The 111742-nt window shown below is 38.7% G+C and overlaps 1 protein-coding gene across 3 annotated transcripts; it reads left to right on the top strand.

Moving 5' to 3' along the window:
• The first annotated feature begins 11886 nt into the window (after window positions 1-11886).
• On the top strand, window positions 11887-69964 carry MTPAP (mitochondrial poly(A) polymerase). 3 transcript variants are annotated; one of them, XM_017652265.3, is made up of 9 exons: window positions 11952-12105; window positions 24165-24337; window positions 25080-25313; window positions 32312-32536; window positions 44005-44216; window positions 44818-45044; window positions 67360-67452; window positions 67538-67611; window positions 69242-69964. In XM_017652265.3, exons 1-9 carry the CDS (start codon window positions 11952-11954, stop codon window positions 69602-69604), a joined length of 1755 nt encoding a protein of 584 aa, XP_017507754.1. In that variant the 3' UTR covers window positions 69605-69964. The 3 variants fall into 3 exon arrangements, with proteins under 3 accessions (XP_036882952.1, XP_073085115.1, XP_017507754.1); XM_037027057.1 differs by lacking the exon at window positions 24165-24337 and having other exon boundaries at window positions 11887-12105; XM_073229014.1 differs by lacking the exons at window positions 24165-24337; window positions 32312-32536 and having other exon boundaries at window positions 11887-12105.
• Window positions 69965-111742: the final 41778 nt, after the last annotated feature.

The raw sequence follows: 111742 nt of genomic DNA, 5'->3' as shown, positions 1-111742 counted from the left end.
AGGGCTGCCTTCTGGAGCTGAGAAATCACCAGACCCTCATGCACAGAGGACTGCTCCTGGGGCTCTAACTGTGCTCCTCTGGTACCTGACACCCAAACCCCTTCCTCCAGCATGGCCTGGGCCCCCTGCAACTGACAAACTGACAGCCTGCTCGGCCTCACTCTCCATCTGGAGGTGGATGGGATGTCCATCCACCTACTGTAGAGACAGACCCCATGGTGCATCATGAAATTCTGCTGATCCCCACAGACCCTAAGGCATCCCCGATGAAAATGCAGAGGCAAGAGGCCCTGGAGCCTCCAGCCTGTCTGGCTGGGGTAAGGAATGGAGGGGTGAGCATCTGTATTGCATTCAGGGCCCATCAGGTGCAAGGCTGTACCCTCAGGGCCTGCATCCCGCCCGCTTTGAACCCTCCCTTGGACTCTTGGGGAGGAGTCAGCTGGGATGAAGGGGACAGTCTTCCTGTCCTCCCTTTGGCCTTCTCACCTTTTGGGACATCACTGGACTCACCAACTTTTGCCATCACTGTGCAAAGTGGGAGCAGCAACTAAACGAGGGAAATGGGGCCTGGGTCAGAGCCCCATTGTGAGAGGAGAGGTTCTGAAGGAACTTCAGCTCTCTCCCACGGGATAGAGATGTGCAGGAGGGCTGAGGCCAGGAAGCATCAGGAATGGACCACTCGTTCTGCTTATCCTTAAGGTAAACCAGCTTCAATTCCTCTCCAGCTCTTCAGGGACATGGTGGGACTTCTGCCCCCTTTTACTGTGGTTCTGGGTGGGTTGATGGGCATATGGGGAGGCTACTGGGGCATAAAGCCTGTTCCTAAGAGTCTTAAGAATGTTGAGCCCACACGCACGTGGGGGAAAGGGGAGAGAAACCCCAGTGGCTGCAGGAAGGGGAGGGAAGTTCCTAACACTCTCAGCTGTGGCCTTTGTTTCTCAATGAACCCGTGTGCACATCCGGCCTGGGTGTGAATCAGAGACCGTCTGTTCTAATGGGCAGAAAGCTAAAACTTAGTTCTCTCAAAGAGCCAAAATTGTCCTCTTCTGTGTATTTGATGTTTTTATTTTTTGCTTTGTGCTGTGACTTCCCCAAATTTGAGGTCCTTGAACCACACTTTGAAAACAGAAACTACCGCTCTGCACTTCTCTCTTCCACCTCCTAAATAAAAACCCCTGCTACAGCATTTCTTAATCTCAGGCTTCCAAAATTACAACACGGCTCAGGATGCCCCCAGGAACTGTGCAAGACCCTGTCCATAGGCCTATGCAATAGCTTTCATTTTTCACATTTTTAGGATGCTATGCCCCCAAAGTGCATGGGCCAAACTTCCTAGAGCAGACCCTGGTGGGTTTGTGGAGATGATCCACAGTGCAACCTTAGGGACCTCCTATGACTTTTTATTACTCCTCAGTAGCCCCTCCCCAGCCCCTCAATAGTGTGCATTGCCAGCAAATGCTGCTTAGGAGGGCCCTTATTGCCCCAGATGCGAGGGACCTGCAGGCCACAGGTTTGGTGAAGGGAAGCAAATAAGTACAGCCTAAGCCCGCTCTGTAACTGCAAATGTAAATGCATAGGTAGAGATAAAATGATAGAAGAGCATACTCTCTCAGAACAATAATTAGCTAATATCCTTTGACATGGTATTTTTAACACACAGCATGTTAAGAAATGGGTCAGATTATTTCAACAGCCTAAAAACAGGTATGGTGTGCTTATCTTCATGTGATTTGTTTTAAACCAAGTCATTCTTGCCCTTGCAATTCCCTTATGGTGCTAAAAATAAATGCCAACATATTCAATCTCTTTAGTTTGGGTACAGACCTCTTTCTTTTCTCAATTAAAGCCATGGATTGATGTTTATCAGAACTTCTTGCTTAGTATCAAGATGCTTTAAAGGATGTATTTCATAATAATGGAGCATCATTATATACTCTGACCATATTAAAAATCACAATAAGAGCTATTTATTTTGAGCACTTACTACATGCCCAGCGCTCTGCTAAGCTCTTCAGCTGGAATACCTCACACCACTCCTGAGGTGGGCACTACTCTCTCCTTTTACATGGGAGATTTGTGTGAGTTTAAAGAGGTTAAGTAATGTGTCCAAGGAAACCGGATCCTAATCCACGCCTGTCAGACCCCAAACCCAAATAAACAACTCCCTGCATCACCAAGCATGGGGCCGCCTCCCACAGCAGAGGCACCTCGGGACCAAGCTGACATTTGTTGGTACCTGCTGGCGGACAACAGGCCCCATAGGCCAGCTGTGAAATGCCTTGTATTGCTTTCCCATTCTCTCCTTTGCAGGAGGTTGGGTTTTTAGCAGAGTTTTTTGCAGGCTCTAGCTTCTTGCCCCTTTCCTCAAGACATGAATAAATTTCAGACATACCTCTACCAAGTTTTTATATTTTCATCTTTTATCCTGCATTGTGAGAGGAGAGGTTCTGAAGAAACTTCAGCTCTCTCCCACGGGATAGAGATGTGCAGGAGGGCTGAGGCCAGGAAGCATCAGGAATGGACCACTCGTTCTGCTTATCCTTAAGGTAAACCAGCTTCAATTCCTCTCCAGGACTTCTGCCCCCTTTTACTGTGGTTCTGGGTGGGTTGATGGGCATATGGGGAGGCTACTGGGGCATAAAGCCTGTTCCTAAGAGTCTTAAGAATGTTGAGGTCGGCTTTTCCCACTCCCACCCAGTTCTTGCACAGAGGCTTAACCCTCCAGGCCAGCACTGTCCCCAAAACAAGAGTCCTCTGCCCAGCCACCTACAGGCAGTGGTGTCCTGGATGGAGTCCATTCTTACCAGCTCACAGAGCCTGTGTTGAACTTTTCAGAATCTGTAACACCTGATTGTTAAACAGTCATGATTAAAAGAAAAATCACAAAAATTACAATCAAATAAAATATATATTAAAGACAAAGGTAACAAATACTAAAAACTTACCACTGCCTGATTATTTTATTAGATTTCATTGTTCTCTAGGCCCGTGAAGTTACTCGTGTCCATTATGATTACATCTGTGTGGTGGAAACACTGCAATATGATGTGCTCCTGTGCGTCTCTTTCCAACTGTGTTTAGTGGCCTCATAGCGGTAGCTTAAAATAGGCCATGGTGGGAGTATTTACACCACGGAAACCAGCAAGCACTACAAACCAGGGCAGGGTTTTCAGAAAGCTGGTTGTTAAATATTTATCAGCACGCCACTAGCTAGAGGCAAATCCTGTTTTCAGGTACTTTTGACACATTTTAGGTTATTTATTTCATTTTCACACTCTACCTTTTCTAATATCTAATAATAATCTGGATATCTGATTTCTACCCATGTAGCAAAATCTCTAACAGCGAGATGTGGCGTGGGCCCCCACCTCTGTGTTAGTCAAGACTTTCCTCTGCTTCATCCCTATTCTAGCAGCTGAGCCAAGGGAAGGGGAGGAGGCCATCAGGGGCCTGTCCTGAAGGCCAGGTCGCAGCCTCAGGATGTCCCCTCTGGACACAGTCAGTGTGGCAACCAGGCAGTGGGAGGCGACACCTTCACTTATCATCTGAAGTCCCAAGCGAGCACCGGCGGGGGTCAGGATCATTGATTCCCATTTGCCTCACAGGAGCCACCTGAGGAATTCTCACTCAGTAGATAGCAGCTTGAGCCCCCAAAATCTGAATTTCAGAAAGCTCCAGGAGAATGTTCCTGGGAAATCCTGGGCAAGTTAAAAAAGATCATTTTGGGGGTCCAAACCTCTGCTTTGCCACTTTCTGTCTGTGTGACCTGAAATTCATGGAACCTTGGTCACGTTATTTATAGTATGGAAAAAAATAAAAGTTATTTTGTTTTCACTTTACTTTTTCTAATATGAAAAGCTGTTAACAACTCACAGCTTTGACATTTGGAGAAAAGTTAAACCAGTTATTACATGTATTTATATTGTACTAAAACACTTTTGAAGGACATACTTTCATTTATCTGTTGGTTATTATCACTAATATAATAATCCTGAAAGTTGGTGTAATTAGGCCCACTTGACATTTGAGGAATCTGAGATCACTCAGGTAATATAAAGAGCCAAAATTCGAACTCAGATTTGTTGCTTTCAAAATTATGTCACCATAAATAATTATATTCTTGGACTTAGCAGGTGCTGCATCACTCATTCAAGAGACACTGTTGGGGATCAGTGGGCTCCAGGGATACGGTGTACAATGTCCATCTGTTACTGCTGAATCAGCTCTCCCAGCTTCACCCATCAGATCCAAGATTTGTGAACATAGTCCAGAGCCCAGACCTCTGGGGGAGTTGGAATAATGAGGATATATCCTCTAGCTCCAGTCAGTTTAAGATGGGGAAGCCCAGACACAGCAAACAGTTCCCTTAAGCTGCCATCCCAATACACAAGTTCTGGATTTAACTGCTCCCAAAAGAACACTAAAGTAGAGAGCACACCAAGAGTTTGTATTTTTTGGCAACTTAAATTCTATTCCAAAACAATTCATGTTCTCAGCAAAGACATTCTGGGAAGTAGAGATAATGAAATTTACCCCCAGTTTCAGTGCTCAGACCAGAGGTAACTACTGTCAAAATTTTAGTGAACATTTTCTTTATAATGCATGGAAATTAAGATTTTGTTACCTTCATCTCTGGTAACTGCTTCTACAATTAACTTAACAAGTGGGAAGCAAAGAATGACCATCACCCCATTTTAAAGGCAATTTGCTTGCTCATTAATTCATTCAACAAATACTTGAGTGTGTAGTATGTGCCAGTTACAGTTCCTGATGCTGGGAAACAGTGAAGAAACTCAAGGATCTTCAGGGGTCCTAAAACTTGGGGAGAGAGAGAGACACTGGACAGGTGAACAAATACATTTAAGAGTACAGCTTGTGACGAGTGCCTAGAAGGAAATAAACAAGGTGGAGAACATAAAGGAATGTGAGAGATGCTTATGGACTGGACATTGCTTAGGTCAGAGAGGACTTCTCTGAGAATATGCCTCTCACATGAGGATTATGATATAGATTACAGCAACCTGGCATAAATCAAAAGACGCTATGTAGGAGCAGCAGTTTGTCACTTAAATCCATGCTTCAGTTTTCTTGTTAATGTGGATAGATTCTTGAATAAGCAAAGCTCTTAGAGGTGACTTAACCTAACACCTTCATTTTTAAATGGTGAATATGAGATCAAGGGGATGACTTACCCAGAGTCACATTATCAGCAAATAACAGAACAATGTCCAGAGGCTAGCATTTTTGCCTGATGAATTTCATTAGTCTACTGTAGCATTTAGCCCTGTTTAGAGAAGAGTAATATAAAGAAATGTTACTCTATAGAGTTCCCATAAATGCACTGTAATCAAATATAATCAAGCATCGTATTTGCATCATTTTTACCCTGATGCAAAAGTCTGGGGTGAGAAAGAAAGAACACAGGTCTTCTTGTTACATAACCTCCAGATTCTTTTTTTGTTTGTTTTTGCCCTTTTCTATCTGTGTGATTTGGAAAAGGCTACTTAATCCTTCTTAGCTTTAGTTCCCTTATTTATGAGACTGGAATGCTTAGTAAATATGGTTAATATGCCAAAGTTTAAATGGAGAGAATAGTAAGTGGAGAGTAAAGAAAAAAATGGCATACACAGTGATAAAATTTAATGTCTTCAATGCAGGACAAATAAAGGAGAACTCAGTGTTGGCTGGCTTTTTCTTTCATCTGAATAGGACCCTAGTTAGAAACAGAAACCCTGGGTCAGTGTGTGGAGAAACCTGGTAACCAATTCAGCATGTTGAAGCTGTATTGCTGTGGTTTTTCTTTTTAAGATACTGAACCTTCCGGTTTTCTTTAGTGACTTTTTTATCAGACTTTATTTATTGCATCATAAGCCGTGTGGGTGGTTTCATTGTTACCGTGTGAACTGGAGTATCCCACTGCAAATCTCCCTGGGGTTCTTGGAAAAATATCTGAAATTGATAAGAAACAGGACATTCTTAAGGAAATACCCAGCTAACTAAGAAATGGTTGAATGTTTTATATAGTTTGCAAAGGTTTTAGGGAGATCTTTATAGTCTTTTTAGAAAGGTCAATTTAATGACCTATTTTTATGTCTCAGGGACCAGCCCAGAGTGACCATTTGAGGACACTGGAACAGATAGGAATAAGCCTCATTTTTAATATCTTTGAGTCTTTAGCTCTGAGACTTCTCTTTCCCTATCCCAGCTGGGCTGCCACAGACCAAGAGGAAGTGGTTTGATCCTGGGAGAAATTGTGGGCTCTGCCCATGGCAATAGGATCGCAGTGTTCCCAGATACTGGTCCCCATCCAACTAGACACTGGTTTTCTCTGCCTTGCACCCCCTGGCAGGCATTTCTCTCCACAAGAACGCAGAAGGGACAGTGACAGATGGCTCTGAGAGAGGACAATAGCCTGCAGAGGCACAAAATATGGTAAAGCCACCTTGCTTTCCTCTTGCCTTCAAAGGATCTTTTCTTTCTTCCTTTCCTTTTTTAAAAAAAGAAGGTGTATTAGTTTTAAAGGTGGCAAGAACATAAATGAGTACTTCTGTCCTGGTGATGATGTCTGAGTTCATGGGCTTGTTGGAGTCTGTCTTCATAAAACTCATTATTAAAGATGGGATCACATCTTTAATCACAATAAAAAATCACATTTCAGTGAATCAGTAAAAGTCTTTGTAATCTAAGTAAAAAGTAGATTATTTGCAAATTTAGCAAATACAGTAATTATTATTATATTATTATTATAAAAAATATAGCAAAAAAGCATTGACTTGTCCTCCATGGAGAAAAGTACTTAACGCTAGCAAATACTGGATTAATTGAGATGTTTTTCATGTAACAAAACAACCTCTTCAGAAAAGTATAGAATGCCATGGGATTACACATGCACGTGGTGATGGCCTTCAGCAGTGGTTCAAATTTCAGCAAACCTAACAGGTTATAAAAATAATACAGATTCCTGAACCCTGCCTCTGGATTCTGATTAAGTAAGACTGGGGGGAGAGCCCAGAACTACATTTTAGTAAGCTCATGAATGCTTAGGAAGCATGAATCAGGTCCCTGGACCAAAGAGGGAAACAATGCTTAGTGTGCAATATACAAAAATCAAACTTCAAGAACATTGGTGTCACATTCCAAAAGCTGACATTCGTTTGTTAAAACATTTGCCTACCAGCACTTGTGCATGACTTGAAATCCAACTAACCTTTCTTGTGCCCCAAATAGCAGCTAATTGCTTAGGAAAAAAATCACAGGGGAAAGAGAAATTGTCAATGCAATTCATTTACAGAAAGCATCTCCTAGGGTAGTGAAGAAGATAAAGTCTTTCACTTAAGGCAACTTTATAGCTCAAAGCTCTGTTTAAGTCACCTAATAGAAGTTCTTGTGAACATTTTGTAAATAGAAATGTTTCCCATGATTTGAGTCCTGCCCAAAAGATTGGCATGTTCTGAGGCACCTGAATTATTCTTTCTTTAAGGGCTTTTTGCAGTTTTGGGGATTTTTAAAGATAGCATTAAAATATCGTATTTTTTCTTCAGAGAGTGAACAACTGAGCTGGGACTGTGGTCACCCTGATTACTATTCTACCTTTATTTACAGCCTCTTTTTTTTAAACCTTGGGCAAATATTTAATCTCTCTCTCAGTTCCCTCACCCATAAATAAATTGATTATGATATATATAGACAATATATTGACAATAAATATAGATTGATAACTTATTTTATCAATTCTAAAATGAACATTTATCCTATATTTTAATATCTCTGAAATCAGAGTGCAGACCACCATTAACAATGAAAGAGCATTGTGTCCTAGATTAATTGGCATCATTTTTCATAGGGGTGCATAAAATAAGTGGAGTGTCTTGTAATGATGCTGTCTCAGACTAGGTGAAATGTGATAATTATTCCTATTATCCTAGATTTTGTGGAGGTTAACTGAGTCAAGACACAAAATGCTTAGAACCATAACTGGCTGATATTAATCACTTAGAGTAAATACAATCTATTAGTATTCTAATCTGTGGATTGATTATAAATTAGCTAGTCCCTCTTTGTTCAATCTGTAGATTGTCTCCAATATGCCATTATATACTGCATTAAACATCCTTGTATGTAAACCTAAAGGTTACATAAAAATGCATCTCCAATTAGGATAGTTCCCTAGAAGTGGAATTACTAGGTCAAAAAGCATGAACATACTGAAGAGATGGACTTAGGACCATGATGCTTAGACAGTCAGTCAAACCTGGGTCAGACACATCCTTCGATCTTGGTCATTTTACTTAGCCTTTCTACATCTCGGTTTTTGCATCTATAAAATGGGAATAATAATAACATTCACAGGCATATTGTGGAATTTAAATAAGATGATGCAGTTGGACACAGCACAATACTGGTCCAAAATAAGTTCAAAATCAATGTAAGCTATTTTCATTAGGCTAATGAGACACCAGCAGCATTGTACGGCTTCACGGTGGCTTTGCATGAGTGCCTTGCACCATGTAAAACCACCAGTTTTCAGCAGTGACCCCGTGTGGCCATAGTAGAAACAGCAGCAGCAGAAAATGGGCGTATGTCAGAAGAACATCAGATACATCATTTCCCTCCTCTGGTGTTTGTTGACAGGATTGTGCTGGGAATTCTTGAACGATCTGAGATATAGACAACTCAGGAAAGGGACAATGGATGCTGTCAATATGAATATGGGGCCAAGCTATTGCTCTGAATATTGAAAGATGATCTCCTTTACATCTCATAGATATTTATGAACTGGTGAAACAGGTCATCACCATTTCTATTGAAACAGCACAGGTACAGTTTATCTCTCTACATAATATAGCCATGAGAAATCACTTTGGCAATTTTATAGTACCTTTAAATCCTGGCAAACTTCAAGACTGAATTTTTTTTAGTGAATGGTTGGGATTGGCATGTTGCTGATATCTTAACTGTAATACATTGAAGGCCTCCTGACTTGGAATTCTGGAGAAGTTGGGGGGCCTATGGTTTATGGTTTAGAAATAAAACTGAAGGGATTACATAACGAGCACATTGTTTGTACAACTTGCTTGCCAGACGATGATTGTACATATTTCATAAGTTTCATTTTAGAGATCATGTCAACCTTAATTCCATGTTTTCTACAATCTAGTCATAAAGATTAAATAAAATGTAATTTTAAAATAAGCTTTTACTTTCTTAGGTGAAGGAATATCTAGAACTATAAAGTTACAAGTAACAGTTGAAAATTACTATCAGTAGCAAAAGCATAAAGACTCAAATATATGGATGTGAATGGTCAATTTGAGGTATAATAAATTTATAATATATAATCATAAATCTTTATATGATTTTTAAATATTTTGAGCATATGTAAGAATTTACATAATAGCATCATTAACAAAGTTGTATGGAATATCTAAAGCATTTCTCACCAGAACAAAGTACTTCCTTTTTTCCTCTATATATACATGGTACAAAATTTAAAAGGTACAAGAGGTAGACAGTGAAAAATCTTTCTTCTTCTCCTGATTACTAGACACTCAATTCAAATCCTCTGATGCAAACTATAGATCTGATGGCATGTTACATTTTAATCAAAGTTGAATTTCATTTTACTAAAATCTCTAAAATAAAATTTGGGATTATATTTTTAAATGTTTAAAATTTTAAAGGTACAAATGGTATAAACAATCTTCTTCTCACACTTGTCTTCCAGTCTTTTAGTTCCATCTCTAAAATCAACCAGATTTTTGGCTATCTTTCCAGAGATCATCTGTACACATACAAGCAAATGTATGTGTGCATGCATGCGTGCGCATGTGTGTGTGTGTGTGTGTGTGTGTGGTGTTCTGACTCTTGATTGTTTTACTTAGCAATTTTAGAAATGTATCTTGAAAAGAGTTACAGGTAAGGAAATAAAAAGTCTCCAGATTCATTAATGTTTTTACCTCTTGCTATAAGAAATCAGCTGCAAGATTGAACAAGAGTAGCTATACAATGAATTTCTAGAAGTAGAATCACTGGATCAAAGGTTAAATGCACTTGTAATTCTATATTACAATACTAAAATAGTACTGCTGAATTATCTGAAGAGCGTTTTTAAGAGGTTGTTGTTAAAGTAGTTCAAAGGAGCTCAGACATAGTTTTTATTTTAATTTCCATTGCAAATCTTGCTCTCATCAATAATGGAAAGGTAATTTTAGTCTAATCTCAGTCCAGGTTATCTCAATTCCAAATTAGTAGAGTACTAATTAATTCTTTAAGTCTTAAAACATGTGAAATTATAATGTCTGTTTTCTCTAAGGGAGCAAATGGAAGAAAATGACTATCAAACTAAGTTGAAATGAAAAGTGATAAGTTTATGAATATATGCCCAATGTCAGCAGAAGAAATTTTTATTTTGTTGATAATTCAATATATTGTAAACCTACTCTTTTTTACTGCTGGGGAGACAAAGATGACTGAGGCACAGTCTCTCACATCAAACAGCTCACAACCTTGAATGCATGGTGCGTGTGTTTATCACTCTTACCATTTACAGTGTCCCCCTCCTTCTCTCACACTGCACCACACCTTTATGGGAACATCTGCCTTATACTTCTTTTCCTCTTTTAGCATTTATCACTACATTGAACTTCTCTATTGATTAGTCTGTTCTCTTCAGCAGAGAATGGACTCCCTGAGAGCAGAAACACTATTTACTCTTGATATATACCTTATGTAACCTTAAGGTACTGGAGCATAATTTTAATAGACTATATCTTAATTGAATTCTAAGTGTGTTATGGTGAAAAAAGAGCTGTAAAGTATGTAAGTGGTTACTTAGGACTGGTGGGGGAGTGTCATGATGAGAGGGTCATGGCTAATGGGCACAAGGTTTCTTCTGAAAGTGATGAAAATGTAGTAAAAATGATTACTTGCAATATGAGAAATAATAAGGGAACCCTTACTTGAGTGGAGTTAGGAAACTGGAAGGGGGGGCAGGGTACAACTCCATGTCAGTTACAGGAAGGAATCATCAACTACAGGCCCCAACTGGGATGTACATTGCATCTCCTATAAGAAATTGACCCCTGCAACTCAGCCAGTGAGAAACCTTCATCATCCAACTCTTACTTTTGTCCAGTGGACTGTCATTCAAAACAACTCCTCCCAACTTCCTCCCTCTCCATAAAATTATTTTCCTCTCCTTTGTTAGTAGGATTTGCCTATGGTTTTGCTGTAGCTTGAATGCTCTAAATGGCAATTCTCTGCTATTCCTGAATAAACCAATTTTCTTCTGGTAAAATAACTGATAGCTTTGTTTTTAAGGTTAACAGTGAAAATACTAAAAACATTTAATGGCACACCTAAACGTGTGAATTGTTCAGTATATTAATTAAATCTCAATAAACTTGTACCAGAAAAAAGAAAAACTCTGTTATCTTGGAACCTAGTTTAACTCCCATCTCTGCCCTTCACTGGCTGTGTACCTTCAGGAAGGTTACTTTATGAATGTTTAGGAATGCCCTGTATGTTTAGTCTCCCCATTAATAAACGAAGATAATAAGTTACTACAACACAGGGTTGTTGTAAGGGTCCTTACATGTAAAGCACTTAGAACAGTATTTGATAAAGAAAAGCTATCCTTCATTACATTTTATAGATTTCCATGTTGTATTCCTTCCTCATGACCTTTGCTCTCTGGTTCTATTTTCATGACTATTTAAAGACTGGTGACATGCTTGTTCTATTGGAGGTCTTCTTTTAAAGAACTGTGGGAGATTGGGGATAAAACATGTATGAAAGCTCAGGCATTTGTATTGGGAACTCAACTGAATTTCTTGTATAAACGACCGCTTCTTTCGTCTAGTTTGACCCTCTTGGCTTTCCATTCGTTTCGCCTCAACACGCATGCGCAGAAGTCTGGTGCCCTTTCTCCTCGCGCTTCTTCACCCCTCACAATGGCCGCTCGCGGTGTGGGCCTGTTCACCCGTTTACCCCTATTTGCTCAGAGAAGTCAAGTCCTGCGTCCTGTGCAAAGGTTTTCTACTTGCCCAGGAACTGTGGCCGCAGACGTCAGGAGAGAGGAGCAGTCCTCAGGAAACCTGGAGACAGGTGATGGCGCTGTGTCCTCAGTTTGCTGAGCGGCCGGTACCCACCGCGGGCGCGGGGAGGAGAAAGAGTGGGACCGCGGGCGAACGCGTGGCCCGTGGAGACCGCCAGGGAACCTTCGGCCAGAGGGTGCCGCTGTGGCCCGCCCTCCTCTGACCTTGCTAGGGGATCCTAGGGCTGCCCCTCTTGCTCCTGGTGGTGGTGGCATGTGTGACGTTTCTTTCTTCGGTGGCTTCTGTGTGTGATAATGAATTTGTTTTAAGTCTTAGTGAAGTTCGCCAAGAACATAATTTGCTAGTATTTTACAATTTGGCAAAATAATGTTCCCAATTGTAATAGTGATGCCACACGTCAGTCAGTTCACGTTTCCAAATGCATCTTGATACTCAAAAGTTGTTGGTACTGGCGGAAGGCTTTTTATGAATAACAGATTTTCTGGCTCCCAAATGTAGGGTTCAGTTTATGAAGTTAGTGTCGTTTACTTTATTCTTTTGTCCATTTTGAGCAAAATCAATCTGGTAACAGGTTGCATCCACAGTGGAGCAGGCTGTTGTCCGACAGATGTTTTAAATTTGTATGCTGCTTTGTGTATTGAGAAGCCCACTGTCCTTGAACCGCTCTCTGGCTCCAAGAGTTGTGTGTGCCCCTTGTTCACTATTATAAAAAACACTTGAGCAAGAAATGTATCACTGCCTCCATTTTAAAGATGTAGAAAGAGGCTCAAAGAGCTAAATAAATTGTGTAAGGTCACATAGCTGAGCTAATTTAGACCTCGTGTCAAGCTATTAAACAAAAGGTATTGATATCTACCATTTCTTGGGGCTATAGTTTAAGAGATGAAATTATTTCTGGGAGCAGGTCTAAAGTAAGCTAAACAAGTAAAATATTTCCCCTAAAATGAATATTAGGATTGCTTTCCTCATCAGTCTGTATAAACAAAGACTGACTCACATTGACAAGGAGTGAGAAAAGTTACTTAACATGACATTTCATTGAAATACTGACTGGTTTGTATTTAGTAGCTTTTAAAAATTCTAAAGTTGCTCTGCCAAAGAAGCTATTGCAATTTAGCATCCATACAGTGGTTTAAATTTGAGAGTATTTTCATATGCTCTTTGAGAAACAAAGCTCTGTGAAGTAACTAGATATGGAAGGGGGAATTGTTAATACTGAATTTTATAGGTGAATAAACAGCCCAGTCCAAGGGGAACAGCTAGTTCAAACAATCAACTATTGAGTGGCAAAGATAAGAATAAAACCTTCTGATTCCCCCAGGGCTATTCTTGTCACTTAGTAGAGCTGTTTTTTTCTTAGGTAATGTGTTTCATTTTGTAAAATTAGGATAATATAACTAGCTAAATATAAAGGGATTCCTAAGGAGCCTAACAAGTAGCATAATCTTCACTGAAAGTTTTTTTCCATTTTTAAAAGAAGGAAAAATGTTCTCCATTTTTATGCATATATATTATTTATATATTTATGCATGTTTTAAGCATATAATTTTGTAATTGGAAGGAACTTGAGAAATACCTATTTTGGTTTTTCACTCTGTAAGAACTCAACACTAAACATTCCTCGTAACATTTTCTATTAACACACTATTTAATAAATTGGTCAGTTCCATTTTTTGGTCAGGCTCTAATGGTTGAAAAATGTTTTCATCTACTAATTTCCCATTTCCATGTTAGTCTTAGTTTTGACATAGCTTTCATATGAGTAGTGGAAAAAACCCTGATTTAACAATAAGAATATGGAGTGTATTACTCAGGACTTTGGTGCAGGTGGCAGAAATGAACTCAAATGAGCTTAAGTGGGAAAGGGAGGATATACCAACCCATGTAACCAAACTCCAGAAAGACAGAGCTGCTTTAAAGTCCACGGATGCTTGTGGTCATTGTGAGGTATTGTTTTCCTCAGTTCTTGTTTGGTGACCTCATTACAAATTCTTCTGCACAGGGGTGTTGATGGTGGGGGTGTGGCCATCAGCAGCTCCATGTGCACATGCTTGTAGCCTTCTCCAAAAGGCAAGAGTGAAATAAATCTTTTAGCTGAATTTGAAAAGTTCTAAGAAAGAGCTTTTGATTGATCACAACCCTGCCCTTTGGACAAGAGGGGCTGTCCAAAATAGTCTGATAATCTTGTCCCATCTGATGGAGTGACGGCAAGTGTGCCAGGTACGATACCTGGTAGGATAGCCCCACCACAACCAAACAGAGTAGTTCTCTACAGGCAGGGCTGTGTTGTTCCCAGAACCAGCGGGGAGTGAGGGTGATGGCAGGCAACTAGACAGTAGCTAATCTCTACAGGAGGCTACACGGCTTTTTAGATGGTTGACTCTGTGTAGTTTTTTCTCCAGCAATCTGCTGTCTGTCTCAAAGATGTGGAAGAGAGTGTATATGTGAAGGTGCTTGGAAGACTGTAAAGTGCTGCTCAAGTAGGAAGTTCTCTCTTAGATTTGAAGACAGCTCGCAGGTTCTCAGTAGCTTCTTTTTCCAGGCTATAACTCTCCACTTTAACTACATGATTCTCTATCAGTTTCTAGGCCTTTTATCACTCCGCTCTGGTTGCTCTCTGGTTCATTAATCTCTCTCATATCCATTATGTCCAGAGCAGAACATACACTCCATATGTGGCATGACCAGTAAATTGTAGAGAAGTGACTGCTCTTGCCCCCCGAATTTGGATTTTTATGAACATTTGTTTTAATAAAGTCTGAAATTTTATATATATATATATATATATATTTTGGTATCATTAATATACAATTATATGAGCAACATTGTCATTACTAGATTCCCCCCATTAGCAGGCCCACTGCATACCCATTACAGTCACTGTCCATCAGTGTAGTAAGATGCTATAGAATCACTACTTGTCCTCTCTGTGCTATACTGCCTCCCTCCCCACCCCCACACTATGTGTACTAATCATAATGCCCCTTTATCCCCTTATCCCTCCCTTCCCACCCATCCTCCCCAGTCCCTTTCCCTTTGGTAACTGTTAGTCCATTCTTGGGTTCTGTGGGTCTGCTCCTGTTTTGTTCCTTCAGTTTTTCTTTGTTCTTACACTCCACAGATGAGTGAAATCATTTGGTACTTGTCTTTTTCCACCTGGCTTATTTCGCTGAGCATAATACCCTCTAGCTCTATCCATATTGTTGCAAATGGTAGGATTAGTTTTCTTCTTATGGCCGAATAATATTCCATTATGTATATGTACCACATCTTTGTCCATTCATCTACTGATGGACACTTAGGTTATTTCCATTTCTTGGCTATTGTAAATAGTGCTGTGATAAACATAGGGGTGCATATGTCTTTTGCAAACTGGGCTCCTGCATTCTTAGGATAAATTCCTAGAAGTGGAATTCCTGGGTCAAATGGTATTTCTATTTTGAGTTTTTTGAGGAACCTCCATACTGCTTTCCATAATGGTTGAACTAATTTACATTCCCACTAGCAGTATAGGAGGGTTCCTCTTTCTCCACATCCTTGCCAACATTTGTTGTTTGTGTTTTGGATGTTGGTCTTTCCAAGTGGTGTGAGGTGTTATCTCATTGTGGTTTTAATTTGCATTTCTCTGATGATTAGCAATGTGGAGCATCTTTTCATGTGCCTGTTGGCCATTTGAATTTCTTTTTTGGAGAAGTGTCTGTTCAGATCCTCCTCCCATTTTTTAATTGGATTATTCGCTTTTTGTTTGTTGAGGTGTGTGAGCTCTTTGTATATTTTGGATGTCAACCCCTTATCAGATATGTCATTTACGAATATATTCTCCCGTACTGTAGGATGCCTTTGTGTTCTACTGCTGGTGTCCTTTGCTGTACAGAAGCTTTTTAGTTTAATATAGTCTCACTTCTTCATTTTTGCTTTTGTTTCCTTTGCCTTGGAGATATGAAGAAGTTGTTCATGTTTATATTCAATAGAGTTTTGCCTATGTTTTCTTCCAACAGTTCTATGGTTTCATGACTTACATTCAGGTCTTTGATCCATTTCGAGTTTACTTTTGTGTATGGAGTTAGACAGTAATCCAGTTTCATTCTTTTACATGTAGCTGTCCAGTTTTGCCAACACCAGCTGTTGAAGAGGCTCTCATTTCCCAATTGTACATCCATGGCTCCTTTATCATGTATTAATTGACCATGTATGCTTGGGTTAATATCTGGACTCTCTGTTCTGTTCCACTGGTCTATGGGTCTGTTCTTGTGCGAGTACCAAATTGTCTTGATTACTGTGGTTTGTAGTAGTGTTGAAGTCAGGGAGCTTAATCCCCCCAGCTTTATTCTTCCTTCTCAGGATTGCTTTGGTTATTTGGGGTCTTTTGTGGTTCCATATGAATTTTAGAATTATTTGCTCTAGTTCATTAAAGAATCCTGTTGGAATTTTGATAGGGATTGCATTGAATCTGTAGATTGCTTTAGGCAGGATAGCCAATTTGACAATATTAATTCTTCCTACCCAAAAGCGTAGGATGAATTTCCATTTATTAGTGTCCTCTTTAATTTCTCTTAAGAGTGTCTTGTAGTTGTCAGGGTATAGGTCTTTCACTTCCTTGGTTAGGTTTATTCCTAGGTATTTTATTCTTTTTGATGGAATTGTGAATGGAATTGTTTTCCTAATTTCTCTTCCTGCTAGTTCATCGTTAGTGTATAGGAATGCAACAGATTTCTGTGTGTTAATTTTGTATCCTGCAACTTTGCTGAATGCAGATATTAGTTCTAGTAGTTTTGGAGTGGATTCTTTAGGGTTTTTTATGTACAATATCATGTCATCTGCAAACAGGAACAGTTTAACTTCTTCCTTACCAATCTGGATGCCTTTTATTACTTTGTGTTGTCTGATTGCCATGGCTAGGACCTCCAGTACTATGTTGAATAAAAGTGGGGAGAGTGGGCATCCTTGTCTTGTTCCTGATCTTAGAGGAAAAGCTTTCAGCTTCTCGCTGTTAAGTATGATGTTGGCTGTGGGTTTATCAAATATGGCCTTTATTATGTTGAGGTACTTGCCCTCTATACCCATTTTGTTGAGAGTTTTTATCATGAATGGATGTTGAATTTTGTCAAATGCTTTTTCAGCATCTATGGAAATGCTCATGTGATTTTTGTCCTCCTTTTTGTTGATGTGGTGTATGATGTTGATGGACTTTCTAATGTTGTACCATCATTGCACCCCAGTGATGAATTCCACTTGATCATGGTGTATGATCCTCTTCATGTATTTTTGAATTCAGTTTTCTATTATTTTGTTGAGTTTTTTTGCATCTATGTTCATCAGGGATATTGGTCTGTAGTTTTCTTTTTTTTGTGGTGTCTTTGCCTGGTTTTGGTATTGGAGTGATGCTGGCTTCATAGAATGAGTTTGGAAGTATTCCCTCCTCTTCTATTTTTTGGGAAACTTGAAAGAGAATGGGTATTATGTCTTCTCTAAATGTCTGATGAAATTCAGTGGTGAATCCATCTGGTTCAGAGGTTTTGTTCTTGGGTAGTTTTTGATTACTGATTCAATTTCATTGCTAGTTATTGGTGTGTTTGTATTTTCTGTTTCTTCCTGGGTCAGTCTTGGAAGGTTGTATTTTTTTAGGAAGTTGTTCATTCCTTCTAGGTTATCCAGTTTGTTAGCATAGATTTTCATAGTATTCTTTAATAATTATTTGTATTTCTGTGGTGTCTCGCTGGATTTTTCCTTTCTCATTTCTGATTCTGTTTATGTGTGTAGGTTCTCTTTTTTTCTTAATAAGTCTGGCTAGGGGTTTATCTATTTTATTTTCTCTAAGAACCAGCTCTTGGTTTTATTAATTTTTTCTTCTGTTTTATTCTTCTGAGTTTTATTTATTTCTTCTCTTATCTTTATTATGTCCCTTCTTCTGCTGACTTTGGGCCTCATTTGTTCTTCTTTTCCCAGTTTCAGTAATTGTGAATTTAGACTATTCATTTGGGATTGTCCTTATGTTTTTAAATAGGCCTGGATTGCTATATACTTTCCTCTTCGAACTGCCTTTGCTCCATCCCACAGAAGTTGAGGCATTGTGCTGTCATTTTCATTTGTCTCCATATAAAGCTTGATCTCTGTTTTAATTTGGTCATTGATCCATTGATTATTTAGGAGCGTGTTGTTAAGCCTCTGTGTGTTTGTGAGCCTTTTTTGTTTTCTTTGTACAACTTATTTCTAGTTTTATATCTTTGTGATCTAAGAAGTCGGTTGTACAATTTCAGTCTTTTTGAATTTACTGAGGCTCTTTTTGTGGGCTAGTATGTGGTCTATTCTGGAAAATGTTCCATGTGTACTTGAGAAGAATGTGTAATCCTGTGGCTTTTGGGTGTAGAGTTCTGTAGATGTCTGTTATGTCCATCTGTTTTAATGTGTCGTTCAGTGTCTGTGTGTCTTTGCTTACTTTCTGTGTGGTTGATCTGTCCTTTGGAGTGAGTGGTGTGTTGATGTCTAAAATGAATGCATTGCATTCTGTTTCCCCCTTTAATTCTGTTAGTATTTGTTTTACATATGTAGGTTCTCCTGTGTTGGGTATGTAGATGGTTATATCTTCTTGTTGTACTAACCCCTTTATAATTACATAATGTCCTTCTTTGTCTCTTGCTACTTTCCTTGTTTTCAAGTCTATTTTGTCTGATACAAGTACTGCAATACCTGCTTTTTTCTCCATATTGTTTGCATGAAATATCTTTTTCCATCCCTTCACTTTTAGTCTGTGTATGTCTTTAGTTTTGAGGTGAATCTCTTGTAGGCAGCATATAGATGGGTCTTGCTTTTTTATCCATTCTATTACTCATTGTCTTTTGATTGTTGCATTCAGTCCATATACATTTAGGGTGATTGTCAGTAGATAAGTACTTATTGCCATTGCAGGCTTTGGATTCATGGTTATTAAAGGTTTAAGGGAAGCTTCTTTACTATCTAACCATCTAACTTAACTCAGCTTCTTTACTATCTAACCGTCTAACTTAAGTCACTTATTACGCTATTATAAACACAGTCTTTATTTTTGTCCTTTTTCTTCCTCCTCCACTCTATATGTTAGGTGTTTTATTCTGTCCTCTTTGCATTTCCCTTGACTGAGTTTGTGGATAGCTGATTTCATTTTACCTTTAGTTAGTATTTGGTTGGTCTACTTTCTTTGCTGTGGTTTTATTTTCTCTGGTGACAGCTGTTTAGCTTTTGGAATATTTTCATCTAGAGCAGTTCCTTTAAAATACATTGTAGAGATGGTTTGTGGGGGGTACATTCCCTCAACTTTTGCTTATCTGGGAATTGTTTAATCCTTCCTTCAAATTTAAATTATAATCTTGCTGGTTACAGTGTTCTTGGTTCGAGGCCCTTCTGTTTCATTGCATTGAATATATCATGCTATTTTCTTCTGGCCTGTAAGGTTTCTTCTGAGAAGTCTGATGATAGCCTGATGGGTTTTCCTTTGTAGGTGATCTTTTTTCTCTGTCTGGCTGCTTTTAGTACTCTGTCCTTGTCTTTGATCTTTGCCATTTTAATTATTATATGTCTTGGTGTTGTCTTCCTTGGGTCCCTTGTGTTGGGTGACCTGTGGACTTTCATGGTCTGAGAGACTATTTCCTTACCCAGATTGGAGAAGTTTTCAGCAACTATTTCTTCAAAGACACTTTGTAGCCATTTTTCTCTTCTTCTTCTGGTACCCCTATAATGCAAATATTGTTGCATTTGGATTGGTCACACAGTTCTCTTAATATTCTTTCATTCTTAGATATCCTTTTCTCTCTCTCTGTCTCAGCTTCTCTGTATTCCTGTTTTCTGATTTCTATTCCATTTACAGTCTCTTTCACCTCATCCAGTCTGCTCTTAAATCGTTCCATTGTTTGTTTCATTTCTGTTATCTCCCTACTGAATTCATCCCTTATCTCTTGAATATTTCTCTGTAGCTTCCTCAGCATGCTTATGACTTTTATTTTGAATGCTTTTTCAGGAACATTGGTGATTTCAGTCTCATCAAACCCTCTCTCTGGTGTTTGAGGGATTTTGGACTAAACAAGGTTCTTCTGCCTTTTCATGGTGATGAGAGTAGTTGCCGGCAAGTGGTGCATATGTCAGCTGGGAGAATAAAGTCCCTTCCTGCTTGCCGGTCTCTTTGCCTGTCTCTGCTGTCTGTGCCAGTTTACCGCACTCAGGGAGCAGCCTTTGGGTTAATCCCCTAAGCTACTGTAGGCAGGGTGGCCTTTGAGAAGGCCTAGGACAATGGTGGGGGTTGTAGGCCAGCAGCACATGTTCTGCTACAAGAGTAAAGCCCTTTTGTGCTTCCCGGTCTCCGCACCCATCTCCTCTGTCTGTGCTGATCAACCACACTCAGGGAGCAGCCTCTGGGTTAATCCCCTGAGCTGCTGTGGGCGGGGTGGCCCTCAGGATGGCTTATGGCACTGGCGGGGGTCACAGGCAAGTGGTGAGTTTTCTGCTGCAAGAACCAACCCCCTTTCTGCCTCCTGGACTCTGTGCCAGTCTCCGCTGTCTGTGCTGGTCAACCGCACACAGGGAGCAGCCTCTGGGTCTCAAGTGGTTAGCTGCACACAAGGAGAAGCCTCTGTGCTAAGCTGTGTGGTTGCTGTAGGCAGGGCTTCTCCCTGGCTGTTCTGCAGCAATGGTGGGTCAGCCAGTTTGCTTGCAGCATCAGTGGGGGTGAAGGAACAGCAGGCTGCTTATTGCCATGAGGGGATTTGGAGCTGCATTGCCACCCAGGGGTTAGGGCACCTGGAGTTCCTTAAAGTTTCCTGCCTGCTGGACTGAGTGTGCCAGGACAATTTTTTCCACCTGTTAAACCCTTGTCCCTTTAAAGACTTTTAAAGCACCCACTTTTCTTTTGTCCCAGGGCAGCTGGCTGTGGGAACTTGTTGGTAGTCTCAATCTCGGACCTTGCTTTTCCTCTCTTCCAATATCCAGTGCACCATGCAATGTGTGTCTGTGCTCCCGGGGCAGACCACCAGGGCTAGTTATTTAGCAGTTCTGTGCTTCCACCCGCTTCCCACTCTGATTCCCTTCCTCCTGCCAGTGAGCTGGGGTTGGGGGGTTACTTGGGTCCTACTGGGTCACAGCTTTGTATTCTACCCTTTTCTGTGAGATGTTGGGCTCTTGCAGATGTAGCCTGGCTCGTGTACAGTATCTTCCAGTCATTCTTTTAGGAATAGTTGTATTTGCTGTATTTTCAAAATATATATGGTTTTGGGAGGAGATTTCCACCACCCTACTCATGCCGCCATCTTGAGAATCCAGTCTGAAATTTTATGTATTATATATATATATATATATTTGTTGTCTCCTTACCCTCATCCCAGATGTTAAGACATTCCTTTGACTCATTGTGAACTTTCTTCAAATCAAACTTTAGGCCTCTTTTATACAGCTAATGCTGGGTTAATTTTTCTCACTATCATGTGCTTGTGTCTTTGTTGTTTTTAATTCTAAATTCAGGACGGTATTTAGTCTTATTTTTTTGTGTTGGTTTATGCTTACCAGATGACACTATGAAGAGCATTGGCAGATTTTGAGTCTGTCATTAAATATTAGCACTTACTAGTTTTTACCTTCAACTTTGTGTCATTTGTAGATTGATAAGCCTTTGTGAGATAATAAACTTAAACCACCTAAACTTTTTGTCCCCTCCTTCACCACCATCATGTCCATATCATTCTTACCTACTGTTTGTTGTTCAAGGCCAGAGCTGTTAATGCTTTAAATTCTACCTGTCTCATCTCCTTGAGCAGAATTCTCCATCTTTTATCAAATTTCTGTATTTCATTCTCAAATTTAGTCTCTCCTCTTCCCCAGGAATCTTACTGCAGGCATATACTTGCATAAAAGTGGTATTTGCATACAGACAATATTACATTATTGTTGGTAATAGTGAAAAAAGGTAAACCACCTCAGTACTTATCAGTAGCAGATGAGCTAAACTATGATTAATATGCAAGAATACTTAACATAGTTACTTAATGAGGTAAATATATACTGACTTGGAAAGATATCCCCAATGTCTTAAATTTTTTAAAGTGTATAATAAAAAAGAATGTGTAATATGATTTCAGTAATGTCAATTGTGTAAAAAAAATTAAAAAGGCTTATCTATGGAGAAGTGCAAACATATATGTTTATATAAGCCTTGAAAATGTCTGGAAAGGTACACACCAAACTTAATGGTTGGGTATTAGAGGGAGAGAACTGGGGAAGGATTTATACTTTATAAAATTTAGCAGTTTGACTTTACTTTCACGATAAGCAGTTGGACAGAAGTCTAGACTCAGTAAAAATCGGAGACAAGATGTATATGGTGATTACAACTGAAAAGTGGGTGAGATGGTCTAGGCAGACCCTATACCATTAATAAGTAAGGAAATAGGGACTAATTGGAAGGTCTCTCAGTAGATTGAGATCAAAGTGAATAATAATAGTCCCGGTACTCAATATGGAAGACAGATATTCTCCCATATTGAAAAGTAAATGCGACACTGTGAATTAGATTCGTTCTGGTAATACAGGGTGCTGTGGAGTTTAAACTTGATCTTGAATGCACTAGGGAAGCTATTGAAGAGTTTTAAGCCGGAAAGTCAAAGAATAAGGCTTTTAAAAACAGACTGTTTTATGAAGATCACTTTGGCAGCAGTGTACAGAGTGGCTTGAGAAAGAAAAGACTTGAGTGTATGAGACCAGCTTAGAAATCAGGTTATTGCAGTGATAGAGGCCTTGAAATGAGAGACTGATGTTAAAGGGGTGCATCAGAACAGAGATGTGGACACATATTTACAAGAAATACTTTCAGCATCTAGTACAGTGAATGTAGGAAAGATACCCATGTGTTTGATTAATTGTTAGAAATGTGGAGTAGGTAAGGGCCAATAGTTCTCTGATGTGTCATTAGAGACTTGCCTCTGGGTTGGTGCTACTGAGCAGAATTTAGGGTTCAAAGGGCTTTTGCTGTCATTAACCTACATTTCTCTAATTTTTCCATGAGGATGTCATGAGTTTGCTGTAAATAAGGTACAGTGTATTTGCAATTTTTCCTTGATCCTCACTTTTATAACCTTTGGTAAGAAAATGAGGCCAAGAGCCTTCATTGATTTCCTTCTATCAGCTACATTTTCTATTCTATTTAACCTTTTCGGAACTTTGTTAAGGGTATTGGTGTCAGACATGGTAGTTTATAATCTCCAGAATCCACTATTTGACCTTTAAAAAAAGCCATTTTTTATGGTCAAAAAAAAAAGCCTTTAAAGGTCATTTTAAGCCATTCAAGTAGACGTTAAATATCTTGGAGGAAAAAATGAGTTGCTAACATCAGTGTTGGGCATTAATATCTCTTAGAACTTGAATGCTTTTCTTTTTCTTTATAGTTTTCCTTTCCTTTGTGGTCAGTGGCTTATTAATATTTCATTCTTGATTATCACATCTCTTGTCTTCATTTCCTGTGATTGTAAAACTCCTAACCCCCTGGTTCAGTTTTTAATGAAAAAATTACTGTTTCTTCAGTAAAATTGTCATGAGCTCTTTATGGACAGCAACTAGGTTTTAAATTCTTTGATTTTCTTGAGATACAGAGCACATGATAGTTGGTAATTTATTGTTAATTGTTTGGGTCAGATGAAGGCCCTTGACAAAGTAGAACTGCGATAACTAATACTTTAAAACATTAATCTTCTAAACCCATTGTCTCATTACACTCAGGCTTATAAAAATTTCTTCTAGGCTTTGGAATGTTATAGCTTGCACAGATTTTTGTATGTGTGTATTTGAGAGAGTGTTAAATGAGTGATTTTACTTTCTTGTTTTTGCTTTTACAGTTTCATAGAGCAAGCTCTTTTCAGCTCTGTGCATTTACTATAGTGAATCAAAACAGCAAAAGTGACAGTGTTAATGAGAGTTATAGATGAATGGTAAAGCAAAAATTGGAAGAGTATAGTGTGACCCTTAAAAAGGAAGAGAAGGAAGATGATGAGATTTGGATAATGTTAGTTTTAGTCAGCTATAGAATCTTTATATACTTACCAAATAGGCTTTAAATTTTACATGTGTGTGTGAGAAATGTTTTTGTCTCATTCAAAGGCTCTGAAGACAGGACTCCCAAAAAGAGATTCTCTGAGGTGCAAAAAGAAAGACGAGAACAGGCTCAGCGAACTGTTTTAATACATTGTCCAAATAAATTCAGTGAAAAAAAGTTTCTCAAATATTTATCTCAACATGGACATATTAAGAGTCATTTCTTCTATGAAAGCTTTGTAAGTATTTGAAACACAATCAAACTTAACATTCTTGATCTTGAAGGATAGAGGACCCATTAGTTATTTACAATATGGTAAAGTTAGATTGTCTTTTAGTGTACTACATCTCTTTATCTAAATTTCCTTAATGAGTTTTTTTTTGATATAACAAATCCTTATAACAGTATTACAGAATGCTAAGTAATTTAGATTTAGAACACTTTAAATAGTTCCGTTATCTTAGGGATAAAGGCAAGTGAGAGGGAATTTTTGTTTGCCTTTTAATTTTCTATTTCAGCTTCTTAATTAATTTGACTTTATTAATAGTGTTCTTTTTCTTAATCTTCTTATAATGATTAAAACCAGTGCTTGTGAAGGTTAAAGATGGCGGCATGAGAGGTAAGACAGAGAACTCCTCCCAAAACCACATATAATATGAAAATACAGTTAATGCAACTAATCCTAAAAGAGTAACGGGACAGAAGGCTGTGCCAGACTGCATACATGTGGAGAAAAGTGCAGACCTCACGAAACAGGACTGTACATCAATGATACCTTAATTTAAAATAAATAAATAAAGTGTTGAAGATTAAAAAAATAAATAAAATAAAACCAATGCTTGTGGTAGAAGCATATCATTTGTAAAATTTTTAAATAATTATTTTTAGCATATGGTAATTGTTTTGAAATAGCAACTAAATGCTATATTAAATATATCATTCTGAGATATGTTCTGTTTTTTCTTATGTTTTTGATATAGGGTCTTTATGCTGTTGTAGAATTTTGTCAAAAGGAAAGTGTAGCTTCACTGCAGAATGTCAGTCGTACTCCAAGTGTGGACAGAGAATGTGCAATTCCATTCAGATCGCGTTTCTTCAATTTAAAGCTGAAGAATCCATCAAGCCAGACTTCTGAACAGCCATGTGTACAATGCAGTAATCAGTCGCCTCCTTCAAGCAGGAAACTCTTTGAATTACTTTGTTGTGCAGAAAGTGTAAGTTTATAGGTATACTTACCCAACTTCTCAACTTCCACAACTTAAAATAGTGTGTGTATGACATTATTTTATGTAAGTTCTTATTATAAAATATTCACACAACAGAATATGTTGAGTGAAAAGTGAAAGTTATCTTCCCCACTCCCTGCCCCCATGCCTTATCTGCACTCATGAGTAGAGTGACCACATTCTTCCCAAGTTTTGGACATTTGGACTATTCTGGTTTCCTTTTTCTTGTCAACATAATGATATACAGTTGTACCTGGCATTCTTCTGTAAATTTGAAATACCTTTTTTCTGGTTTTCTCTCTTCTTTCTGCTCTAATACTGTTTATATTAGTTTGGGTTTTTCTTACTCAGACTTGTCAAAGGTTTAGCTAGTTGAGTTGTCCTTCCAAAGAGTCAGTTCTTTGTCTTACCAGAGTACTGTTTTTTGGTTTGATTTCTAATGTACGTTTCCTTTTGTTTTACTTATTTTTCTTGAGCTGATTGCTTGAGTTCATGTATTTTCAATATTATTTCCAAATCTGGTCATTTGAAGCTATGGTTTTTATCTTTAATATTCCAGTGCACAGTTCTAAAACGTGATGACTTGAACACAAGTCTTCTGGTGAATATACAGGATTGTTTTTCTGAGGAACATTTCTTGAAGCATTACTTATTTCTAGTGTTTCTTGCCTTTAACATTGGTTCGTATCTTCCCCCAAATCCATTTAAAACTTCTAGCTTTGTGGTTGTTTTGACCTCTTCTGGAGCATTTTAGTATTTTCATTTTCCCAAAACAATACTTCATACTCCATACTCTTGCTTGAGAAAAGTAGTTTATTTTTATTTATTTTTACTTATTTTTATTTTGTTATCATAAATCTACAATTACATGAAGGACATTATGTTTACTAGGCCCCCCTTCACGAAGTCCCCCCCACATCCCTGTTCATAGTCACTGTCCATCAACATAGTAAGATACTGTAAAATCACTCCCTGTCTTTTCTGTGTTGCACAGCCCTCCCAGTGCCCCCCCCCAACACTATACATGTTAATCGTAATGCCCCCTTTCTTTTTTTCCCACCCTTATCCCTCCCTTCCCACCCATCCTCCCGAGTCCCTTTCCCTTTGGTAACTGTTAGTCCATTCTTGGGTTCTGTGCTTCTGCTGATGTTTTGTTCCTTCAGTTTTCTTTTGTTCTTATACTCCACATATGAGTGAAATCATTTGGTACTTGTCTTTCTCCGCCTGGCTTATTTCACTGAGCATAATACCCTCTAGCTCCATCCATGTTGTTGCGAATGGCAGGATTTGTTTTTTTCTTATGGCTGACTAATATTCCATTGTGTATATGTACCACATCTTTATCCATTCATCTACTGATGGACATTTAGATAGCTTCCGTATTTTGGCTATTGTAAATAGTGCAGTGATAAACATAGGGGTGCATCTGTCTTTTTCAAACTGGAGTGCTGCATTCATGGGGTAAATTCCTAGAAGTGGAATTCCTGGGTCAAATGGTATTTCTATTTTGAGCATTTTGAGGAGCCTCCATACTGCTTTCCACAATGGTTGAACTAATTTACATTCCTACACTGTAGCAGTGTAGGAGGGTTCCCCTTTCTCCACAACCTCGCCAACATTTGTTTGTCTTTTGGATAGTGTGAAATGATATCTCATTGTGGTTTTAATTTGCATTTCTCTGATGACAAGCGATGTGGAGCATCTTTTCATGTGTCTATTAGCCATCTGAATTTCTTCTTTAGAGAACTGTCTATTCAGCTCCTCTGCCCATTTTTTAATCCCATTTATGAATATATTCTCCAATACTGTAGGATGCCTTTTTGTTCTACTGATGGTGTCCTTTGCTGTACAGAAGCTTTTCAGCTTGATATAGTCCCATTTGTTCATTTTTGCATTTGTTTCCCTTGCCCGGGGAGATATATTCAAGAAGAGGTCACTCATGTTTATGTCTAAGAGATTTTTGCCCATGTTTTTTTCTAAGATTTTTATGGTTCATGACTTATATTCAAGTCTTTGATCCATTTTGAATTTACTTTTGTGTATGGGGTTAGACAGTGATCCAGTTTCATTCTCTTACATGTAGCTGTCCAGTTTTGCCAGCACCATCTGTTGAAGAGACTGTCATTTCCCCATTGTATGTCCATAGCCCCTTTATCGAATATTAGTTGACCATATATGTTTGGGTTAATGTTTGTAGTCTCTATTCTGTTCCTTTGGTCTGTGGCTCTGTTCTTGTGCCAGTACCAAATTGTCTTGATTACTATGGCTTTGTAGTAGAGCTTGAAGTTGGGGAGTGAGATCCCCCCCACTTTATTCTTCCTTCTCAGGATTGCTTTAGCTATTTGGGGTCTTTGGTGTTTCCATATGAATTTTTGAACTATTTGTTCCAGTTCATTGAAGAATTTGTTCCAGTTCATTGAAGAATGCTGTTGGTAGTTTGATAGGGATTGTATCGAATCTGTATATTGCTTTGGGCAGGATGGCCATTTTGACGATATTAATTCTTCCTAGCCAGGAGCATGGGATGAGTTTCCATTTGTTAGTGACCTCTTTAATTTCTCTTAAGAGTGTCTTATAGTTTTCAGGGTATAGGTCTTTCACTTCCTTGGTTAGGTTTATTCCTAGGTATTTTATTCTTTTTGATGCTATTGTAAATGGAATTGTCTTCCTGATTTCTCTTTCTATTAGTTTATTGTTAGTGTATAGGAAAGCCACAGATTTCTGTGTGTTAATTTTGTATCCTACAACTTTGCTGAATTCCGATATTAGCTCTTTAGGGTTTTTTATGTACAGTATCATGTCATCTGCAAATAGTGACAGTTTAACTTCTTTACCAATCTGGATTCCTTGTATTTCTTTGTTTTGTCTAATTGCCGTGGCTAGGACCTCCAGTACTATGTTGAATAACAGTGGGGAGAGTGGGCATCCCTGTCTTGTTCCCAATCGCAGAGGAAAAGCTTTCAGCCTCTCGCTGTTCAGTATGATGTTGGCTGTGGGTTTATAATATTTAACCTTTATTCTGTTGAGGTACTTGCCCTCTATACCCATTTTGTTGAGAGGTTTTATCATGAATGGATGTTGAGTTTTATCGAATGCTTTTTCAGCATCTATGGAGATGATCATGTGGTTTTTGTCTTTCTTTTTGTTGATGTAGTGGATGATATTGATCGTTTTTCGAATGTACCATCCTTGCATCCCTGGGATGAATCCTACTTGGTCATGGTGTATGACCCTCTTGATGTATTTTTGAATTTGGTTTGCTAATATTTTGTTGAGTATTTTTGCATCTATGTTCATCAGGGATATTGGTCTGTAGTTTTCTTTTTTGGTGGGGTCTTTGCCTGGTTTTGGTATTAGGGTGATGTTGGCTTCATAGAATGAGTTTAGGAGTATTCTCTCCTTTTTCTATTTTTTGGAAAACTTTAAGGAGAATGGGTATTATGTCTTCTCTGTATGTCTGATAAAATTGTGAGGTAAATCCATCTGGCCCGGAGGTTTTGTTCATTTGGTAGTTTTTTGATTACCACTTCAATTTCTTTGCTGGTAATTGGTCTGTTTAGATTTTCTGTTTCTTTCTGGGTCAGTCTTGGAAGGCTGTATTTTTCTAGGAAGTTGTCCATTTCTCCTAGGTTTCCCAGCTTGTTAGCATATAGGTTTTCATAGTAGTCTCTAATAATTCTTTGTATTTCTATGGGGTCTGTCGTGATTTTTCCTTTCTTGTTTCTGATTCTGTTGATGTGTGTTGACTCTGTTTTCCTCTTAACGTCTGGCTAGAGGCTTATCTATTTTGTTTATTTTCTCGAAGAACCAGCTCTTGGTTTCATTGATTTTTGCTGTTGTTTTATTCTTCTCAATTTTATTTATTTCTTCTCTGATCTTTATTATGTCCCTCCTTCTGCTGACCTTAGGCCTCATTTGTTCTTTTTCCAATTTCAATAATTGTGACATTAGACCATTCATTTGGGATTGTTCTTCCTTCTTTAAATATGCCTGGATTGCTATATACTTTCCTCTTAAGACTGCTTTTGCTGTATCCCACAGTAGTTGGGGCTTTGTGTTGTTGTTGTCGTTTGTTTCCATATTTTGCTGGATCTCCATTTTGATTTGGTCATTGATCCACTGATTATTTAGGAGCCTGTTGTTAAGCCTCCATGTGTTTGTGAGCCTTTTTGCTTTCTTTGTACAATTTATTTCTAGTTTTATGCCTTTGTGGTCTGAAAAGTTGGTTGGTAGGATTTCAATCTTTTTGAATTTACTGAGGCTCTTTTTGTGGCCTAGTATGTGGTCTATTCTGGAGAATGTTCCATGTGCACTTGAGAAGAATGTGTATCCTGTTGCTTTTGGATGTAGAGTTCTGTAGATGTCTATTAGGTCCATCTGTTCTAGTGTGTTGTTCAGTGCCTCTGTGTCCTTACTTATTTTCTGTCTGGTGGATCTATCTTTTGGAGTGAGTGGTGTGTTGAAGTCTCCCAAAATGAATGCATTGCATTCTATTTCCTCCTTTAATTCTGTTAGTATTTGTTTCACATATGTTGGTGCTTCTGTATTGGGTGCATATATATTTATAATGGTTGTATCCTCTTGTTGGACAGAGTCCTTTATTATTATGTAATGTCCTTCTTTATCCTTTGTTACTTTCTTTATTTTGAGTCTATTTTGTCTGATTTTAGTATTGCAACACCTGCTTTTTTCTCTCTGTTGTTTGCATGAAATATCTTTTTCCATCCCTTGACTTTAAGTCTGTGCATGTCTTTGGGTTTGAAGTGAGTCTCTTGTAAGCAACATATGGATGGGTCTTGCTTTTTTATCCATTCTATTACTCTGTGTCTTTTGATTGGTGCATTCAGTCCATTTACATTTAGGGTGATTATTGAAAGGTATGTACTTATTGCCATTGCAGGCTTTAAGTTTGTGGTTACCAAAGGTTCAAGGTTAGCTTCTTTACTATCTTATTGTCTAACTTAACTCGCTTATTGAGCTATTATAAACATGGTCTGATGATTCTTTATTTCTCTCCCTTCTTATTCCTCCTCCTCCATTCTTTATATGTTGTGTGTTTTGTTCTGTGGCCTTTTTAGGAGTGCTCCCATCTAGAGCCGTCCCTGTAAGATGCCCTGTAGAGGTGGTTTGTGGGAGGCAAATTCCCTCAACTTTTGCTTGTCTGGGAATTGTTTAATCCCTTCTTCATATTTAAATGATAATCGTGCTCGATACAGTATTCTTGGTTCGAGGCCCTTCTGTTTCATTGCATTAAGTATATCATGCCATTCTCTTCTGGCCTGTAGGGTTTCTGTTGAGAAGTCTGATGATAGCCTGATGGGTTTTCCTTTGTAGGTGACCTTTTTTTTCTCTCTGGCTGCCTTTAATACTTTGTCTTTGTCTTTGATCTTTGCCATTTTAATTATTATGTATCTTGGTGTTGCCCTCTTTGGATCCCTTGTCATGGGAGTTCTGTGTACTTATGTGGTCTGAGAGGCCATTTCCTCCTCTAGTTTGGGGAAGTTTACAGCAATTATTTCTTCAAAGACACTTTCTATCCCTTTTTCTCTCTCTTCTTCTGGTATCCCTGTAATGCGGATATTGTTCCATTTCAATTGTTCACACAGTTCTCTTAAAATTCTTTCATTCCTGGAGATCCTTTTATCTCTCTCTGCATCAGCCTCTCTGCGTTCCTGTTCTCTGTTTTCTAGTCCATTAATGGTCTCTTGCACCTTGTCCATTCTGTTTTGAAGTCCTTCCAGAGATTGTTTTATTTCTGTATTCTCTCTCCTTAGTTCTTGCATATTTCTCTGCAAGTCCATCAGCATGGTTATGACTTTTGTTTTGAATTTTTTTTCAGGTAGACTGGTTAAATCTATCTCCCCAGGTTCCTTCTCAGGGGAAGATGTAGAAGATGTTGAAGCTGTCTGGGTTAGTCTTGTCTGGATCAAATTTTTTTGCCTTTTCATGTTGATAGGTGCAATGGTGAGCTATTTACTCGTCTGTCAGCTGGGAGAGCCAAGACTTTGCACTTGCTCCTGGCCTTTCTTTACTGGGACAACTGCGACTCCTAGTGGCTTGTGTTGGGTAGTTGCGTGTAGACTGGGTCTCTGTTTCTTGCCTGGCTGGTCTGGAGGAAGCTCCCTTGCTGTGTGTGTGGCCAGCCTCAGGCTGCTGCTCTGCTATGGCGGCCCCAGAGGGGTAATGGATGGGGGGCTGTTTGGCTGTTTACCTCCGTGAGGGATCTCAGAGCTGTTGCCCAGGGGGTTAGTGTGCCCGGAGTTCCCTGGAATTTCCAGCTGCTGGACTGTGACCCGGGATGCTTCTGTCCAGCAGTGGGGTCCCTGTCCCTTTAAGGTTTTCAAAAAGCACTCGCTTTTCTTTGTCCCAGGGCACCGGCTTCGGGACCTGCTCACAGGTCTTACTGTCCTGTTTCCCTAGTATCCAGCACCCCACGCATGCACTGTGTCTGTGCTCTGGTGCTGATGGCTAGGGCTGGGTGTTCAGCAGTCCTGGGCTTCCTCTCCCTCCCCGCTCCGACTCCTCTCCTCCCGCCGGGAGCTGGGGTGAGGGACCTCAGGTCCCACCAGGCTGCAGCTTGTATCTTACCCCTTTCACCAGGCGCTGGGTTCTCGCAGGTGTGGATGGAGTCTGGCTTTTGTCCTGTGTCTTCTGGTCTCTCTTTTAGGGATAGTTGTATTTGCTGTATTTTCAGAAATATATGTGTTTTTGGGAGGAGAGTCCCACTGTCCTACTCACCCCGCCATCTTGGCTATGCCTCTTGAGAAAAGTAGTTTTAATTGTAGCTACCTTTTATTTTGCTTGTGTCATCATTCCTCATGTTTTTTTAAAGGGTATGTCTAAAAATCTACTTTGAAGCCCAAAGGGAAAGAACTGTATTTTTAAAGTGAGTCTCCAAAGCATTGAATCTGTAAAAGTCAAATGACATTTATTTTATATGACTTGTACATTTTCTATATTTTGTTGTTTTTGTTTTGGCCAGCTAGATAGATGATCAGCTAAACACTCTCTTGAAGGAATCCCAGTTAACAGAGGAGAACACTAAGCTCCGGTATCTCACCTGTTCTTTTATTGAAGACATAGCATCTGCATATTTTGCGGACTGTGCAGTCAGACCCTTTGGCTCTTCGGTGAACAGTTTTGGAAAATTAGGATGTGATTTGGACATGTTTTTGGATCTAGATGAAATAGGAAAATTCAACACTCAGAAGGTAATTATATGTCTTTAGATCACTAAAGTTAAGATATCAAAGAAAACGAAGTATTTATAGACTTAAATTGTGATCATTTTTTGTCAGTATTCTATACAGATATGATAAAATGATTGTTCTTATCAGGAGTTCAGAAGTTTTTCATTTAGGCCAGTTATTGTGTTATTCAAGTAATCTGTATCTTAACTAACGTTCCGTAGCATTTTAGAAAAATGTTTTTAAGTTTTTTATATTGAGGTACATATAATAAAATCCACATATCTTAGTGTACAGTTTGATGAATTTTGACATGTGTGTACTGTTCAACTAATTTTTTAATGTGTGATCTGGTTATTGAAATACTTAAAAAATCTCATGATTTTTGCTTTTGTTAATTTCTCAGAATTCTTTTGATTTTCATTTTATTCAAAGGCTGTATTAGCTACATATTGTATGATTATTATGTCTTCTTACTGGGTTGTTCATTTATCATTAAGCTATGTCCTTCAGCTCTGTAAATGATTTTTCCTCAAATTCTTTTCTGTTTGTTAAGATAGCCAGCCACTTGTTATTTTCCTCACATACCTTCTTCTGTATCTTCATTTTTAGTCTTTTATACATTGCTATATTTTGGGTATATCTCTTATAAATAGCCAGTCACTGAATTTTGTGCTTTAATTCCAATCTGTGAGTCTTTGAGTTCAAATATTTATTTGTTACTACTGATAATTTTTGGTTCATTTCTACTTATCTTCTATTTCCTATTTTCTATACTTTTCCTTTTCTTTCTTTCCCTTCTTCTATTGGATTAATGCTTTCCTTATTCCTTCCCTTTTCTCTCCACTTTTCTCTTATAGTTTGGAAATTATATGTTCCACTTAGGTTCTTGTTAACATGCTCTCCAACAGAGTAAAGTTAACCAGTATCTCTTCCATCCTCCCAAACAATATTAGGAATGCTTTTATTAGTGTAGAAAGGCTTCTGTGTGTTCATAAAATGTTTGGCTTTTATGACAGTGTTTTCTTGTGTATTTCAAACTAGTTATCAGTCATCTCTGTGGATTTCTACTTGAGACTTCAAGGTTAACGCTTTGAAAACAAAACTTACCCTCATTTTGCAAAAATGCTTTGTAAGTTTTTATCAAAAGCCTTTTACATATGTTTCATATGTCAACTAGTGGTATTTTAGCACTTCTGATGTTTACTATCTTCTTTAGTTCTGTTTCTAAGTTATCTTTTGTATCTACCCTTCATTTACATCCTCAAAACTATAGCTACACTGTCCCTTGTAAACTCTTGCTTAGGTTATTGCAAGTATCCTGCTTTCTGCTTCTTATTTCTTGTCACATACATGCCTTGATTTCCAACCTTCAGTGTGTGCTAAAGTTGTCTTAAAACACAGGTTGGGTCGTTTTACAAACTTAGAATGTTTTTTCTCTTCAGCATAGTGTTGAAATGATGTGACTCTTGATTAATTTTAGTGTTTGTTTCTCATTATATATCTTCATACATGCAGTTTCCTAATCACATCACTTAATTATTATAGGGCACTTTTAGAGTATGGATAATGACTAAACAGTGTTCTGTTTCTTCAGTGAGGAGTCTCTTTACCATCATCCCCTGATCATCACTCCTGTGCAGCTTTGAAGGCTTAGTTCTGATTCCAGCTTCTTGAAACTATCCTTGATTTTCTTTCTCTCCACACTGGTCAGAATTAATCGCTCCTTTTTTTGTAGTATCTTGCTTGTATTTCTGTTTCCACATTCTTCCTCTGTTATGTTTAGTCATTGTATGTGTCTTCCATTATATCTAAACTTGGGAAGGGCAGGAACCATATCTGTTCTTTTTCTTACTCCATATAGTGTCTAGCATACTTAAAATGTTCATATACTTGCTGAATTAAATCTGGCTAAGAAATACAAAGCACAAACAAAGGGAAATGAATCATTCTTACTAAGATTAACGTACTTGAAATTTTGTTAAATTCTTGGTAGGGACACAAACTGTGTCAGGCTATTTTTATTTTAAGTAAGAGACTTGACTGAGTAATCAAGGAGCATAATAATGTATTGTAATGGTTAAAGCGTAGGTCTGGAGCCAAAATTCAGAGTAGTAATTTTTCTACTTACCTGTGTGAGCCAGAGTAAGACTTGCCTTCTCTGCCAAGTATGTTACTTACCTTCTCAAATTTCCTAGCTAGGAAGTTGGGCTTGTGCTCTAGTTCCCATCTCATAGAGGACTGATGGAGCTAATATACATGAAACATCTAGAACAGTGTTTGGCACATACTAAGTGCTCATATGATGGCTGCCATCAGAAACAATAGTATTAGTTATTTTATTTTTATTATTATTACTTTATTTACAATTTTTTAAATTAAGATATTATTGATATACACTCTTATGGAGGTTTCACATGAAAAACGATTTGGTTACTACAGTCACCCCTATTGTCAAGTCCCCCACCATACCCCATTGCAGTCATTGTCTATCAGTGGAGTAAGATGCCGCAGAGTCACTACTTGTCTTCTCTGTGCTACAGTGTCTTCCCCATGGTCCCCCTGACACCATGTGTACTAATCATAATACCCCTCAATCACCTTCTCCCTCCGTCTCCACCTGCCCTCTCCCACCCCTCCCCTTTGGTAACCACTAGTCCCTTCTTGGAGTTTGTGAGTCTCCTGCTGTTTTGTTCCTTCAGTTTTGCTTTGTTGTTATACTTCACAGATGAGGGAAATCATTTGGTACTTGTCTTTCTCTGCCTGGCTTATTCCACTGACCGTAATACCCTCCAGCTTCATCCATGTTGTTGCAAATGGTGGGGTTTGTTCTTTCTTATGGCTGAATAGTATTCCATTGTGTATATGTACCACATCTTTTTTATCCATTCATCTACTGATGTACACTTAGGTTACTTCCGTATCTTGGCTATTGTAGATAGTGCTGCAATAAACATAAGGGTGCATATGTCTTTTTGAATATGAGAACTTGTATTCTTTGGGTAAATTCCTAGGAGTGGAATTCCTATGTCAAAAGGTATTTCTATTTTTAATTTTTGATGAACCTCCATATTGCTTTCCACTTCCCATGAGAGGTGGAGGAGGGTTCCCCTTTCTCCTCATCCTTGCTGGCATTTGTTGTTCTTAGTCTTTTTGATGCTGCCCATCCTAGTGGTGTGAGATGATATCTCATTGTGGTTTTAATTTGCATTTCTCTGATGATTAGCAATGTGGAGCATCTTTTCATGTGCCTGTTGGCTATCTGAATTTCTTCTTCGGAGAAGTGTTGTTATCTACCACCCATTTTATAATTGGGTTATTTGTTTTTTGGTTGTTGAGGCGTGTGAGTTCTATATATATTTTGGATGTTAACCCCCTGTCAGATATGTCATTTACAAATATGTTCTCCTGTACTGTAGGATGCCTTTTGTTCTGCTGATGGTGTCCTTTGCTGTGCAGAAGATTTTTGGTTTGATGTAGTCCCATTTGTTCAGTTTTGCTTTTGTTTCCCTTGCCCAAAGAGATCCATTCAGGAAAAAGTTGCTCATGTTTATATTCAGGAGATTTTTGCCTATATTTTCTTCTAAGAGTTTTATGGTTTCATGACTTTCCTTCAGGTCTTTGATCCATTTCAAGTTTACTTTTGTGTATGGGGTTAGACAATAATCCAGTTTCATTCTCTTGCATGTAGCTGTCCAGTTTTGCCAACACCAATTGTTGAAGATGCTGTCTTTTCCTCTTTGTATGTCTATGGTTCCTTTATCATATATTAATTGACCATATATGATTGGGTTTATATCTGGGCTTTCTAGTCTGTTCCATTGGTCTATGTGTTTGTTCTTGTGCCAGTACCAAATTGTCTTGATTACTGTGGCTTTGTAGTAGAGCTTGAAGTCAGGGAGCGTAATTCCCCCAGCTTTATTCTTCCTTCTCAGAATTGCTTTGGCCATTCGGGGTCTTTTGTGGTTCCATATGAGTTTTAGAACTACTTGCTCTAGTTTGTTGAAGAATACTGTTGATATTTTGATAGGGATTGCATTGAATTTGTACATTGCTTTAGGCAGGATGGCCAATTTGACAATATTAATTATTCCTATGCATGAGCACAGGATGTATATCCATTTATTGGTTATCTTCTTTAATTTGTCTCATGAGTGTCTTGTAGTTTTCAAGGTATGGTCTTTCACTTCCTTCGTTAGGATTATTCCTAGGTATTTTATTCTTTTTGATGGAATTGTGAATGGAATTGTTTTCCTAATTTCTCTTCCTGCTAGTTCATTGTTAGTGTGTAAGAATGCAACAGATTTCTGTGTATTAATTTTGTATCCTGTAACTTTGCTGAATGCATATATTAGTTCTAGTAGTTTTGGAGTGTATTCTTTAGGGTTTTTTTATGTACAATATGTCATCTGCAAACGGGGATAGTTTAACTTCTTCCTTGCCAATATGGATGCCTTTTATTTCTTTGTGCTGTCTGATTGCTGTGGCTAGGACTTCCAGAACTGTGTTGAATAACAGTGGGGAGAGTGGTTATTCTTTTCTTGTTCCCGATCTTAAAGGAAAAGCTTTCAGCTTTTTGCTGTTAGATATAATGTTGGCTGTGGGTTTATCATATATGGCCTTTATTATGTTGATGTACCTGTCCTCTATACCCATTTTGTTGAGAGTTTTTATTATGAATGGATGTTGAATTTTGTCAAATGCTTTTTCAACATCTATGGAAATGATTATGTGGTTTTTGTCCTTCTTTTTGTTTATGTGGTGGATGATGTTAATAGATTTTCTAATGTTGTACCATCCCTGCATCCCTGGAATAAATCCTACTTGATCATGATGGATGATCTTTTTGATGTATTTTTTAATTTGGTTTGCTAATATTTTGTTGAGTATTTTTGCATCTGTGTTCATTAGGGATATTGGTCTGTAGTTTTCTTTTTTTGTGGTGTCTTTACGTGGTTTTGGTATTAGAGTGATGCTGGCCTCGTGGAATGAGTTTGGGAGTATTCCATCCTCTTCTGCCTTTTAGAAAACTTTTAGGAGGGTGGGTATTAGGTATTCACTAAATGTCTGATAAAATTCAGTGGTGAAGCCATCTGGTCCAGGTGTTTTGTTCTTAGGTAGTTTTTTGATTACCAGTTCAATTTCCTTGCTGGTAATTGGTCTATTCAGATTCTCTGTTTCTTCCTTGGTCAGCCTTGGAAGGTTGTATTTTTCTAGAAAGTTGTCCATTTCTCCTAGGTTATCCAGTTTGTTAGCATATAAGTTTTCATAGTATTCTTTAATAATTCTTTGTATTTCTGTGGTATCTGTCGTGATTTCCTTTCTCATTTCTGATTCTGTTTATGTGTGTAGACTCTTTTCTTCTTGATAAGTCTGGCTAGGGGTTTATTTATTTTGTTTATTTTCTCAGAACCAGCTCCTGCTATCATTGATTCTTTCTATTGTTTTATTCTTCTTTCTTTTATTTATTTCTTCTCTAATCTTTATTATGTTCCTTCTTGTACTGACTTTGGGCCTCATTTGTTCTTCCCCTTCTAGTTTCGTTAATTGTGAGTTTAGACTGTTCATTTGGGATTGTTCTTCTTTCCTGTGGTAGGCCTGTATTGCAGTATACTTTCCTCTAAGCATGGCCTTCACTGCTTCCCACAGATTTTGTAGTGTTGAATTATTGTTGTCATTTGTCTCCATATATTGCTGGTCTCTGTTTTTATTTGGTTATTAATCCATTGATTATTTAGGAGCATGTTGTTAAGCTTCCGTGTGTTTGTGGGCTTTTTAGTTTTCTTTGTGTAATTTATTTCTAGGTTCATACCTTTGTGATCTGAGAAGCCAGTTGGTACAATTTCAGTGTTTTTGAATTTACTGAGGTTATTTTTGTGAACTAGTATATGATGTATTATTGAAAATGTTCCATGTGCACTTGAGAAGAATGTATATCCTGTTGCCTTTGGGTGGAGTGTTCTGTAGATGTCCGTTAGATCCATCTCTTGTAATACATTGTTCAGTGCCTCTGTCACCTTACTTATTTTCTGTCTGGGTGATCTGTCCTTTGGAGTGAGTGGAGTGTTGAAGTCTCCTAAAATGAATGCATTGCATTCTATTTACCCCCTTAATTCTGTTAGTATTTGTTTCACACATGTAGGTGATCCTGTGTTGGGTGCATAGATATTTATAATGGTTACATCCTCTTGTTGGACTGACCCTTTTATTGGTATGTAATGTCCTTTGTCTCTTGTGACTTTCCTTGTTTTCAGGTCTGTTTTCTCTGGTATAAGTACTGTAACTCCTGCTTTTTTCTCCCTAGTAGTTGCATGAAATATCTTTTTCTCTTTTTCTATCCCTTTACTTTCAGTCTGTGTATGTGTTTGGGTTTGAAGTGAGTCTCTTGTAGTCAGCATATAGACAGGTTTTGTTTTTTAATCCATTCAGTGACTGTCTTTTGATTGGTGTATTCAGACTATTTACCTTTATGATAATTATCGATAGGTATGTACTTACTGGTATTGCAAGCTTTAGATTCATGGTTGCCAAAGGTTCAAGGGTAATTCCCTTACTATCTAAGAGTCTAATTTAACTCACTTAGTATGCTATTACAAACACAACCTACAGCTTTTTTTTTTTTCTCCCTTTTTCTTCCTCCTCAATTCTTTTTATCTTAGGTATCATCTTCTGTACTCTTTTTTATCCCTTGATTGATTTTGGGAGTAGTTGATTTGATTTTGCATCTGCTTAGTAATTAATTGTTCTACTTTGTGTGGTTTTATTTTCCCTGGTGACAGCTATTTAGCCTTAGGAATATTTCCATCTATAACAGTCCCTCCAAAATGCACTGTAGAGGTGTTTTGTGGGAGGGAAATTCTCTCAGCTTTTGCTTATCTGTAAATTGTTTAATCCCTCCTTCAAATTTAAATGATAATCTTGCTGGGTAAAGTATTCTTGGTTCAAGGCCCTTCTGTTTCATTGCATTGAATATATCATGCCACTGCCTTCTGGCCTGTAAGGTTTCTGCTGAGAAGTCTGATGATAGCCTGATGGGTTTTCCTTTGTATGTGATCTTTTTTCTCTTTCTGGCTGCTTTTAATAGTCTGTCCTTATCCTTGATCTTTGCCATTTTAATTATTATATGTCTTGTTGTCTTCCTTGGGTCCTTTGTGTTGGGAGATCTGTGTACCTCCATGGCCTGAGAGACTATCTCCCTTGGCAGATTGAGGAAGTTTTCAGTGATTACCTCTTCAAAGACACTATCCCTTTTTTTCTGGTACCCGTGTAATGCGAATATTGTTTTGTTTGGATTGGTTGCACAGTTCTCTTAATATTCTTTCATTCTTAGAGATCTTTTTTTGGTCTCTCTATGCCTCAGCATCTTTGTATTCCTCTTCTCTAATTTCTATTCCATTACTGTCTCCTCCACTATATTAAATCTTCTTTTAAATCCCTCCATTGTATGTTTCATTTCTGATACTGTATTCTGTAATGATTGAATCTGTGTCTGGAATTCTTCCCTGAGTTCTTGAATATTTTTCTGTACCTCCATGAGCATGTTTTTGATTTTTATTTTGAAATCTCTGTCTGGAAGATTGACGAGTTCAGTTTCACTGGACCCTTTTTCTGGTGTTTGTGGGATTTGGGTTTGAACCACGTTCCTTTGATGTTTCATATTTGTATGTGATGCCCTCTAGTGCTCAGAAGCTCTACTTTCTGGAGCTGCTCAGTCCCCCTGGAGTGATGTTGGGTGTCACGGGAGGCCGTGCTGGTGCCCTCTTCCATGAGGTCTGTTCTCTTTTCCAGTTGTATACAGTCTGGCACAGCCTTCTTTCCTGTTGCTCTTCCAGGATTAGTTGTATTAATTATATTTTCGTATTATATGTGGTTTTAGCAGGAGGCCTCTGTCTCACCTCTCATGCTGCCATCTTTAATCAAATGGATCTTCCATGCCACTATTAACCAGTTTAAAGTGAAGCGTACAGTTTCTGCCTCCCCGGTCGCCAGGCTGCAGTCAGAGCCCCCGGGAGGAGTTATTTTAATACTATGCAAGTAGGAAACACAATGTTTTTTCTCTTCGATATCAGGAGGAGTTGGAAACTTAGTTGGGTCATAGATGTTTAGAAAATATAGAGTTATTTAGAATAGATATTTTAATGTAACGATGTTCTACTTTCACTAAACTATCTGCAATTATTTTTTATACAGGCTTAGCATGTGAAGTGTTAGAAACATGTCATTGAAATGTGTGCATGTTTAAAATTATATAATAGTTTTGCTTATAGAAACAATAAAAATGAAACAATGAAAAATGAAGCGTCTTTTTAAATTCATCTAAATCATAAAACTGTTTCTTTGACTACTTTATGCAGTCTCAATGCTCCTTCCTCTACCTCCTAGTACTCTGTGTATGTCTCTGGTTTCTACCTTGGTTTATAATTCTGCATGCTTATTCATCATCCCAGGTTGAGGGGAGTTAGCAAGAGTGTGTCAGAATTTTTTGTGCCTTACAGTGCTGTTTGGCATAGCCTGTGTACCACAGGCACTAAACAGATGATTTGCTAATAAATAAATGGAAGTTATTTATAAACCAAAATCGTAAATTTTCATAAGTTTTGTAATGTGTGAAGGATGCTTACATGTGAAATGTGTCACATAACTTGTAACAATATCATTTTAGCGCAAAATCCTAAGCTGACATCTGAGTGCTCTTTCTTCTGATTTTCCTTTTTATAATAAGGGTCTGTATCTTAGATGATTTGTGTAATAGAAGTAAAAATTGGTCGCTAAGCCCTATTTTATCAAAATTATTACTGTGGGTGCAACATGCTTAACTCATGTTTTGTCTGTATTAGATATTGGTATAATACTAGAGTGATTAGGAGGAATGTGCAGTAATAGTTTAAAAATCTATCTGAAACTAAGTACTATAGGAATAGCAAAATTAATAAAATTTTTATTGATTTAGCTGTCTGAAGAATTTTTCTGCGTTTTGTTTGATAGCAAAGAGTATTTTTGAGAGGGACTTTTGCTCAGAATAGATGTGTTTTTCATGGCCTGCATCTTCCATACCTATAGTGTTTTAGTTCTCTGCAGATTGCATTTATCTAATCCTCTGATGTGGTTCTCAATCTCTTGCTTCTTGGGTAAGATGGAATTCAGCTTGGTTATCCTATTTCTCTATTAAGGAACTCCATGCTTTATTCATTGGTTGCCCTTGTTTGCATTCACCCTTCTCATATAAATTGGTGTGTGTTTAAATTAAATTGGAATGAACTAGGAAGCCAAAAGTTATAAAGATGTTTAACAAATGGGCAAAGTTAGATTTTTGAAGTTTTAATGTTGTCCAGGAAATTCATGTTTGTACTCTCATCAGTTGAACAGTTAACTAGTAAATACAAATCTGTCTAGATGACAGACATCAGTAGAGAAAATACAATGTGTTTATTTGTGGGGATTGTTTGTATAAAAAAATATTTTTAAACGTGTTTTTTTCTGATTATGAAGTAACAAAAATGGGTAATGTAAGTCTCTCTGATGGTCCTACTACCTCCAGAGATAAGTACAGTGAATAGTTTAATGTATTTTATTCTGTATTTTTTCCAAAAAAACCTTTATAGGTTATAACTTAACCTGTACAGATTATAACTTGATTTTTTTCCCAGTTAATAGTGTCCTGGCAATTCAGTCTGTTATAATCCTCTCTGCAATAGCTGCAGAATAGTCTGTTGAATAAATGTGCCATCATTTATTTAACCAGTCCTTGTTACAGTTAGGTGATAATTGCCCCTATCCCTTCTATTGTCAACTACATTGGTTAGTATTCTTTGGTTGCACATGACAGAATGCAACCCAACTAGCTTAAAATAAAAAAGTGGAGGAAGCATCATAGAACCCAGAGTCATAAATGTGGGCAAGTCTTAGGAAAGGACTAGAATGAGGAAGTGTGAGCTGTCAAGGACCCGTGAACTGTTCTGTTTTCTCTCTGAATATTTGCTTTATCTTTGTCCTCTTACTCCCTTCTTCCCACCTGCATCGATTTCCTTTACATTTTTGTCCTTGCGATGTGGAATGTGCCTGTCCCCAAGCTTCTGAGTTACACATTTCAGCCTAACAGCTGCCTCTGAGCCTCAGTTCCAGCTCCCAGTGGAGAGCTCTGTATGAGTAAGTGGCACACTCCCGCAGTCTAACAACCCCGATCCAGCCCCACCCTAAGACGCTCAGTTGGGAGTAACGGTGTGGCTCTCCACCATCACCAGTGGTATTGGCGCCTGGATCCTCACAGTATAAGTGAGTTCTGAGAAAGGCTGAGGATAGGGGCCCTTACTAAGCTAGACAGAGCTTTCCAAAGGTGTGTACCACACAAATAATACTGCAGTGAATGAAACAGCTTTGTAAATAAGCTCAGTTATGCAAATACTCCTTTAGGATAATTCTCTAGAATTTTAGTAGCTAGTCAGTGTTATACCTTTAAAGTCTCAGTAGTTTTAAACTTATCCACAAAGTTTGTCCCACTTTATACTCCCAGTGACACTATATACATGTTCCCCTATACCCACCAGTGCTTATTCTGTCAGCCATTTTGTCTTTGACAGGCAGATAAATGAAACATTTTATTGCTGTTTTATTAATTTCTTCAGTTTTTAGAATTGGGTGGGGTTTCCTTCCTTTCATTTGTGCAAATCCTTCATAAATTAGGGGCATTTGCCCTTTGTGTGACATATGTATTATTGCCTTACTTTGTCTTTTATTTAGTAGTGAATATATGCTTTTCCTCAAGATGGTTTTAATTTTTATGGAGTCATATTTCTTCTATTGTGCCTTCTGGAATTTTGTATCTTGCTTAGAAAATCTTTACTCTTAAGACTGTAAAAACCTTCATCTATTGTATTCTGGTACTTCACTGATAAAACTTTTTACATTTAAAATCTTTGATCCAGGTTGAATGTACTTTATAGTTTTAGGATTAGAGTAAGGATCCAGTTTATTTTTCTAATGATCACATGACTCATTCATTGAATAGTGATTTTCCCCCATGAATTTGCTGAGTTCATGTTATTAAATATTAAATTCCTATATATAATTAAGTCTGTTTATACCATCCAATTTTCTTCCATTGGTTTGCTGTTCTTAGACATGTACTCCCCTATTCTAATTACTGTGGGTTTATAGTGTCTATTAGAATGTAATGGCTAACTAGGAAGGGGGAAGTGTATATGTTCACTCAGTTTATAGTCAGTGGCTCTACATGTAATGCTTTACGATTGATATATGTATGTTCATTATTAAAAAACCAGTGATTTTTCAAGGTAGCGGTTTATATCCTAGAGAAACAAAAGACCCCTGAAGATTTCTGAAATCTGCTTTTGTCTGTGATTGCATGAAAATGTCTGGCTTTTTTTTTTTTTTTTTATGGGACAAGAGAAATGATTTAGACATCATTTTAGAAGTTTATTTAAGAAATTTATTTTTATAAAAAGCTCCTATTTATGAATGTTTTTATTATTCAGGCCTCAGGAAATTTTCTGATGGAATTTCAAGTGAAAAATGTTCCTTCAGAAAGAAATGCAACTCAGAAGATCCTGTCTGTTTTAGGAGAATGCCTTGACCACTTTGGCCCTGGTTGTGTGGGTATACAGAAAATTCTAAATGCTCGGTGTCCTCTTGTGAGGTTCTCACACCAGGCCTCTGGATTTCAGTGTGATTTGACTACAAACAATAGGTATGATGTCTTAAGTTTATCATTTTAAACATGAATATTATAAGGCATTAGCAGTTTTTCTTGTACAGAAAAAGTGGCTTGACTCCTAGAATTACTTTAATAATAATTTAAAAAAATTTTTTACAATGTTAATTTTTAAAAGTTAAAAAATATTTTAAAAAAATAAGTAGAATGTTTTCCTCAAATGCCAAAGGACTAGATAACTAAGGTGTGAAACTGAGGTGTAAAACCTTTCATTTACAAATGCATTGTAAACTTTATTGACAGTTACCAAAAGAGCACTTACTTACTTTTATTTAAGTGTGTTTCACTTTTATTTAAGCCATGTTAAGGAATGTTGATTTAAAAATTCTAAGTTTAAGAACTACATTGTGACTACCAACATTTAAAAGGACATTTAAAGATAATGAATTTGATATTCAGCTATTCTCATTAAATTTCATATTGCAAATAATTAATGCTTTTGATTATCTGATTATGGTGTTCTGAATACATTTAGATATATTAAGATATTTAGATATGTTTCCATGTATGTGTTTAATTTTATCCTAGGGTCATAATTTGGGGTTTTGAAGTTATTTTTTATTCTTCTTTTTCGAAGGATTGCTTTGAAAAGTTCTGAACTCCTTTATATCTATGGTGCCCTGGACTCACGAGTGAGAGCCTTGGTGTTCAGTGTCCGATGTTGGGCTCGAATACATTCATTAACGAGTAGTATTCCTGGTGCTTGGATTACAAATTTCTCCCTTACAATGATGGTCATCTTTTTTCTTCAGACGAGATCACCCCCTATACTTCCAACCCTAGACTACCTAAAAACCCTAGCAGGTAAGCCTAGAAGCAGCCTATTTTCTCTTTATGATGTTTTGAATGAACATAATTGCCATGTGTTATAAAAGCCATGTGTATTTGTTTAATAGTCAGATATGTCTTCTGTATTTTAAAAAGCTTTGTGGGTCTAAAATTTAAGTGCTTTGTATTTTTTTAATGTCCACTAGAGGTCATGAGAGCAGATGATTTGTGAAGCTGGGGCCTTCAGAATCTTTTGAGACTGTCATCCTTGTGTCAGTTGGCTAGGTTGTTTATAACTGTCATGACAGTTGGAGCCTCTCCCTTATTTGGCCAAGCCTGGAATGACCTTGAAAAAAAAGATATATCCCAGGTACAGCCTTTGATTGGTTCAGTTTTCGAGTTGGCTTTCCAAATTTGTATTTCCAGATTTCTAATAGAGGTGCTAATAAAAACTGTTTTATGATGGTCTGAAGATCCTAAGTGTGTGCTTTTGTTAAATGTTTATAAGCAATGTTAGGTAAATTATTTTAAAATTTGTGTATATTTTAATTTATATTGTAAATAAATGACATTTTGGTAGACTGCTGGAGGAGTTACTAAAATAATACAGTTCTAATAAAAGATAATAAGGGATACCCTAAAAATGCATATACATTCTATTTTCTACCCATCCTATACATTGCTGCCAGATAATTCTTTTAAAGTACATCCCTAACTCTTCACTCTTTAAAATAATATTTAAAGAGATTTTATTCTCTATAGAATAAACCTCAAATGGTTTGCTTAGCTTGGTGTTTCAGAGGGCCACTTCAACCACTATTCCTCTTCATGTTCCCACATTCCAGCCAATACAGCGATTACTCTCGTCATGTTTCATCTCAGCTCCTTTGCCCATGCTATTTGCTTTCTGCCTAGAATGTGCCTTCTCATCTCTAAAATCCCACTCCTGTGCTACCTTCCCTAATTCAAATTAAAAGTAATCTCTTCCTATGAACACTGTGTTTTGGTATAGCTTCAAATTGAGCTTTACAAAAGCTCAGTATGTTAGATGAATGGAAAGCAGGAAGTTTTAAAGGATATAGGGTGATGGTCGTGTACCTTACTTTTGAGGTTGAAACAAAGCAACATCCATACCTGTGCTCATCTCGTTTGGTGTCACTCATTTGCTAATTATTTATTGGTTACTTAATACTTGCCATGTGTTATGTTCTGGTGCAGTGGTGATGTTCTCAGGTAACTCACACAAGATAAGGCATACGTACATACGTAGATTCTTACCAATAAGCAACCTGTAATGGCACTTCTGTTCCACCCTGCTGTGTGTACTGATGCTTAATTGTACTCTCATAGAAGCCAATTTGGGGGAAAAGCATGGAACTTTTAGAGTTCAGGAGCTAAGAGTAGAAGCTGTAAAAAGGAGGAAGAACTAGTACGAGTTTACCCTAGGGGCAGACTGCTTCTAACACCATGGTCGCACTCTGACAGTCACAGGGACCACCACTCCTGCAGAGTCCATGCAACTATGGTGTCTCGGCTAGCAAAGTGTATCCTGCCTCACTCCTTACCTCCATTTGCTTCCCACCAATCCAGTCTTAACTAACAGGGATTTTCAAAGATGCATGTCTGGTTATATTATTCTCTTTCTTGGAATCCGTTAGTATTTTACTAGCATCTTTTTATGAATTTCTTGTAATTATTTTAGAAGAAGAATATGATTTATGGACAAATTTTAATTGGATGTAAAGTTTTTACTTCAAATCTTTTTTTAATATTTATATCTTAAAATTTGAAAACAGAAAAAACTAGTTTTGGAGTCACTTAATTTTTACTTAAAAATACTAAATTGGGCAGAGGATTAAACATGGCGGCATGAGAGGTGAGACAGAGTTCCCCTAAAACCGAATATAACATGAAAATATAATTAATAAGACTAATCCTGAAAGAGCAACAGGAAAGAGGGCTGCGCCAAACTGCATACACCTGGAGAAAAGAATAAACCACATGGAACAGGGTAACGTACCAAAGCCATGGCTTGGTGGGACCCAAACCCTTCCCCAACACCAGCTCACGGGCGGGCGGAAGAGAAATGGAGCAGGGAGGGAGTAGAGGTCTGTGACTGCTGAATACCTAACTCCAGAGATCTGCTTTGGGAGCACAAACCTACATTTCATGGTACTTTCATGGTACTGTCGTGATTAGGGGGTTGGAAAGCTAAGACAGACAGAATACCTGGAGAGACTGAGATTTCAGCCACTTCTGGAAATCAGGGATCCATATCCGCCTGCTGTGGGACAAAAGAAAAGCAGGCAGCCTGAGAGACTTTATAACAGCAAGAGGGCTGCTAAAGGGGCAAGGATTGCACAGAACTTACTGCTCACGAGAAAGGACAGGTAGACAAAATTGTCTGGGTGCACTCTGACCAACAGGTTGGGAACTTTCTTGATCTGCAGGTGCTCCAGCTCCCTGGCTGGCTACACAGCTCGAAGGACTCCCTCCGTGATACGCAGCCTACTGTGCCTTTCCCCCGGCCAGACCCACCTGCTCACATACTAGCAAACACTACCCAGGTGTTAGGCCAGCCAGAGGGAAGCCCTGTCTATAGCAACTAAAACGCAAAGCATAGGGGCTTATACGTGTGTGCTCAGCGCACTGGTTTTGGCAATGGAGACAGGCATAGCAGCTGGGAAGCAGCAAAAAACTCTTTCCTCCCCCCAGGCTCCAAAACCACTCTCCTGTGACCCCCAACTTTCCTTCAGGGGCTGAGCAGCTCCAGAGAGTAGAGCTTCTGGTCACTAAAGGGTACCATATACAAATATGAAATGCCAAAGAACCTAGTTTAAAGTAAAATTATGAATACAACACCTGAGAAAGATTCAAATGAAATTGACCTCATGAATTTTCCTGAAAGGGATTTCAAAATAAAAATAATTAACATGTTCATGGAGGTACAGAAAAATATTCAGTAACTCAGGAATGAATTCTGAACAGAGATCCAGTCATTGCAGAGCACAATGGAGGGTATTAAAAGCAGATTAGGTATGGTGGAGGAGACGATAAATAAAATAGAAATCAGAGAAAAGGAATACAAAGAAGCTGAGGGATAGAGAGAAAAAATGATCTCTAAGAATGAAAGAATATTGAGAGAACTGTGTAACCAATCCAAATGGAACAATATTTGCATCATAGGGATACCAGAAGAAGAAGAAGAGAGAGAAATGGATAAAAGTGTCTTTGAGGAGGTAAATGCCGAAAACTTCCCCAATCTGGCAAAGGAAATAGTCTCTCAGGCCATGGAGGTACACAGATCTGCCAACACAAGGCACCCAAGGAATACAACACCAAGACACATAGTAATTAAAATGGCAAAGATCAAGGATAAGGACAGACTATTAAAAGCAACCAGGGAGAAAAATAAGGTCACATACCAAAGGAAAGCCCATCAGGCTATCATCAGACTTCTCAGCAGAAACCTTACAGGCCAGAGGGAGTGGCATGATATATTTAATGCAATGAAACAGAAGGGCCTCGAACCAGAAATACTTTATCCAGCAAGATTATCATTTAAATTTGAAGGAGGGATTAAACAATTTCCAGATAAGCAAAAGCTGAGAGAATTTACCTCCCACAAACCATCTCTGCAGTCTATTCTGGAGGGACTGCTATAGATGGAAGTATTCCTAAGGTTCAATAGCTGTCACCAGAGGTAATAAAACCACAGTAAAGAAAGTAGAACAGTTAATTACCAAACAAATGCAAAATTAAATCAATTATCCCCAAAGTCAATCAAGGGATAGGCAAAGAGTACAGAATATGATACATAAGATATATAGAATGGAGGAGGAAGAAAAAGGAGGAGAAAAAAGAACCTTCAGATTGTGTTTGTAATAATATATAAAGTGAGTTAAGTTAGACTCTTAGACAGTAAAGAAATTAACCTTGATGCTTTGGTAACCATGAATCTAAAGTCTGCATGGCAATAAGTACATATGTATTGATAATCACCCTAAATATAAATGGACTGGATGCATGAATCAAAAGACACAGAGACACTGAATGGATAAATAAACAAGATCCATCTATATGCTGCCTACAAGAGACTCACTTTAAACCCAAAGACATAAACAGACTAAAAGTGAAGGGATGGAAAAAGATATTTCATGCAATAATAGGGAGAAAAAAGCAGGAGTTGCAGTAATTGTATCAGACAAAATAGACTTTGAAACAAAGAAAGTCGCAAGAGACAAATACACAGATTACATAATGATACAGGGGTCCATCCAACGAGAAGATATCATTATTATAAATATCTATGCACCCAACACAGGAGCACCTACATATGTGAAACAAATACTGACAGAATTAAATGGGGAAATAGAATGCAGTGTATTCATTCTAGGAGACTTCAACACTCCACTCACTATGAAGGACAGATCAACCAGACAGAAAATACATGAGGTGACAGAGGCACTGAACAACACATTAGAACAAACAGATGGGCCTAACAGACATCTACAGAACTCTACACCCAAAAGCAGCAGAATACACATTCTTCTCAAGTGTGCATGCAACACTTTCAAAAATACACCATATACTAGGCCACAAAAAGAGCCTCAGTAAATTTAAAAAGATTGAAATTGAAATTATACCAACCAGTTTCTCAGACCACAAAGGTATGAAACTAGAAATAAATTACACAAAGAAAATGAAAAATCACACAAACACATGGAGGCTTCACAACATGCTCCTAATAACCAATGGATCAATGACCAAATAAAAACAGAGATCAAGCAATATATGGAGACAAATGACAACAGTAATTCAACACTTCAAAATCTGTGGGATGCAGCGAAGGCCGTGCTAAGAGGAAAGTATTGTAATACAGGCCTACCACAGGAAAGGAACAGTCCCATATGAACAGTCTAAACTGACAATGAAACTAGAAAAAGAACAAATGAGGCCCAAAGTCAGTAGAAGGAGGGACATAATAAAGAATAGAGCAGAAATAAATAAAATTGAGAAGAATAAAACAATAGAATCAATGAAAGCAAAAGCTAGTTCTTCAAGAAAGTGAAAAAAATAGATAAACCCTTATCCAGACTTCTCAAGAAAAAAACAGTCTACACAAATAAACAGAATCAGAAATGAGAAAGGAAAAATCACTACGGACACCACAGAAATACAAAGAATTATTAGGGAATACTATGAAAAATTATATGCTAACAAACTGGATAACCTAGAAGATATGAACAACTTTCTACAAAAATACAACCTTCCAAGGCTGACCAAGGATGAAATAGAAAATCTGAATAGACTGATTACCAGGAATGAAATTGAACTGGTAATCAAAAAACTACCTAAGAACAAAATACCTAAACCAGATGGCTTCACTGCTGAATTTTATCAAACATTTAGTGAAGCCTTAATACCCATTCTACTTAAAGTTTTCCAAAAATATAAGAGGAGGGAATACTTACAAACTCATTCTATGAGGTCAGCAGCACCCTAATACCAAAACCAGTCAAAGACACCACAAAAAAAGAAAATTACAGACCAATATCCCTGATGAACATAGATGCAAAAATACTCAACAAAATGTTAGCAAACCGAATTTAAAAATACATCAAAAAGATACCATCATGACCAAGTAGGGTTTATTCCAGGGATGCAAAGATGGTACAACATTTGAAAATCCATCAACATCATCCACCACATCAGCAAAAAGAAGGACAAAAACCACATGATCTCCATAGATGCTGAAAAAGCATTTGATAAAATTCAACATCCATTCATGATAAAAACTCTCAACAAAATGGGTATAGATGGCAAGTACCTCAACATTATAAAGGCTATATATGCAAACCCACAACCAGCATTATACTTCACAGTGAGAAGCTGAAAGCTTTTCCTTTAAGATCGGGAACAAGACAAGGATGCCCACTCTCCTGACTTCTATTTAACATAGTACTGGAGGTCCTAGCCACAGCAATCAGACAACACAAAGAAATAAAAGGCCTCCAGATTGGCAAGGAAGAAGTTAAACTGTTCCTGTTTGCAGATGACATGATATTGTACATAAAAACCCTAAGGAATCCACTCAAAAACTACTAGATCTAATATCTGCATTCAGCAAAGTTGTAAGATGCAAAATTAATACACAGAAATCTGTGGCATTCCTATATTCTAACAATGAGCTAGCAGAAAGAGAAATCAGGAAAACAATTCCATTCACAGTTGCATTAAAAAATAAAATACCTAGTAATAAACCTAACCAAGGAAGTGAAAGACTATTCTCTGAAAACTACAAGACACTCATGAGAGAAATTAAAGAAGATATGAATAAATGGAAACACATCCCATGCTCATGGATAGGAAGAATTAATATTGTCAGTATGGCTATCCTGCCTAAAGCAATCTACATATTCAGTGCAATTCCTATCAAAATACCAACAGCATTCCCTAATGAACTAAAGCAAATCATTATAAAATTCATATGGAAACACAAAAGGCCCCGAATAGCGAAAGCAGTCCTGAGAAGGAAGAATAAAGCTGGGGATATTATGCTGCCCAACTTCAAGCTCTACTACAAACCACAGTAATTAAGACAATTTGGTACGGGCACAAGAACAGACACATAGACCAATGAAACAGACTAGAGAGCCCTGATATAATCGCAACCACATATGGTCAATTAATATACGATAAAGGAGGCATGGGCATACAATCGGGAAATGACAGCCTCTTCAACAGCTGGTATTGGCAAAACTGGACAACTTCATGCAAGAGAATGAAACGATTATTGTTTAACCTCATATACAAAAGTAAACTCGAAATGTATTAAAGACCTGAATGTGAGTCATGAAACCATAAAACTCTTAAAAGAAAATATAGGCAAAAATCTGAATATAAGCATGAGCAATGTCTTCCTGAACGCATCTCCTCAGGCAAAGGAAACAACAGCAAAAATGAACACATGGGACTACATCAAACTAAAAAGTTTCTGTACAGCAAAGGACACCATCAACAGAACAAAAAGGCATCCTACAGTATGGGAGAATATATTTGTAAATGACATATCTGACAAGGAGTTAACTTCCAAAATATATAAAGAACTCACACGCCTCAACACCCAAAAAGCAAATAACCCAATTAAAAAATGGTCAGAGGATATGAAGAGACAATTCTCCAAAGAAGAAATTCAGATGGCCAACAGACACATGAAAAGATGCTCCACATCACTAATCATCAGGGAAATGCAAATTAAAACCACAATGAGTTATCACCTCACACCAGTAAGGATGGCCAGCATTGAAAAGACTAAGAACAACAAATACTGGCGAAGATGCAAAAAAAGGGGAACCCTCCTACACTACTGGGAATGTAAGCTAGTTCAACCATTGTGGAAAGCAATATGGAGGTTCCTCAAAAAACTAAAAATAGAAATACCATTTGACCTGGGAACCCCACTTCTTGGAATATACCCAAAGAATACAACCTCTCAGATTCAAAAAGATAGATGCACCCCTATGTTCATCGCAGCACTTTTTACAATAGCCAAGATATGGAAGCAACCTAAGTGTCCATCAGTGGATGAATGGATCAAGAAGATGTGGTACATATACACAATGGAATACTATTCAGCCATAAGAAAGAAACATCTTGTCATTTGCAACAACATGGATGGAACTGGAGGGTATTATGCTCAGTGAAATAAGCCAGGCAGAGAAAGACAAGTGCCAAATGATATCTCTCATTTGTGGAGTATAACAATGAAGCAAAACTGAGGGAAGAAAATAGCAGCAGACTCACAGACTCTAAGACAGACGGGACTAGTTGTTACCAAAGGGGAGAGGTTTGGGAGGAAGGGTGGGGAGGGAGGGAGATGGGGATTGAAGGGTATTATGTTTAGGACACATGTGTGGGGGGTCACGGGGAAAACAGTGTAGCACAGAGAAGGGACATAGTGAATCTGTGGCAGCTTGCTGCACTGATGGACAGTGAATGCATTGCGGTATGGGTGGGGACTTGATAATATGGGTAAATGTAGTAACCACATTGTTTTTTCATGTGAAACCTTCATAAGAGTGTATATCAATAATACCTAAAAATAAATAAATGAATGAATGAATACATACATACATACACAAATAAATAAATAAATAAATAAATAAATAAATAAATAAATGTAAGTAAGTAAAAAAAAAATATTAAATTTGCTTGTTTAACATTGCCACTGTTATTTTTTAGACACGGTAAAAAGAGATTTTCAAGCTGTTTTTGCAGTTGCTTCTCTGCACATAACATGGCATAGGTATGAATTGCCAATAAACACAAAGCAAATTTGATACAATTGTTGCTGCTTTTTAATCTTTGGTTTTTGATGTTCTAGTGATATCTCAGATTTGCTATGTAAGAATTTTTCATAGATGAATGCGTATAGATTATTTTGAGGAGAATTTATCAAAATATTTTTTTCCTAATTTTTGTATTTTTGAAAAGTGATGTTTTTTTATATTTCATGTTTTCACAAGTGGTCCCATGTTGATGTATATGCAGCAATATGTGGCTAAGAGTAAAAACACTGTTAAGCTGTGAAACAGCCCCAGCAGTCTTATCTACTCCATGTTCAGTAGCTAAGTGACTTCATCTTGTAGAGATTTTATTTCTTCTGACTATGAATATAACTTCTCAGATTCAAAAAGACATATGCATATAGAGGCTATCAGCTTGTATATTTTTAGAAAGAAAAGTACTATTTTGTTTGTTAATAAAAAGCAGCATGAATTTCAGGACACCTCCTAGCACTTCTAGAACTTTGTCACCCAGGTTTGGAACCTAGGCTAAATCCAAACTTTGTAGTGTTGTGTTTAGGGCCTCTGATCTTTTTCCTCCACTCTTCTTGCATTCACTCCTGTGTGCAAATGAGGAGCTTCAGCAAACTCCTTGCTGTCCCTCAGATATTTGGTACTTCTTCACACCTGAAATGGCTTCTTCCTGTCTTCTCTGTTTACATAGAGAATAAGACTAAGGCAGGGAAGAGAGACAGCAAACAGTCCACAGGCTCGTTTGTTAGGTCTTGCCTTGCTATCCTGCTGCCTTCTTCCCAGGAAGTTGGTGCTCTGTTGACTTCCAAGCAGCTGGCACACACACTGCATTGTAACAGACCTTGGATTGCTGTAGTTCTTTTATCTACCTGCCTGGGTCAAGCTTTTCTAGGGCAGGCTGTCTTTGATTATCAGTCTCTGCAACTTCCATTCTGGCATAGTACTGGGTCCATAGGCCAAGTTCAGTAAATAGATGTCAGATGATTGGATGACCATTTTGAAACTGAAGTCTATTTGTACTGAACAGTGGCAACTTTCGTTCTTGAATTTCTGTTTCTGTGTGTTTTCTGGTAATTGTCACTACTATCCCTTACATATCTCTTACTTTCTTGTGTGTTCTCTCCTTTTTTGGCTATGCTACCTTTATTGTATTTACTTCTTTGCTCAGTGCGTTTATATAGCACTTTTTCTTACAAACGGTTGATGAGGGTTTTTTCAGAATCCCTTTACTTCCCTATGACAAAGTAGAGGTTAGAGGAAGAAATGACTAGGGAACATATTAGCACTTATGCAGAGACTCCAGCATGGAAGAGAGCTTTAATTAGTAGCTCACTGTGACCCACTGGCAATTCATTGAGTGCTAATTATGTGCCAGGCACTTGGCTACAAATCTTATGCTACATCTCAATTCAGTTCTTCCAGTAAATCTGAAGAGACAGAACTGCTATTTTCATTTTATAGGAGATGAAATTGAGACTTTGAGAGGTTATCTAAATTTCCTAAGGTAACCGAAATATAATACACATGGAAGTGCACATATATGTATATGCACAGACTGAACACACCCACAAAAGCACCACCCAGATTGAAGGGTGCCAGCTGTACCCTTCCGGTCACAGAGTACTCCAGAGATACTCTTGTAACACCAGAGATTAATTTTACCTGTATGTCTCTTAGGTAAAAGATATATAGTGTATACTGTTTTGTGTCTGGCTTTTTTCCTTTCAACATTATGTTTAGGAAATTCATTTGTATTATTAGAGTATTTGTGGACTGTTTGTTTTCATTGCTACATGGTTCTGTTATATGAATATACCAAAGATTTTTTTTAATTCTATTTTTGAGAGATATTTATGTAAAATGTAGTTTGTGACTATTATAACCAGTTGCTAGTATGATGATTCTAGCACATTTCTTTCGATGAACATTGGTATTTATTTCTGTCAAGTATAATGTAGGGTTTGGGTTTTTCAGCCTTTATAGACATTGCATCTTCCAACGTGTAAACTCCCACAGGCATTATATACAAGTCCTAATTGCTCTCTGTCTTTGCTGACATGTGGTACTATCTTTTCTCATGAGAGCAAATCTAAATGCATGTGTAGTGGCATATCATGGGGTGTTTTGGGTTTTCCTTCCCCAATGATTAGTGAAGTTGACCACCTTTTCATATACTTATTAGCCATTTTAGTATCTCTTGTGAAATTTCTGTCAGTCTTTCCTACTTTCCTACTGGATTATCTGTCTTTTCCATATTCATTTGTAGTAATTCTTTATATATTCTGTATGAGTCCCTTGTCACATTATGTATGATTATATATGTACATCTTTACAGCTTAAGTAGATGCACACTGTGCTTCCTTTTTCATTTTTTTTGTTAAATTTTTTATTAAGGTATTATTGATATACACTCTTATGCAGGTTTCACATGAAAAAACAATGTGGTTACTATATTAACCTGTATTATCAAGTCCCCACCCATACCCCAGTGCAGTTACTGTCCATCAGAGTAGTAAGATGCCACAGATTCACTGTTTGCCTTCTCTGCGCTACACTGTTTTCCCCGTGACCCCCCATACCATGTGTACTAAACATAATGCCCCTCAATTCCCTTCTCCCTCCCTACCCACCTGCCCTCCCCCACCCCTCCCCTTTGGTAACAACTAGTCCCGTCTTGGAGTCTGAGAGTCTGCTGCTATTTTCTTCCTTCAGTTTTGCTTCATTGTTACACTCCACAAATGAGGAAATGATTTGGCACTTGTCTTTCTCTGCCTGACTTATTTCACTGAGCATAATATCCTCTAGTTCCAACCATGTTGTTGCAAGTGGTAGGATCTGTTTCTTTCTTAAGGCTGAATAGTATTCCATTGTGTATATGTACCATTTCTTTATTCATTCATCTACTGATGGACACTTAGGTTGCTTCCATATGTTAGGTATTGTAAATAGTGCTGCAATAAACATAGAGATACATATGTCTTTTTGAATCTGAGAAGTTGTATTCTTTGGGTAAATTCCAAGGAGTGGGATTCCCAGGTCAAATGGTATTTCTGTTTTTAGTTTTTTGAGGAACCTCCATATTGCTCTCCACAGTGGGTGAACTAGCTTACATTCCCACCAGCAGTGTAGGAGGGTTCTCCTTCCTCCGCATCCTCACCAGCATTTGTTCTTCTTAGTCTTTTCAATGCTGGCCTTTTCCTTACTGGTGTGATGTGATGTCTCGTTGTGGTTTTAATTTGCATTTCCCTGATGATTAGTGATCTCCCTTTTTCACTTTCTTAAGGGTGCCTGATAAAAATTGTGATTTTTAAAGTTCAGTTCTATCAAATTACATATGCACATAGTTGAAGAGCAAAATACTCGATAAACTTAGTAACAATAAGTCACCCTCTGAGCCTGTGCCTTCCACTTCTTTTGCCTTTCCCTGTTGGCAACCACTTTTAATTCACAGGTGACCTTTTTGATATTTTAAATCATATTTCTAAAATGTTTTAGTTTCTGTTTCTTGATTTTAATTTTATTTTATTGAGTGTAATTGACATACAACATCATGTAAATTTCAATTGAATAGCATAATGATTCCATATTTGTATATATTGATAAGTGATCACTGTGTTTCTTGATTTTTAGTTTCAGGCACTGTCTGTGATTTCCCTTAACAGAAGAGAAGGAATGAACTCTTCCTCCTGTAGCCTCTATCCCACACACCTTTCTTCCATCCCTTGTATTGTGACTATAGCTGCAGCATAATTTTGCTGTGCATTCTTACACTATTATGGCTATGTGGATGCTGTTCATATCCAACCCATGGAGTAAACAAACATTAAATTTCTTGCAATTTTTAATATTATTTTCTTTTTGCTTAGTTTTTTATGTACTTAAAATTAATTGAATCTTGAAGTTGCTTCTAGTTGTCTAAATAAATCTTTTGTAAAAATGCTAAGGATCATCAAATATCCCATTAGCTCATTCTTCTTAACCTAGCCTGTGTTTCCTCCAGTTTTTCGTTTTATTTCGTATTTTTCATTTTATTCATAAGTTTAGTCTAATGTTAGAGACCTTCTCTCAGGTATCTGATAATCTTTATTTTTCTGTTCATGTTTGAATTAAAAACTAAAAGGCTAATCTGAATGTCTGCCCTTGGGTGGGCTTGTTGACTGTGAGCTTCATTTTGGCGTAATTTGGCTGGATTGTTTCATCGTGGGGAACGTTAGCTGTCCTTATGTCTGGATCATTCCTGTTGAGCTGGTCAGATTCCCCAGAGATGACTGAGTCTCAAAGGAGAGGCCTATTTACCAGCATGCTGTAACTCCGGCGTTTATTATGCTTGTGTCCACTTCTTACTGTTTTTAGAGCAGATTTCCCACCCTCAGCTGCGACTCTTATATCCCAGTCTAGAGATCCTTTCTTTTGCCTTCTCCAGTGTAAAATGAAAGTTTTCTGTTAGGAAAGAAGAGATCTGGGGAAAGACTTGCTTGTTTAACTACCAAGTTCCCACCTTGGTGCTTCCGCTCAGATCTGGTGCTTCTAGTTCCTGAGCCATCCAGAGCCCTGCCTTGTATTCCTCTTTTCTTCTTGGCTTTTTTTGCTGCTGGTTTAGGGTTCAGTGTTTTCAGATCTCCTGAGTCTTTGCTAATTATCTATCTGTTGTTCAGTTAAAAATTTTTTGGTTGCTTTTATTTCTTCTGTTCTCCATCTTAAGCTTTTATATCATTTAGTGTCATTTCAGTGGTGTTTTGGTAGGGGGGTGAAGTGAATGCTTGTGTCCATTTCACCCTCTTGACCATCTCTGCCCCGTAGCATGCGTTCTTCACCAGTATATATATAGTCTGCTTCCCAAGAGCCTGAGTGGTAGTGGAGCATATGGCATGGTGGGAGGAGCAGGTAGGGCTTCCTTCGTCCATTGATTAGCATAGGTATCAATAGTTAATAGTCTGTAAGATGTACATGTGTCAAGAATAGAATCTAAGTGTGAGTCACATATGAATTCAGTGAGCTACCAGGAAATAAAGCTACTCTGAAGGATGAATATAACTGTGACACTTAGGCTTTTCACAGGGTGGGACCCAAGTATTTGTGAAGCAGCTTCTTGGATGTGCATTTTCAAAAATCCTTATGGCTCAGTAGATTAGAAGGAAGGAAAATGGTGGTGTGTCTAAGTGTGCAAGGCACCCCTAGTCTGCATAGTATTCAGTCAACCTGCATTAATTGGTAGAGCAGAGTTGGCTATTAGCTTCTCTTATTTAATTAAACCTACTGGAAGGTTTGGGTCTGTTAGTACTCAAATAAGCAGCTGAGTGTAGTTAGTTACATTATTTGTAGCTCTTCAAGTTTCATTCTAATAAACTCATCTTAAAAAAGGTAGAACATTTTAAAGGATTTGTTATCAAAGAGAAAAATAATAGGCCTTCATATGAACTTGATGCCTCTTATTTTGCCCTTGTTATACCCATCAACTTCAAGTTGCTTGTTAGGAATGCATGTGGCTGTGACAGTGTTGATCTGTTCTTTTGCCCAGAAACCTAAATGACTCTATAACCTGTAGATATGATTATACTGTAGCCCGAGTAGTTTGCTAATATCAACTATTGCCAATAGTGATCTTTGTGACAAATTATGAGTTAGTCTAGTACAGTATTATTAGTTCCTTTGAAAATGTGGGTAACCTTATCAAGGATAGACCTGTGAAAACATTACTCAGTGACTTTCATCTGTTACATACATTGTGCTGAAAACAGTAATTGCTGGACCAATCTATGAGGCTATGAAGGCTTCCAAAGGAAGCAAGGAAATCAAATTTAGTAAATACATGAACTTAACTTTTCATACAGTTTTAAAATTCACTTTTAAGGTGAAGTAAAGTATGATCAAGTTTCTATTATGAGTTAAGTAAGGCATTTTACATGGCTATTTTCCTCACAAGAGAGATTTGTATTATATGAATGTTTGCTGATGTTTCAGTCAATACTTTTAAGAAGAAAGTCAGTGGCACAGGATTAAACTAACAATTACAGGTTGAGAGTCATTTTTCCCAGGTGGCTGTCCAGTAGAACCTCCTGTGATGGAGGGAATGTTCTGTGTAGCGCTGTCACTTCTGGCTGGTAGGTACTTGAAATCTGATTAGTGTGACTGAGGAACTGAATTTTTTTTCTTTTTTTTTAAATTCACTTTATTATCATTAATCTACAATTACATGAAGAACATTATGGTTACTAGACTCCCCCCTTCACCAAGTCCCCCCCACCACAAACCCCATTACAGTCACTATCCATCAGCATAGTAAGATGCTGTAGACTCATTACTTTACTTCTCTGTGTTGCACATCCCTCCTTATGTCCCCTCCACATTATACATGTTAATTGTATGGCCCCTTTTCTTTTTCCCTGCCCTTATCCCTTCCTTCCCACCCCTCCTCCCCAGTCCTTTTCCCTTTGGTAACCGTTGTCCATCCTTGGGTTCCGTGATTCTTCTGCTGTTTTGTTCCTTCAGTTTTTCTTTGTTCTTATACTCCACATATGAGTGAAATCATTTGGTACTTGTCTTTCTCTGTCTGGCTTATTTCACTGAGCATAATACCCACTAGCTCCATCCATGTTGTTGCAATGGTAGGATTTGTTTTCTTCTTATGGCTGAGTAATATTCCATTGTGTATATGTACCACATCTTCTTGATCCATTCATCCACTGATGGACACTTAGGTTGCTTCCATTTCTTGGCTATTGTAAATAGTGCTGCGATAAACATAAGGGTGCACCTGTCTTTTTCAAACCGAAGTGCTGCATTCTTAGGATAAATGCCTAGAAGTGGAATTCCTGGGTCAAATGGTATTTCTATTTTGAGCTTTTTGAGGAACCTCCATACTGCTTTCCACAATGATGAACTAATTTGCATTCCCACCAGTAGTGTAGGAGGGTTCCCCTTTCTCTGCAAACTCACCAACATTTGTTGTTGTTTCTCTTTTGGATGGTGGCAATCCTTACTGGTGTGAGGTGATATCTCATTTTGGTTTTAATTTGCATTTCTCTGATGACAAACGATGTGGAGCATCTTTTCCATGTGTCTGTTGGCCATCTGAATTTCTTCTTTGGAGAACTGTTTGTTCAGCTCTTCTGCCCATTTTTTAATTGGATTATTTGCTTTTTGTTTGTTGAGGTGTGTGAGCTCTTTATATATTTTGGATGTCAACCCTTCATCGGATCTATCGTTTATGAATATATTCGCCCATACTGTAGGGTACCTTTTGGTTCTATTGATGGTGTCCTTTGCTGTACAGAAGCTTTTCAGCTTGATATAGTCCCACTTGTTCATTTTTGCTTTTGTTTCCCTTGCCCAGGGAGATATGTTCATGAAGAAGTTGCTCATGTTTATGTCCAAGAGATTTTTGCGTATGTTTTTTCCTAAGAGTTTTATGGTTTCACGACTTACATTCAGGTCTCTGATACATTTTGAATTTACTTTCATGTATGGGGTTAGACAGTGATCCAGTTTCATTCTCTTACATGTAGCTGTCCAGTTTTGCCAGCAACATCTGTTGAAGAGACTGTCATTTCCCCATTGTATGTCCATGGCTCCTTTATCATATATTAATTGACCATATATGTTTGGGTTAATATCTGGGGTCTTGATTACTGTGGCTTTGTAGTAGAGCTTGAAGTTGAGGAGCGAGATCCCCCAACTTTATTCTTCCTTCTCAGGATTGCTTTGGCTATTTGGGGTCTTTGGAGTTTCCATATGAATTTTTGAACTATTTGTTCTAGTTTGTTGAAGAATGTTGTTGGTAATTTTATAGGGATTGCATCAAATCTGTATATTGCTTTGGGCAGGATGGCCATTTTGATGATATTAATTCTTTCTAGCCACGAGCATGGGATGAGTTTCCATTTGTTACTGTCCTCTTTAATTTCTCTTAAGAGTGTCTTATAAGGGAGAAATGTGGGATCCACATATAAATCAAGTATAAAAATCAAACGAATATTCATATTTGACCTGATTGTTTATAGTTCATAATGCGGGATCAAAACTGAAAGTTTCTGTGATGAATGCCCTTGTACTGTTCACCATGTAAGAACTTATTCACTATGTAAGAATTCGTTCACCATGTAAGAACTTGTTCGTTATGCTTCAGAAGATTGGAGACTGACGAGAATTAGGCTTGAGATGGATTAATGATTGTGCATTGAGCATTGACCCCCCTATACAGAATTTTATTGTTGTTAACAACCATTTGATCAATAAATATGAGAGATGCCCTCTCAAAAAAAAATAATAAAAAAGTGTCTTATAGTTTTCAGAGTATAGGTCTTTCACTTCCTTGGTAAGGTTTATTCCTAGGTATTTTATTCTTTTTGATGCAATTGTGAATGGAATTGTTTTCCTGATTTCTCTTTCTATTAGTTCATTGTTAGTGTATAGGAAAGCCATAGATTTCTGTGTGTTAATTTTGTATCCTGCAATACTGCTGTATTCCGATATCAGTTCTAGTAGTTTTGGAGTAGAGTCCTTAGGATTTTTTATGTACAATATCATGTCATCTGCAAATAGTGACAGTTTGACTTTTTTATGAATCTGGATTCCTTGTATTTCTTTGTTTTGTCTAATTGCCGTGGCTAAGACCTCCAGTATGATGTTGAATAACAGTGGGGAGAGTGGGCATCCCTGTCTGGTTCCCGATCTCAGAAGAAAAGCTTTCAGCTTTTCACTGTTCAGTATGATGTTGGCTGTGGGTTTATCATATATGGCCTTTATTATGTTGAGGTACCTGTCCTCTATACCCATTTTGTTGAGAGTTTTTATCATGAATGGATGTTGAATTTTGTCAAATGCTTTTTCAGCATCTGTGGAGGTGATCATGTGGTTTTTGTCCTTCTTTTTGTTGATATGATGGATGATCTTGATGGATTTTCGAATGTTGTACCATCCTTGCATCCCTGGGATGAATCCCACTTCATCATGGTGTATGATCCTTTTGATGTATTTTTGAATTCGGTTTGCTAATATTATGTTGAATATTTTTGCATCTACATTCATCAGGGATATTGGTCTGTAGTTTCCTTTTTTGGTGGGGTCTTTGCCTGCTTCGGTATTAGTGTGATGTTGGCTTCATAGAATGAGTTTGGGAGTATTCCCTCCTTTTCTATTTTTTGGAAAACTTTAAGGAGAATGGGAGTAAATCCATCTGGCCTGGGGGTTTTGTTCTTGGGTAGTTTTTTGATTACCGCTTCAATTTATTTATTTGTAATTGGTTTGTTTAGATTTTCTGTTTCTTCCTTGGTCAGTCTTGGAAGGTTGTATTTTTCTAGGAAGTTGTCCATTTCTTCTAGGTTTTCCAGCTTGTTAGCATATAGGTTTTCATAGTAGTCTCTAATAATTCTTTGTATTTCTGTTGCATCTGTCGTGATGTTTCCTTTCTCATTTCTGATTCTGTTGGTGTGTGTTGACTCTCTTTTCCTCTTAATAAGTCTGGCTAGAGGCTTATCTATTTTCTTTATTTTCTCAAAGAACCAGCTCTTGGTTTCATTGATTTTTTTTCTATTGTTTTATTCTTCTCAATTATATTTATTTCTTCTCTAATCTTTATTATGTCTTTCCTTCTTGCTGACGTTAGACCTCATTTGTTCTTCTTTTTCTAATTTTGATAATTGTGACGTTAACTATTTATTTGGCTTTGTTTTTCTTTCTTTAAATATGCCTGGATTGCTATATACTTTCCTTTTAAGACTGCTTTCAGTGCATCCCACAGAAGTTGGGGCTTTGTGTTGTCGTTGTCATTTATTTCCTTATATTGCTGGATCTCCATTTTAATTATTCATTGATCCATTGATTATTTAGGAGCGTGTTGTTAAGCCTCCATGTGTTTGTGAGCCTTTTTGCTTTCTTTGTACAATTTATTTCTAGTTTTATACCTTTGTGGTCTGAAAAGTTGGTTGGTAGAATTTCAGTGTTTTTGAATTTACTGAGGCTCTTTTTGTGGCCTAGTATGTGGTCTATTCTGGAGAATGTTCCATGTGAACTTGAGAAGAATGTGTATCCTGTTGCTTTTGAGTGTAGAGTTCTATAGATGTCTCTTAGGTCCATCTGTTCTAGTGTTTTGTTCAGTGCCTCTGTGTCCTTACTTATTTTCTGTCTGGTGGATCTGTCCTTTGGAGTGAATGGTGTGTTGAAGTCTCCTAAAATGAATGCATTGCATTCTATTTCCTCCTTTAGTTCTGTTAGTTATTTGTTTCACATATGCTGGTGCTCCTGTATTGGGTGCATACATATTTATAATGGTTATATCCTCTTGTTGGACTGACCCCTTTATCAGCATTTAATGTCCTTCTTTATCTCTTGTTACTTTCTTTGTTTTGAAGTCTATTTTGTCTGCTACTAGTACTGCAACACCTGCTTTTTTCTCCCTATTGTTTGCATGAAATATCTTTTTCCATCCCTTGACTTTTAATCTGAGCATGTCCTTGAGTTTAAGGTGAGTCTCTTGTAAGCAGCATATAGATGGGTCTTGTTTTTTTATCCATTCAGTGACTCTGTGTCTTTTGATTGGTGCATTCAGTCCATTTACATTTAGGGTGATTATCAATAGGCATATACGTACTGCCATTGCAAGCAGGCTTTAGATTCGTGGTTACCAAAGGTTCCAGGTTACTTCCTTACTATCTAAGAGTCTAACTTAACTCACTTAGTATGCTGTTACAAACACAATCTAAAGGTTCTTTTCTATTTCTCCTCCTTTTTCTTCCTCCATCATTGTTTATATATTAGGTATCAAATTCTGTACTTTTTGTCTATCCCTTGATTGACTTTGAGGATAGTTAATTTAATTTTGCATTTGCTTCATAATTAGCTGTTCTACTTTCTTTACTGTGGTTATTACCTCTGGTGACAGCTATTCAACCTTAGGAACACTTCCATCTATAGCAGTCCCTCCAAAATAGACTGTAGAGATGGTTTGTGGGAGGTAAATTCTCAGCTTTTGCTTATCTGGAAATTGTTTAATCCCTCCTTCAAATTTAAGTGATAATTTTGCCAGATAAAGTAATCTTGGTTCCAGGCTGTTCTGCTTCATGGCATTAAATACATCATGCCACTCCCTTCTGGCCTGTAAGGTTTCTGCTGAGAAGTCTGATGTTAGCCTGATGGGCTTTCCTTTGTATGTGATCTTATTTCTCTCTCTGGCTGCTTTTAGCAGTCTGTCCTTATCCTTGATCTTTCCCATTTTAATTACTATGTGTCTTGGTGTTGTCTTCCTTGGGTCCCTTGTGTTGGGAGATCTGTGGATCTCCATGGCCTGAGAGACTATTTCCTTCCCCAGATTGGAGAAGTTTTCAGCAACTACCTCCTCAAAGATACTTTCTATCCCTTTCTCTTTCTCATCTTCTTCTGGTATCCCTATAATGCGAATATTGTTCCGCTTGGATTGGTCACACAGTTCTCTCAATATTCTTTCATTCTTAGAGATCCTTTTTTCTCTCTGTGCCTCAACTTCTTTGTATTCCTCTTCTCTAGTTTCTATTTCATTTATTGCCTCCTCCACCATATCCAACCTGCTTTTAATACCCTCCATCGTGCTCTTCAACGATTGGATCTCCGACCTGAATTCATTCCTGAGTTCTTGGATGTCTTTCCGTACCTCCATTAGAATGTTGATGATTTTTATTTTGAACTCCCTTTCAGGAAAAGTCACAAGGTCCATGTCATTTAAAGCTTACTTGGGAGTTGATTTGGAATGTAATTTCCAATTTTACTCTGGACAAGGTTCTTTTGGTGTTTCATGTTTGTATATGGCGCCCTCTAGTGTCCAGAAGCTCTATTCTGGAGTGCTGAGCCCCTGAAGCAATGCCGGGGGTTGCAGGGGAGCAGTACTGGTGCCTGGGGGGAGGAAAGAGCTGTTCCCCACCTCCCGGCTGCTGTGCCTGTCTCCACTGCCTGAGCCAGTGGACCATCACACAGGTATGTTTTTGTCCCAGAGCAGCCAGATATGAATCCCTGCTTTCCACAAGCGGCCGGAAACCCAATCTCCCCAGGAACTCTGCCTGTATTAACTTTCCAACCGGATAGTCTTGGAAGTCTCATGAAAGCACCATGAAATGTAGGTTTGTGCTCCCAGAGCAGATCTCCAGGGCTAGGTGTTGAGCAGTCCCAAGTCTTCCACTCCCTCCCTGCCCCATTTCTCTTCCTTTTGCAGGTGAGCTGTGGTGGGGGAGGGGCTCGGGTCCCGTGGAGCCGCAGCTCCGGTACGTTACCCGTTCCCTGAGGTCTGCTCTTTTCTCCAGGTGTGTGCAGTCTGGCGCCGCCCTCTTTCCTGTTGCTCTCCCAGGATTAGTTGCCTCAATTAAATTTTCTAATTGTATCCAGTTTCAGGAGGAAGCCTCTGTCTCTCCTCTCACACCCGCCATCTTTAATCCCTCCTGAGTTTTTAATCTTAATAACCCCATGTTGGTAGTGGCTGTTAAAGTGGATTGCGTAGGTGTTTCCTGCAGATATTATAGGAGAAAATGGGGTGAGAGACGAGGAGGAGAAAGACTTGACAACTGAACTGCTTGTTAGGTTTCAATGCCTTAGGGATTTTGAAAAAACAAAGGTCTGTTTTGCGTCAGAGGATCTTATTTCCCTTCAAGTTTCAATACTTTTTGTACAAAACCTTTTCAGTGAATAATAAGACATAGAGTTGCAGTGTTCCTTCACTGTGCATTCTTAGAACTAATGTTTTTTTTTTTTCATGGTAGTAATACTTTAATTGGAAATATGTTTCTGAAAAAAGACACAGCACACAGCAGCTAAAAAGAGCATGAATATATGTGACTGGCACTGTGTCAGAAAAAATATAAACTTGATATTTTAAAATGTTAAGCATGTGCCCATGTCCCATTAAAAAATAGGTCTAAGTGGAACTTACTGTACATAAGTTATCACAGTACTATAAATTCTATAGTAGAGCACATAAAACTTAATATTAAAATTAATTTTAGAATCTAGAATAATTTTTGAGAAATTGTATCAGTAACACAGATTTTAATAAAAAATCCCCAAAATTTTTAAAAAGATGGTGGACAGAAGTTTGAAGGAAACTTACTTAGGTCTTTCTAATTTCTATATTTAATCCTCCTGCTGGGGATTGTAGGCATTGAAAATCAAATATCAGTGATTATTCGGGTTGTTGGTTATATGCCTACTTTTAGCTAGTCACAGCTACTGTGGGCTAGACCAGGGGAAGGGGCAGTAATGTGTAGGACAGTGACCTTTGTAGTCCCAGACTGGGGTATGGAAATAGCATGCATATGATCAAAATGCAGTCAGGTGAGTACTAATGGAGCATGGAACAAAAAGGACAGAGCCCTAGCTTGGAGTCATGAAATGCTTTCAGGTGAAGTGGCCCTTGACTAGATTTTTGAAGACTGAAACTTTGCCTGCGTCTTGTACGGTAGAGGTAGTTTAGAATGGGCAAGAATTTCATATGGCTGTGTATTTATCAATAATTAGTGAAATTACTTCTAAAGATACAAATACTGTTAGAAAAGGTAAATGTTTCAAGTGCAGTGTGCTGTTAAATCTGTTCGGAATTCCAGTCAGTATAGAGTACTCCATTTTAGAAATTACTTGAAGTTTTTCAAAACTCTTAGAGCATTCAGTTTGTGTCATGGAAGAATTATTGAAAGTATGTGCATAAAAGGATGGTAAGAGTGGAAGTGGAGTTCCAAATTAAATATTATTCATAAAATTATTGCTGCAATTTGAATTGGTGAAAGTTGGGAACTATCTACATTTTCATTTATAATTAGAAAACTACCTCAAAAGATAGATTAGGAATCATTGGGTTGTTGATAGACAATTCTGGTATTGCACAGTAAATGTAATGCTTATTTCACTATGCTATAATTTATCTCAAATCTTTTTTAATGGAGTTTTAAATCCTAATAACCACATATATAATAATACAGTAAGAGGACACATTAAACTTTAATTATAGTTTCCTTTACTGAAGTAGGGAATATCTTTGAAATATAATGTGAAATATTTTCCATTTCTGTTTATGTAAGATGCAGAAGATAAATGTATCATAGAAGGTCACAACTGTACTTTTATTCATGACTTGAATAGAATTAAACCTTCAGAAAACACAGAAACACTAGGTAAGTATTTTCTTTCTTCTTTTTTTGTTTCTTTTTGGATTGAATCAGGCTTTTTACTTATTTTCCTTGTTTTGTTTTCTTGCAGAATTACTCCTGAAAGAATTTTTTGAATATTTTGGAAATTTCACTTTCAATAAAAATTCCATAAATATTCGACAGGTAAATAATGTTTTAATATTTGGTGATTATCTGGTCCTCTACCATACTAATATTTAATTAATTTTCAAAGCAATATAACAAATGTTATTGCATTTAAACTCTGCAGTAATACATACTAATAAGGACATTGATGCCTGGAGGAGCTATAGAACTTCACTAAGATTAGTTACTAGTTATGGAAGAGGAAAAGCCAACTCTTTCAGTATCTAATACTGTATCCTTCAAAATGTGAAATGAATCCTGAAAAGTTTTCTGGAAAGCAGAAGTTCACCTGCAGTTCTTTTTAAACTGCTTTGTGTTCCTATGGAAGAAATCAGATACATGGTTCCAGAGACAGGTTTTAGTGATTCCCTCCATTTGAGCTCTAGGATTTAATTTAGGCAAGTGAATTTATGATTTTGATTCTTCTGAGTAGCTGGAAAGGTAGATACCTCTCTAAAAAAAAATTAGAGCATAACTCTAATTTTGTTTATAAGTGGATATACTTGAGATAGCTGTCTGGGTTTATTCTGTTTAGCATTTAGATACTTGGTGACAACCCTTATAAAATTGGCTTCATAAAACACATACTCATATCTTTTTTTTGTTTCTTCACCTCTTCTTGTTCATTCTTCTCTAACATCTTACTCAGGGAGATTTTGTTTAAAACAAAACAGTATAGGGAAGGGAGAAGGAAGGGACACAGAGCTCTGGAATGCAGTCTAATAAAGAATTACATTTCATATTAATGAAAGATGACTGAACATGTGGAGTTGTTTATCCTCTTTGAACTTGTTCCCCTATGGCTCAGGGATGATGGACAGGCATGACCCTTGCCGGACAGTGGCATGAGAGAAGTTAGGGAATAAACAGGTGCTGCTCATATGGAGAATCTTGGCCATTTGTCTTGTCTTGTAATATTTAAGTAATATTTGTGATATCGTTTGAAAAAGGAAAAGGTTATGTAGGCTAATGGATCATTGCTGTTCATATGAGTCATAGCTTGAGCTGTTTATTTCTATGAGATTTTTGTTGTCTTACCTGGCAAAGTCTTACTTAAGTGGATCTTTAGAAATGTAATAGGGAGCTTTTAATTTAAAGTTTTGAAATGAATACTGAGTAATCCTTTGTCTCTTCTCTTCCTTACTGATCTTATTCTTGAAAACATTACTTACTACATCTAACTTAAGGATTCTAACTTTGGGTGCTTCTATTCCCACTGTATATATTTAGTAAGTCTTAAAAAGAAATGTATTTTTCATCTTATTTTCTGATGGTTTTCTCTTTCATTTTTTTTCCCCTTCCTAGCTCCATCCTGTTAGGTAAAAGTTTCATTATTTTAAAAATACTTTTATTAGTTGATTTAGTCCAGACACCTCTCATCTGAGCATCATCATCCATAGCTCATAAATGTAATTTATTTGTCTCTACAGAATATTCATACAACTACAAGGGAAAAGAACCAAGTATATGCACACTTGCATACAAATGAACAATATGCATATATATCTGATCCCCTTGTAAAAGAAATTCTTTACTCTGTAAAGTTAATGTTAATATCTTACATGTTTTTGACATTATTAAACCAACTGTTTTTATACCTGAGCCCTTCATATATTTATGTTTTTTTCTTCCTTGTAATAATCTATAGGGAAAGGAACAAAACAAACCTGAATCTTCCCCACTGCACATTCAGAATCCTTTTGAAACTTCTCTCAACATCAGCAAAAACGTAAGTCAAAGCCAGCTGCAAAAATTTGTAGATCTGGCCAGAGAAAGTGCCTGGATTTTACATCAGGAAGATCAAGATGGCCCTTCTCCATCAAGGAATCAGCCCTGGGGGCTGGCAGCCCTGTTGTTGCCTTCTGTAGCAGGTAATACATCTTTTGCCAAGATGAAAAGGAAGAAGCCTGCAAGTGAAAGAATTAAAAGCTTGTTGGAATCTTTAAAAGAAGGCAGTACAGAAAATTCCGCAAACACCAATGGGAAAGGAACAGTTACTACTCAGCCATAATGGCTACTAATTTGCTTTAAGAACGGGTTTTATCCTATATAAATGATCTTTGGACCACCTGGAACGACCAGTGTGAAACTTCACAGATCTCGGTCTTCATTATCTTCTCACTGGGCGCCTTTACCAGCTCTGCAGTTATGGCGTTCCTCCTGGCACTACATTAAAACGTCGGCCACAGGAACAGATGGAAGATTGGAATGTATTTTAGATAAACTGTACCAAGAGAGGAGTAAAAATCAGCTTTAGAATCAAACCGTTGTTGATTGCATGTCAGTTCCTGAGTGAAAATGATTTAAAAGGACTTCTGAATATGTACATATGTAGTCACTGAATAGAAATAAAGCTTCAGATTTTGTAGTACTCTTCAGTCTGTGTTTTTGTATTCTTCAGGCAGAGTACTCTTACATATAAATTAAAACAAGTTGGTACTGATTTCCAAAAATCTTCATGTTTTTAAAAGATATGAATGCAGATACCTCAGCCACTACATTCTAAGTATTCTAAGCCATGTGTATATATAGGTACATTTTGTTTTAAAGTATTATTTAGTTTTTCTATTTTTTTTAAAAAAAAACATGTTTTTACTAATATGTGATATTCCCAATATTCCTTCACTTCTCTTTTGAGGACTCTTTTCTCCCTGTAGGAAATAGATTGGGAAGTAATTTCCATTACATGCCCTATAGAGTAACTTTCAGTTTAAGAGGCAAATAATGTAGTGTTTGGAAACATGTTGCTAATTTAAGCCAGACTGGCTTTGAGGTAAATTACTCTGTCTCTCTGAGCCCCAATTATTTAATCTGTAAAATGGGGATGATAATAGTGCCTTTGCCGATTTTTGTGAAGATGAAATGAGGCATATAGGAAAGGGCTGGGTGAAGAGCCTGGCACACAGTACATGTTATTTCTCTAGCTATTTTAGTGTTTGTGGCACATAATAATACTATTCTTGCTACTCAAAATTTAGGGTTTGTAGTGGTTTTCAAAATAGTTTCCCATCTAAACTTTAGGTCAGAAGTTGTAATGAGCTCTGCTTGGGGTATTTTGGGAAATTCACTAATAGGAATTGTTGTGAAGCAAGTAAGTTCTGTGCCATTTTGGTGGTTTCTCATCAGAAACCAGCAAGTATCAGCATTCTTTTATGCAGATGGGATCTTTCAGGTAATAGCCACTTTCATTTGTCCTGTAATTAGGTTTATTCTGTTGGTCTAGAAGTCTGTAGTAAGAATTAAAAAGGTTTTAAAAGCATAAATATTTTAGAGTTTCTCAATGAAATGTTTTTCTGTTCCCAGATAAGTGACTGGACATTTTTAAGTTGGTGTTAAGTCTAAAATAGTCATCTATGCATGTAGAGTATACATATGTATTAGTGTTTTCTTTTTTGTAATTTATTAAACTTTGAAACTAGGTTTGTTTTACTTTTCAGAATGAGATTTAATTAAATGATGAATTTAATTTTTTTATTAAGGTATTATTGATATCACTCTTACGAATGTTTCACATGGAAAACAATGTGGTTAGTACATTCACGCATATTATCAAGTCTCCACCATACCCCAGTGCAGTATATATGATGAATTTTAATCTGCAATGATCTTTTTTCTTTTTTTTGATATCGTTAATGTACAATTACTTGCACAACATTGTGGTTACTAGACTCCCCCTATTATTAAGTCCCCCCAACATACCCCATTACAGTCACTGTCCATCAGCGTAGTAAGATGCTATAGAATCATTACTTCTTTGTATATACTGCCTTTTCCGTTTCCCCCCGCCCCCTGCTACATTATGTGTGCTAATTGTAATGCCCATGTTTCCCCCTTATCCCTCCCTTCCCACCCATCCTCCCCAGTCCCTTTCCCTTTGGTAACTGTTAGTCCATTCTTGGGTTCTGTGAGTCTGCTGCTGTTTTGTTCCTTCAGTTTTTTCTTTGTTCTTATACTCCACAGATGAGTGAAATCATTTGATACTTGTCTTCTCTGCCTGGCTTTGCAATCATCTTTTAATATAAAGTTTTAATTCTAGTTAACTGAATATATACTACAAACAAATGTAATATGTTTTCTCATAAGTTTCCTGTATTACATCCCAAATTTTTAAGATAGTTTTCATTACATCTTAGGGGTAATCCTTTGTCATTGCCAGTTCTTAGTTTAAACTAATTATAAAAAATAAAAATAAAAAACTAATTGTAGCAGTAAGGTAAGGAAGAAAATTTTTTCAAGGATTTTCTTTTCTAGCTGCTACTAGGCTTTCTTTTCACTCAGTAGCTTTCACCTAATAAGTTTTATTCAGTATGAAAGTAATTTTGATATGAGCCTACCTAGATGTTGATTTCAGGTATTTTATAGCCCACTAGTATAATTACTGGATTTATTACCCATCCTTAGAAACTTAGAGAATTGGCCAGAGACATTCTATTTAGAAACAATGTATAATCTATCTCATTCACAAACCTTTAAGTATCACTCAAGAGAAGGGAAGAAAAAGACAGTTGGACTGTCATTTACTACTTGCCACTTTCTTCTTTTGCTCTAGGGCTATAGTCAAGTGAGAACAATTTGATTGTTTTAGATCACTTCATATTCCTAGAAGTTCCTTGGCCTTAAAAGTACAGCTCTATTAAATTCCTTACAGCCTGCTGGTGACACAATGGGAACAAGCTACATTTGCATGTATAATTTAAGCCAACACTAAACGTGCAGCAAAGCCAGCAGAAAGAGCAATCAACAGACACAACCTGTCCAGTAGCAACTCTTCACTTTGCACAGTTGGCCATTAAGTTCGTGAGTAGCTGTCCTTCTGTCTCAATTCAGTCACTTCTGAAACTGTAGGAGTGGAACATTCAAAGTGGTATAGAAATGAAGAAACCATTTCTGCCTGAGAAGTTCGGAAGGAGCTTTATTGAATAAAGTAGGGTAGGTCTTGAAGGGATAGACCGAGGGAGTGCCATAGGGATTATCGTGGGAAAAGAGGACAGCGTAAGTAGGAGTCAGGAAAAAGCAAGGGTGTTTAGAGAACTGACATTTCACACTGGCTGGGATATAGTTTTTACTGTGATACCCAGAAGAGTAAAGGTTGGTGTAAAGACTGCCAATGGCACGTCAGGGAGGTTGAGTATATTTTCAATGGTAAACAAAGGCTCTTGTGTAAACCAGTAATATAATTAAAGCAGTGCTTTTAGATTATTGACCTGTTAATCTCTTGACACCGAGTAGTTTTAAATCACTATTTTTTTTCCCACAAATTTGAGTACTATAGTTTCCATGATTAAGTTAGATAAAAATTTGGCTGTTACATTCTCCATAAATGTCCAACAGCTGACTCCCATATACTTCAGAAGCATCTTAATATTTAAAGGGAAGTAGTGTTTTAAGTATTAAAGCCATCATCAGGAAATAATGGTTATTACATAATTTCATGCAAAACTTTCTTAATGAGGAATTCTTTGTAATACATATTTGAAAAGGAATGAAAAATCACTTTTTACCTTGGGATAATTTTGGAAAATTTATTTTAAATACTTGAAAGGCTTATTTTGCTTTCCATGCTAAGTTCAATTATTTGTAGATACATATTCCAAAGAATATAAACATTACAGTGTTCCTCTGGAATTCCCATGGAGCAGCTCCCAGAAAATGTCTATTTGAGATAGAATCTTTAATCTGTAATATCTATGACACAGGATATATAAAATCACCACAAGTGATTAAAAAATACCCTATTCGTATTTTAAATGTGACCAACTACTTTTAAGAGTTCTGTGGAGTCAAACTGGATTTAAACGTATTGTTCACTTTTTCTGTCTACTCTTAGATGTATACATTTAAACTTTGTATTTCACAGCCAAGTTTCTAAGCTCTTAAGAGTGTGGTGCTGAGACATTTTAAAGCAGATAGTGGAAAGATAACTTGGACCAGTTAATGTTACATTGTGAAGAATACATAGTATGGTAAAATGCCTAATTTGGAATAGGTCAAGTCTAAATTAATGAAAAATGTAAATTATGGATTGTTATTTTTTCTGGGTTTATTTAAAGTATGGCACATTGAAAACTTACTATAATGGATGCTGTCAAATAAAGTGGAGCAAATTAATGAAGACATTAAAGAATCAATCTGCATTATAGTCTGTTACCAGAATTCTTTAGCATGTTAAACTTGCTAGGTACTATGAAACTTACTATTTCTGAAGCTTTTCCTATTACAAAGCTATTGATACTCATCTTGGATTAATGCAGTTTAATGATTAGGGTCTTATTTAATCTTTGCAAAGTTCACACATGGAGTTGGAGAAATGTTTTCTCTCAGAAACTGACAGTAAAAGGTGGATTATGAAGCTGGCTAATGCTTTGCAATGGAATATGAAACTCAAAGCCTGATTTTTTTTTTACTTTGTCTATAAAATGTGTATTATAATTCTCTCTGTATACATACCAATATAAAACTAGCACAAGCTTCACCTTGTCACCTTGTTTTTCTTCTTTAGCAATTAATTTTGGTGATGTGGAAGGGCTGTTTATTAATGACATATGTGATAGTGTCTCTTCATTCTCCCCCAGAAGCACTTTTGTGGTTTCCGTGCTTGATTTGTTGGTATTACTAGTTTTAAAGTTCAGTTATCAGTATTGAATGGTTTCCTTCAACTTGATATGTAATTGAGTATTTTAAAAAGAAAACCATAGCACCTTTTGCATATTTTCATACTTAGTTCATTTACCTTTTTTCTTTTAAAGAAGTAACTACACAGAATAATGAAGAGCAGTAGACTTCATTTATCTGTTGTTAAGAGGAAAGATGGGTTCAGATAAACACATTTTTTCAGATTATGTTGGTTTCCATAGCTTAGCACATAAACCCATTTTTCAGGCTATGTTGATTTCCAACATCACCTCTGGGCAGATGACGAATCATCTTGGTCCTGCTCTCTGGAGCTTCATCACTGTTGTGCACTACACTTTGTGCTCTGTTATTCCTTGCCTTCAATTCAGCCTGTGTTAAAGTAAAATTATTTTTTTCCTTAATAATGTGCTAACCTCATAATTTGTCTTTTTCTGTTTGTAGTGCCCTTATTCTCTGCCACATAGCTCAAACTTTGGGATAATTTTAGACTCCTTTTATCCCCCTGGTTTGATCAGTTTGTTTCTGATAGCTTAGTTCATGTCTCTATTACCACTCTCCCAATTTAATGCAATAATTTATTAGTTCATTTCCCAACCTAGTGGTTTCTTTCTCTCTCTCTGTACCCATTTAAACCATCAATTTTCAAAGGAGGGGAATTCAAGAAAGTGTGTTTTCATGGTAAATCAATATTAAATTATGTGTTTATAGTAATTCTAAAGATACTTTGAAATTGTACAAAGCTTTAAGGTCATTTTAAAACATCGGTGAACATTTTTGTACAAGCATACAAAAAAACTACTCTTCAAGGAATCTCATAAGTAAAAAGCACAGGATTTTTTCTTCCAAAAGATACTCTGTTTATAAACTCTGCTGTCTTTATACCTTTCAAACTTGTGTAATAATGACAATCCCAAAATCCTCGTGCAGTGGAGAGTCATCAGTAAACATACCTATGCTTACCACGTACCAGCACCATAAATCAATACACACTACTTATTAAGACATAGGAAAGGTGAATTGCTGAAAAAATTATTTTTGTTCTTGAATAGAAAGGCTTAGTATAAAACAGTTTTGCCTACATGTATTTATCAATAATAGTGATGTCAATTAAAATCCTGTAAGGATCTTCAAAATCATCAGAAGTATGTATGGAAGAATAATCAAGAATAACTAGGAGGAAAAAAAATTTAACTTGGCAAATAAAGTTAAATATAAGACAAAGAAATTAAAACAATGCTAGTGGTTTGAAATAGACAAATCAATGAAGCAGTCCAGAGATACATTCAAGATACATGTGGAAATCTGATAATATGAGAAAGGGCAGTTTCAAGTCAATAGAAAGCTGGATTATTCAGGAAGTTGTCTTGGGACAACTGGTAGGAAAAAAGTAATTTGATGCCATTCTCACTCTTATACCCAAATACATTCCAGGTGGATTAGAATTTAATTGTGGAGGGAGAAAAGGAAAAAGCATGAAGTACTAAAAGAAACCATGAATGAAGTATGACATGCACTTAAGAATATCTTGATAAATGTGACTAAAATAGAAATTATGTCACAGAACAACCATAAGCAAAAGGAAAAATTCTGATATTAATGAAAAAGGGCTAGTTTTTCTAATAATTAGTGAGTTCTACAAATCTATAAATAATAGGCTAAAACAAAGACAAAAGGTAGATCATAGAAGCAATTAAAATGGAGGCATAAACAGTAAAGACGACCTGGCTTACCAATAATTACGTAAAACTTCATTATGGAGAATTTTGAACACAGGCAAAACATATAAACAAAATTATAATGAACTTAAATAAATCTATCACGTTTTAACAATTAACTGATAAATTGTCTAACTTATATCCCAATTTCCTTACCACTTCTGTATTATTTTAAGCCATTCCATTTAATCCCAGTCATTCTGTCATATCATCTGTAAATATGTCAGTATCTCTGAAAGATAGGGACTTTTTCCTAACATAATCACAAACTATTCTCAAACCTAAATGAAACAAACAAAAACAGTAACTTCAGTATCATTATATGCAATTAGTATTCATTTTAACAGATCTCACAATTGTTTTTCCCAAAGTACATTTGTTTGAATCAGGATTCAATTACTGTCCACATCTTGTGTGATTGATAAATCTGCTTCTGAAGTCTCTTGAATCTAGGTTTCTGTGTATGTTTATGGAAGATCACGGGTTGTTTATCTTAAGGAAATTCTCACATTATGTTGATTATGTCAGTGTGTGCTGTGGAGATTTTCAACAATACTCAATGACTTAAAAATATTTTTTATTAGTTACAGGAAAATTTCAGCCATATTCTTACCTGTATTTTCTATCCTTTTTTCCTCTCTTCAGTCTGGATATTACTTTCAGACCCATATTAACAGCCTACTGATTTTTTTCTTCAGCTGTGTCCAGTTTTTTAAACCGGTTCATTGAATTACCATTTTCAATAGGTTTTCTTTTCTGGATTTTTTCTTTTCCAGTTCTAGAATTTCCCCTTGGTACTTAAAATTTTTTTTTCTAATTTTCTGACAAGTGCTCTATCTTGTCTCATTTTCGTATATTAAACGTGGTTATTTTAAAGTCTGTGTCTGATACCCGGCTATCTCGTTTCCCTGTAAGTTTCCTTCTGTGTTTTTTTTTTTTTTTATGTCAGTTTCTCTCCTAGTACACCTAGTTATTTTGTATGTGAAAAAAAGTAGAGATTATTTCAGAGAGGATGGTGTTAATCTTCCTTCCGAATTGATTTACTTTTGTTTGTAAAAGTAAGGGGTACTTAGGATCCTGGATCACCTTAATCCAGAAAGGGCTTGGAGTTTTTGAAGGTGAATTCAGTTCCAGGTTATAGTTCATCTTTACTCAGTGTGGCAGGGTCACTTCTTGGTGGCCTTTGATCTGGTTTTTGTCCCCTTTCCTTGTGAGTCTTGAAAGCTCTGCTCAGCACTGCATTTCCTCATCAGCAGATGTCCCTATGGCCAGAGTAGCCTCCAAGGCTGGGCTACCTGTGTTAAGTTGGCTTCTCCACAGTCCTGTTCTTTTTCACTGCCTTGTTAGTATTTGGATGCTTTCAAAGCAGCTAGCTACTTTTTGTTCTGCCCAGCTTTAGTTGTTTTCATCAGACAGTTGGTGTATATTGCCTAGTCTGCCATTGTTGGAAATCTTTGAGATCTTTATGACACCAGTTTCTGATCCCCCAGATAGATAGATAGATAGATAGATAGATAGATAGATAGATAGATAGATAGATAGATAGATAGATGGATGGATGGATGGATGGATGGATGGATGGATGGATGGATGGATGGATGGATGGATGGATAGATAAGATAGACAGATTAGATAGATAGATAGATAGATAGATAGATAGATAGATAGATAGATAGAGAAATCTTTGAGATCTTTATGACACCAGTTTCTGATCCCCAGATAGATAGATAGATGGATAGATAGATAGATAGATAGATAGATAGATAGATAGATAGATAGGAAGATAGATATCATATCTTACAGGAATGATGTGTACTATTCATTTAGTTTGCTTCCTTCTAAGGTGCTCTCTCACTTGCCAGTGTGTGTTGAGCTGAGCGTGTTGGGCTTTGGGTAACAGTGCAAACACACCTGTCTGGAACAAATGCCTAGTTCACTACTAAGGGAGCAGGGTGCTGCAAATGCTTTGTGCTCTGCTTCAGAAATCAGAAATTGCCAGCTTTTATTTCTGGACTGTGTTTTTCTCATGGAGGATTTTGTATGTGCCAATTCAAAGTTTAAATCTATGCCATGTGTGAATGGAGAACAAAATGCCCAAATAAGAATGGTGAAAATACCTTCTTATTTCCAACCATATTAAGACACCTCAAACAACTATGAAACACAGTTTTTCTTCCAGTTTTCCAAAATATTTATCTGGGCTAAGACCAAGAATGAAACATTTTAGGCCAAAATCCTTGAAAATTTTATGATTTATAAGAGAAAATATAGAAATTCTCTTTTGGGCTTTAAGCATATGTTATCAGGATATCTTATTCATGAGCACAGAATTTTAGTGCATTTTTACATCAGTAGAATACTCTGTGTTTCTGTGTTATGAGTCAGTTATTTCCCTAATGTTTGACCATTTCATATTTATAGTTTCTCAGCCTATATTTGTTTAGGTAACAGAGAAGCAGCAATTAAGAATAGCTTATTTCAAGTCAGTTTTCAACTTGTATTTATAATTTGCTATGTATATTCTAGCATTACTTATACTATCAAAGACTTTATAATTCAAGTCTTTAAGTATTTAATAAAATCATTTGAAAACTGAAATCATTTGGTGTTTTTAATCTTGATTGCTCTGAACATGTCAAATTTGTCTTTGATTCTTCAGGGTGAAAGTTGTGGTAGGTAATATTTGAATTTAAATGTGGTTTAAAATGTTTCTTAATTCCATAACCCTTTGTACTTCCCATTTCTAAGCAATATTACAGTTGATCTAGATAAAAAAAGATTTGACTATGATTAAATATGTGCAGTACCATCCTAAAATACATTTTATTCATAGATTAATAAAATATGTGCAGCATGATTTAGGAAAAGATATTTTAGGCCATTAAATTTAGTTACATAAGCTACAGTCTTTTAAATCTGTGAAACTAAAATCTGTTTTGCTTTTTTATTAAAAAAGCTCTCATTATACTGGGAAATGTAGAGTATTTGTTTTCTAAGACCATCAAAAGCATACCCAATCTCACACATTTAGAGAAAACTTAAAATACTAGTTTAGCCTTTCTACTTAATGACAGGTGTTATCATTGTCTAATTTTCTTAATCTGTACTTAAAAATCCTCAACACTCAAATATTTGGTTTGGCTCCATGTTTCTTACAGTACTTCCTTGGTTCAAATGCAGTTCTTTCTCTCTGATACGGAATAAACGGAGCATGGTACCTGATTCGTACTTGGTAATCAATAAAGCATGGCTTTCTTTTCCTTACTCCCCTCCCCCCACTGCCATTCCTAGCCCATGATTTTAAAGGTATTCAAAAATGAAATTAGTACCAAGAAAAATTTAAGAGCTCAGTGTCCATTTAAATCTTTAAACTTTTCTAAAAGAAAACTTTAAAATTAGTGCATTTAGTTGCAGATAGAATTTGTGATGGCCTACAAGATTCCTGCCCTCTGGGATAGACATGCTGTGTAATCACCTGTCCTTGGGTGTGATCAGACCTTGGATATGAAGAGTCACTCTCTTGACTGGGTTCAATTAAATGGCAAAGGTGACGATCATTCTTTTTTGATCATTATTTCTTTAAATAAGCTGTTCTTTTGTTTCTCCTCCTTCTGAGACACCCACACTTGCTTATTGATTCTTTTGTCCTGTGGTTACTGTGGAGTTTACAAAAAAAAACACTCTATAGAAATGAACAGTCCATTTTAAGCCAATAGCAACTTAACTTTTGTCACCTAGAAAGGCTCCAGCGTTTTACTCCCCCCTTTTATATTACTGATGTCTCAATTGACCTCTTTATATGTTGTGTATTTGTTAATAATTCATAGTAGTTACAAATATTTTTACTACTCTTCTCCTTTAACCTTTGTACTGTAGTTGAGTGGTTAATACACTATCCTGAGTTACACTTTTGTACATCTGTATGTTTTTCAGCTAAACCAGTGTGTCGTGTACTTTTGTATGTTTTCATGGCACTGATTACTGTCGTTTCATTTCAGCTTCAAGAACTCCTTTAGCAATTCTTGCAAAGCAGGTCTAGTGATGGTGAACTCACTTTTGTCTGGGAGAGCCTTTATTTCTCCTTCATATCTGAAGGATAACTGCCAGATAAGGAATTCTTGACTAGCAATTTTTTGAACATGTAGTTCTGTCTTCTGGCCTATAGAGTTTCTGCTGAGAAATCCTGATATTCTGCAAGCCTGCTGGGGATTACATTCTTTTTACCATCTCTGCCTTTAGATTCTTTATCATTGATTATTTATAGTTTCAATGTAATGTATCTTGGAGAAGATCTTTTTGTTTTGTTTTTCTTTTTTAATTTCAACTCAACTATGAGCAAATTTTTTAATCACATGATTTTTTAAATTAAGATATCACTGATGTACAATCTTATGAAGGTTTCACATGAGCAACATTGTGGTTACAACATTCACCCATATTATCAATTCCCCACCCCCACCCCATTGCAGTCACTGCCCATCAGTGCAGTAAGATGCTATAGAGTCACCTCTTGTCTGGAGAACATTTTTTTTTTATTGAGGATGTTCTTTTTGCTCTGTGGACTTGTATGTCCAAATATTCCCAGAAGTTTGGGAATGTCTCAGCTATTATTTCTTTAAATAGACTCTGCCCACTTCTCCCTCTCTTCTTCAGGAGCCCAAATTATTCTTATATTTATCTTTCTGATGGAATACCATAGCTATCATAGGCTTTGCTTTTTTAAAATCTTAGTTCCTTTCTATGTTTAGTGTGTATTATTTCAAAATTCCTAATTTTCCAAATCATTTATTTATTCCCTCTGGCCTGACCTGCTATAGCTGCTATTACTTTCTTCATCTCATTCATTGAATTCTTCAGCTCCAGAATTGTTCTTTTTTTTTTTTAATAATTTCAATCTCTTCAGTAAAGAACACATTTTTTAGTACAATTGGCCCTTGAATAATATGGGGGTTAGAGGTGCCAACCCCTTGTGCAGTAAAAAATCTACATCTAACTTTGGACTCCCCCAAAACTAAAAGCCTACTATTGACAGAAGCCTTACTGATAAATAGTTGATTAACACGTATTTTTTATGTCATATATACATGTATTGTACTCTTATTTTAAGGTAAGCTAGAGAAAAAAAGATTTTTCAAATTGTCACAAACCTTGAAAAAAATTCCCAATATGTTTGTGCTTTTCATGCGTTCGTGCTTTTCATGCGTCAACTGTATAGTTTTTTTCTGATTTCATTGAATTGCCTTTCTGAGTTTTCTTGTAAGTTGCTGAGTTTCTTCATAAGAGCTACTTTGGATTCTCTATCAGTTAGATCACAGTATCCTGTGCCTTTTGGTTTGGGTGCTGGAGAACTGCCCTTTTGTTTATGTGGTGCCATATTACCTTGATTTTTCAAGGTAGTATGTGCTTCTGCTTTTGTATTTGAATTAGCAGATGCCTCCTTAACTCTCTGCCATTTCCTTCAGCACATGGAGTGTTACATTCTATGGTAGTGTTATTATCTGAGGTTTTTTTTTCCTCTCTCTGTCTTTGTGAAATTGTATCTGTTCCACTCTTGTTCCCTCTTGTGGAGATTGGAAACTTCTTTTGTTTTCCAGAAGGTGGCAATATAGCTCGTTTGTGGTCTGCTCTTGGCCCACCAACCTCAGCCAGTTTCCTCGCACAGCTCCTTGTTTACTGGAACTTATTCTCCTGGGTGTACTCCCAGGCCTGCACGAAGAGCTCTCAGCAGAGTAGGGAGAGGTGTGGGTTTAGTGCTCCTGTATTGGGGGTGCCTGTGGACCCAGTAGGGAGATCTTTGGAGGAGGTACTCTTAGAGGCTAGAGAGTGGACTTTCTGCTGAGCACAATCCTCTTAACACCCTTTGAAATTCCTATCTGCCTCTTCCTCAGTATCCTCCCTCCTCCCACCTGTTTGCTCTGAGTGGGTCCAGCAGTCCCACCAACTGGGATAGCCCAGCTGTCACTCACCATTTTCCTGTTCCTCTGTGGAAGAGGGCATCTCTCCTGGATGAAGTGGTCCTTAGGGGAAGGGTGGTGCCAGAAAGTTTATCTTGCCATCTCTACTGTGACCAATTTGTTTTTCTTTTTTCTTTTTCCTCCAGTGGTGTCCTGCAGTCTCCCTTTGGGGAAGCTGTACTTTTGCAGTTTCTCCCTTATGCATGAGTACCTGCCCAGGACAGCACTCAACTGGTTTTTTTGTCTGACAGCAGTGGCAGGGGTCTGTGCAGTTTTACTGGCTCTGCTGGTTCCATCACCCCTGTAGAGATTTGTCTGCATCTTACCAGCTGCACTCATGCGCAAGACTCCTGCGAGTCTCTTGGAGTAAAGTACTGGGTCCCAGAATACCCACAAAGTTCCTTTTGTTAATGTGTGGATGTTTACTTCATTGATTAAAAAGGGAAAATGTCTTATACTCCCACGTGACTGTTGGTCACTCCCTAGAACAACAGTATCTTTTAAAGAGCAGAAGTTTTAAATTTTGATGAAGTCCAGTCTATATATTTTTCTTTCATTGATCATGCTTTTGGAGTCATATCTAAGTAATCTTTGCCTAATCCAAGACAACAGATTTTCACATTTGTTTTCTCTTAGATGTTTTGTTGTTTTACATTTTAAGTTTAGTTGTTGCATTTTGAGTTAATTTTTATATATGGTATACTGTATGGATTGAAGTTTATTGTTTTGCTTGTAGATATCCATCAAATTGACTTTGTACCTTTGTCAAAATACCAGTTTCCATGAGTGACATCACTTAAAATGGTTGAATAGGGAACTCTAAAACTCCATCCCTCTCCTAAAACACTGGTCAAGCTGCCCAAAACTTCCCAAATCAATTTTTCTGGAAGTTTGGAATCTAACAAAAAAGCTTATAATATTAGGGGTGGGGGTGGGGGTGGTGCCTAATGAAGAAACTTGAATTTCCATAAGGGAGCTCTATGGCTTGCTATTCACCTGCTTACCATCCCTTCCTCCCCAGTTTGGGGGTAGCTCTGAAGATAGCAAGCTGCCTGCTGAGTGTAGCTTCCTGGTTCAGAGGGAGTAATGTGGACTTACTTTCCAAGAATTGTGTTATGTGTTACTGGGTTGCAGTGATACTCTGAAGAATCATCTCAAGGGCTTGGCTTTCATACATCTGTTTCAGCTTCCTCAGAGCCAAAGCAGATTCTTGGGCAGCATTGTCAAAAGCATTTAATGACACATACACTAGCTACAGCTATCTGGGGCAAGAGATAACAGTCAGATCAAGGAGTAGATACACTGAAAAATCCTAGGTAGGCAGAGACTCAGGAATGAGGTACATAAGGGGATCTAGACACAAACATGCACAGGACTGGAGGCATGCTCATAGAACTGAGAAGATCCTAAGCTTTCACCTCTGGCTGACTGTTAGCTCCACAGGAGCAGGAAATGTTGTGTCCTATACAGCTTGAACGACCAGGGAAGGACTGTGCAAGCACAGAGCCCATCTGCAGAGGCTGGGAGATGATGGCAGTGGTGATGACAGTCTCAGGCCACTTAAGGAGTGCTGTAAAACCACTAGCTGACCAATATGCTTATATAATACAGAATTCAGTAGCCACTAATACAAAGAATAGTTTTATGAAATTCAGAGAAGTCACTAAACAAGCAGCTATAACCCCCTCAAAAAGCAGCGAAAACGAACCCTGGGGAGGCAGATTTCCAGAGTCATTTCACCAGAATATACAGAATATCCATACTCAAAAGATTCTGGGGTGCGCTAAGAAACAAAATATGGAAGAAAAGAAATTAACAGCAACTCTTCCTGAGGGTAGCACAGACATTGGACCTACTAAACAAAGATTTTAAATTGTCTTTAATATGTTGAAAGACATCAAGGAAATTATAAACAAAGAAGTAAGGGAAACCAGAAGAATAATGTCTCACCAAGTGGAGAATATTAAAGAGACAAAGCCATAAATAGGAATCAAATAATTTTGGAGCTTAAAATTATAATTAAAATGACAAATTCTCTAGAGGGGCATAAGAACAGATTTGAGCAGGCAGAAGAGGCTCAAGGATCTTGAAGATAGCCTAATTTAGATCCAGTCTGGAGAGAAAAAAAAATGAAGAAAGGGGAATATAACCTGGCAGAGTTGTGGAACATGATCAAGCTTGCCAACATACACATAACGGAAATCCAAGAAGGAGAGAAGGGGACAGAAAGAATATTTGAACAAATGCTGGCTGAAAATTTCCCAAATTTGGTAAAAATGCTTGAATCTACACTCCAAGGAACTCAATGAATCTGTGATAGGATACACTCAAAGAGATAGACATCAATAAACATTATTAAACCATCAAAGCCAAAGAGAGAGTTGAAACCACCAAGAAAATAGTGACTTACAAATAATCTTCAATAAGATTAATAGCCAGTTTCTTTAATCAGAAACCATGCAGGGTAGAAGCAGAGGATGATGTATTTAAAAAAAAAATACCTGTCAAATGAAAATACTGCACCTGGCAAATAAAATCCTCAAAAATGAAAGAGAAATAGGATAAAAGCTCAAGTAGGTAGTTACCTGTAGACCTGCCCAATGAGCAATGCTAATGGGAACCCTTCAGGCTTAAATGAAAGGACTAGACATAAAGTCATATAAAGAAAAAACACCAATAATGGTAACTACCTGGGTAAATGGAAAAGCCAGTATTGTACATTTTTTTTTGGAATTCTCATTTTATGTATGATTTAAGAGACACTCACTAAATAATTATAAACCTCTGTAGTGGATACACAATATAAAAGATATAATTTATGACAAATACAATAGAAGTGTGGGGAACAGAACTTTATAAGAGCAGGTACTTTGTATACAATTGAAGCTATAGTGGTATTAATTCAAAGTAGAATACTGTACATTTCAGATGTTAATTTTAATCTCCTGGATAACCACCAAGAAAATAACACAAAATATACAGAAAAGTAAATAAGCGAATCAAAATAGTATCCTAGAACAAATAAATTTAAGTAAGACGGTGTATCCTGGCCATAGGAACCCCAACTTCCCCACAGACAGTAATAGAGGAATTGAGGGGAAGGTGCAGCATATTAAAGAAAATAGCAAAATGGCAAAAGTAAGCACTTTATCCATAATTGCTTTATAGATTAAACTCTCCAGTTAAAAGTCAGAAATGGCAAAATGGATTAAAAACAAGACCCAACTGAAAGGAAAGGAGCAACACATAGCAGCAATTCACCGGAGAGTTCCGCTTTATTAGGGAAAGGTGCTGGGTTATATAGGAAGGGGCATGAATTGATTGAGGTGTCACTTCTACGGGGCTGGTGGCTGTTGGCTAGGTGCTGGGATTGGGAGGGGGGCGAGAGGTGATTGGGCATCAGGTGGCGCCGGCGGGAACTGAGGACCCCGAAGAGAAGCCGGAAGTTTGCCATCTTACTGGTGGGGACCCTTCATTCCCCCCTTTCTCCTCTATGGGTTTGTGGACGTTGCTTTCTCTCTGGCTGCTTCCTGCTGAACAGGGGCGGAGAAGGGAGTAAGGGCTTGAGAATTGGGAGGAAAGGGTTGATAGGACTCCCCGCAGTAAGGACGAGTAGATGTGGACTTCTTCACATTTGGAAATCAATGAAGGTTCCCTGTAACCATAGGTCGAGGACCTGTTGATTCTAATGGTGCCAAGAGGATATGGGTGTCAGGAGCCAGGCGTCTGCGGCCATTGTTTCCAGGAACAGTTTCCAGTGGAGAGAGGGGTCTATCTCAGCGTGTGGTGAGGAGGTCATCTGAGGGTGAGGGATCTTCTGTGGCCAGAAGCTGGTAGTTCCTGAGTAAAAGCTGGTTGAAAGCTTGATTAGAGATTTTTCCGACTTGGGATTTGATGAACTTTTTTATACAGGGTAAGAAGAGACAGGCGAGAAGAATGATTATTATGGGGCCTGCAATGGGCCAGAGCCAGGTGAGGAGGGGGTTTGTTAGTATTGAAGAGAATGGGTTGGAATTGGAAGCAGAGTGGAGGCTGGAGGCAAGGTCGGTGAGTTTGGTAATGTTAGTTTCTACAATGCCGGAATAGCAGCACTCTTCCCAGAGGAAGACGCAGGTGCCGCCCTTCTCGGCTGTAAGCAGATCTAGGGCCTGCCGGTTTTGAAGGGGGACTTTAGCTAGCGAAGTGACCTGTCTTTGGAGAGAGGCTAGAGAATCGGCAGTGGATGTCAGGGCTCCCTCAAGTTTGGCGTTGAGATTTCTAACTGCCTATAGAGAGTGACTCAAGGCTTCTCCCGAAAACCCTGCCCCAATGGCTTAGGTGATCAAAGAGCTACTGACCATGATGGGAAGGAAAGCAGCTCTTTTTGTGCGCGAGGGCAAGGGAGGTTGGAGCTCAAGGAATTCTGCCATGCTGTAAAGTGTTAACTGTGGGATTAGGGTGACGAGAATGCAGGGTGTATCGGAGTTGAGAGGCAGTGAGTTGAAAAGACTGCCATTACACTAAAAGAAGTGTCCCGGTTGCGTAAAAGTCTTAGAGCCGGAGGTAGGGGTGTAGATAGAGAGGCAGTGAAGTGCACTGGAGGGGGGGTGGAGTTGGGCCTACACAGTGGTGGATGGTGAGATTATCTGCGAATTTTGGTTCCCATAGGGGTATGTCTGCCAGGGGGCAGAGGGGTTGTCTTTCTGCATGGAAGGAGTAGTTGGAAATATTAAGGGGCACGGCGGCCAGCAGTGGGCGCTGTAGTGATGCACACAAGAAACAATTGGCTGTGTTAAGGGTGTGGTTGAGAAAGATGGTGGTGTCTTGAATGAGCTGTAATGAAGAGTAGGAGAAATGGGAAGAGGGGTGGGGATAAGAAGATGAAGAGGCGCCGTCAAGAGTTTGGATAATGACTTTTTCGGAATGTCTGATATCTGATGCAACTTGAGAGATTTGGGAATGAGAGGGAACATACTTTTGAGAGATATGAAGGGTACCGTGGGGGGTCGAGGACCCCCCCCCATAGTAAACTGAGGCTGTGACTCTGGCAGCTCAAGAGTCCCAGGGATCTGGGATTGATAAGGAGAATGAGCCGTTGGGATATTTCATGAAACGGTTGGAGGAGTAATACTGTGGGTACTGGAAGTTACTCATGTAGTGAATTGCACAAGACCAGTAGGGACATCTCTTGTAGGTGTCTGGCTATCGCCTGCAATAGGCTTGTTTTTGGTCATAGAGGAAGCAGAGGTAGGGAGAATAAGGGTAGCTGCTAGTGAACACTTCGGTGGAGGAAGGAAAGTGGAGGTATAAAGGCTCAGAGCAGCTTTTCAGAGGGCAGTCAGGTGTGGCAATGAGGGCAGTAACTTTTGTTTGATGCTGTGTGTAAGTCTGTCTGACTTTGAATCGCCATACAAAGGAGGCTGGGGTGGCGGGGAAGACAATAAGAATGAGGAAAAAAGCGAGAGAGCAGTAAAGGAGGAAAAAGTCATGATTTGGGTATGGATGGCAAAGGGGGTGAACGGGATTTTGGAGGAAAGAGGACAGTATGGTCAGGAGTCTGGAGGGAGGGAGAGTCTATAAACTTTTGTAGGTTAAGAGATCTTTTAGGTGATGTGGGGACAGAATGGTAAGGGTGAATGTCAGTTTATGAGCTTCTTTCTGCAAGAGCTGTCTAGCGGCTAATGCTCGTAGGCAGGGGGCCCATCTCCGAACTGTGGGGTCTAATTGCTTGGAGAGATAAGCTACTGGGGCAAAGGATGGGCCATAATATTGGCCTAGGACTCTTAGAGCGTGACTGGACCTCTCATGAATGTATAATGAGAAGGGCTTCGACAAATCAGGAAGATGGAGAGCTGGGGCTTCTACAAGGGCTTGACGGAGCTTAATGAAGGAGTGTCGGGGTAAGGAGGATAATGGTTTTTTAGGGGGGGGGCTCTTGCTGAGGTCGTATAGGGGTCTTGCCAACAGGGAGCAGGGAGAAGTTAGGGATCTACATTCTAAAATATCTAGCCAGGCTTAGAAAGGGCTTAGAAAGGAAAGGATTTCTGTCTTAGTTTTGGGAATGGGCAGGTCAGAGAGGAGCCATTTTCTGTCTAAGGTAATGGACTTTCTTTGTTGAGATAGAAGGAATCTGAGGTAAGTGACAGGAGGGGAAGAGATTTGAGCTTTGACGGGGGATACTCGGTAACTTCTGGAAGCTGGAAGGTTAAGTAGGGAGGCAGTGTCAAGTTGAGACTGTTCCCACGAGAGACTGCAGAGTAGAAGATTGTCTATGTATTATAATAAGGTGGACTTGGAGTGATCATGATGAAACTGTTTGAGGTCTTGAGCTAGGACCTGTCTAAAAATATGGGGACTATCTCGGAAGCTTTGTGGCAAAACTGTCCAAGTGAGTTGTTCAGAATGTCTTGTGTATGGGTCCGTCCAGGTGAAGATGAAAAAATCTTGGGAGCAGGGGTCTAGAGGGATAGAAAAATGGGTCCTTGAGATCTAGGACTGAGAAGTGGGATGCTGAGGCAGGGATCTGCGTTAAAAGGCTGTATGGATTTGGAACTAAGGGATGGATAGGGACAACGGCTATGTTGATGAGGCGAAGGTCTTGGACAAGGCGGAAAGATCCGTTGGTTTTTTTAACAGCTAATATGGGGGTATTAAATGGGGAGTGAGTGGGTCTGAGGTAATTTATGTTTAAGAGATCTTGAATGATGGGTTGGAGGCCTATGAGGCCTGAAGTGGTTAGGGGGTATTGGGCCTGACAGATATACTGAGAGGGATCACGTAATTTGATAGAGGCAGGGGGACAAAGGGCCACGGAGGGGCTTGTAATGTCTCAAACTTTGGGATTTACAGGGTGTATGAGGGCGGAACTGGAGCTTTCATTGGGTAGAGGGGGGTCGTCGGCTATGAGGGCTATCAGGGAGTACTGGGGGCTGTGGGAGTGGATATAGTTGTAGAGGGGGGTCGTCGGCTATGATTTACAGGGTGTATGAGGGCGGAACTGGAGCTTTCATTGGGTAGAGGGGGTCGTCGGCTATGAGGGCTATGAGAAAGGGAGTACTGGGGGCTGTGGGAGTGGATATAGTTATGGAAACGTGGAGGAGGGAAAGGATATCTCGTCTTAGTAAAGGGATGGGACACTGGGGCATAACTAGGAAGGAGTGGGAGAAAGGTATGGGATTGTCTAGGATTGTGCATAAAAGGGGGGGGTTTAATGGGAAAATCTGTTTACCTCCTACCCCGACTATAGGAGTAATGGCTGGCATGGTAGGGCCCCGGTATTCTCGCAAGACTGAGAAGGTGGCTCCTGTATCTAGGAGGAAGGAGATGGGGCGACCGTCTACTGTTAAAGTAACCCTGGGCTCGTGTTTGGTGATGGAAATGGTCGGGCGAGAAGCCCCCGGGCCCCATCAATCTTCTTCTGCCAGCCCCACTACGGCGGGCTTAGGATGGGGGTTGTTCGTCTAGCTTCCCCTTCGGGTGGTTGGGCAATCAGACTCCATTGGCTTTTTTTGTGGCATCTGGGGAATGGGGTGGTAGGAGATCTGGGGGAGGGGCACGCCCTTGACCAATGTCTCTCTTTTTCACACTTGAAACAAGCTCCTGGGGGGGCTTGTTTGTAGAGGGGTGCCCAGGTTGTGGTTTTATCAGCTGGGCCAACATCTGGAAATTGGCCTCATCAGCCTTTTGTTTACGGCGTTCTTTCTCCTCCTCCCGGTTATGGAAGACTTTAAAGGCCACTGTTAAGATCTCAGTCTGTGGGATAGCGGGGCCCTGTTCTAACTTTTTGAGTTTAGCTTTAATGTCGGGGTAGCTTTGAGCTAGGAAGTATGTCATAAGGACATGTCTTCCTTTAGGTGTTTCTGGGTCCAGGCTGGTATACTGTAATAGGGCTTGAGTGAGTCTAAGAACTCAGAGGGGGTTTCGTCTCTCTTTTGAATTATGTCTTGGAGTTTTTGAAAATTGACTACTTTACGAGCTGCTTTTTTCAGACCTGCTATTAAGCAGGAGGCAAAAATATTTCGAGAGCAGAGACTCATGGCGGTGTTATAATCTCAGTGTGGGTCTTGTTCAGGGATAACAGTGGGGCCAGGGGGATAGGTGGGGTCAGTCTTGTGGGTTTCGGTAGCGTGCGTTTGGGTGAAGTCCCAAACTCGTCTACGCTCTTCAGGGAGGAGAGTATTGGCCAGGAGCATGAAAATGTCATGATGTGTGAGGCTGTAAGACTGGAGGGTCTATTGAAACTCCCTGATGTATGTCGTGGGATCAGTGGAAAAGGAACTTAGGCGTTTCTCTAGTTGGGCTAAATCTCTTAAGGAGAAAGGGATGTGAACGCATACGATGCTTTCAGATCTTGCTACCTCCCGGAGGGGGGCAATAATTTTGGGAGGCTCTCGGGACTGAGTCTGAGGGGGACTGAAGGGTTCTGGCTCAGTCTGTGGGGGAGTGACGCGGTCTAGCCGTGCCTAGTCGAGCAGGTCCTGAAGTGCAGAAGGGGGGCAAAGAAAATAAAGAAAGATAGAATCAGACCCACGTGTTGCCAGCCTGCAGCCCAGCTGCTTGCCTCTGCTGCTCTAGTTGGGCTTGAATTCATGACTCTGAGGTTAAGAGTCTCATGCTCTACTAATTGAGCTACAGCAGGGCTCCAGTTAATTGCTTATGGAATGCGTTGTTTTCTATTCTTGCCACATCGGCAAGTGGGGGAAGGGCATAGCTAGAAGCAGGGGCGGTGTTTCTACACATCTTTAAGGTCTCTCTATTTTCAGAGTGAGGAGTCTTGGCAAGATATGTTTTTGTGGACAGATAACTTTTAAGGACTGCACATGTTTTTGTGGACAGATAACTTCTAAGGACTGCACCGGTTTTTGTTTAGCTTGTGCTTTCCCATGCTGCATTCAGACATGGGGGGAGGTGCTTTTTCATTCTCTTTATAAACATGTGAGAAGACAAAGGCGGTCTTTAACAGGGGAGAAACAGGTGATGAGGGCAAAGATGGAGGAGGCCCCTGGGACCTAGTTAAAGGGGGGCTGAAAGGCTCAGGCTTAATCTGCAGGGAATGAAGGTGGAGGAGGTGAGATGGGGTAGGAGATGGGGGAGGAAGGGAGAAGGGCTGTTGTAGGAGAAGAAGGGGAGGGAGTGAACGGGAGGCTTCTGTGGGGGCGGCGGCTTGCAGGCTAGGAGAACTTGGGAGGGGGCGGGGAGAGGAGGAGGTGGAAAGCTTCCATATAGGGAATCTCCTTCCATTTTTTCAGGCGCTGGCAGTAGTTAAAAAGATCGCGAGTGATGTTAGGATCAAGAGTTCCCCCTGCGGGCCATTGGTTGTTATTGTCTAGGGGGTATGTCAGCCAATCTTGGGAGCAGTATTTACCCAGAAGTTTTGGTTTTATATCAGGCGTCAGGGAGAGGGTAGCCAGATGCTTAAGCAGGCATTCAAGAGGTGAACTTTCAGGGAGGGATGAGGAGGCTCCCATGGCTAAAAGACAGAGAAGGAGACAAACAGGGGAAGACGAACGGAGATCCTCGGACTGGAAGCAGACCACAAGGAGACAAAGGGCGTCCCCGATGATCCTTGGTGGTCTGCGGAAACTCGTATACAAGTCGGAATTTCTTAGGAAGTGTGGGTCGTCACCCAGACTTCCCTAAGAAGGCAGAGTGCCGGAGTCACGAGGTACCTAGCGCTAGGCATTTTCGGCAGACGGAGCAGAAGGAGGAGGGGGGGAAAGGGAGCGTTCTCATCTACAAAGGAGTCACCTCGTTTATGGCTGTTGGAGGGGCGTGCCTGAGAGTCGGCCGCAGCCGTGAAGGCCTGAGGCGGGGATTTATGACTGTCGGAGGAGGGGCCTGAGCGTCCACCACAGCCGTAAAGGCTTGAGGTGGGGATTTATGGCTGTTGGAGGAGGGGCCTGAGGGTCCGCCGCAGCCGTGAAGGCCTGAGGCGGGGAGAGTTCCCTCCTCATCCCTGAGCGTCAGGGCCTTGCCGGACGATCACAGTCAATGGCACTGCGATAGCTCGGGGAAGAGTGGCCCACCCCGGGGAAATTTTGCTTAAAAACTTTCAGCATTGATGGAAGGGACAGTGAATGCATTTATGACTGTCGGAGGAGGGGCCTGAGCGTCCGCCGTAGCCGTAAAGGCCTGAGGCGGGGATTTATGACTGTCGGAGGAGGGGGCCTGAGTGTCCACCGCAGCCGTAAAGGCTTGAGGCGGGGATTTATGGCTGTTGGAGGAGGGGCCTGAGGGTCTGCCGCAGCCATGAAGGCCTGAGGCGGGGAGAGTTCCCTCCTCATCCCTGAGCGTCAGGGCCTTGCCGGACGATCACGGTCAATGGCACTGCGATAGCTCAGGGAAGAGTGGCCCACTCTGGGGGGAAAACTTACCTAAAGGCCAGAGAGGAGTGGTGAGTGTGATGAGCCAGCGCCGGAAAAAGAGGACGAGGGCAAGCTGCTGCTGGTGTCGGGGGGAAGACGGGGCCCAGTTGGGGTGTCCCGTCTCCCGGGTTTCGGCACCAATGAAAGGAAAGGAGCGACACATAGCAGCAGTTCACCAGAGAATTCCGCTTTATTAGGGAAAGGTGCTGGGTTATATAGGAAGGGGCATGAATTGATTGAGGTGTCACTTCTACAGCGCTGGTGGCTGTTGGCTAAGTGCTGGGATTGGGAGGGGGGCGAGAGGTGATTAGGCTTCAGGTGGTGCCGGCGGGAACTGAGGACCCCGAAGAGAAGCCGGAAGTTTGCCATCTTACTAGTGGAGACCCTTCACCAACTATACTCTGCATATCTCCCTCCTCTCCAGGGCCCTGCATTCCAAAGCACAGGCATCCCCCAGAGATATTGTGGGTTCAGTTCCTGACCACCGCAATAAAGAGAATATTGCAATAAAGTGAGCCAAATGAATTTTTTGGTTTCTCAGTGCATATGTTATGTTTACACTATATTATAGTCTATGATCTGAAGTGTATAATACCTTAAACAAAAAATACTTTATTGCTAAAGAATGCTAACCATCATCTGAGATTTCAGTGAGTGGTAACCACTGATCACAGATCACCATAACAAATATAATGAAAAAAATTTGAAATATTGTAAGAATTACCAAAATGTGACACAGACACACGATAAAACGCTGTGGGAAAAATGGCTCCTAGAGAGCAACTTGATGGAGGTTTGCCACAACCTTCACTTCGTAAAACACATTATCTGCAAAGTACACAAAAGTAAAATGCAATAAAATTGATGCTGGGGTTCTTGTTTGCGGAATAGAAGAATGAACTTATCAAACACTCAAGTTAGGAGAGCCAGGGAGAGGCTTTTCTTTAGAAATACAGTGAGAGGACAGAGCTCCTGGCTCACACCTGGAGTGAAAGAGAGCCATTAGTTGTGCATTGTCTAGGGGTTTTATAGGCAGTTGACGATTTTTGGGAACCTGATAAAGGGCTTAGGGGTGTGGACTTGTTAAGTAGTCCCTGAATATTTAAAATTAACTTAACACAAGAGATTTACTGCTCTGATTTCTCCCGAGATAACCAGCATCTTGGTCTGGGAGCATATCAAAACAAGGCCACCTGCCCAGCCCCCAAGGTGGGCTGAGTTATTGTCTGTTTGCTAAAGAGTAAGTTAAGAATTTTACTTCTTAACTTCTTGGGTGTTAAAATGCAATCTTATCTTTAAGATGGAATCCTTCCTGCCTTTTACTATGTTGTTAATGGCAGGGCTTGCTTGCCATTATTAATTGCCCAGATTGCAAATCACCTCATCAGGTCTGAAGGAGGAAAGACAGCACATAGGCCTGGGCCTTTTAGCATGCTAAAGTGAATCTCACACATGATTACAAATGATCAGCGTAATAAAAACATGAACTACTTTCTTTTATTTGGGGAACATTAACTGATCTCACTGAAGAATGACTCTAGAGCTTAATGTTTAATACAGGGTATTGGTAGGCGGTTTCCTTGCATGTAGTTACATTGTTTTGACTAATTATCCTGCCTTGCTTTTTCCAGAGGCTCACACCCTACTCTGACTACACCCACAGTCCCTGTCTCAAAATGAGTGTGCTTATATAATGCCTTGATTTAAGAAGTGCTTGTTACTACCTGGGTTCCCCTTCTTAGAGCCGCAGCTGAGAGGCTGAAGGCAGTAATCTGGAGAAACAGGTCTCACTTTATTTCCTTCCCATCTCTCAGGGCTCACTCCATTTTTCCTTTAGGTGCAAAGTCATGAAAATACGAATACTTTTTTTTAATACAGCATGAAATACAGTTGAGCACTTTAGTTGTTTTAAGTGGGAGATTGAGTCCATTCCTTGTTACTACTCTTTGTTGGCTGGGAGCAGAAGCAATTACTTATTAGTTTTTTCATCTATAAAAGTCATATAACAGTTTAGGATTACAGTTTTTTAACCTATTAAGTTTGGGTTTCATTAGTAGCTTTGGTTTTCACCAATAACCCTATAACTAGACTTTTGATAATCTTATAATTGTCCAAGAAAAAGTATTTCTTTGGCCTTTAAAGAAATCTTTTTAATGATGACAAATATGTTAATTGAAAAGGCTTTCTACTTTTTTTTAGCATTCTATAAATGTGCTTCATACTGATCTTAATGAATAAAGCCATCTTTTGTCTTTTGTTTCCCTAAGAGTAAAAAGGAAAAAATAATTTTGAATGTGTTGACAAGTATCCATTGCCAGTAAGCTATTTTTCATGTCTCAAGAAAATAGCTATTATATACACTAGGTCATTATGGTTCTAGGTTTTCTTAAAAAAATAAAACCTGTTGATCTACAAACATTAGATAGCAGGGAACTCCTGAATTTTATGTTTTTCAGGTTTAATGAAAATAATTTTGTGTGTCTATGTTTATGCTCAGTATCTTTCTCTAAAAGCTGCTGTAGGTTCAAGCACCCTGCTCAATTAAATGAAAGGAAGCCTTAGCCTTTAGGTGATGGAAAAGTAGAAATTTGATGGCTCACATTGATATAAAACAAGAATACTATGGAAAATGGTATGGAGATTCTTCAAAAATAAAACAGAATTTTACATGTGACCCAATAATTCCACTTCTGGATATTTACCCAAAGAAAACAAAAGCACTAATTTGAAAAGATAAGTGCACTCCTGTGTTCATTGCAACATTATTTACAATAGCCAAGATTTGGAAGCAACCTAAGTATCCCTCAATAGATGAATGGATAAGGGAGATGTGGGGTGTGTATACACACACACACACATGCACACACACACACACATGTATAAATAAATGAAACAAGTCAGACCTAGAAGGTATTATGCTAAGTAAAGCAAATGAGATATAAAGACAAACACCATGTAATTTCACTTATATGTAGAATCTAAGCAAACAAATAAAACAGAAATAGACTCATAAATACAGAGAACAAACTGGTGGTTGCCTGAAGGGAGAGGGGATGGAGAGTGGGAGAAATAGATGAAGGAGATAAATAGATAACGAATTTCCAATTAGAAGTCATGGGGATGAAATACACAGCATAGGTTGTACAGTTAATAATGATGTAGAAGTCAAAAAGTCTCAGTTAACCAGTATACCATAGAATTTCCATAACCAGATGAATGGCATCTTCAGAGTCTTACAGCTAATACCATATTCAATGGGGAAAGACTGAATGTTTTCCCCATAATGCCTGGGATAATAAAGGATATCCCCTCTCACCATTAGATGGAAGTTCTCACCAGTACAATAGGCAAAAAAGGAAACAAAAGCCATACAGATTAAAGGGAAGTAATAGAGCTCTCTAATCACAGACAACATGACTGACTATATGAAAAAGCCAAAGATTCTAACAAAATCTAGAACACAGAATACAAGGTTAATATACAAAAATCAACTGTATTTTTCTACCCTAGCAATTGTAATTCAAAAATTTCAGAAGAACACACACACACACACGCACACAGAGAAATATTTAGATATAAACCCAACAAAATATGTGCAGGGTATATATCCTGAAAACCACAAACACTGATGAAAGAAACCAAAGAAAACACAAAAAAATGGAGACATACACATTGTTCATGGACTGAAAGTCTTGGTAATACTGCAATATCAGTTCCCCCCCCCAAATTGATGTATAGATGAAATGCAATCCAAGTCAAAATCCCACAGGAATTTTTTGTAGATATTGACAAACTGACAGTTTATATGAAAAGGCAAAGAAACTGGAGTAGTCAAACCAGATCTAGTAAAAAAAATGAAGATTCACATTTCCCGACCTATTTCAGAACCTAAATATGAAACTATTATTATGAAGACAGTGTTGTATTAGTGAAAGGATAGGCAAATAGAACAATGGAAAAGAACAGAGAGCCTACATATAGACCCATCTTTGAAAAAGATGCAAAGGCAATTAATTAAATAGAGAAAAGACAGTCTTTTCAACAAATTGTGCTCAAAATATTGGATGTCCATATGCAAAAAATAATTGTCTTGACCCAAAACTCACAGCTCATATGAAACTAGTTCACAATTAGTCATTGACCCGAATGTAAAACGTAAAAATATAAAACTTCTAGAAAAAAGCATATAAGAAAATCATTATAACCTTGAGTTAGAAAGAGTTCTTAGATATGATACCAAAAATATGATCCATAAAAAAAGATAGGACAAATCAGACTTTACTAAAACAGAAGACTTTTGACTTACAGATGACACTATTGAGAGGATGAAAAGACAAGCCACAGACTGGGAGGAAATATTTGCAAAACATTTGATAGATGAATAGTATCTAAAATATATAAAGAACTCTCCTAACTCAACAATAAGAAAACTGAATAAAAAATAAATTGGCAAAAGAATTGATGCTTCATTAAAGAAGACATATGGTTACCAAATAAGATGTTTGGCATTGGTAGTCATGGGGGAAGTGCAAAATAAAAATGAGATACCATTACCCATTAATTAGAATGGCTTATTTAACAACAAAAAAAATCAGTACTCCGTGCTGGCAAAGGTGAGAAGGCACTGGAACGCATACATTGCTAGTGGGATAGCAAAATGGTACAGCCACCTGGAAAACCATCTGCTGGTTTCTTACAAAGTTAAAACGTATACTTGCCATATGATCCAGTAATGCCAATCTTACATATTTACCGAGAAATGAACACCATGCTCACATAAAAATTAAAACAAATGTATCAAATTTATAATATATTTTGTTTAGCTCAATATGTCCAAAATATCATTTCAACACTTAATCATTATTAAAATGTTGAGATAGTGTACATGTTTTTTGTAGTAAGATTTGAAATCCCATGTGTATTTTACCCTTGCAGCATATCCCAGTTTACACCAGGCACATTTCGAGGCTCAACAGCCATATGTGGTGGGCAGCTGCTATACTGGACATCACAAGTCTATAGACACCACAAGAACATAGTCATTCTGGCTGGAAGAAAATATAGACCAGAATAGTGTATTTTGCATTATCTCTGGTGTAGGACCAGTGATTTTGTTTTTGTTTTTTAACTTTGCAATCTATTTAGGGCCTGACACTTTTGTAAAGTAAGATGAAACATAGAAATAAAGTAAATGTAAAATGCAAGCCTACTTTCTAAATATCATATTCAATAGACATAATATTCTATACTCTCATTCCAAGTTCTGTACTTTTCTCTCCACAGACTAGTAATACACAGTTTATAGACCGGGGCCAGTCTCAGGGACCCCGGTCTAGAATGTGGTGGAACCTGCTTGTCCTCCAACCAGTTATGTTAATACCTGCATAAAGGGGAATGCCTCATTTTTAGTTGACTGGCAAGATAGTGTGCCTCTGGCAATTTGATGCTCAGAATCCCCAGCTCAGCCTAATTTAGCATTAAGCAATTTAATTAAAGATTAATTTTCAAAAATTTAATTAAATTAATGCTTCCTGAAAATAACAATAGTGCGGTCGTAATTGGTCCAGTAAACAAATCTGTGCATGCACACCACAAATTCTGTTTGCGTGGTCTCCAGTGTCTCAAGTCTGGGTTAATCTATTTTATTTTTATTTTGTAAGCCTTATACCCAGTCTTTTAAAGGCATTTCCCCCCTCAATCTTAGCATGAACTTCATGAGAGAAGGGTTTCAATTTTCCATCTTAAAAAAATTTATAGCTGCGAGTTGGAGTTTGAGCCAAAGTCACGTTGATGTAGGACTTAAACATATTGGAAGAATATCACAGAAGGCCAGGCAGAGGCCTCGCTGAGTGCAGAAGGACCTCTTCTAGGGAGAGACAGGACCAGTGGTGTTGAGACTAGAGTCCCCATCTGAGATGGCAGAGCTTACTCAGTCCTCAGCAACCATTTGTTGAGTACCTGCTGTGTGTTTGTGTGTACTTTAAATAATCACCTTTAACCCTTTTTCTGAAATGAGCTTGGAGCTATACACCTTTTAATGTAATTCAGTTCTTTAATATACACATGATAACATATATATCATTACTATCACATTTGTTTTTTCTCTGTTTGGTCTTAAAGGAATTTCAAAATGTGATCTACCTCCCTCTCATTTTATTGATCAGGAGAATGATGCATAGTTGTCAAGTTCCTGGCTAAAATCAATAGGTGAAAGATGGGAAAATAGAAATCCGATTCAGTCAACTTCTGTTTTACCATTTCCATTTCTGTTAAGGAGCTTGAGAGCATGAGAGAGGCCTTTGTCCATCAGAGCTGGAAAGAATGCTGTGCAGCCTTGATTTTGGCTTTCTAATTGGTAATGTGATTTTAATCACCCCCTGCTAAATCTTTTCATGGGACTGAAATTACAAGGGCTGTTTCTATTTTCTATATTTAGTTTAAAAGTGCTGCTTTGCTCTGCTACCATAGAATATACAAGAGAAGAGTTTTTTTTATTTTTTTTATTGCATTTTATTTCATTTAAAAATACCCACAGCTTTGTTGACTAGGGTCCTAGATCCTTTCAAGGAAACCAAGAATGCACAGGTGGTCAGATAATTCTATCATACACCTACAGAGGGAGCTCCAGAACATCCTGGGGCCCATTAGCTAATGGAGATTTTAGAGTGATGTGTCCATTACATTGGGACTTAGGAACTATATTTTTAGAGTGTCAAGGCAGTTTTTCCTTGCTGTACTACACTATGTAATGGCTTACCACCTTGGGGCCTGGGGTCAGTGCATAAAGGGTTTTAATCAAATGTGTTCCAGAAACTTTTAGTTTCTGAAAGGCTCTGGAAAATTTCTGTCCTAGGGATCAGCCACATGGTCTTCTGGCTTCCTGAGAACTTGTGTTCTCCAGAGAGAGCCATTGACTTTTCCACAGAGTTTGCAATCACCATTCAAATTAGTTTTTAAAATTATAAATGTAGACAATTTGAATATTGAAAACACATTTAAGAAGGAAAAAACCACCCATAATCTCCAACCCAGAGCTACCCACTGTTAGTGTGTTTCCTTCTAGTCTCTTTCTAGTGACTGTCTGAAATGCTTTTAGGCTCTTCAGTTTTCACTTGAAACATCACGAGCATTTTTCCACTAAATCCATGTCATGACAACTTCCTGAGCTGGAGAGGGGTCAGGGCAGAAACGGCCTGGCGTCCACAGAAGGTTGTGCAGTTGGAAACCAGCTAGAATTAAATGGAAACCTTCTCCCTTGCTACACTGAATTCAGCTAGTGATCTAAGTGAGTGGCTTGCTCTAGGGCTGCTTGTGGCTCAGTGTCCCAGCCTGTCCTACCTAGACATTAAAAGGCGAGTTTAGGATCCTTTTGCTGCCCTATGTGAAAGCAGAGAACAGTTTAGGTCACAACTCTGAGATTCCCAGTGACACATCAGAACACATTTAACTTTTGGTGAAACAAATGTTTCACTGGAAGCTGCATATTGGATACGACTCCCTGAGCCTGCCCATAGCACCATTCAGCCTATCAAACTCGTGCATTTCAAGGATATAAAGAAGGTAAACACTGTAGCACTAACCCTTGCTAATGTCTATGGGGAGAAATACCCCAATTTTTAAAAAACTTGTTGCCCATACTTGTTTCAGAGAAGATATTTCTTTGCTTCAAAGAAACTAGAAGAGAGAAAAGAACTGAGCAGCCAAGTTCCCTAGTGAATATTGAAATGCACACAAAAGCCTCTCAGTTCCTTTCCATTTTGTTACCTGGTGTTTATTAGTCTTCTAAATGAATGGGCCCTTTAGACCACTGTGAGCAGCAGAGCTGAGTCTGATTTCCAGATGCCTGTTTACTTCTTCATATGAGGGAGGAAAATAGACAGAGGGTGACAGTGATCAGGAATGATCATGTTTCTGGATTCCTTAGCCCAGTTATATATGAGGGAACATTACTGCATGGGGCATGTTACCTTCTTCAGTGCTTTCTGTATAAGAAGAATAATTCTTTTTTAGTTAAATCTATTTCATATAAATCTTTAATAACTATAGGGACTCCTTACCCACCCCAACAGAAAAGCAATAATCTATTCAGAGTTTATGTTAATTTAGTTAGGCCAGTGTAAGTGTTTCAAGGAAGTAAAGTTTATGATGACTTAGATGCTTTCTAAATAATTAAATGAAATAAATATAAATAAATAAATAACATTTAAAAAATAAATATGGAACACAGTCCAGGGAAAAAGGAAAAGCAATCATGTAAAAATGTTTATTTGCATTTTCTCAGATTGATTTCTTGTTGATGAAGTGTTCCTCTGCACAATTAAGAGAGGTCTCCTTAGCATCTCAACAATTCTAACAGAATTTGTAACAGATTAAAAGCTAAAGTCCATTGTCATTGCAGCATTTTAATTCAAGGAGAAGCACACCTATTGTACAGTATTCTGGATGCCACTGACCTACTTTTTAAGAAGTGTTAGAAGGTCCTGGATGAACCAGAGGTGAAAAATGTGGTTGCTTTGAAGAATCTTCCCAGGTTTGTGTCTGAAAAGGTTCAGGGTATTTCCTAAAGGTGGGGTTGCTGGTTCACACGTGGGCAAGTTTAAAGGAAAAATAGGCTTCAGCAGGAAGTGTTTTCTAAATTTCCATTTTGCAGGATGTTTCCATCCAGTGAGATTAACAGTTCACTGGTTTAAATGAGATGAGAAAGAGATGCTGTCGGTAAGCAGTCCCCATGCACAGCTGACTTCACTTCATTTTGGTGATTAAAGACTGAGAAACTTAATAATCTAAATAAGTGGCAATCAAGTAATTAGTCAGATGTAGCACACATGAGCTTATCTATGGACCAGGAAAGTCTTACTCTCAGATATAGAACTTCTATAATCTTGCCAGAAGAGGAGATTATGGTTTTTATCTACATCAAAGGGAACTTTATTGTTGTGATCTTTATTAAAAAAAAAAACACCACTTAGAGGAGTGTATTGGCAGAGGATAATTTAGTTTACAGTCCTTGAATTCAAGGTTCCTTGACCCAAAAGATGGTGTCAGTCCCTTGATGGGTGCTCCGTAACATTTGTTGAATGAATTTAACGAATTTACCATTGTCTCTGTGAGGAAGTTAGGGCTCCTGTGGCCAGGATCCTCATTGAACTTAAACCACCTGATGATGTAACTTGCCTGTTGCTAGGCTAACGCTTCCACACCTTTAGGCAATAAGGTATCACTGCATCATATAGAGAGCTCGGCCCAGTGCTCTGGGCAGAGGCAGAGACACTAGTGCTCGACCTACCACCGGGAGAACAAGGTAATAAACCCTTTCATCCCAAAGAAAGTTTTGTTGTCAATTTCTTTGGTCACATTGAATCCATAGCGAACTTGCCCAGGGCTGAAACCCATTGGTGAAAGTCGACAGGGTTCATTGTTGACCAAGGAAAAAGACAGGCTGCCCTTATGGGAGGGGTGCTTCAGCCAGCTGCCCCTGTGAATGGGGAGACAGTGGATTGCCCCCCAATGGATATGTGGTCTGAGATGGCTTGCCTCCTAGAGGACTGGGCCCCACCCCAAGACTGGAAGCAAGTGGAGGTGACACCTGAGGCTGTAGGGGTGGCCCTTGGTATAGTAAGTAGATCTTTTGAGAGACAGTGCCCGTGAGGCAGCAGGGTCTGTGGGTTGGCTGCTTCTCACAGTATTAAAAAGGTCTACAGAAGAGACCCAAGAAATGGTGGCACAAGAGCGTGAGCTGCAAACTTCTGTGGATTCCCTGAAGAAGGAGATGGCATTGATGTGAGAGAAGGCAGCACAAGAATGCCAGCAGCAAGGTGCCATTGAAGAGGTAAAAAATTCCTTACAGAACAAGATGGCAGTGCTGCCAGGTGTTCTAAAGGAAGAAGAGGCCATCAAGGAAAATGATGAACTCCTGAAGGAAGCACAGGTGGAGGTGGCATGAGAATGTCAGGTGTGAAGCATTGAGGTGAAGGTTAAGAGAGCTTCTGAAGACTGAGCTAGCATTGCTGCGAGGCACAGTAGAAAAGGTAAAGGTTGTGGCAAAGGAGGCACTCGGGGGAGGGGAGAGAAAGGTGCCATCAGCCCCAGAAATGGAGAAGCTGGGGAAGGATGAAGGGGTGGTGCCAGAGGCACTGGCCCATCCTGTATTGAAAGCACACCCAGTGGTTGTAAAGAAAAGAAAGATCCAGGAGCTGAAAGTTCCCCAAGGAGAGGAGCAGCCCCCTCCCCAGGTCATGGAGCACTCTATGGACAGAAGCCCTTGGAGTCAATATCAGCTCGGCTTCTGCATCTGTGGGACTTAAGGGTGGGTGGAATTGCTCTCTCAGGATCAGAGATGGGAAAGCTGTCTTCCCTGACATTGCAGCCCATCTTGAGGCAGTGATTACAAAATGCACATTAGACCTCAGGGAGTCTCTTCCTCCTTGATTGGCTTATGGCTGCACTTTGTGCTGTGTGGCCCAATCCAGGTGATCTGCCATCCTCTCCTGTTAGATGGCAAAAGTATGCTGAGCTCCAACAAGTGTTACAAAAGCTAGGCATAAGAAATGCCATCTATAGTCCAGAGAATTATGGCCCAGATGAAGAGATTTTCACTATTGGGATGAGAAATATTGTACTTCAAACGGTACCTGCATCCCTCTTTGGGTCTCTAGTGGTCATTCTTTCCCCTCACTTAGGGCAGTCCATAAGCGAGGTGACACATACAGTAGCAGACTTAGGAGAGGCTGAAGCAATGAGAACCCGGAAAGAAATAAGATCTGTTCCTCACAATAAGAATTTACAGGTCCCCATGAAGGTTCTGAGGACCCAGATGTGGGTTGATTTAATAAGGGCAGGAGTAGGTGGAAGGAAATTAGATGTGAAGTAAAAATAGAACCTTACTAGAGCTATGGCAACAGCTGAAACCAGAGCAGCAGTTCCAGCCATTAAGACCAAAGAGGCAGAGGTCAGAGACAGAGCCATGAGTCTGGCCTGTGTGTTTGCAAGACTTCCTGCTGGAGAGCAAGCCAACCTCATTTGAGCCCACACAGGAAGGTGATTGGAGAACACGGTTTGACTGAGGAGAAGGTCAAGGAACCTGCCCTGAGGGACCAGGGTGGAATCGGAGGCCACATGTTGAAATAGCTATCCATTGGTCCCCAGTGAACATACAATGTGTCCTGGCTCTGGTAGACACAGGGGCTGAATGATCACTGATTCATGGTAACCCTGAATGGTTCCCCGGGACCCCCACTATCATAGATGGATACGAGGGTAAGACTATCAGAGTGAAAAAAGCCCAAATCCCTTTGAGAATAGGGTGTCTACCCCCAAAAGAGTATGCTGTGTATATATCTCCTATCCCTGAGTATATTTTGGGGATTGATATCCTGCAGGGTCTATGGTTGCAGACCACTGCAGGTGAGCTCAGACTGAGAGTACATGTGGTGAAGGCAGTTCTGAGGGGACATGCTGAGCACTTGCCCATAGCTTTGCTTGTGCCTCAGTGGGTGACTAATACCAAACAATATAAACTGCCTGGAGGGCATAAAGAGATGGGAGAAACTCTCCAGGAGCTGGAAAAGGTGGGTATTATAAAGCCCACCCATAGTCCTTTCAATTCCCCAGTGTGGGCAGTAAAAAAGCCAGACAACTCCTGGTGTATGACTGTGGATTACAGAGAACTGAATAAAGTCATACCCCCTATGCATGCTGCTGTCCCCTCTATTGCAGGCCTGATGGATACCCTTAGTCATGAGCTAGGAACATACCATTATGTGGTGGATCTTGCTAATGACTTCTTTTCCATTGACAGTGAGCAGGAAAGTCAGGAACAGTTTGCCTTCACATGGGAAGAACAGCAATGGACTTTCAATGTCCTTCCACAGGGATTCCTCCACAGCCCCACCGTCTGTCATGGACTTGAGCCCAGAACTTGGCTACATGGGATAAACCATGGCTGTACCATTATATTGATAACATCATGCTCACATCTGATTCTCTTTCAGATCTAGAAGGTGCTGCACCTAGACTGCTGCAACATTTACAGGAGAAAGGATGGGCTGTGAACAGTACCAAGGTTCAGGGACCTGGTTTGTCTGTCAAATTCTTGGGGGTCATATGGTCAGATAAGACCAAAGTTATATCAGAAGCAGTTATAGATAAAGTCCAGGCCTTTTCTACCCCTACAACTGTAGCATTGCTACAGGAGTTTCTGGGTCTTCTAGGCTACTGGGGAGTGTTTATCCCGCACTTGGCACAAATTCTGAAGCCTTTTCAGGTGGGGCTGGGATGAGACATGTGCATCTGCCTTTACTACAGCAAAACAGGCAGTCAAGGCCATGCAGGCCTTGAGTTTGACAGACCTATCAAGGCCCTGTGAGCTGGATTTTCATGTTACTGAAGATGGTTATGGCTGGGGTCTCTGGCAGAGGCTTGAATGAACTCGCCAACCCTTTGGATTCTGGTCACAACTCTGGAAAGGGGCAGAGGTACGATACACTTTGATAGAAAAACAACTGGGTTTGTTTTTGCTGGCTACAGAACCCATCACTGGAATGGCCCTGATAAAGGTAATAACCACCTATCCCTCTTGGGGTGGGTACGAGACTGCACCCAAAAGCCAAGGAGTGGTGTGGCACAAACGCCCACACTAGCCAAGTGGGGTGCTTACCTACAGCAGCATGGTGCCCTCTTTAGTAGCCCCTTGAATGAAGAACTCCAATGCTTATTAGGGGCAGTGACATATATTAGTGAAAAGCAGGAAGAACTTGCTTTTGAACCATTAGTACCAGAGAGTCCCTACTGGGAGGGAAGAGTCCCTATACCTGAAGATGCATGGTATACAGATGGCTCCAGCCATGGGCAGCCCCCAAAATGGAGGGCCATAGCTTTCCATCCTAAAACTGAGACAATATGGATGGAAGAGGTGAGGGGAAGAGCAGCCAATGGGCAGAGTTGCAGGCTGTGTGGCTTGTGATCAGCCAGGAGCCCTCCCCTATAGTTGTCTGCACTGACAGCTGGGCTGTCTATCAGGGCTTGACATGGACCAACCTGGTACCATGCCAACCGGCTAGTTGGTCACTGATTCCTTTGGGGGCAAGAATTGTGGCAAGACTTATGGGCCTGTGGTAAGACTAAAATAATTACAGTATACCATGTGACAGGACATTTGCCACTGGCATCCCCAGGAAGTGATGAAGCAGATAAATTGGCCCAGATAAGTTGGTTAGAAGGAAAGCCTGCCTCTGATGTAGCCCAATGGTTGCATCAGTGTTTTGTTGTATGCAGGGAAAAAGGCAGTGTGGGCTGTAGCCCATTAGTGGGGCTTGCCTTTGACCTTCGAAGAAGTTAGTAGAGCCCAGCAAGAGTGTGTTGTGTGCTCCATAAGGGACTTATACACTGAGTTCCACAGCAACATGGGACAATAGCTAAGGGGCCTATACCCCTCGTCAGGTGGCAGATAGACTATATTGGGCCTCTACCTGTGTCAGAAGGATATAGGTATACTATGGCTTGTGTGGACACAGCTACTGGACTTCTGGTTGCTTTTCCTACCCGTTGTGCAGACCAGCAGATGACCAAAAGAGGCCTGGAGTGTCTCTTTGCTGCCTATGGCCAACCACAGGTAATTAAGTATGATCAGGGCACCCATTTTACTGGACATACACTGCAAGAATGGGTGTGAAGGTTGGGAATCAAATAGAAATGTCATGTGCCATACAGTCCTACCGTCTCAGACATGATAGGCACAATGGCTTGTTAAAACCCGGACTAAAGTCAGACACCAATAGTCTGCAGGGATGGTCAGTCTGCTTACGGACCGTGCTACAGCATTTGAACGAGAGACCCCAAAAGGGAGCCCTGAGCCCCATAGACATGTTAACACATATGGTGGCCTCCCCTATACAACTGCAAGTACAAACCAAGGAAGAATAACTATAGTCAAGGTTCGACCACCTGAATAACATCTTGCTGCCAGCACCACCTGCACTGGACCTCGGTGACTCTCTCGAGTGGACGTGGCCTTGGACCTTTTGACACATGGACCAACAATGGCTGGCTTTCCTGGCACCTTGGGGACAAGGCCTGGAAGCTGGCCTCCTGTGTAGTCCTGGAATAATAGCAGAGTGGCCACCAAAGATCACAGTAGTATATCCTGAATGGCCAGAGGGTAGGAGCATCTTACTGGGGAGTTTTGTTTTATCATTATGGCCAGTGCATGCACCTCCAGGGACCCCCTTCCTGCTACAGTCCTATCACAGGACCACTCTCTTGTATGCATCCTACCTTATGGACAAGATTTGCCTATGTTGGTATCATTAAAACGTGTCTTATCACCCCTAAAGTCTGTGGATTGGGAAGTTCCTCTGACTTAAGGATTATTACAATTTTTTGTTATTAGGAACCTCCTCTGGCTTGAGGATTTTTATAATTTTTGTTACCTGTATCAAAATCTTGTTGTATCTTAATTTTTATTATCTCTAAGTTGTTATCCTCTGTTGCTATTGTGGAATCTGGTTACAGTGCTCCAGCTTTCTCGCACAGGGACCATTGTGGAAGATTGAAAGCCTGTAGATTGTAAGGCGAGAATCCTGGAGGGGTGGAGTGTGGGGAAGTTGGAGTTCCTATGGCCAGGATCCTCACTGAACTTAAGCCACCTGATGATGTAACTGGCCTGTTGCTGGGCTGCCGCTTCCATACGTTTAGGCAATATGCTATTATTGTGTTATATAGAGAGCTCAGCCCAGTGCTCTGGGTGGAGGCAGAGACACTAGTGCTCGACCTACCACTGGGAGAACAAGCTGGGTAATAAATCCTTTCACCAACAAGAACATTTTGCTGTCAATTTCTTTGGTCACATTGAATCCATAGCAAACTTGCCCGGAGCTGAAACCCAATGGCAAGACAGTCTCCCATTGTGGACTGTACACCTGGGCCTGCTTCCTCAGATGACCAAAGGAAATACCTATGTGACTCCCCAAGTAATTTAGTGACTTCTTGGATTGGACCAAGAAAAAAAGGCTGGCAACTGACCCAGAACAGCAGTTGGCTGCCAAAAGATGCAGCTGGAGATGCTGGGGCTGACAGAAAAAGAACCTGGCGGTTTTGAGTGCTTAGGAAATGTGGCGTTAGGCTACAGTGAAGCTTCCTGCAGGACAGGCAGAAGATCCCTTCTTCCTCACCCACCTGACCAGGCACACTAATTTCTTTATCTTTGTATTACAAATTCTTTGTTTAAAGTTACATGAATAGCATATATCCCCTGTAGAAATATGAAAAGTAAGCAAAAAAATTACCCAAATCCTGCTACCCTGAGCAGAGGTTGTTAATATTTCACTGTGTAAAACTGATTTTCCAACTAACATACATATGTATTAACAATATTAGGATTTAGAATACATATTGTTTCAGATGTTTGGTGTTATTAAAACACAGTATTCCCAAGAACATGTTCCTTCTTGGCTGTGTATCTAGCAAGCACATGTTTGTCCCCAGGTTCACAGGTAGGAGGCAGATCCCACCTCTTACTGGGTGAGGGGTGAGGCTCTGGAAGAGACTGTGAGGCAGGAAAACATTGCTGTGGCCATTTATGAATAGTCTGCACCAGTGAGTGACCACTACTTAGACTGGCTATCACACCTTATATAATCTTAACTGTTTTCAGTTTCCTTTGTCTTCTGCAAAAAGTTGATCATGGAATGATGTAAGGTTAAACAGAAGTGACAAAAATCAAACAGTCGTCTCAGACTGAGGGAGGGACTTCAAGGGGGTTCATATATGCCATCATGGTCACTACCAGATTCTCAGCTCTGTTATCAAGTTCCCATGGCCTTTGGCTCTCAACTGTGATGAGTATCCCAAAAAGGCATTTTGAAATGGGAAAGAAAAAACCACTAAAAGAGAAACTTCCCAAAAAAGGAAAAAAAAATGCGGATAAGGGAAAAGTCTTTTCCATTTAATCTCTGAATAACTTTAGGCAAATTGCTAAATTCTTTGTGCCTGGGTTTTCTTGTCTGTCAAATGAGGGTGATTATAATGCCTACCTCATATAGTTATAATGAGATTAAAATGTGTTAATCAGGAGAGCATTTAGAACAATGCTTGGCATATAGTAAACTCTTAATAAATATTAACTTTTATTACTATTAGCAGTAGTAGCAGTAGTAATAATTTAACAACTCTTTTAATTGTTGGATATTTAGATCTTAGATTTTTGATAAATAATCATTAGAACATCCTTGTAGATAAATTTTCATACACATGATCTGATTATATCCTCAAAGTACAATTGCTAGGTATGCATATATGCATATTTTAAGCCTTTTGATACATGTTGCAAACTGTACTCCAGAAAATTTGCTACAATCCAATTCATAGTCAACATTTAAAAAAATGCATTTTATCCACTCCCTTCAGCACTGAGGATTTTAATTGAAAACCATATGTGAATTTCATTGTTTCTTTAATTACTAATGAGGCTGAGAATTCTTTCCATATGTTTAAAGTCCTTTCTATTCAGTCTTTTGTGGATTGCATCCTTCCCCATGAATTGAATTAAATCTATTGTTATATTTTAATACATATTTTATATATCCTATATTTATTATAATTTTAAAACTTTATTCCTACCATATTAATTTGCTTTCTGCTTGCAATATATGTACTATTATAAAAATTCTCTTTTTTTCTTATTTTCTCCTTTACTGCCTTCTGCTGGAATGACTAAGTATTCTTAATTACCTTTTCTAATTTTGCTGCTGCTGCTTTGGAAGTTATGTATTCTATTTCTACTCTTTCAGTTGTTACCTTCTAATTTTTAACTTAGACCTGAATTAACAAAGTCTGCACTTAGCCATCCTTTCAGTGTTCCACTTGCTCAGCACACGGACCTTGGGATGCTTTACTTTTCATCCCTCCTCACTTTTCTCGGTCAAAATCAACCTGGTACTTTATTCCACTATTTATACCTCTTGCCTAAAATCTGCCATTGATTTTCATACAGCTGATTCTTGTTTATGTTTACCTGAGTGCTTACCAATTTCATTGCTTCTTACATCATGTTTGTTTCTTCTGGATTTGATGACTTCCTCCTGAAGACGATCTTTAGTAGTTCCTTCTGTAAGAATTAATGGACAGACTGCTTTCAATCTTGTTTTGTCTGAATATATATATGTATAATTTTTTCTCACTCTTGAACAATAGTTCAGTGGATATAAATAATCTGAATCAAGAGGTATATTCTTCTACCACTTTGACGATATTATCCCACTGTCATGTTTTTTTTTGTATCTTTAATCTACAATTACATGAGAACATTATGTTTACTAGACTCCCCCCTTCCCAAGTCCCACCCACATACCTCATTAGTCACTGTCCATCAGCGTAGTAAGATGTTTTAAAATCACTAGTCTTCTCTGTGTTGCACACCACTCCCCGTGCCCCACACACATTATACATGCTAATCGTAAGCCCCTTTCTTCTCCACCACCTTCTCCATCCCTTCCCACCCATCCTCCCCAGACCCTTTCCCTTTGGTAACTGTTAGTCCATTCTTGGGTTCTGTGGTTCTGTTGCTGTTTTGTTCCTTCAGTTTTTCCTTTGTTCTTATATTCCACATTGAGTGAAATCATTTGGTACTTGTCTTTCTCTTTCTGGCTTATTTCACTGAACATAATACCCACTAGCTCCATCCATGCTGTTGCAAATGGTAGGATTTGTTTTCCTCTTATGGCTGAATAATATTCCATTGTGTATATGTACCACATCTTTATCCATTCATCTACTGATGGACACTTAGGTTGCTTCCATTTCTTGGCTATTGTGAATAGTGCTGTGATAAACATAGGGGTGCATCTGTCTTTTTCAAACTGGGCTGCTGCATCCTTAGGGTAAATTCCTAGAAGTGGGATTCCTGGGTCAAATGGTATTTCTATTTTGAGCATTTGAGGAACCTCCATACTGCTTTCCACAATGGTTGAACTAATTTACATTCCCACCAGCAGTGTAGGAGGGTTCCCCTTTCTCCACAACCTCGCCAACATTTGTTGTTGTTTGTCTTTTGAATGGTGGTGATCCTTACTGGTGTGAGGTGATATCTCATTGTGGTTTTAATTTGCATTTCTCTGATGACTAGCGATATGGAACATCTTTTCATGTGCCTATTGACCATCTGAATTTCTTCTTTGGAGAACTGTCTGTTCAGCTCCTCTGTCCATTTTTTAACTGGATTATTCGCTTTTTTGTTTCTTGAGGTGCATGAGCTTTTTATATATTTTGGATGTCAACCCTTTATCGGATCTGTCATTTATGAATATATTCTCCCATACTGTAGGATGCCTTTTTGTTCTATTGATGGTGTTCTTTGCTGTACAGAAGCTTTTTTAGTTTGATATAGTCCCACTTGTTCATTTTTGCTTTTGTTTCCCTTGCCTGGGAAGATATGTTCATGAAGAAGTCACTCATGTTTATGTCCAAGAGATTTTTGCCTGTGTTTTTTTCTGTTTTATGGTTTCATGGCTTACATTTAATTCTTTGATCCATATTGAATTTACTTTTGTGTATGGGGTTAGACAATGATCCAGTTTCATTCTCTTACATGTAGCTGTGCAGTTTTGCTAACACCAGCTGTTGAAGAGACTGTCTTTTCCCCATTGTATGTCCATGGTTCCTTTATTGTATATTAATTGACCGTATATGTTTGGGTTAATGTCTGGAGTCTCTATTCTGTTCCACTGGTCTGTGGCTTGGTTCTTGTGCCAGTACCAAATTGTCTTGGTTACTGTGGCTTTGCAGTAGAGCTTGAAGTAGGGGAGCAATATCCCCCTCCAACTTTATTCTTCCTTCTCAGGATTGCTTTGGCTATTTGGGATCTTTGGTGTTTCCATATGAATTTTAGAACTCTTTGTTCCAGTTCGTTGAAGAATGCATTTGGTAATTTAATAGGGATTGCATTGAATCTGTAGATTGCTTTAGGCAGGATGGCCATTTTGACAATATTAATTCTTCCTAGACAAGAGCATGGGATGAGTTTACATTTGTTAGTGTCCTCTTTAGTTTCTCTTACGAATGTCTTGTAGTTTTCGGGTTATAGGTCTTTCACTTCCTTGGTTAGGTTTATTCCTAGGTATTTTATTTTTTTTGATGTAATTGTGAATGGAATTGTTTTCCTGGTTTCTCTTTCTATTTGTTCATTGTTAGTGTATAGGAAAGCCTCAGATTTCTGTGTATTGATTTTGTATCCTGCAACTTTTCTGTATTCCGATATCAGTTCTAGTAGTTTTGGAGTGGAGTCTTTAGGGTTTTTTATGTACAATATCATGTCATCTGCAAATAGTGACAGTTTGACTTCTTCTTTACCAATCTGGATTCCTTGTATTTCTTTATTATGTCTAATTGCCATGGCTAGGACCTCCAGTACTATTCAGCAGTGGGGAGAGTGGGCATCCCTGTCTTGTTTCTGATCTTAGAGGAAATGCTTTCAGCTTCTTGCTGTTCAGTAAGATGTTGGCTGTGGGTTTTT

Source organism: Manis javanica, chromosome 2, assembly GCF_040802235.1.
Source record: "Manis javanica isolate MJ-LG chromosome 2, MJ_LKY, whole genome shotgun sequence".
Taxonomy (NCBI): domain Eukaryota; kingdom Metazoa; phylum Chordata; class Mammalia; order Pholidota; family Manidae; genus Manis; species Manis javanica.
This window is presented reverse-complemented; position numbering and strand designations above follow the sequence as displayed.

What these genes read in the sequence shown, in the direction of transcription:
- MTPAP (XM_017652265.3), top strand. Translation starts at nt 11,952, where the DNA reads ATGGCCGCTCGCGGTGTGGGCCTGTTCACCCGTTTACCCCTATTTGCT. An exon ending in CTCAGGAAACCTGGAGACAG is followed by an intron (nt 12,106 to 24,164) that starts GTGATGGCGCTG and finishes TCTCATTCAAAG; the next exon opens with GCTCTGAAGACAGGACTCCC. An exon ending in GAAAATTCAACACTCAGAAG is followed by an intron (nt 32,537 to 44,004) that starts GTAATTATATGT and finishes TTTATTATTCAG; the next exon opens with GCCTCAGGAAATTTTCTGAT.